The 144,179-nt window shown below is 34.4% G+C and overlaps 7 protein-coding genes and 1 long non-coding RNA gene across 11 annotated transcripts in view; 5 read left to right on the forward strand and 3 right to left on the reverse strand.

Annotated features, from left to right (window-relative positions):
- The first annotated feature begins 2,079 nt into the window (after positions 1-2,079).
- LOC126829514 (UDP-N-acetylglucosamine--peptide N-acetylglucosaminyltransferase 110 kDa subunit) lies at positions 2,080-17,751 on the forward strand. Its single transcript, XM_050559440.2, has 21 exons — positions 2,080-2,367; positions 3,804-3,954; positions 4,231-4,474; positions 4,989-5,057; positions 6,869-6,985; positions 7,699-7,778; positions 8,528-8,617; positions 9,264-9,510; positions 9,915-10,015; positions 10,310-10,463; positions 11,026-11,127; positions 11,236-11,415; positions 11,574-11,726; positions 12,149-12,238; positions 12,583-12,708; positions 13,811-14,086; positions 14,280-14,468; positions 14,657-14,944; positions 15,789-15,906; positions 16,538-16,661; positions 16,866-17,751. The coding sequence occupies exons 1-21, from the start codon at positions 2,298-2,300 to the stop codon at positions 17,056-17,058; spliced, it is 3,162 nt and encodes a 1,053-aa protein (XP_050415397.2). The 5' UTR covers positions 2,080-2,297; the 3' UTR covers positions 17,059-17,751.
- Positions 17,752-18,970: 1,219 nt separating this feature from the next.
- Positions 18,971-38,171, reverse strand: LOC126830387 (heat shock 70 kDa protein 4). Of its 2 annotated transcripts, XM_050560771.2 has the most exons (18): positions 37,633-38,171; positions 36,062-36,266; positions 35,652-35,774; positions 34,505-34,604; positions 34,068-34,201; positions 33,683-33,927; positions 33,001-33,083; positions 32,620-32,771; positions 32,172-32,275; positions 31,853-31,986; positions 31,273-31,505; positions 30,347-30,457; positions 29,547-29,666; positions 27,056-27,181; positions 26,446-26,553; positions 25,648-25,767; positions 21,553-21,714; positions 18,971-20,868 (listed from the first exon to the last, which is right to left on the reverse strand). In XM_050560771.2, the coding sequence occupies exons 1-18, from the start codon at positions 37,737-37,739 to the stop codon at positions 20,680-20,682; spliced, it is 2,556 nt and encodes an 851-aa protein (XP_050416728.2). In that variant the 5' UTR covers positions 37,740-38,171; the 3' UTR covers positions 18,971-20,679. The 2 variants fall into 2 exon arrangements, with proteins under 2 accessions (XP_050416728.2, XP_055958994.1); XM_056103019.1 differs by lacking the exon at positions 30,347-30,457.
- Positions 38,172-40,956: 2,785 nt separating this feature from the next.
- Positions 40,957-54,392, forward strand: LOC126829510 (serine/threonine-protein kinase PLK4). Of its 2 annotated transcripts, none has more exons than XM_050559430.2 (19): positions 40,957-41,107; positions 41,769-41,864; positions 43,011-43,106; positions 43,457-43,571; positions 44,080-44,192; positions 44,876-44,964; positions 45,264-45,496; positions 45,798-45,862; positions 45,981-46,189; positions 48,604-49,267; positions 49,655-49,759; positions 49,900-50,045; positions 50,331-50,446; positions 50,910-51,043; positions 51,201-51,295; positions 51,461-51,578; positions 51,837-52,022; positions 52,600-52,706; positions 53,398-54,392. In XM_050559430.2, exons 1-19 carry the CDS (start codon positions 41,090-41,092, stop codon positions 53,519-53,521), a joined length of 2,829 nt encoding a protein of 942 aa, XP_050415387.1. In that variant the 5' UTR covers positions 40,957-41,089; the 3' UTR covers positions 53,522-54,392. The 2 variants fall into 2 exon arrangements, with proteins under 2 accessions (XP_050415387.1, XP_050415388.1); XM_050559431.2 differs by lacking the exon at positions 40,957-41,107 and adding an exon at positions 41,231-41,624.
- Positions 54,393-56,971: 2,579 nt separating this feature from the next.
- Positions 56,972-63,160, forward strand: LOC126829521 (39S ribosomal protein L17, mitochondrial). The gene is made up of 4 exons (XM_050559449.2): positions 56,972-57,247; positions 59,098-59,169; positions 61,458-61,596; positions 61,844-63,160. The coding sequence occupies exons 1-4, from the start codon at positions 57,059-57,061 to the stop codon at positions 61,999-62,001; spliced, it is 558 nt and encodes a 185-aa protein (XP_050415406.1). The 5' UTR covers positions 56,972-57,058; the 3' UTR covers positions 62,002-63,160.
- A 23,114-nt stretch (positions 63,161-86,274) lies between these two features.
- On the forward strand, positions 86,275-95,708 carry LOC126829520 (membrane-associated progesterone receptor component 1). Its single transcript, XM_050559448.2, has 3 exons — positions 86,275-86,627; positions 91,698-91,853; positions 92,837-95,708. Exons 1-3 carry the CDS (start codon positions 86,306-86,308, stop codon positions 92,950-92,952), a joined length of 594 nt encoding a protein of 197 aa, XP_050415405.1. The 5' UTR covers positions 86,275-86,305; the 3' UTR covers positions 92,953-95,708.
- Positions 95,709-99,391: 3,683 nt separating this feature from the next.
- Positions 99,392-109,497, reverse strand: LOC126829519 (muscle-specific protein 20). Its single transcript, XM_050559447.1, has 7 exons — positions 109,378-109,497; positions 107,713-107,805; positions 107,166-107,225; positions 104,930-105,010; positions 104,181-104,254; positions 103,097-103,304; positions 99,392-102,369 (listed from the first exon to the last, which is right to left on the reverse strand). The coding sequence occupies exons 3-7, from the start codon at positions 107,214-107,216 to the stop codon at positions 102,187-102,189; spliced, it is 597 nt and encodes a 198-aa protein (XP_050415404.1). The 5' UTR covers positions 107,217-107,225; positions 107,713-107,805; positions 109,378-109,497; the 3' UTR covers positions 99,392-102,186.
- Positions 109,498-115,203: 5,706 nt separating this feature from the next.
- LOC126829526 (uncharacterized) lies at positions 115,204-117,298 on the forward strand. 2 transcript variants are annotated; one of them, XR_007683427.2, is made up of 3 exons: positions 115,204-115,334; positions 116,083-116,156; positions 116,392-117,297. It is a non-coding gene; the product is annotated as an uncharacterized LOC126829526 (long non-coding RNA). The 2 variants fall into 2 exon arrangements; XR_007683428.2 differs by lacking the exon at positions 115,204-115,334 and adding an exon at positions 115,774-115,915 and having other exon boundaries at positions 116,392-117,298.
- Positions 117,299-119,975: 2,677 nt separating this feature from the next.
- The window catches only part of LOC126829506 (uncharacterized), a 104,818-nt gene continuing 80,614 nt past the window's right edge, over positions 119,976-144,179 (reverse strand). The window contains exons 7-21 of the mRNA XM_056103089.1: positions 142,977-143,090; positions 141,042-141,149; positions 139,375-139,506; positions 137,992-138,111; positions 137,333-137,469; positions 135,262-135,481; positions 134,245-134,322; positions 133,740-133,844; positions 133,403-133,547; positions 132,857-133,056; positions 131,776-132,298; positions 130,910-131,077; positions 129,980-130,075; positions 128,624-129,846; positions 119,976-123,535 (exon numbers count right to left, since the gene is read on the reverse strand). Coding sequence (XP_055959064.1) covers positions 122,528-123,535; positions 128,624-129,846; positions 129,980-130,075; positions 130,910-131,077; positions 131,776-132,298; positions 132,857-133,056; positions 133,403-133,547; positions 133,740-133,844; positions 134,245-134,322; positions 135,262-135,481; positions 137,333-137,469; positions 137,992-138,111; positions 139,375-139,506; positions 141,042-141,149; positions 142,977-143,090 — 4,377 coding nt within the window. The 3' untranslated portion in view covers positions 119,976-122,527. The remainder of the gene's footprint in view (positions 123,536-128,623; positions 129,847-129,979; positions 130,076-130,909; positions 131,078-131,775; positions 132,299-132,856; positions 133,057-133,402; positions 133,548-133,739; positions 133,845-134,244; positions 134,323-135,261; positions 135,482-137,332; positions 137,470-137,991; positions 138,112-139,374; positions 139,507-141,041; positions 141,150-142,976; positions 143,091-144,179) is intronic.

A 144,179-nucleotide genomic window follows, 5' to 3' on the forward strand; every position in this document is an offset into this window, starting at 1 on the left:
TATATATATAGATATCTCTTCTACCATATAAAGATCAACTCTGCGCGTAGTCCAGTCGTGAATAGATAATATCAGCGATGAAAAATTATTAAATTGATTTAATTCCTATATTAGCGTACCGAGGATAAAGCCAAAATATTTGATTCTGCCTTTCTGGAATGAACCAATCCCCCATGACGACCATGACCCCCAAACTAAACATAGAACAGTCCAAACTATTTTAAATTATAACCTAACTCTGATAATATGGAATTATCTATGTCACTACGCTATAGGCTGACGTCATGAAATAGGCCCATAGTAAGTGTTTGCGTTATCTGAAAATTATTGGTATAAATCATTTCCAATAGAACAATTTAATATACTGGATGGTTATTAAAAAAAATGATAATTGTGACCTTTTAGTGTTAAAATGATTTGGCATGTAAATAATTCTCCTGCCCAGGTGGGACACGACTTCCAGTCGGAAATACCGAGTAAATAAATGTTTCGCTTTAGTTGGTGTAGTAATATCATTGAAGTAAATCTCCCAAAAGTTGCGCTAAAGATCAATATTAAGTAGTTTTGTCCGATATGCCAGCTGTTGTACAACACCTTTTATGAAAAAATTGACTAAATAAATTGAATTATGGGCTTGATTATTACCAGCAATTTGAGTCTATTTTCTATTAAATAAAACCTACCACTATTTAACAAGATGTGGACATCGGCAGGTAGACTAATAGGCGCACAATAAAAAAATAAATAAAAAAATAAAAAAAATAAACAAATAAAAATGTTGAAACGTAAAGATAAGTTAAATCTCTATTCTTTGGAACCGAAAATGGACGAAAATGGCACATAAGTACCTGCAAGTTGTCAAAAATCATAAAAAGAATACCGCAATTTCCCGCCTTAGGCTATGAGCACACATTCCCTTGAAATAGAGAAAGGGCTGTACAAGAATATATCTTACGCACAAGGGAATTATTGAAATAAAATTGAACTATATGTTAGCCCCGAAATGACCTAGTTGTGTTGAGTGGACTTTATCCCCCCCCCTCTCTCTCTCTCTCTCTCTCTCTCTCTCTCTTAATATTCTTTACTTTTTATGTATTTTTCATGCATAATGTATAATTTTCATGCTGTCGGAAAGGGGTGGTTTATGTAATTAATATATATCTTATGCAATATGAGTGAATTACATTCATGTTTTAAAACTTTAATTATAATATCTAATCGGTATTGTTCCTAGAAATACGCGAGCAGTCCAACAAGCACGGATAGATATCATTACGACATTGATAGAAATCTTTTATACATAGAAATGACCATAGATATCATTGACGTCAATACGATATCTATGGAATTGACATTTCACTGACGTTTATAAAGCATTACAAATGGCGTTCGAGAGCACAGAGTATACGCACTAGCGTTTACTGGTTTTAAAATTGTTCACTGTGTCTTAAATGCTTTTCACAAGAAGATAACAATGGCCACTATTGATTGGAATGACCAATAATTCATGTTTGTAATGTCGAAGACTCTAGAAACTAGTTTAAAGGGACAATAACACTCTTGCTGGCTTGAAAGCTCCAGAAAATAAATAATATCTCTATCTATGTACTAGATGTTTAAGTGTCCTACCTGGTGTGTAAATTATCCATTACATCCTATTTTACTTGTCCAGAGGGTTCGAAAATATTTTTAAATCGAAGTTTCATTTGAAAAGGTTTACGTTAGACGTTTCAAACCATTATGTTGAATTTTTCAAAATTTTTAAATAAGGTGTGTTAAGATGAAATTTGTATCATCAATTAATTGAAATATTCTAAAATAGTACAATTTGTTGATCAGAATAAAGATTGGGACATATTATTCAGTTACAACAAGAGTGGTATTGAGCCTTTAAGGTAAGACGATTGTCGGCTATATCACTTAAGTGGAAACGGGCGTTAAATAAAGCTATTTCATATACAGTTAAAACTAAAAGGCGAAATATAATCAGATTGGACAGCAGGGGAGATAATTGGCTTCTTCTTGACTCGTTAAAAAGTAGTGCCGACGAAATGAAAATACCACGTGGGTTGTCCGAATGCAAACTTTGCTCTCAACGAGGACGAAGGCGATGATGTAGAATATTTTGCGTATCGTCGGATTTCGGTTTTAGTTTGCAAGGGATTTGACAATATCGCATTTATAGCTATATGTTGTATTTTTAAAAAGGAATATCCAGAGGAAGTGTTCTACGAAATTTCAATTATATCGATATAAACTATTATTAATTTGCAAGTGGTAGATTTCCGTGTGTGTAGATGAAGGACCCGCCATCTTGGACTTTGTCGACGAACAAAGAAATGCCAATGGCCCACATAGACGTCACGGGTGAGTATCTATAACAGTGCCCCATCTCTATATTAAATAATGTCCGAATCAGCGCTGTGACCCCTGTAGTTAAAAACCTAGACAGATTACTGTAGCAGAAGAGACTAGATAATAATAAACCTATCTAAAAAAAAAGGTCTCCTAAAAATTTGGGTCATTAGGCCTAATATTGGGCCTACCCAAACTGGGACGTTAATACTGCAGTCAATACCATGCATTTTGTCATTGTCCTTAAGTTAATTGTATACTAATATAGACAGTTCATAACATTAACAACTTTGGGGGACCCGCAACTTTAGTGCTCCGTATGAGTATCGTCAGACACGGCAAGACGATTAAATCCCCAATCAATGATTGAATGAATGACAATCACATTCAGTTTCACAATGTCACTCAATACTAACTACGAAATACCACCACATAGAATAGATCTATCATTACTCTAGGCCTACTATAGTACTAGCCTACTTGATATTGATTAAAAATATAAATGATTTCAATATATCAAAGACTTATTTCCCCAAGTACTGTAAACGGGAATGTTGATTATTTATTCATGTAATCCGTCAATTACTGATTTAGAGACGGATTGATATATTTATAAGCTTTATAGCCTAACTATATAATAGTTAGCTTGTTTCCGAATCTATTATTATAATTTATTATGCAGTGTGTGTAATTATGTATTAAATAAATGCTCTTTAACCAATTACAGTATCATCAGATCGAGCATCTGAAACAGTAACAAATACATTCCAATTCCATCCCAATACAACAAAATACTACCTTATTATTATCTCCATATTCCTGAAACAATGGCTGGTCTAATCAAACGAAACACTTTTAATAAATACTTTTTCCGTAAACTAAACTAACTTTTACGATGGGTACTGTACTGCTCTCTGAGTAGTTAGTTTGATTGGATAGTAAATACATGGACTGTAGTCTACAGCAGGTTTCTTCATTTGAAAATGTCCCATTTATAACAGGACTGGACATTTATTATTAGGTTACTTGTACTTTATCTTTAGCCTTCAACCTTGGTCCCTGGGGTCGCGATGCACTTGTCATGGCATAGTGGACTGCTACTCTGAAACTTTTGAAAAATTGCTATTTTGTTCATGAAAAGTATATAAATCTCTGATCTCTACATCCCCTTACCAATACTACCTTGCCAGCCGTTTTTCTTCTCCACGTCCACAATTTGTTTGCTCAGTCTCTCATTACAACATTTTGATCTGGAAAGTGAAATTAGTTTTAGGGGATTCCCACTTTATCTGTATCGAGATGTGGATGATTTACCTGAGTGACTTTGTTCTTAGAGGGGTCAGGATCAGATGCTGGTTTCTGGAATGGGGTCGCAACCAACAAAGGGTTGGGATTGGGAACCACTGGCCTACAGTGTAGTTTATTTGATTTGTTTTTTTTTTTTACAGGACTTGCTGAATTAGCGCACAGAGAATATCAGGCAGGGGATTATGAAAATTCTGAACAGCATTGTATGCAGTTATGGAGACAAGAACCCGAAAATACTGGAGTTTTATTACTTCTCAGTTCTATTCACTTCCAATGTCGACGTTTAGATAGGTTATTACACAATATCTGTTAATTTGATTGAACTTTATTTTATTCCATTTACATCAATATGTTCAATCCTTTTCAAATGAATAAAATATTGTTTGAACTATCATTAGGTTATAAATATTCAGCATTGTTTATTTATATTTATTAATAATATAAACACTACAGGTGCATCAATTTATGTGTAATATGTGCAACCTGATGCAATTACTTTGAACTTTTTGGTCAATGCTAACAGGATATTAAAATATCTAAATGCTATGTTTTTTATTATTTTTTTAGGTCTGCCTATTTCAGTCAATTGGCAATAAAACAGAATCCTATGTTAGCTGAGGCCTATTCTAATTTAGGCAATGTTTATAAAGAAAGAGGTCAACTTCAGGAAGCATTAGATAATTATAGACATGCTGTGCGTTTGAAGCCAGATTTTATAGATGGATACATCAACTTAGCTGCTGCCTTGGTAGCTGCAGGAGATATGGAACATGCCGTCCAAGCTTATGTGACAGCATTGCAGTATAACCCTGTAAGTAAAACAGTTTAAACCATTTTAATGTTAGGGATAAAGTATAGGAAAATTGGGACTCAGATTAAAAGGAAAACAGAAGTGGTTTGAATGTTACAATGAATAAGGGTAAAAATTGCATGAAAAATTTAAAAGTAAATACTATTTTCTAGTCTTTAAATGAATTGTGGACAATTAAATCAAATCATGTTTTGTATAAAAAAAAAACCTTAAAAAGAATCTGGCATATTTTACAGTTGTATACGACTAATGATAAACAAAAAGGCCTAGTACACCAAAATTAATCCTATTGATCATTCCAAGCATGGTAAGTGCAGGACAACCACATCACACAAAACAGAAACCAATAAATTTATGGACATGAAAGTCTGTTGCATCCCCCCTTCCGTCTACACTCTATAAACTACATTTTTACATCTTATCCGACTGTGAATAATTGTAATTTTAACATCTTTCTAAGATTTCTCTCTCTTAATGCTGTATTTACACGTATCTTTTAATGCTGTAATTACAGGATTTGTATTGTGTGCGAAGTGATCTTGGTAATTTATTGAAAGCATTGGGAAGATTGGATGAAGCTAAGGTATTTGGGGTATTACGGTGGAAATTGTTTTATATATAAGCAGCTGCTTTCCCTTATTTTATTTGCACAATTTCTGTTAAAAAAAAAAAAGATCTTAAAATTACTTTAGTTTTTGTTTTGGACCTAATAGAAAGTTTTTTGATAACTTTTATGTCAAAAAATGATTAATGAATATTTTCTTGCCCACAACACCTGAAACATTTCCAGTATTTAAACCTTCCGGGTTTTATAAAAAATATTAAATGTAAGAAAGTTGGCTTGTTAATTGAAATTAAAGAGAAAATTATATTTAAAGATAATAGATTTTACTAAGAAAAAATTGCAAATTTGCTTCTAAAAATTTTTTGTTCTGGCTAAAGGTTTAGTTGGTAATTTAAACTATTGTCAAATTGATAAATATATTTGATAAAATATTTTCTCTTTACTGAGAAATCAAGCCAATTTTTGTACGATTCTTGCATCGACAGAAAGAAGCAATGCAGCTTGTGAGAAGTGGTATGTGATAATCCCATCTTTGTTGTCATATTTGATTTTATAAGATTAAACTTTCTTGACCCATTGATCTTCACATAAATATAAAGTTAATATAAATCAAGTTTTTTGAAAAAATTTAAGTTAACCAACAGGATGGGATTGTAACAATGGCCTAACGAATTCCCCTCTATTTGCAGATTGTGAAACAATTTTTATCTCAACTAAAAGGAATAAATTCAACAAATTTCTTAAAATGAGTGTTTACGTGCAATTCTGATATCATTGTTAAATGAAAATTGAATGATTGATTGATTACACCATAGTGCCTTATGTGAATGTATTGATCCAGGCTATTCTATTTTAGATATCTTGATATGTATCGGTAGTTGTTTTTTTTTTCTAATATAAAGAAGTTTGAAATTTGTTGCCTTTTAGTTGTGAAACCAAGATCGTGTTAAAAGAAACACAAAAAACAATTTAAAATGCAGGAAATGTTTCAGTGAGCAGCAAAAATAAATTTGAAATTGTTATATGTCTTGTTTGTTCTATTTGACTTTTTTTCCAACCATACTAATTGTTTCTTCTTTATGATTTCTGCACTATCTTTAGAGTGGGAGTGTGGTAAAATCCAGGGCTGTTATAAGACTACAAGAGACTTGGCCCGTGTAAAACTTGACGGTATGACCTAGTATTATTATTGCCATATTACATCTGGCAGGTATTGTATGTAAGTCAAACACAAGTAGAATCAATGAAGTAATAATTTTTGGGCAATTGGCCATAAGTGAAAAAAGATTAAATTTAAAAACTTAAAAATAAAGTAGGAATTTTCTTTATAATGGAACACAGCAAATGGTACGCAGCACTGTTCTTTTTTCAACGCTGGCGGTCGCAAGCGGTCGCGCGCTACTGTTCTACTAGTGGGATGAGATTCAAGATAATGAAAATATTAATGTTAAAAATATTTAATGAAGAATAAGAAAAGAAGTAGCGGTATGTGATTGGGTTGTAAATAAGTTTTCTTATATAGAATAATCTAACGCCACTAGTAGAACTAGTAAATACAGATGAGTGGGTTTAAAGTTTATAGATCTTCACATGAAATAAGATGAAAACTTTCAGCCCTCTTTGATATGTCTGTTGCAGGATAGGGCGGACGCTTAGGGCAGCATGGTTTGGAGCAGCGGCGCATAGGGCAAGCGTGCGCATTACAGCAAAGTTAAAGAAGCGCAAGGTAAAGCAGCAGCACAACAGCAGTGAGCGATTTAGATTTATGTTCTAAATTATTAATAATCTTTTTTTTTCTCCCCCTCCCCCTTTTTTGAACCCCATTTCAGGCATGTTATTTAAAGTCAATTGAAACTTGTCCAAACTTTGCTGTGGCATGGAGTAACCTTGGCTGTGTCTTCAATGCACAAGGAGAGATATGGTTGGCAATTCACCACTTTGAAAAGGTTTGTTTTTTCATTTTAACTGTATTAAAATGATCCACAGATTATTTACTGACCATCAGATATTTACCTACTATCAAATATTTACTTTGTATTTACTTACTTTTAAAGATGGGTTCCCGCATACAAACTGGGTGATTTAATGGTATATATGGACTAAAAACATATTTAAACTAATTAATTTGTCATAACTTTGCTTCAAATCCTTCTCAAACATTGTAATTGCGAAGGAATGTTCTGCTATAAAAATTCGATCAAATTAGGTCAGGTTTACGTCACGTGACTCACCTCTCTTGGAAGTCAGAGGAGAATTCATTGCATACATAAGACAATGTTGTCTTTAATCACTTACTATTTATTATCCACTACCCGCGTCTTTTTTATCTCAGAAAGTGTTGTACGTCTAACTCTTCATAAAGTTTATCAACTTGTACATCAAGCGCTTAATGTTCGCGTGTGACCCTTGACATCACACGTTCAGAAATTCCTAATCGTCGGGCTGTTGATTAGGGGACCCCTTACATTTTTGTCCTGTATACGCTCCATGAGTGTTTTTCGGGGAATTCAGTATTTTTCTAGTAAGATTGGATATCTCTACTTTCCATATATACCAAAACTACCATACTTATATTGGAAATAACCACCCGATAAATACTTTTCTAGGAACCCATCTTTAAATATTTACTTAATTTCAAATATTTTTTATATTTTCACAGGCTGTAGCTCTAGATCCTAATTTTCTAGATGCGTATATCAATTTAGGCAATGTACTGAAAGAAGCCAGAATATTTGACAGGTAAGAAAACAATATGGTTTGGACATTCTTTAATACAGGGTTGTTTTGAATTGAGGGGATCATGTGGCTAAGTGGGTAAGACGCTGGCTTGCTAGCCTGGAGGTCGGGTGTTCGATCCCTGCATTGGCCGGGAAAGTTCATCCAGATTTTCCGTCGTGGTTCCCCCTTGTCAGTGATGCAGGTTGGAGGGCCTGACAAGGACAGCTGTCTAGTCCTTCGGATGAGATGAAAACCAGAGGTCCCGTGTATATATTGGAATGCACGTAAAAGATCCCCTGGCAGTTGGAATTCGATATAAGAGTATGCGATGGTGCCGCTGCCCGGGCAAAATTTCCCTCATAACACACTATGGCGTATGCCCGTCTTCATTAGCCCAGTATAGGAGCAGAACAGTAGGATGTTAAACCCCATTTCATTTCATTTGTTTTGAATTGAAATAAAGTATAATAAGGAGACAAGTATGCTATTACTTTCTGGTGTAAATATGATGTCGACACTACTGTCCATAACAAAATGAATCAAGATAATCAATTTGAATGCTTTGATTCTAAGTGAGGGATAACTATGAAAATTGGTGTATTGACAAAGTCAATCATGAGCATTTTCTTTCTAGGCTAAGTATATATAAACTGTGTTATTTATTATTCAATGCTTTATATAAATATACAATGTGTCATCTATTTGTATTGGTTTCGAGGTATCAGTCTCACTAGATTGTATTAATCTGAATATAATAACATTATTTACAGGGCAGTTGCTGCTTACCTTAGAGCATTGAATCTCAGTCCTAATCATGCTGTGGTGCATGGTAATTTAGCATGTGTTTACTATGAACAAGGGTAAGTATGTATTATATATCAAAAGATGATGCTCATTACCACATGGTGTATTAATATTGTACATTTAATACCCATAAAGATTATTTATTAGCCATGTTAGCCATAAAGATTATTAATTTCATTTACAAATTTTGTTGCTAAACCACATTTCTTTCTTTCATTTACAATAATTGGGTTTGTCACTCTGTATGTCAAATAAGCAATTTTTGGGGTCAAGACTTTTGAACACTACAACCATGTTTCTTATTGAGGTAGAATGTTTAAACTTGGTGAATGTGTTTACAGTGTTCAATGATCAGCATTTCTGGCTTAGGTTGGACAGGGAGATGCAATTTGATTTGTTGATGCATTGGAACACAATATGACTAACTCCAATTGAGTGAGAATGATGAAATGGGTTGTATAGCTTCATTACATGTAATACCATGTCTAAGTTCAATGATGAGCATTTTCTGCTGATGTTAAAATCAGATTGGTAAGCAATTTGATTGCTTACAAAAAGACCAATGAGTAAGTAATGAATACCAGCTATTTATTTTAGTATTGAGGCTGGGGACACGAGCTTCGCTACTGGCTTGTTATATTGGCAATTGATTTTTGATTTACATTACTTATAAATTGAAATATTTTCTTAATGTATTTTCAGGTTAATCGATCTTGCTATTGATACATATAAAAGAGCTATAGAATTACAACCAAATTTTCCTGATGCCTATTGTAACCTAGCTAATGCCTTGAAAGAGAAAGGACAGGTGAAAGAAGCTGAAGAGTGCTATAATAAAGCGTTATTATTGAGTCCAACTCATGCTGACTCTCTAAATAACTTGGCCAATATAAAACGAGAACAGGGTCATACAGAATTGGCAGTAGAATTATATTTAAAAGCACTGGAGGTAAGAGAATCACTATATATAGTTGAGTTGGCTAGAGTAGATATTTTTGACAGGACAATTACTAACTTATTTGGAGTCTTGGACTTGTTTTCAAAAAGAGAATAGGTTGTAAGAATACTCTTAGAAATTTCACACAAATAAATTATTAATTGGTTTTACCCAATTAAGTATGTGTTATAGTTTATTACGCTATCACCTTATGGGTTTTCTCCTGGTCCTCCATTATTGAAATAAAATTGAACCATATGTTAGTCCCAAAATGACCTAGTTTGTGTCGAGTGGACGTTAAACCCCATTTCTCTCTCTCTTTTTATTACTCTATCCTGTTACTAAATACATCTAATGACATATGATAAGTTGAACAGTTATCTAATTCCTAATGTATAAATTTGATCTTTTTCCAGGTGTATCCAGAATTTGCTGTCGCCCATTCAAATCTTGCCAGTGTATTACAACAACAGGGAAAGCTTCATGAAGCCTTACGCCATTATAAAGAAGCTATTAGGTAAATAGTATTGACTTAAGGATGCTGAAACATCCTATCAAAACCTTGACTGCTATCAAAACCTTGACTAAGTTAAATTATGAGCATTTTCTAATCAGGCATAGCTAGTTTGCTTGATGATTTACAAAGAGTAAATGTGGAATTAAAATATGTGTGATCTATTTATTTTGGGAATTGAGAGGGGGTTGAGGGACTGTTGTTTGGTAATGATAAATAATCATGTATGTATTATGCTATCTTTTCCTCTAATAAATTACTTCACCAAATGTATAGTACATTAATGGATTGTTTCAGGATATCTCCTACATTTGCTGATGCTTATTCTAATATGGGAAATACTTTGAAAGAGATGCAAGATATAAAAGGAGCATTACAATGTTATACTAGAGCTATAAAGATTAATCCTGCTTTTGCTGATGCCCACAGTAATTTAGCTTCTATACACAAGGTACAGTGTTTATTGTTGATAATCTTATTCTTATTTATGGTATTGGTGATATATATATATATATAGAGTTGAAGTGACATATCATCTATGGCTATTCAGGATCACAGATCGTCACGTTATTTTTTTTTTGCCCAACATGTAATATTTAGTTAAATATCCGTTATTTTACAAGCAATAAACGTAGAGACGTTGGCTCGCTAACTTGGAGGTCCTGTGTTCGATCCCTGCGTTGGATGAGAAAGTTCATCAAGATTTTCCGGCATTGTTCCCCCTTGTCAGTGGTGCAGGACAGAGGGTCTGGAAAAGGACAATGTATGGCCGTTTGCATGGGAAGAAAAAACAATGTTCCATGTACACATTGGTGTGTGCGTAAAAGATCCCTCGGCAGTTGGAATTCGATATAAGTGTAGGCCATAGCGCCGATGTCAGGGTAAAATTTCCCTCATAGCACACTGTATGGCATATGCCTGTCTTCATTAGCCCAGTTAAAGCAAAACAGTAGGATGTTAAACCCCATTTCATTTAATATTTTTGAGCTGTAATTATTATTATTGGATTGTAGGATTCTGGTAATATACCTGAAGCTATTGCATCATACAGAACAGCATTAAAACTGAAACCTGATTTCCCTGATGCATATTGTAATCTAGCCCATTGTTTACAGGTTAGTACTTATATATATACATTTATATTGGAAGAGGTGTAATTAAACAAAAATATTTCTACCATTATTTTTGAGGGGAAATGAATATGTATCGTACTGATATTTTAGATTGTATGTGATTGGAATGATTATAATAAAAGAATGAAGAGATTGGTACAGATTGTACAAGATCAACTAGAGAAAAACCGTCTACCATCAGTACATCCACATCATAGTATGTTATATCCTCTAACACATAGTATGAGAAAAGCAATAGCTGCTAGACATGCTAGTCTCTGTCTCGAAAAGGTTAGTTTTTTGTTCTGTCTTATCTGTTTAAAGTTACTTATATGGAGGAGTGATAATTAACATGAACCTAGATTGATTTGTGATTCTCATCAATAGCCATCAATATAGATTTAAATAACACCTAGACTTGAATTTTTATTTATTCTACTTACCTACAGATTAATGTATTGCACAAACCAACCTATCAGCATCGAAATGTATTAGAGGGTCAAAGATTAAAGATTGGCTATGTGAGTTCGGATTTTGGTAATCATCCCACATCTCACTTGATGCAAAGTATACCTGGTCAACATGATACAGAGAGAGTAGAAGTAAGTTGAAATAAGGCAACACTAAAAAATATATATATTTTCCTGGTAATCAGACAAACCTTCAAGAAAAGGAGGGAGGTTTTTTATTTTGTTAAAAGATCTTTGGGTGGGTGGGGGGGTGTTAAATGACAGATCACAAACATGTGGCCTGACATGTCTGATCGCGATTTAAAGGACTTTTTAATCCCTTGCCATTTATAATATTATGAAACTTGAATTTCTATTAGGATTATTAGTGCAAAAATAGTTCAGTTCCATTTCAAATAATGGCAAATAGAAAAGATGAAAATCTATACGAAATTGTGCCAGACAAAAACTTGAAGTTGGACTGAACACTGTTGGGTTTATTTCTAGAATCACACGTCATAATAGAATTTGATTGACCATGATTATGTTTAAATCATGTATTTATGTTTTTACAGGTATTCTGTTATTCTCTAAGTCCTGATGATGGTACTACATTCAGAGCTAAATTAGCTAGAGAAGTTGAACATTTCATAGATTTATCACAGGTGAGAATATTGACATATTGTTTATATATTTCTACACATCCCACATTATAAACCCATTCCAATGGTTTGTTTATATCATATCTACAGTATAAATTACCTGGAGGTGTTGTCGAATTCCAATTTCCAAGTATTCTTTTACGTGCATGCATAAATGGAGAGACCTCAGGTTATTCGTCTTATCATTTCAACTTTGACATGTGTTATTTCTCAGAAAAATGACTAGAGATAGTCAAAAACTTTTTTCTCGCTAGGCTCATCAATATTTTAGTTTGTAGCATTATGACTTTACTATTGTTAAATATTGAGATGAATTATCTAGCCTATTTGTAATATTTGTTTTTTAGATACCATGTAATGGTAAAGCAGCTGATAAGATATATTCTGATGGTATTGATATACTTATTAACATGAATGGTTATACAAAAGGTGCTAGAAATGAACTGTTTGCACTAAGACCAGCTCCAATTCAGGTATAGTATTTTTCAGAGTATTGATAAGATATTAGAACTAACTGGCGACTTTCTCTTGTTTGTTTACTTCCTGTTTGACATTTTGACAGTTAAAAATGGTACTGTTTCTTCTTGAAAAATAAAATGAGATATGTCTAGGCCTATACAACTGTGTTCTCCTAACAACAGATTACGATCCTTATTGAATGACAGTGATTCAGATTTTATCGGTGGTGTAGAATTTGATAGTTTTGTGTTAGAACATGATAGAAGTAGGCTTACATAATTACTTGCATAATTAAGATTCACAATGAATGATTTTTAGTTCACAACAGTCAAACAAAACAGAAACAACTATAATATACATGAATTTTGCATGAAATATCTAAATTAAGAGTATTTGACATTGTAATTTTTGGTATAAAATTCATATTTATGAAAATGGCATTAGATTTAGATTATTTCATCTATTTACATGAAGGTTCTATCTACAGTTGTTTTTTAATCATATGGCTTTAAAAATGCACATCTATATTTTAACACTATGGACCATTATGATATGGGTTTTTATGAGGTCAATCCACAGGGTCATTTAATAAACTTTAGCAAAAACAACTAGGTTTCATTTCTGATAATTATCAATAATGTTAAAAGTCTGATTGTTATGTGAGGGATGAAATACTCCTTACATCTATTCAGTATTTACTGTCAGTTGAACTGTCAAGAATTAGATATATGATAATTGGCCACATTAACTAGTAAATGTTAGTATTCACCTACCAGTGAGTCTGGACAAGGTATTGTAGGTTTTCTCTCCACCTGTCTGGCATTTTTGTTTTCTCCATTTCTGGAATTTTTTTAAATTAAATTTAATGATCCTGTATTGACTTAAAATCAGTGAAACTTCAGTTTTCCGGAAATAGTTTAAGTTAAACTTTTAGGTATTTGATAGAAATGTTGTACACTGCTTAATAGTGTTGGAGACTAATTCAGTGAAAATACAGTTTTACAGAATTTATTCCATATTTGGATTGTATATCGACAGTATTGGCCTCCTATAGATGGCAATAGATGTAATGAACAATTACACAAATTGAATTTTCTGCTTCTATATATATTTCAGGTAATGTGGTTAGGTTATCCAGGTAGTAGTGGAGCATCTTTCATGGATTATCTTATAACTGACAGAATTACATCACCATTAGCTCTTTGTGACCAGAACTCGGAGAAACAAGCATTTATGAAAGATACTTTCTTTATTGGTGATCATAAAAACATGTTTCCACATATGATAAAGAAACTGATTGTAAAATCTACTGATGGTATTATAAGAGATAATAATATGTTATTAAATGGTGTTGATCTTGAACCTATTAGAAAATTGGCTGTAAATATTGAGGTTAGTTGGAGTAAAAATATTTCATTATTTTAAATTAATATATGCACAATGTTTACATTTTAATAAAATAGTATGATTGCTGAAAAATGAAGTTTTAACTGTAGTATTTGACGAATTATGAAAGAAATTTTATGGTGGAATTTGTATGTTAATTTATAAATTGTGTGTAATGATTATAAAATTTGAATTTTAGACGATAAAAGTAACATGTCTACATGGTAGAACAATTGATGGACCGAATGGTGAACAAGCTGAAGTAACAACAGAAATTGTAGAATTACCACCAGAAGTTCTCCTGGCTTTTGAGAGTTTAGTACAAGAAAATCTAGCTGTTACAACAGTACAAGATGTTACGATACAGAATGGTCTTACTACCAGTAAGGTAAGTTACTTCTCAAAAAATAGTCTTTAGTAAGTAAAAGCTACGTCTATTTTACACAAATTCCAATTATATTTATATTAATTAATAATTTGTAGAGGATTAAATTGTCCTTTGCATGCACGTCACTGAAGATATGAAACATCTGTTGTATGATTGTTAACATTATTATAATTTGTTTTTATTTACAGACTGATAATAAAACAGCTACCGGTGAAGAAGTACCTCAGAATATTATATTATCTTGTAGAAGTCAGTATAAATTACCAGAGAATGCAGTCATCTATTGTAACTTTAATCAATTATATAAAATAGATCCATCTACACTTGAGATGTGGTTGGAAGTTTTAAAACATGTTCCTGACAGTTACCTCTGGCTTCTTCGTTTCCCTGCTGTAGGTGAACCCAATATAATTAGATGGGCTCAAAATCAGGGCATAGCTGCTAACCGTTTTATCTTCTCTAATGTAGCACCTAAAGTAAGTTTTTTTTCTTTAATTTTATATACTTTCAATGTCTGTGTTCATTGATAATTATAGTCAAAATAGGCCAATAAACATAGTTTGGAATATGTTTTCTTCTTAAAGGAGCTAAATCTATAACTCAATATTTTCCATAATATTCAAAATTGAAAACACAAGTTATAATTCAATATATTTGTCAATTTCAATGAATATTGATGTTATCTTGCTGTGAGAATATAGGATTCTAATATCCAATAGTTAAGACACAATTAACATTTTATAATCAGTACACGAATTGTGTATTCTATGGTTTCGGGTGCCATTTTGTAATGACCAAATAAAAACACAGTAAAAAAAAAACCATGTAGAATGGATTAAACAGGCATGTACTGACTGCCATTTAATTTGAACTGTTCATGTATTTCACTAAACATAATTGATAAAATTACAATAATTGAAAAAAAATAGAGCCATACGCCCCTTAAATAATTACGGCCACACAAAAAAGATATTTTGGTTCTCAGACGACCCTTCCCAAAAATTAATGTGGGTTGGTGCCATCATTACAGAATAACAAATTAACAGTGTCAATAGTGTTCCCCATGGTTCAGTTCCTCTTTTCAAGAAACGTATACTAGAGTTTTTTCCCTTGATCGCAGGAAATTATGAATGGGCGTAAAATAGTAACTTTCTGTTTGTTATTATTAAATTTTTTTTTGTTAATAAAAACGGGTGACACGGTTTATATTGAGAACCAGAATATTTGTTTTGTGTGGCATAGTAGATCTGTTTAATACATTGATGGTTTTAATCCAGTGAGATATTTGAGAAGAGAGTAATTATTTTATTATATTATTAGGAGGAACATGTACGACGTGGACAATTAGCTGATATATGTTTAGATACACCTCTATGTAATGGACATACAACGGGTATGGATATATTATGGGCAGGAACACCAATGGTTACACTACCAGGTAATATTTCATTTCCTCACAAATATTTTCAATGTGAAGATTTAAAAGGCTAGTCTGCGTTGATTTACGTGTGGCTCAGTGAGTAAGAAGTCGACTTGCTAACCGTTAGATCCTGTGTTCACTGTACAATCCCTGCATTGGCCGAGAGAGTTCATAGTTTAAGGTCATAATACGAAGAAGCCTATTGATTTTCCAATAATTACTGCCAGAGTTATGGCCTTGATATTAAATGTTTTGTAAGGAAGAACTGAAGCCAAACAAATTCTAATGATTTCTGATAATTTCTTAATGGGTTGTTACTCGTAATCAGATTTTAGTATGTCATAAATGTTTTCATTTCTGACAAAAGAAAGAAATCCGCGACAACCCTTGTTGACTGTCAGGGTATGTTTCATTTCCTGTCTTTAAATTAAATCATTAACTGGCAATCATATTTAAATCTGTTGAAAATCAAAACCATTCCAAGTTCTAGTGAATTTATTATTGGCCTGATATAAATAAATGTCTAATTAATGATTTATATAAAATTCGAGACATAATGAAAGATCCTCATTGGGCAGATTCAACTTTTATCCATTATTTATTAAAGAGAATACATGTATTAGATATAGATATTTTATTTCATTTATAGGAGAAACTTTAGCATCAAGAGTTGCTTCATCGCAGTTATTGGCATTGGGTTGTCCAGAACTAGTAGCCAAATCAAGAGAAGATTATGTTAAAATTGCTGCACATATGGGAAATAACCCAGAATAGTAAGTAATAATATTCTCAATTTTAAATTTTATGTCAGGGATTTTAAAGCTTGTAGAGAACCAACTGTCTATTGAATTCAGTGTTTTAGGAATGTTAGGTGAGATTTAGAGTGAAGATAGAATCAATGAATTTGTTGATTCTATAATCCACATGTTTAGTATTTATAAAATCAATAACAAACATGATTTTCTCTTGTTTTTCAGTTTACAAGCTATGAGAGCTAAAGTCTTTGTTGCTAGAACAATGAGTCCATTGTTTAACACCAAGATATATGCCTCAAATCTCGAGAATTTATTTGATAAAATGTGGACAAGCTTTGAAAAAGGACAATCGCCTGATCATATTGTAGGTGATGATGATAGTTCCTCTGGCAATAATGAAGACTACGATTTGTAATATATTACCCCGATTTGAGCATTTATTACCTAGTTAAATGGATAATTTAACTGACATGTTATAACTATTTTATCACAATATCTATATCAATGGATTTGTTCATTTATATTTGCGGCTTTGCAAACTTTTATGCTTCTATATAATAGAAAGGAAATTATTAATCATGCTTTGTTTGTGATTGGATTAAAAAGATTGGATTTTTTTTTGAGCATTGTAAAAATAAATACACTGCTTTATCACAGTTCATTGTTATTCACCTATTATTTTTTTTGTCATTGCTGCAAGTTTTAGTGGTGGAATTGTTATTTATTCTGTGGAAATACACTTCCTGTTTATTTATTTTTCTTTCAGAATTTTTAGATATGCACATGTACTGTCATTTAATCACATTCTGATGGACAATTTAAAATTTGAAAACCGATTATTTTTTTAGTGTTCATGTACATATTAACTGAAAGATTTGATTTGAATTTGTACATGTATTTGAAAACTTGTAGTACAAATGATTTTATCTGTGTTGAGAAAGTTAGTATATATTGTACATGTTGTTAATTATTATCTTAATGTGGTTATTAATTATAAATATGTTTGAAAGTACATGTGCATAGGGTCAAAATATTTTAATGTTGATCTGACCTTTGTAATCTGATTTCTGGTAGTTAACCTTCAAATAAATTATAATGAATGTTTTAACCCATCAGTTTTATTTTTTTGCTAATTATGTGTCTTAATGACCTGGGCTTACAACACCTGTAAAAACAGTTGCCATGATAAGAGCACATTAGTCTTGTTAACCAGTATGCAGGATTAAATTGACACTTGTACAGTAGTACACAGATCATTACCTACAACCACAAACAACAGAATTGAGGCCTTTTACATAAGTTTGAGAAGCTGAAGCCACTGGCCCGTTCCCAGTGGGCTAAATACTAAGGTGATTTTCCATTGGGTTCCTTTAATATGTTTAGTACCTTGACCGTCTTCTATAACAGTAACATCAATCTTAAAATGTATTATGCACATCCTGAATTCAGTGTTTTTTTAAGACAATATTTAATTTATCAAAAGTTGGCTTTAAATCTCCCCCCCCCCCCCCCCCGAGATCGGAAGCAAACTACCCCAGGCTTAAAATTTATTGTTAGCAGCCTTGGCATGACTTGAGTATGGAAAGGGTCCATTTGTACATGTATATGACCACATTTCCAGAGTTACTTCTAGAGTTATTTTCCTTGCTTCACTTTCTGTTTATAAATTCTAGAGTTGTGGCACTTGTTTGACTTTAATCTCGTAAACCATCTATCAATCAACCTGTATGAAATTTATATGCATAATTCAGGTTTGTAAATTGAAGGAACCTATTGAATGTCGGCAATTTCTGTTGATTACTTCTAGAGTTATGGCTCTAACGACAAAAGTTATCATTCTATGTCTATGAAATTGATATTAGTGTCTTGCAAAACCTCCCATTCCCTAGAAAAGAACATATATGTGACCGCTTGGACGATTTAGCTGCTGTAGGCGTATGCTTCATTGCCTGGCAATTTGTCGTTGGTTGCCGTTCATTTAGCCTACCATAAATATCGAAGCCTTTACTGACCAATTGAGTGTGAGAAGGGGGAAGTAACTTGCATTTTATTGCAACTAAGATTATTGTGGTGAACGTAAACAATGACACTAAGGCTGGTTTGTAGAATCAAGGGCAGATAATTGGAATTCGTAAAAACCATGTGGGTGGACCCAGAAGTTAGTGGAATAGTACGAGAATGAAAAGGGAAAAACAAATGAAATTAGGGTTTGTTGTTCTGCTCTGACTGGGCTAACTGAGACAGGCATACAGTGTGCTATGAGGGAAATTTTGCGGGGCACTACGCAGATACCCAGATGTTGAGTTAACAAATATTACACAATGTAATACAGTAATAATGGTATGTAGTTTATTATGATCAAGAAGAAACTTAACACTATTCAACAAGTAAATATCAACAAAATGGAGGATGAATTCAAAATTTATTGATCTTATTTTTGACTTTATGGTGTGCAGTAGTAATGTGTGCTTACTAATATGTTGTATATTCTGTCTGTATTTATAAATGCAGTACCATAATACAATGCTATACATATATCCACTATACAAATTTCAAAGAAAATTTACAATAAATAGTTCTTGATATATTCTCTGCAAATGATAATACCATGAAATACTGATTTCAATGTTCAAGATATATATCCTTTGAGGATAATTAAATCGTCCTTTGGCTCGCCCCCATCCCCCCCCAAAAAAGTTTTTTCTATGCTTAATTCATGCCACTGATCAACAATTTGAGGGACATGAATCCCTTGCAAACTGCAATATTATCAAAACTCCGTTCAGTATTAACAAAGACATGATGAATTGAAATTTTTGTAACGTTTCATATCCTCTGGTATACCACCATGATGGGTAGAATCTTTTGCTGGAACCCCTTGTTAATTTGACTTATACAAGCTAGGAAATAATCTATGGCTTATATTTTGATTAACCCGTGGTAAATGACAATCAATGTCTGGGAACAGGAAATGTATCGATTGAAATTCCTTCTTAAAAACGTGGCTAGGCATTAAATTGTAATTGATGTGCAGCTGGGTTGTGTTATAGTTATTCACATTCTTATTACAATCGTTGGTTTGTATACAATGGAATAAGTACCTTGGCTGTCATAGGAATACATCTTAAACAACATGTAACCATTATTAAACACAAATTTTATCAAATAAATAGATGAAAAGAATGATTTATATTTATTTATGAAAGAAATGAAATATCATTTGAATAATGACAGTACATTACAAAACTTGGGTATATGCTTCATTATAATTACTTATATATTTAATTCATTACAATTTTTTTTTATAGTATTGTTTGAACAGCATTACATGGACAACATTTAATCTGGTCAGCTGAATATTGTTGTAAATAATATTAACAGGATCTTGTAACCACAACTGACCAATAAACTCTTCTAAATATTTACATACAAGAAAGATTTATATCCTTTCTAGTTTATCAACCAGAGATTTATAGCACTTCTAGTTTCTCAACAGTTTCTACAGTCTTTCTATATAGTACTCAATATGGTGATTAAATTATAACAAGTTGTATGTTTAACTATATCGTAATATATCAGATCTTTACCGTTGTGGTGACCTTTAGTAGCCACTCCCTTAACACTGAGATAAACTAAGGGCGGTACAGAAAAAAAGATGTTGACTAAATTATAACTAATTTAACTGTGACTTCAAATTTTAGATTCTCTTGGTAGTATGAACTTGAGAGCAGAAAAATCATTTTTTTTATTGGTGGTTAGGATACCACCCCCACCCAAAACAAAAAAAAAGCTGTCCGCAAGGAAGGCATCTTTTATTCTGCATTGACCCTAAACACAGATTAATTCAATGTTATGATAACTATACATAAGATAATTATTACAAGAAATAGTGCTAATGGGCTATAAATTTTGTTTTTACTGACTAGCAGAACAAAATAGTGATGCAATTCAGACATAGCAAGGACAAGCTCGAGGAAATTCTTAACCAAATTAAAAACAAATATGATAGTACTAGAATAAAGACAATCATGATATGTTAATCTATATCCATATCTGGTGTGTTATTAGTTTCTGGTTTAACATCTGATGTACCGTCTACAGGAGTCTCTTTAATATCACCACCAGCTTTACCCTCCTCCTTCTTCTCTTCTTTCTTTTCTTCTTTTGGTGGTTCTACTTTCGGTTTAGATTTATTTACAATTGATTTACATACAGCATCAAGTCCCTGTTTATAATAAAAATATTCATAAAAATAATTGTAACCTAAGTCTGTAATCTACAGTGCCCTTATAATTTGTTTGTTTCTGAAATATCATAATTAGATGTTAAGTCATAATTTCAATTTCTGAGTTAAATTGTTTGTTGGGATATTTAATGGTGTGAAAACATTAATACTCGTTTGCTTGGCTTTCTATATAAAACAAAACAATAAATTTTAATTCTTTTACATTGAAATAAAGATCAACGAATGTCATGATGGGACAATCAACAGAATGGCTAATGAAATGAAATGGAATGGGGGTTTAAAATCCTACTCCGACTGGGCTAATGAAGACGGGCATACGCCATACAGTGTGCTGTGAGGGAAATGTTGCCCGGGCAGCGGCACCATGGCCTACTCATATTAAATTCCAACTGCCAAGGGATCTTTTACGTGCACGCCAATGTATACACGGGTCCTCGGTTCATCATCCCATTCGAAGGACTAGACAGCTGTTCTTGTCAGGCCCTCCATCCTGCACCACTAACAAGGGGAAACCACGCCGGACAATCCCAATGAACTTTCTCACGCGACCTCCAGGCTAGCGAGCCAGCATCTTACCCACTTAGCCATCCCACTTAGCGACCGTGGCTCCTGAATGCCTAATAATTCAGTGTTTAAAGTAAGTATATAAAGTAATATACCCACCTTTCTTTGATCATTTATCTCACTAGAAAGTATCGGAGGATCTTCATGTAAAGCTTTTTGATTTTGTAGATTCAAATGTTTTTCATACCACTCCATCTTCTCTTTACAACATTTATCAACTTTATCAGCGTCCACCTTTTCTATATGATTATATTTTTCATCCTGCAAAATCATTTTAAAGAGAGTATAAATGAAAGGGTCAAACTTGAATGACCGTAATAAGCTAATAATAATGTATAACAATACACAGGAGACTGGATTGTTGATTGTTTATAATATATACTATTCAAAAAAAGTAGGGGATATTTGATTTTTGGGGCATAATACTAAAATATGCAAATGACTACGAAAAAAGTCACTATAGAACCTAACAGAAGAAACATTTCCAGTTACATGTGATGCCCAAACGCACCAATAGCTACCGCATGGAATGCAGGTGATGCTTGGGATCATCATGGGGGTCCAACCCAAGATTTGCACGACTCTGACTTTGAATGTTACAGTCATTGTGGCATTGAATTCCAGGGTGGAAACATCAGTTTAATTGTTTTAGTGACCAGAAAACAAATTTTGATATGCATCGGCTTACCCAAAATGAAAGGTTACGTGCCCTTGGCATGCTACAGATCGGCACAACACAGGCGGTTGTGGCGCGGACGATGAATGTTTCTCAGTCTGTCATAAGCAGGCTATGGTCCAGATACCGTGATACACAATCTGTACAGGACAGACCACGCTCAGGTCGACCAAGGGCGACAACTCAAGCCCAGGATCGATTTATCCGTACCTTGGCCTTGAGAAATCGTGTCATCACAGCAAATCAGATCAGCGCTCGTCTTCAGACACTGGTGTGAGAGTGAGTGGCCAGACGATTCGGAATCGACTGCATAGGGGTCACCTTAGCGCCCGACGTCCTCGCGTGATCCCTTGTTTGAGAGATCATCACATTCAGGCAAGACGTCGTTGGTGTAGGGATCGTCAACACTGGGATAATCGACGCTGGAGCAATGTGATGTTTTCAGATGAGTCAAGGTTCACTGTTGATTTTTTTGACAGACGTAGGAGGGTGTGGCGTCGTCGAAACGAGCGTTTCCAAGACGTTAACGTCATCAGACATGATCGATTTGGGGGTGGTTCTGTTATGGTGTGGGGAGGCATCACTGTTGCTGGAAGAACGGCTTTACATGTTGTTGCAGGGCGTGTTACAGGCCAGTACTACCGGGACAACATCTTGGCAGTCCATGTTGTGCCGTTCGCACAACGTCATGGCCACCGTTTCATCTTCCAGGATGACAACGCAAGATGTCACAGGGCCAGGATCGTTACGGGTTACCTCCAACAACAGAACATCACCACATTACCTTGGCCAGCACTGAGTCCCGACCTCTCCCCCATCGAGCATGTCTGGGACATGCTTGGACAGAGGTTACGTCAACGTCAACAATGTCCTGCCAATGTCCAATAACTTGCTGCTGCGTTGCAACAGGAATGGGACCATCTGGACCAAAATGACCTTAGACGTCTCATTAGGAGTATGCCACGTGGGATCAATGCTTGTTTGGCAAACAGAGGAGGATTTACCCGTTACTGACTTGGTTGTGATGCTGTGGTAACTTTGCTGTTTGACCCCGGGTATCATTTTACCCTTATAATGGTCAGTCTGTGCCTTACTTAGTCTAACGATCATTTGGAATAAATCGATGAATGTGAACTTCATTTCATTTTGTCATTTGTTTCTTCGTCAGTTTCATTAGGTGACTTTAATAACACTTAAAAATCAAATATCCCCTACTTTTTTTGAATAGTATATATTCAGTGAACGTCTGGAAGCTATTGATATCTACACTAAGGCCACACAAAATAAATATCTTGGTTCTCACACAATCCTTCCAAAAATAATCATAAGTAGGGGGGAGGGATTTATGTTTTTTGTGTTTTACTTGGTCGTAGGATCACAACTGGGCTAAATAACATTCTAATAAACATTGTTGAATGTAGGATTATCCAGTATAATTTACAATTGTCAATAACATTTACCAGGGTTGCATATACTATTCAAAAAAAGTAGGGGATATTTGATTTTGGGGGCATAATACTAAAATATGCAAATGACTACGAAAAAAGTCACTATAGAACCTAACAGAAGAAACATTTCCAGTTACATGTGACGCCCAAACGCACCAATAGCTACCGCATGGAATGCAGGTGATGCTTGGGATCATCATGGGGGTCCAACCCAAGATTTGCACGACTCTGACTTTGAATGTTACAGTCATTGTGGCATTGAATTCCAGGGTGGAAACATCAGTTTAATTGTTTTAGTGACCAGAAAACAAATTTTGATATGCGTCGGCTTACCCAAAATGAAAGGTTACGTGCCCTTGGCATGCTACAGATCGGCACAACACAGGCGGTTGTGGCGCGGACGATGAATGTTTCTCAGTCTGTCATAAGCAGGCTATGGTCCAGATACCGTGATACACAATCTGTACAGGACAGACCACGCTCAGGTCGACCAAGGGCGACAACTCAAGCCCAGGATCGATTTATCCGTACCTTGGCCTTGAGAAATCGTGTCATCACAGCAAATCAGATCAGCGCTCGTCTTCAAACAGACACTGGTGTGAGAGTGAATGGCCAGACGATTCGGAATCGACTGCATAGGGGTCACCTTCGCGCCCGACGTCCTCGCGTGATCCCTTGTTTGAGAGATCATCACATTCAGGCAAGACGTTGTTGGTGTAGGGATCGTCAACACTGGGATAATCGACGCTGGAGCAATGTGATGTTTTCAGATGAGTCAAGGTTCACTGTTGATTTTTTGGACAGACGTAGGAGGGTGTGGCGACGTCATAACGAGCGCTTCCAAGACGTTAACGTCATCAGACATGATCGATTTGGGGGTGGTTCTGTTATGGTGTGGGGAGGCATCACTGTTGCTGGAAGAACGGCTTTACATGTTGTTGCAGGGCGTGTTACAGGCCAGTACTACCGGGACAACATCTTGGCAGTCCATGTTGTGCCGTTCGCACGACGTCATGGCCGCCGTTTCATCTTCCAGGATGACAACGCAAGAGGTCACAGGGCCAGGTTCGTTACAGGTTACCTCCAACAACAGAACATCACCACATTACCTTGGCCAGCACTGAGTCCCGACCTCTCCCCCATCGAGCATGTCTGGGACATGCTTGGACAGAGGTTACGTCAACGTCAACAACATCCTGCCAATGTCCAAGAACTTGCTGCTGCGTTGCAACAGGAATGGGACAATCTGGACCAAAATGACCTTAGACGTCTCATTAGGAGTATGCCACGTGGGATCAATGCTTGTTTGGCAAACAGAGGAGGATTTACCCGTTACTGACTTGGTTGTGATGCTGTGGTAACTTTGCTGTTTGACCCCGGGTATCATTTTACCCTTATAATGGTCAGTCTGTGCCTTACTTAGTCTAACGATCATTTGGAATAAATCGATGAATGTGAACTTCATTTCATTTTGTCATTTGTTTCTTCGTCAGTTTCATTAGGTGACTTTAATAACACTTAAAAATCAAATATCCCCTACTTTTTTTGAATAGTATATTTGATAACAGCCTATTTCATTCATTCAAATATTTTGAAAAGTTCCTGTAACCCAGGGAAACAATTACATCAGTAATTAATGAGACCCTTTTTATTGTATTGAAATAAAAACAGGCCATGGAGCTCATTTTAGTGACGCAGGAGCGTCTTTAGTTTAACATTAGGAAATCATATTAGGTCTTATTTTTACATCTATAGAAGTGTTTGAACAATCCTCTTCCATAACCCACCCAAAAGATATTACCATTCTGGTTGGGTTTGGTACCGGTAATCATTCAGTTGAAGAGACAATTTGACCATGTTTGTGAACTGTCATCTTAATATATATATAAATATATAGTGTTCAGTACTTATTGTGTTACACTAAAACAGATTTTACTAGCTCTTTAGGAAGGTCATAGATTTTACTAGGTCTTTAGAAAGGTCACAGTGGGTAGTAATATAACTATTGATACAGCTTGTTGATTGAAAGACATATTTTACTACACTCAGATTATAAAATAATTTATTTACCTTGTTAGCCCAAGCATCAAGGAATTTTCTGTAATGAAATATAGTTTTTGCTAGTTCTTCAAATACAGCTGGTCGTACCTGTGCTTCTTGATAACGATGTACAATAGGATCACCAAGATTCTGTAAATATTAATAAACAACTATACTTATTGTATAATAAATCAAATAAAATGGGGTTTAACGTCCTACTTTTCTGCACTGACCGAAATGAAGACAGTCGAATGCCATGCAGTGTTTTTGAAATGAGGGAAATTTTGCTCAGACAGCAGCAATACAACCTTCTCTTATATTGAATTCCAGTCGTCAAGGGTTCTTTTCCGTCCCACCCGACTGACTAGACAACTGTCCTTGTTGGGTCCTCAGTCGTGCACCACTTACAAGACGAATCCTGATGAATTTGCGTGGTAAACACCAGGAGCTAACCTGAGACTAGCATGCTAGCGAGCCAATGTCTTACTCACTGAGCCACCACAGTCCCCTACCCCTTTAATATGTCAACTTTTCTTCCCTATTCCATAACAGTCTAAATGTCTATAAAGGTACAGATAACTGTAATACTAAATCTGGTTTTGAAAGCTGTCAATGAAGGGGAAAAGGGTCATTCTGTCTATTGAACATTATTTGTAAAATGAAGAATACAGGCTATGTTAAATATAGTAGATAATTTCAATTAGCTCTTCAATTAGACTATTTTATCTAATAATTTACAGAAATGAAACAAAGTCAACTACCTATCAATATTTTTTTTTTTTCCAAAAGAAATTTTCAAATTTAAAATACTAAGTTTGTAGTAAATACCTTGATTTCCTTTAATTTATCAATATATACTTGTTTATTGACATCTTCACCATCTTCATATAACCAATTCTCTGTATCTTCTAATCTTAGGGTCAATGCATTACGATCCTGTAACCAACAATACAATAACTTAATCATCAATTTAAAAGGGGAAATCCCACACTTACTTTGGTAGATAAAATTCTGTATGAAAGATTTTTAACAATTTTTTTGTACCACACAACTATGGGATAACTTTTTGAAGAAATGGAGTCAGTTTTATTATTAATTAATCAGGGATATAAGTTCTGTATTTTGTTTTATTAGTCACTCATTATACATCAGACATGGAGGACATAGAACCAATTCTGACAATCAGTTTCAAAATGGCTCAATATTTTCATTCAAATTCCTCAAAGTTTAACCCAATATAATTCAGGAAAACAGAATTTTAACTGATTTTAAGTCAACAAATGACCATATTTAGTTAAATAAATCCAACAAACGAAATTTATCTGTAACTCTGCTATATATCATATTTTAATCAAACATCTCAAAAACAAATTAAAATATTTTCTGGGGACTAATAATCATATATTAGCATAATATTAAAATTTAATAATTTACTTACATCTTCCTTAGCATATTGTTCATATTGTCCACTTATTTTATCTCTCATATCATATACATATTCTTCTACTGCATTTTTCGAATCTAATCTTTCTTTCTCTAATTTATCCTGCATTATCAGCTGATTCTATTATATAATAAAACATACATCAATTATTCAAGTAGTTAGGAATCACTCAATGTCTAGTGAATGGTGATAATTCAGATATCAGATATAATTTTACAAATATTGATACTTGCATTAATATATCAGTAAATTTCCATTCACCATAATGTAAACAGTGTCCAGAAACAACAAAATTCACCGGAAAAATGGAGACAAACAGAAGGTATCAAAATATCTCTAAGGAGGATCCTGAATAAGTTGGCCTAATCACATGTCAAACCAAAAACTAACAAGACAAGCCAACAGTAAGGCTGATGTCCCCCGCCGAAATTGCAAAATAAATAGATGACACATATTAATTAATCGCACATTTATTTTTTTCACTAAGTTTCATCACTCTCTATCAGATAGAATCAAGATTATGTTGTCCCAAACCATCGACAAATGAAATCGATTAGCTCTGCTTAGCTTCAGCTCGAAATGTTAATTATTGAACTCAGTCAAGACATTCACCTAATGAACATCTACATATACATCAAGTTTAAACATTCACCTAATAGACACCTATGCCAAGTTTGAACATTCTACCTCAATTAGAAGGAGAGTTATTGTGTTCCAAAGTTTCTACCAATCAAATTGCTTATCACTCTGCTTACCCTCAGCAAAAAATGTTCATTATCGAACTTAGTTAAGGTATTCATATAATAAATCTATACACCAAGTTTCATCAATCTCACTTAATTAGAACTAAAGTTATCGTGTCCCAAAGCATCAACCAATCAAATTGCTTATCTCTGCTTACCCTAAGCGGAAAATGCTCATCTTCGAACTCCATCAAGGCATTGACCTAATCAACACATACACCAAGTTTGAACATTCTAGCTCAATTAGGAAGAGAGTTATCGTGCCCCAAAGTATCAACCAATCAAATTGCTTATCTCTGCTTACCCTAAGCGGAAAATGCTCATCTTCGAACTCCATCAAGGCATTGACCTAATAAACACATACACCAAGTTTGAACATTCTAGCTCAATTAAAAGTTATCGTGTCCCAAAGCATCAACCAATCAAATTGCTTATCTCTGCTTACCCTAAGCGGAAAATGCTCATCTTCGAACTCCATCAAGGCATTGACCTAATCAACACATACACCAAGTTTGAACATTCTAGCCCAATTAGGAAGAGAGTTATCGTGTCCCAAAGCATCAACCAATCAAATTGCTTATCTCTGCTTACCCTAAGCGGAAAATGCTCATCTTCGAACTCCATCAAGGCATTGACCTAATAAACACATACACCAAGTTTGAACATTCTAGCTCAATTAGGAAGAGAGTTATTGTGTCCCAAAAAGTGTGACGGACAGACAGACGGACGGACAGACGGACGGACGGACGGACGGACGGACGGACGGACGGACGGACGGACGGACGGACGGACGGACAGACAGACAGACAGACAGACAGACAGACAGACAGACAGACAGACAGACAGACAGACAGACAGACAGACAGACAGACAGACAGACAGACAGACAGACAGACAGACGGACGAACCCATTTTAATAGTCCCCTGCTTTCTTCGAAAGGCGGGGGACAAAAATCATGTTAACCCATTGAACAAGTGGCAAAGGATTGGGTATACCTTGTGTCTTGCATTCAAGCTTTCTGAGTCAGCCATTGGAGCAGAACCAAAGAAAAGATGGGTTGCCAGGCAACAAAATATACGCCCACAGCAGCTAAATCGTCATGGCACTCAACAAGAGTTATCACATATTTTTACTTTTGTTGGTAATGAAACATTTATAACACACTAAAATCGAGTAACAATGCATTAAAGATACATTATGGGAAATTAGATAAAGAGCTGGCAGTTTTCACTATAATAGTTAAAAACTAGATAATGTAAAGGTGAATTTGCTGAAAATTTCAGTCAAATTGATCCACCCTGAACCAAGATTTTAGCGAAAGTTTTCGAGGGCCTAACTCTGGCAGTAATTATCAGAAATCATTGAAAATCAGCAGGCTTCTCCATCTAAAGAACTTAAACACCGTGTATAACTTTAAAGTCAATCAGATATTAACTTCAGCCCCTAGAGCGTTCACAACCAATTGTGAATTCCGGATGGGGCGACGACAATATACAACATTTTGATATTGTATTCTATTAATTATTGTATATCATCTGATCTGAATATCAAATGCATCATTCTGACAGTCAAAACTGATCCCATCAAACCTTCTGTAATTGGTTTGTATTACCTGTTTCTATTGATTGGAAGTTTCTCATTTCAATGTGGGCGTATAAAATTACCTCTAATTGGTAGTAAAGATAATTTTTTTCTGGTTATATATTTCTCTTAATGACTTGATCTATCATAGAATACTTACCTCTTTTTCTATAAGATGATTGAGTTGTTGTTTAGGAATTTGGTTAAATCTAGATTCTATAGGTAGATCAATACTTCTCGTTGTCTTTTTAGCTTTCTTATTACTTTTCTTGTCTTCTTCCTATCAATTATATAACAAGGTTATTAAATATAGTATATTTAACTGGGTATAAGTTAATGTAGAGTATAATGTGGAGTTCAAGTCTAATCATCTTATTTTACAATCTTCACCTACAGATCAGTTGAAGTATTGTGTAAGACGAATGATTAACAATCTTGTATCCGGTTTTATTCTAGTCTATTACTGTGCAGATGCAAGTCAACAAAAAAAAAGCCCATAATATAAATTAATGTCAGAGACTAATTTGAATAATCTCCAATTTTTGCTCTTGGTCCATTTGAACCAAATTTTATTTATATATTAGGCCTCAACCACCATTTTTTATTCGTACAGAGCAACAGTTTAAGAGAGAAAACAATTCCTAGATGTCAATTTTTTTTTTTTTTTTTTTTTTTAAAACCTTGATCCATGCACATGTCTTTGTTGAATTTAAGATGACTATCAGACAACAAAACATAGTCAGTCGTCCATGATGTCCAAGCAGCCCTGAAACAATATCTCGTATCTTTTTGTTGATAATTTAGAAGACACTAGAATATGATCTATTACACAGAGAAAAGTTTCAACTTATACCCCAAATAATACGATACTATTGATATATTTTACAAATACAAGTACCATAATCAACTTAAAAAGACATCTGTAAAATATTCATTATCATTATAATATTATATCTGAACCTTTTTCTCTTCATTTCCATTAACTGTATTTGATTCAGTTTCTTTAGTAGTGGCTTCATCTTTAGGTGGCACTTCATTTTCACTTTGACTACTGTCAGTCTGCATGGGTGTCTACAAATAAATAGAATGTCTAACTTTAACATCCTTTCAACTTTATTTATGACACTTTGAGACTAACAAAAAAAACAGAATCAAACAAGCCAACAGTGATGCTGATGTCCTCCGCCAAAAAAAAAAAGTAATTAGATACATTTTTTAATATAGGAAATGCACATTATCAGACTTAGTTATGGTGTTGATGTAATGATACATGCCAAATTTCACCATTATTACTCAATTAGAATCAAAGTTGTCGAGCTCAAAAGAAATGAAAGATGGGCAAACGCCATACAGTGTGCTATGAGGGAAATTATGCCCGGACAGTGGCACTACGGCCTACTCTTATATCGAATTCCAACTGTCAAGGGATCTTTTACGTACATGCCAATGTGTACAAGGGACATTGGTTTTCCATCCCATCCCATCCTAACAACTAGACAGCTGTCCTTGTCAGGCACTCTGTCCTTCATCACCGACAAGGGGGGAACAACGCCGGAAAATCTGGATTAACTGTCTCGGCCAATGCAAGGATCAACACCCAAACTCCCGGCTAGCGAACCAGAAATATAAAGAGTTTTCCTAAGACAATGTTCTATTAGCGGTTGCCATGCAAGGGGCCATAATCCAGGATCTTTGGGAGATCAACCCATATTTCAAATTTCGTCAAAATCAGATATAAATTGTGACCTGTAGAGTGTCCACAAACAAATGTTAACGGATGGACAGACACACGGACAGACAGGGGTGGCGACAATATACATCCACATGAAAATGTGGGTGTATAAAAACTTCCTCTTTTACAGAAGATATATAAACCTAACTCCTACCTCTCCATCAAAAGCAGATTCACTCTTCATAGATTGATCACTATTACTTTCTTCTACTTTCTTATCAACATCAACATCCATAGATTCTTTTGTATCATCTTCACTTTCACATTTTTCATACATACTGGCCGAGGGTATGACAAATGTACCATGGTTGTTAATTCGAACCTTCAACTTAACTTTACAACTGTCACCATTAGCCTGAGGTACAATGTTATTCACTTTGAAAGTACCTGAAATTTAAATAAGAATGTGTAAAAAAAACCCATCTTGCCAAATTCTCCAGTGATTTTTAGGGAATATAACTCTTGTGTACTACTAGTATAAGTAATTTTAGAGGATGGCCAAAGGCTGAAAAGTATTCTTTGTCTATTCCACATATCAGTTGATGTAGAGTATAAGGGCATGCCTAAACTTCCACGGAAAAATGCATCTATTTATACCCAGAAAAATACACTGGTTACTGGTTAGAATTTCCTCACATGCAAATTTACTGACAGCTAGATTTCTCAAAGACTGAACACCAGCCAGACATAGACTAATAAAATGTGGCTGAAAAAAATAGAGCATGGTCTCATACCTATTTCAGGAGAAGGATAAGGTACATCATTGATGTGAGTATATCTGGCCGTTAATTCAAATGGCTCTTTACGATAAAATGTCAACATCTTAGAGAATGGTATGGCGTGGAATCTAGAGAATACTTCTAATGAACTGAAAAGAAAAACCAAAAAAACAATTAGAACATACAACTGACATTGAATGAAACATTTCTTAAGACAAAACAACAACATAGTAAACAAGTTAACAGTGAAGAATGAAGACATTTAATGTGATATTTACTGAAGGGAGATGATTCATCTGATTAAACACAGTGACTAGTTTATATAATTACATACTTCTCGTCTTCTATACATCCAGTATAATGTAGTGTAATTGAGTAGGGCTGACAATCTGTGATACTAAAATCTCGTACACGGAAAGTTGGTGACAATATAGCACACTGAAATGAAGATTATAAAATCATGAATCAGTATTTTAATACATGTACAATTACATAGTATTAATCGTCAACATAATTTATAGTTATGATAACCACGTACGATCTAGACTCAAACTGTGTGACACCCAAGTCAGAAAATCAGTGATGATCTGACACACAAGTCAGAAAACCAGTGATGATCTGACATCAAAGTCAGAAAACCAGTGATGATATGACACCCAAGTCAGAAAACCAGTGATGATCTGACACCCACGTTAGAAAACCATGAGTTAAGGGCATATCTGCAATAGCCTAACTTAGGATAAAAGCATAAGTAAACGTAAGAGAAAGAATTTTAATCCTACCTGTAATGCACATCCTCTAGCAACAGCTTCATCAGCATTTAATGTAGTACTTGCATCCATACCAAATATTTGTGTAACTAAAGCTTTAATACAGGGTAAACGACTAGAACCACCAACTATCTCCACTGAATGTATATCACCTAATTTCACATCTATAAACAAAAATAAAGATATTGTCACACTCACTTAGAAATTATATGCAATTAATGTTATATTCAATATATGCAATTACATCAATGTTAAATAAGGCTAAAACCACTGCAGACAATATAAAGGATATTGTCAACACAACCCAGCGTCACTTATGATATTCACTGAAATCTTTTGATGGGCCTCTTTTAAAATCTGACAGAATCTAAGTCGGTAGATGTTGATACTTACTAGAATAATCTAGAATCGCTCGCATGGTAGTCTCTGCTCTTGTCAACAGACCAGCATTACTAGCCAATTCTTCAAATGTAGCTCTAAAAAAAAAATATACAAGAACATAATTATCAATTGATAATTCATTATATTCAATATGTACTCATTAATTTGAAACCATTTTAGACTTCATTATGGTTAACCAACATTTTAAGACAATGTATGGAGGAAAACTAATTATTTTGTGTGAAATATAACTGATTCTCATCCATACAATATTTGGGTCAATTTGAGACTATATGTGTCAATCTTTATTCTCTATGATGGCAACATCGACAAACATAGTTTTGTGCATACATCAGTGCTTTCACCTATTCTCCTTTAAATTCTAACTTTATAAGATTGTTATCAGTATTAACCGGAACAATCGGGTTACAAGTACCATGTTCTAACTTGTTGACAAGCCCATACACAGCCGATAAACTTTTGCCACTAGAGTGTCCAGAAGTAATTGTAGATGCGAGACAGATGGAATAACCATGGATATCACAACATTTTACGACCACATTTAAATGTTGGAGAATATAAATGAAAAAATGTTTAAAGAGTTGATATTTTGTAGCACATGTCGGTTTAAAATGAACTTCCATAATTCAGTCAAGTGTCAATAATATTTGAATTTTCATTCACAGTTACTCACCTATCCATGCCAGATGAAACATCTTTATCATCCATCAAACATTCTATATTGAGAGGAATTTTCTGTGTATTGGCACTCATTAATTTCTTCAGTTTTTCACATTCTTGTGCAAGTCTTATATAAGCCTTTGGACGCGACATCACATCAATTTTGTACTTAACCTTGAATTCCTCTGCAAACTGTTTAAGTAATAAATGATCAAAGTTCCTGCCACCCAAATCAGGATCATTTGAAGTTGCCAAAACCTGTTAATGCAAATGTAGTCAGTATTAAAAAATTGATTGGATCCCAATAGAAAGGTTAACAATGCAATTTATCAATGATAACCTGTGTATCTTGGGATTCTTACAACACAATATTTTTTTCACTGAATGATCCTTCTTACCTTTAACTTTCCCTTTTGGAATGAACAAATAGAAACTTGCAGTGATGAATATCCCATATCAACTATTACCACATTACGAGCTTTCTCATTTTCTGCTGGCAAGTCTTGTTTATAAATACCATAAGATAGGGCAACTAGAAAAAAAAAAAACAAAAAAAAATAAACGATGATATACAAAACATAACATTTAATTAAAAATGTGATGTTTGAAAATTAAAATTAATTAAAATAGTCAATTTCATTTTATTTTTAAATTGCCCTGATTTTATGAACGGCATAGCAAACATATTTCGGTCACTGTTAGAAGAAAGATGACCATATAGCAGACAATCCAAACCAATTCAGTCATTTTATGAACAATACTATACATGTCACATATACTGAAATTAAATTACAATTTTCAAAGAATCATTTATTTTAAATGTTAGATAACTTACTGGCTGTGGTATCGTTAAACAAACGTAAACAATTTAAACCAGCCATCTGACAAGAATCTAGGAAGGCTCTTCTTTCAACATCAGTACAATATGATGGTACCTTTAAAACAAAAATTTAATATTGATACAAATTGTCAATGACTGTAATCAATATGGCCTTGTTCCTAATAGTAAGTGCAGAGGGACTGCACCACACACAATTACACTAAACAACTATACAAACAAGACACAATACGCGGAAATCACAAACAAACGTACATATCAGATTAAGTGAATGGATCGCAGGCCTAACCGTAAGGCCATGTTAAATTAATTCTGTATTTCGGGTTTTAGGGTCTCCAGAATTCAATGAGGGAGGGAGGTCAACACAACACACCTCCCAATTTTTAACACAACACACATTTTTTCAACACAAAGCCTCTTTAAGATCACTAAGTGTAATCATATGGAGTTTCTACAACGGTCCACTGCAGTGCCTTTATTTTCTCTGGCAGCACCGATATTTGTAGATTTAGGAGGGTGTTTTCACCAGTGTCTACCGCCACCGAATCTGCCATGATGGAAGTTGTAGGCAAGTTGAAATAAGTCGCGCTGTACCGGAAATAATAGTAAATGAAATAAAAATTGTCCAGTCCGTTAAACTGTTATTAGAAGTCGGCGCGTGTCAGGACAAACAAGTCTATGTACACATGTAACCAAGGACAGCGTGGCAGCGAGAGTTCGCGTGCTGACACATGGAGTAATGTAATAACGTTTTAAATTTATGACCGTGATTTGTTTTCAAATCTTTCTGTATACAAATTACGATATTATTTTATTTTTTTAAACCAATATTTATGCGTGTAAATTAAAAATGTGCGTTATGTCGCCTAAAATAGACAGGCGTGTGTTCGATAGTGAAGAATGTTCTGTGTGGATAGGTACGCGCGCAGAGCTGCCGAAATCAAAACACAACACAAAGTACCGCGTAGAAAATCAACACAACCATTTGACGATGTGAGAGCTACGTGCGCGGTTGATCCGAAACGCAGAATTAATTTAACACAGCCTAAGCGTCAACTGTGCGGTAGATTTAGTGTTAAAACACAGCTATTCATATCTAATAAGCTTATATTACAATTATAAACATGAGAACAGATGTACTTACTGATATAACAACATCAACAACTTTGGTTTTTAAAGCAGCTTCAGCAGTTAATTTCAATTTAGTAAACAACATGGTTGTTAATTGTTCTGGACTGAACTTTTGATTTTCACCCAAATAATCCACCTGAAATATTTCAATATTTGGTTAAGATTTATATTGTATCATGGGTACATTTGGTAATTACAAATGGGTCCTACTAGTACAAAATCAAACATAATTTTTATTATATTATGTAGATCAAACCAGGACTGCAAAATCCATTACTGAATGAAATGGAATTTTATTTATGGTAAAACATAAACAGCAAGAATATCTATGTCAATTATAAAATCCGGTGATTGAATGAATTTAATAAATATTACTATTTCTCCATGTATTAATACTAAACTTTGATTTCGGCCATACTGTACCTTAATAAGTATATTTCCATTTGAGTCTTCCACTATTTCATTTTGGGGAAACTGTATCTTTAATTCGGACTGAACAAGTTTGTCAGAAAACTTTCTACCCATTAGACGTTTTATTCCAGATATTGTGTTTTTGAATTTCATCACACTTTGCTGCTTAGCAGCCACACCCATGCATCGACTTTTTTCGTTGAAAGATATGTAAGATCTGAAAACAAAATAAACTTGATCAAACAAAATATACTTATACATGTAAATCCTTATGACCAATACCATGCACAAACATATTATATTATACATTTGTATCTAACTGTAAATGATGTAATTTTCGTCTGTATAACAAACCGGTATGAAAAATTCATTCATATATTATATATTCATTATCATACTACAATTGTAAAACTATATTATAAATTTATATTCTTCAAGTTCAAGATACAAAATAAAGCAGTGCGTACATTTTTCAAAACCTACAGCAGGGAACGCTTTAGCCCAGTCCCCAGTAGCCTATTACAAGAATTACATAGGTTGCCTATTGAGTATTGTAAACAGTTAAAAATATTTTTCATTGTTAAACATTTTGTTTATCAAATTGTGGTATGTTTTAATGTGTGTCTTGGACGCATTCTTCACCCTTCGAACAGATTGCAATCTCCGCTGCCGTGTTGAGTCCACTTCGTCCGCGCAGAAGGTAATCAACTGTGCGATCATACTTTTCTTTCTGTATTGCCTTGCTCGTACTTGTATAAGTAACCTGACGGTGACAAAATTCATTAAAACGATTCCGACAATGGCGACAAATACAGTGATTCATGGTGAATACCGAGTAGGAGTAGGCGGATTATCATCGTGGTAATCCATTATAACTCTGTGCGCGTAGATTAATCAACGGAAATTTGACAAATTCATGCATGCGTAATCTGTCCGCGAGGTGAAATCTGCACTCAACATATGCAAGAAACCAGTTTTAATTCCTGATGAACTGAATGCTGATTTTGTATCAGAGTGATATCTATAAAAATATAATCAAGAAAAGGCAACCAACAATGATTATAATTAATTTTCAGTCTAGAATAGCTGAATTTAAATCTAAAGCTGAGAAATGTATCTGACCTAATTCATTTACTAATTTTACTAATACCAGTACTTCATACAGACACTTTATATTTTCAAATAAATAATGATATTTCTGTGCTATATATCACCTACAAAATACATTGTATGGGTCTTTTAAATCACCTACATGTACATGTATACAGTATATACACACTTGACATGTACGACGTGGTAGATTACCAAACTACAAATCAAGTTCAACAAGTTTCTCTGGTTTTTCAGCAGAAAATATGTGACTCATAGTAAATATTTAAAATAAATCTTGTCTACATATCGTGCCTCTCATTTAAAGAAGTTGTGATTAAGATTTGTTAATTATTTTACATGAAGCAGTTGCTGCTTTTGTTGCTGCTTGCTTGTGAATGCGATACTAAGCACAGTTTTAAAAAGATGTCAGATGTTGTTTACAAAATTAGTTTTTAGACATTGAAAATTATATCCATTACGCAATTACTTACGGGGTGCATCTGTCACTATATTCATTTGCAATCGTTTCTATTCCACCAGCCCGTGCAGCTCCAATATAACAGGAATATGTACCAAAATCTATTCCCACAACTGACATGATGATACTTTTTTAGTAACCACGCCGGCACAAATATTAAATAATAAATCAACAAATTATAATAAATATGTTATGTATAGATCTAATAAATCCCTTTCAGTTTCAAAATATTGAGATTATACTGAATCCTTAATGTCTTTCAAATCTTCTTCCTAAATTAGCTTGGCTTCAGTGAATAGTGACTTGTGTAATTTGATGTTGCCGATAACCGATAAGTGATGAATGATGGCTTCTCAGTCTGAGAATAAAACTAAAATCACAAATCCGGTGCTTCTTTTCAAACTGCGAAATTTATAAAATTGATAGCTTCAAACTTCGGACATGCAAATAAACAGCGCGTGTGTTATTATTTTCTTGTACAAATTAGACGTTACGAGAAATTTCTCGAAACACGTGAATCACACCGCCTCTATTTCCAGTCTTTTACCGTCATAGTCTCGATTATAAGTCTCTATATTCTATGGTCGCATACGTGCACCACTGTGAAGTCGAAATGAGAATACTCGAGTAACTCACTTAACGATACATTCCCGTGTACAAACTGGGTGATTTGATGATATATTTGGCCTAAAAGCATATTCAAACTAATTAATTTATCATAAATTTGCTTCAAATTTTTCTCAAAGCATTGTAATTGTCAAGTAATACTCTCGCTATAAAAAAAATCGATCAAAAGAGGTCATGTTTGTGTCACGTAACTTACGGGTACGAAGTCCGAGGAGAATTCATTGCATACACAAGACGATGTTGTCTTTAATCGCTGACTATTTATTACAAATATCGAATCCTAATTAAATTCTAGGATTATCAACTTCCCGCGTCTTTTTCCATGATTTTTATCTCAGAAAGTGTTGTACGTCTAACTCTTCATAAAGTTTATCAACATGTACATCAATCTCTGCGTGCAACCTTTGACGTCACGCGTGCAGATATTCCTAATCGTCGGGCTTTGGATTTGGGGAACCCTGGCATCTTTGTCCAGTATACGCTCTATGGGTGTTTTTCAGGGAATCCAGTATTTTTCTAGTAAGATTGGATATCTGTACTTTCCATATATACCAAAATTGCCATACTTTTATTGGAAATAACCACCCGATAAATACTTTTCTCGGAACCTATCTTTAAATCAACTTTCTTGGTAGAATGACGTTTCGCAAACTTGGACGCTAATTGGGGCGATTTAATTAGTCTTCGATATTAACTTTTTTTGCCTCCTAATATTTTTATTCTAATCTAAAACAATTTTTTAAATTATTAAGAAAAAGAGTTAAGGTGCTTGAATTATATCTGGATATAAAATGTGTCATATTTGGTGTAAATGGGTACATAAAATAGTACGCGGAGCCGTAAAATGAGTAAAAGGCGCCAGTTTGTATTACTACGTCCACAGGGATCGACGTCATATTTTGGGATTGGATGGCCGAATGGTTAATGCGTGCACGTTGCATCATAAGGCCTGTCATTGAGTCAACTGGTGTGGTTTCAATTCCCCGGCTGTATGTGACAACCTCGTGGGTTTTCTCCAGGTCCTGCGCCCCCTGCCCCCTTCCACTGCTAAAGACCCCTATAATACGCGCAAGCGATTAATTGAAATAAAATTGAACCATATGTTAGTCTTTAAATGACCTAGTTTGTGTCGGGTGGATGTTACCCCCCCCCCCCCCTCTCTATCTCTCTCTCTCTCTCTTGCCATTTATTCAATCCCCTCAACACCTGACCACAATTAAGCATTATCCTACATGTACCTCTCTATTGAAGACAAAATGAAAATGTCAAAATTGGCACACGAATCGCGTGACAGAATGCGTTCAAGTCAGAAGTGCCATTTGTAATGAAACGACTCGATGAACGAGACTAAACATACCCGACGGAGGGAGGACAAGATCTATTTGTTAAGGCCAACTCAGTTTTTATCAAGGTCGCTGAGATGTAAATAAGGTTAGGGCACGTGGTTGTTGGTGAGATTGTAGGTTAGGGTTAGGATAAGCGTTAGGGCTAGGTCCAGTGTCGGGGTTAGGATTGGGATTAACGCTAGCCCTGTTTACATCTCGTGACCTTTGACCAAACTTGGAGTTGACCTTATCAAATAGATCTAACCCCGACAGGAGAATACTACCGCTGAAGACGCCAAAGACTGCCATAGCTGATTAGAAATTACAGTAAAAACAGTAATGATTGAATGAAAATTAGTTAATATACATTCATATTACATTATTATATGCGTTGCCACCCATTTGTGTCCATTTGTAGGTGCCAGTGAATAGCGATTGTGCTCCTAAATTTTAAAGGTTGGTCACCTTGCACAGTGGTAAAATAATGCTTTCGCATTACCGCTATGAGACAGTTTGGCCATATCGATCCCCCTCTCCTCTTCAATTTTTATCCGATTTTGATGAAACTTGAAGTGTATGTTTAGTGAAGGTTGGATTCGAATTTCGGGAAAATCGAAACGAAACTGCCCGACAAAATGGCAGCTCTTTATACGCAAATTGTGTAAAAGTATGTAATACGAAGGTTGTGGACCCTCTAGAGGTCACAATTTTTATCCGATTTTGATGGAACTTAAAATATATCTTTATATCCCAAAGATCTCAGTCCCTTTCAATATTTGCGCATTACAGACCATAACTGCCTGGATTATGGTCCCTCACTGTACGAAAAATCGCTTTTGTTTTTAGCTTGTTCTCTATCCATCTCTTGCAAAATGTTGACGTATCTTGCCTGGCAACCGCTGGTTTTATCTTAGTGTTCCGGTTTACTCCCACAGATAGAGATGCCTACGTGCAAGCAAATTGTTGAAATAGAATTGTAAAATGACCCTGTTATGCGTGAAATTAGTCGGGTGGTTTTGTTTTTACCCCGATATGAGTGATGTTTCTCATGCGAAGAAAAATGAGAGACTGGTACTTAAGGACAATTATTGAAATAGAATTGTAAAATGATCTAGTTTATGCGTGAATTACTCGGGTGGTTTTGTTTTTACTCCAATATGAGCGATGTTTTCTCGTGCAAAGAAAATGAGAGACTGGTATTTGAGGCTACAAGAACCGCAGCAAATATTAAAAATTAATATTAACAAGAATTTATATTTTTATACAAAGCATTATTAATGTGATAATAGGTATTTTTTGTGAACAAAGATATCAATTGATATAATTTACTATTTCGATAACAATCGTATATTTTTTGGTGCGGGATTGCTTCCGTTTGGATTTCGAGGCGCGCTCTATGAACGGTTTTTTCTCAAAAAGAAAACAAATCGATTATAATTTTATAGCTTCATTTGTACCATTATTTATGCAACCATGATAACATAATTGTGTAGAAGACAAAAAGTTCAAAGCATTAACATGGGGGAAGGAATTGAGGTAGCGTATTTTTAAATTACTGCTCAATATTTTGTGTTTTTTTTTCTTCTTTACCGGTGACGTCCAGAAATGGGGCAATCGGCATGCCTGTTCATGTTTGTAAACAAAATGGAGATTCAAGTGCATATCTTGGAAATCTGCTAGTAGCATATTTTCCCAATATTTTATGTGTGCCCATTACAACAGTACTATTGATAGGTCTCTTTTGTGTAGATTGTCATTGAGATTGTCGTTCGGGATTTTACAGAATCGTAAATGTCAGATAATTGTCTGAGATAAGTCGATGGAAAATAGGACTCAATCACGTTAATAATATATTAATTCACCTGCTGCAGTCATGCAAACTATTGAGTTCAGCAAACTGAATGATGGTCCTGTAGACATTGTAGTGTAACATTAATGGAATCAGATCATATTTTATCTGAAAATAGTGTAAAGTAAAACTAGAAAAGTAACACAAGTTTATATGAATTGTACTGTGTAGCCTATCGGTACTATAATTATGTCAAGCCTTGTGGTATGTATTATTTATCTTTACTATATATTATGTAAATCTATGTCTAGATGTAAAGTTGCATTTTGAAAATCAATTAATGTTAAAGAAGATTTAATTGATAATAACTATCAGTAACCTGTATTCAAACTGCTTTTTCTTTTGCAGGATTATCAAGTTTTAAACTTGCTTGGTAAAGGAGCATTTGCTTGTGTGTATAGGGCAAGATCGAACAAAACTGGTGTGGAAGTAGCTATTAAAATGGTAAATTTACAGTGTTTTGTTGCATTGATCAGAACTACATGTATATATATCATAATGGGTGTAAGTCAGTTAAGTCGTCCACATGCAAACTCATCCACAGTTAAGTCGTCCACAATTATTGGTTAAGTTGTGCACAAGGTATTGGTTATGTCATCCACAACTAATAGTTGACTCGTGGTCGTACACATTAATTGTATAAAATGAATAAGTTGTGATAAGATTGGTTTGATGTCTAACATTGTTTATCTTATAATATTTATAAACAGGTATTTTACAATTACATGGACAGATTAATCACTCGGAAAAATGCATCACAGGTTACACATATTATCAACTGTTTTTGTTATTCATTTCCATGAAGCCCATGCAATTTTCGCACCAGAATAAACCTTAGTTACTACGTTCATAGCAATGCCTTAAATGGCATGGAACCGTGTGGTAATAGTATTCACAAACGTTGATGTTTGCCGTGAATTTCAATTGGAGGCCTGACAAAAGTTGTTCTATGTGTATAAATATGGTGATTATTATTAATATATTACTATTTATGAATACATCAACAAGTGAATGGCACCATTCGTATTTCTATGTGGATGACTTAACTAGTGTATTTTGATATTTGTAGACGCTTAACTAGACTTTCCCTGTTGACCAGTTAACTGGCATTAATCATCTGAGTTGTTTCGTGTTGACCAGTTAACTGGCATTAATCATCTAAGTCATTTCTCTATTCTAAAAAAAAAACCCAACCAAAACATTAATCATGTATACATATAGAAATGTGTTGTTTTACTTGTTTTATTCAAAATACGGGTTGTTTTGGGTAATTAAAGTTTGTTTGGGTAAATCTATTTGGACCCTTACAAACTGATTACATGAATGTTCTCAAATTTTCATGTTACATCATAGGAATACTTCCATAATTCTTTCATTATTGTAACTGTAAGTGACAATACTTGTTAGTGATCTCATGTATTATGCTATAGGTGTGCAGATGCTTAAAAGATACACATTAGAATACGATAGTTAAACTTGATTAAAAACGCATGCGATCTTTAAACCTGTTTAACTTTGAATGCAAAGATGGCGTACATCAATTAGTTTACCTAATATGACATGAATGTACATTGTTTACTAAATTTACAGATTGATAAAAAGTTGATGAAAGCAGCTGGTATGGTGACAAGAGTGAAAAAAGAAGTAGAAATTCATTCAAGATTAAAACATCCATCAATACTTGAGGTAATTTATTATTATATGGAAATGATGACATTTATTGATTGAACATATGAAGGGATGTATGAGAAAGGGTTCTTACACGGTAGAAATAGGGTACCAGTAAGTATAGCCCCCATTCCCTTTAATATAACCAGACTTTAAATGTGAAATGTCATATTCTGAATAGGTTAATATAGGATTTAGATTAGCACAAAAAAGCAAATAAAAGACATGTACACTTGCTCGAAATGGTAACCCTCATTGGTAAAATCTAAAGCAAATTATTTTATTATACCAAACATAAATTATTAGACTGAATCTTCACTTTTGTTAAAGTGGGTTTTGATACATAATTAGCTCTTTTATAATTTCAGCTTTACAATTATTTTGAAGACAGTAATTATGTGTACCTCGTAATAGAAATGTGTCATAATGGAGAATTACAGCGATTTCTTAAATCAAACTGTAAAGTTTTAACGGAAGATGAAGGTACTCTATATAACTACATTCATAAGTGTATTCATACATGAACATACTATAATGTTCTTGATGGTAATCAGTCTATTTTTGCATAGAATTGGTGAAAATGATCTAGATACATGTAGATCAGAAGATAAAGCAGCAGAAACTAGATTATGAAGAAGTTCATACTACTCATTTACATCCTAGTGAATATTTATGACAAGCTAAAGCTAAGCCTGATATTCTGTGATTAAAATTTTAATTGTATTTTGTAAGATTTTATATGCTCACCACATTGAAAGACGAAGAAGTCTGTTGAATTTTAAGGAATTCTGATAATTACTAATCAATTTTAAAAATTGTTGGGATGCTCAAATGCTAAAATGTTTATCTTAATGAGACAAAGAAGTCTTTTAACTTTGAACGATTTTCAGAGTTATCGCCATTGATCAATTTAAATCTTCTTGTGGATGCTCTAGAGTCTAATGTTATCATATGTTTTAATATCTGGCAACCTATGTTTTTTTAATTTTAGCACGTCAGTTCATGAAACAGATAGTAGAAGGAATGTTTTATCTTCATTCACATGGTATATTACATCGTGATTTAACACTGTCCAATCTTCTCTTGAGTAAAGACAATAATGTGGTAGGTAGATTGGAAGTCTAGGTTAAAATAAATTAGTATTGGTTTTATCTGATGTTTTACCTTAATTTGTGATGGGACAAGCTCTGTACAATTGACTGTTAAAGGCTCAATACCACTCTTGTTGTAACTGAATAATATGTCCCAATCTTTATTCTGGTCAACAAATTGTACTATTTTACAATATTCCAATTAATTGGTGATATAAATTTCATCTGAATACACACCTAATTTAAAAAATTGGAAAAATTCAACTAAATGATTTGAAAAGCCTGACGTAAAGCTTTTCAAATGTGACTTGGATTTAAAAATATTTTTGAACCCTCTGGACTAGTAAAATATGATTTAATGGATAATTTACAAAACAGGTAAGACACTAACACATCTAGTACTTAGAATAAGGCTATTTTTTTATTTTCTGGAGCTGTCAAGCCAGGCAGAGTGTTATTGTCCCTTTAAGAAAGATAAAGTAGTAGTCGGATTGTTTTACTAATTTAGCTTTTGTTATATTGCTGTAAAAGATTAGAATGCTTAATGACAACTGTAAACTTTGAAGTTTTCATGAACTAGTACAATTACTTCAGTGTTGCTTTGACATTGTTTAACAAGAAATACAAATGAAAATATCCTTACATTCCGAAATATTTATTGGTGATTGTTTTTTTTTTGTTTTTTTTTTTTTTTAGAAAATTGCTGATTTTGGGTTAGCTACTCAACTGACTGTACCAGATGAAAAACATTTTACAATGTGTGGTACACCAAACTATATATCACCGTAAGTTTATATCCATCTGTTCTAGCTCAAATATGTTAATTTTTTCTTATTTTAATTTATAAGGATTGTGAGAATATATGAGCTGGTGTTACAGTTGATATTCATTTTATCAGTGATTTGTGCTGCACAACAATACTGTCAGGAATAAATCTTCACATCATGATTAATTTAATCCAAGGTGTTTACCTGGTCATATAAATATTATATTAGTTAATTATGACAAATTATTAATGATGTGTCATGTCAGTTTCATCAATCAAAGGATGTGACTTTTATTTGTAATGTTTTCGTTTTATTAGTGAAGTGGCTATGAGAAGTGCCCATGGTTTAGAAGCTGATGTTTGGTCGTTAGGGTGTATGCTGTATACATTTTTAGTGGGGAAACCCCCGTTTGATACAGATGCTGTAAAGAGTACTTTAAATCGTGTTATTTTAGCAGACTATGAAATACCAGTTAATCTATCACCAGAAGCTAAGGATCTCATACAATGTTTATTACGTAAAAATCCTAAAGACAGAATATCTTTAAAAGGTAGCTATATATAGTACATGTTCTAGTCTTAATGATGTTAAATATATAAATGAGATAGAAGTTCTTATTGATGTTAAATATATTAATGGATGGGGTTTAGTATCCTACTTTAATGAATAAAAGTGCATGTATGAAGAAAATGACAATCAGTATAGGAGTCACCTATTATGTTAACAAGTCCATCAATCAATGTGTAATTGTCCAAGGCACAAGTATGCCTTCAAAAAACAACAAGATGAGTTCCTGATCCCAAAATCTGGCATTAATCAAGTCCATTATATCAATTTTATTTACATTTTAGATCTGGTGAAACATCCTTTTATGACTAAAGCCAGCATACAAACATCAAGGAAAATTTCAAAAAAGGTTTGTATGTGTATCCAAACAGAATTTAGTCAGTGGCCTTTCCATTCTTCTTGATATTTTAAATGTAATAAAGCTTGATATTGTAAATAAAGATTTAATTTTGAAATGTTTATTTCAGTCAGCTGAGATGTCAATGGATAGTGGACAAGGTACTATGTCATCTCGTACAACATCTAGTAGCAGTAGATCTAAACCATTTCCAGCATTTCCTATCACCGAAATTTCAGAAATAGAAGAAAATTTTCAAAAATTTACACATCAAGTGTCTAAAAACTCTAAAGGTGGTTTTAGACATCCTCCATCCCCTCCAGTAAGATTACGTGACAGGTTAGTTTTCTTTTTGTCTGTCTGTCTGATGCTTTGGGACACAATAACTTTAGTTCTGATTTAACTTGGTGTATAGTTTCGTTATATCAATACCTCATGAGTATTTTTTGCTCAGGGTAAACAGAGCGATAAGTAATTTAATGGGTTGAGACTTCGGAGCTGGATACCTTTGATTCTGATTTAGTGAGAGTGTTGAAATTTGGAACATAACAACTCTGCTTTTAATTGAGGTAGAATGTTTAAACAACTCTGCTTTTAATTGAAGTAGAATGTTTAAACTTGATGTTGATTTTCATTAGGTCAATGTCTTGACCGAGTTCAATGATTAACATTTCCTGCTAAAGCTAAGCAGAGCTAAGCAATGTCATTGGTTGATGTTTTGGGACAAGCAAGATAACTTTGATTCTAACTTACGGAGAGTGATGAAACTTAGTGCATAGTTTCCCTACCAGGTACATCAAAACTTTGATTAAGTTTGATCGTGAACATTTTCTGCTTAGAATAGGTATAGATAATCAGTTTGATTGCTCAATACTTTTGAAAAAGATAAATGTGCAATTGATTAATATGTGCCATCAAATTATTCTGGCTTGTTGCTTTGATTAGATGGTTTAAAGTTTTCACCAATTGACAGACTAGCATAGTACTAGAAAATAAATATAGTACCATTAATCCTACTAGATTATTAGAATGCAACTTTTAAATATACTATTCAAAAAAAGTAGGGGATATTTGATTTTGGGGGCATAATACTAAAATATGCAAATGACTACGAAAAAAGTCACTATAGAACCTAACAGAAGAAACATTTCCAGTTACATGTGATGCCCAAACGCACCAATAGCTACCGCATGGAATGCAGGTGATGCTTGGGATCATCATGGGGGTCCAACCCAAGATTTGCACGACTCTGACTTTGAATGTTACAGTCATTGTGGCATTGAATTCCAGGGTGGAAACATCAGTTTAATTGTTTTAGTGACCAGAAAACAAATTTTGATATGCGTCGGCTTACCCAAAATGAAAGGTTACGTGTCCTTGGCATGCTACAGATCGGCACAACACAGGCGGTTGTGGCGCGGACGATGAATGTTTCTCAGTCTGTCATAAGCAGGCTATGGTCCAGATACCGTGATACACAATCTGTACAGGACAGACCAAGCTCAGGTCGACCAAGGGTGACAACTCAAGCCCAGGATCGATTTATCCGTACCTTGGCCTTGAGAAACCGTGTCATCACAGCAAATCAGATCAGCGCTCGTCTTCAAACAGACACTGGTGTGAGAGTGAGTGGCCATACGATTCGGAATCGACTGCATAGGGGTCACCTTCGCGCCCGACGTCCTCGCGTGATCCCTTGTTTGAGAGATCATCACATTCAGGCAAGACGTCGTTGGTGTAGGGATCGTCAACACTGGGATAATCGACGCTGGAGCAATGTGATGTTTTCAGATGAGTCAAGGTTCACTGTTGATTTTTTGGACTGACGTAGGAGGGTGTGGCGTCGTCGAAACGAGCGCTTCCAAGACGTTAACGTCATCAGACATGATCGATTTGGCGGTGGTTCTGTTATGGTGTGGGGAGGCATCACTGTTGCTGGAAGAACGGCTTTACATGTTGTTGCAGGGCGTGTTACAGGCCAGTACTACCGGGACAACATCTTGGCAGTCCATGTTGTGCCGTTCGCACGACGTCATGGCCGCCGTTTCATCTTCCAGGATGACAACGCAAGATGTCACAGGGCCAGGATCGTTACAGGTTACCTCCAACAACAGAACATCACCACATTACCTTGGCCAGCACTGAGTCCCGACCTCTCCCCCATCGAGCATGTCTGGGACATGCTTGGACAGAGGTTACGTCAACGTCAACAACGTCCTGCCAATGTCCAAGAACTTGCTGCTGCGTTGCAACAGGAATGGGACAATCTGGACCAAAATGACCTTAGACGTCTCATTAGGAGTATGCCACGTCGGATCAATGCTTGTTTGGCAAACAGAGGAGGATTTACCCGTTACTGACTTGGTTGTGATGCTGTGGTAACTTTGCTGTTTGACCCCGGGTATCATTTTACCCTTATAATGGTCAGTCTGTGCCTTACTTAGTCTAACGATCATTTGGAATAAATCGATGAATGTGAACTTCATTTCATTTTGTCATTTGTTTCTTCGTCAGTTTCATTAGGTGACTTTAATAACACTTAAAAATCAAATATCCCCTACTTTTTTTGAATAGTATATCTCATCACAGTTCTTTGGTAGTCAGTATTATTCCCAAAGCTAATTGTATATTTACTATTTCACTATATAATAATTCACATTTGTTTAACTTTTAAAATCCACCATTATCTCAGTCATTTACATGATGGAAATTATGTTACAAGATTTTATTGTTTATTTTATTTTGTTTTTCAGTGACAGGGAATCGGAGATGCTTCGTATGAAAATGAACCATTTTTATGGTCAGGTTATGTCATCAGATTATCATACGTTTGCAGAAAATGGTTCTAAATTCACAAATCATCAGTTTGATCCATCAAGATATACCGAAAATTCACAAGCATCGAGTTCTTCTAGTTGGTCATGTGGTGGTACATCTGTACATAGTAGTGTTAATAATAGTAAAACACAGCCTAGTTTAAACACATTATCAGACACAAATAGTTCTCATGGACAGATAAACCCAACTAAAAACTATCTTAGTCATAGTTCAGATTTATCATCTGAAGGTGATAGTGAATTTAGTCTGCAAAATACTAAACGTGTGCTAAGTTTTAACTCTGACTCAAAACCTAATAGTTTACATGACAAATATAAAACTGATAGTGAGATGTGTCGTACACAGACAATTGAAGAAAAGTTTCCTCATTTAAAAGGTCTTTCAGGATCAATTGAATTTAATTCTACAGCAAAGTCAACGGATAGTAAAAGTGTTACACAAAATATTAAAAGTGCTTGTTGGGATGTGCAAAGTGTATCCGAAAAAACTGTTTCTAAAGGTGGCAGTATTGAAACATTTGTTAATCCTGTCCAAGTGGAAAGACTTAGACCCATACGACAAAAAACAAAGAATGCTGTGGTAAGTTTCATAGTCTCTTAGTTTTATTAAATAGTCCTGACAAATATTTTTGAAGTGCACAAATTTATTAAAAGATAAAAAGTGAGAAGTGGTCTGGTAAGTGATATTGACTGTTTAAAGAATTGACAAGAAATAACGTAAATAGTTTTGATTGTCAAGTACCTTTGCTATGATAATAAACATAGTTTAGATTTTTCATTTAAACGTTTAACAATGATATGGCAAACGTTTTGTAATCAACTGCCATCTGAGGTTCTAGAGAGTTGATTTTTGGTTTGTCATGTAAATAAATGTCTAAATAATGATTTATATTTGAAGCCCAAAAAAGACATGAAATCGACCGATTTAGCTCTTGTATAATGCATCTTTAATAAACTATACTTTCAGGTAAATATATTAGAATCTAATGAAGTTTGTTTAGAATTTTTTAAACTGAAAGGAAAGGAAGAGAGAGTGGTAGAAGTATTTCTTATATCCTCAGATGGACAACAGGTATGGTCATCGCGCTTATTTACCTTGCATTCTATCAAATGATAATTTAATGATTTATAAGAGTAATAAGAGTTTTATGTACTGAAATTTGTTGTTTTTTTGTATTAGATATGATTGTTTATTATTTGTTGTGTTTATAGATATCAATATGGCAGCCATATTCTGGACATAGTATTGATATGTCAAACCAGTTTGATACAGATGTTCTGTTAGATCCACCAGTAAAAACATTCACATATAAATTATTACCTGAAAAATATTGGAAAAAATACCAGTATGCTGCAAGGTATGTTTACAATTTGATAGTTTATTTTATAGTATTGTTTCTTCAATGTAACATATTTGGGAAACAGACCATTATGTGATTTTCTTACATTCCATAAGAGATCATTTCCCTACAAATCCTATTTTCGCTACAAAATTATTATGCTACATGAATTTATTGTAAAATATCAAAAATACAGATGGGAAGGCCGGGATAAAGTGTCTTATTCCAGGTCCATGTGGATTTGACATCTAGCTATAGTGAGAATCATATATGATATAAATTGATTGATTTTTGTATTTACAGATTTGTAGATTTAGTTCGTTCAAAAACACCTAAAGTAACATTATACACTCATCGATCTAAATGTATGTTGATGGAAAATTCTCCTGATCCAGATTTTGAGGCTATATTTTATGATGGTAAGTAAAAGTAGTAAAATCGTCTTGTAGACTGTAAACTGTACTGAAGAAACAAAGCTGTCAACAATAAACTCTGATGGATTCAAACTAAACAAGATCAGGGAGATGTATGGTGTTCGCTTCAGATCACAAGGTCTGTCATTGAGACATGTGGCATGGTTTGGAGTCCCATATTGTACATGGCAAGGGATAGGGTCGCCTGTCCAACCTCATGGTTTTTTTTCTGGGTCCTTCAGCTTCTTTCCACTGATAAAGTATTGAAATAAAATTGAACCATATGTAACCTGAAACAACCTAGTTTATGTTGAGTGAACATTAAATCCCATTTCTCGCCCTCTCTCTCTCTCTCTCTCTCTCTCTCTCTCTCTCTTTTGAACAACAGCAGTTAGTATAGGTCAAATTGTCTAGTGTGTTTGAAGTCCGTATTGTGACGCATGATGATTTGTGTATTTTTTATTTCAAGGAGCAAAATTTACAGCCAATACAAAAGGTATGAAGATTATAGAAACTAATGGTACTAGTTTAAGTTTGGAATCTACAGAAGCTGAATTAAGATTATCTTCTGAAACACAAAGTTGTTTAGAATTTGTTAAACAGGTCAGTAATATTCTAAAATTAGTCAATATTGTGCACAGGTAATCAAAATAATTCAGAAATAAAAGTTCACAAATCTTTCTTATGTAAAAAAAATCCTTGTAATAATAGCTTGATTTGTATCTACACATTTGTTAATTGATTTATTTATAATTACCAGTGTCGTCAGCAGTGTTTAGAGTTAGAATCAGCTATAACAAGTGTACAAAAAACTGGTATATTAAAAGATCAACTCTTCCCTGTTATTGTAGGAAGGTAAGATATTAATCACTGCAGAATTACCATAATTAAAACATCAATAGCAGAATATTAAATTGATAATTTTTGATTGAGATCTGAGACATCATCACTAAATAAAAGGTAATTTGATTTTAAAGTGATATTATTTGTGATGTCTGGATAATATTATTTTGTTTGTAGACGCCCCAATTCATCTGATGGTAGTGAAAGTAGTAGAACACCATCAACACCTAGTGATACTAAAAATACACCTACTCCAAGTGAACCAGATGCTTCTAAATTTAACATTAAATCAATGGTGAGTAATAACTGTACATTATTAAACAGATCTAGTCAAGAGTTTGTAGAAATCAACATATTCAACATTCTTAAACAAGTATTGTGGAAAAGATGTATATCATAACATCTCACAAAATTAAAAGCTGGATATAGATTTGTTGAAAAAAGAAGTTTACTATCTTTGTGACAATTGATCCCCAAATTTTTATGTTAATTTTATTTTCCAAAAATATTTTAAGTGATTATTAATGTTAATTTGATGTGATTATATTTGCAGCCCATGCCATCATTTAATGGAACTGTTATGTCTTCTATGAGTGAAACTAGTAGTATATCACATAATCTACATAATGATACAATATCTACACAAGCTAGTTCACCTGATAGTACTAGTAATAATAATCATATTAAATCACAAGTTATTAGACAGATGTTTGTACCTCATGTTGGTTGGGCAGCTCAGGTATGATTTTATATTGTTTTTATGATGAATGTCCTAGGTCTGTTCATATACATTCAATTACCATGGATCCAGAGCCAGGGACACAATAACTCTCCTTATAATTGAGGTAGAATGTTCAAATGCTGAATGCCTTGATGTAGTTCAAAGATGTATAGTTTCATTACATCAATACCTTAAAATTCGATGCTGAGCAATTTCTGCATAGGCAAAGTAGAGACTTCAATCTGATCGATTGAAACTTTAAATCATAATCACTCTCCTTCTAATTGATGTAGAATGTTTGAAACACAAAAACTATGGTTCTAATTGGGTGGGAGCGATGAAACTGAGTATCAATACCTTGACTAAGTTCAATGATGCAAATTTTCTGCTTAGGCTAAGTAGCGATAAGCAATTTGATTGGCCAAGACTTTGGTGTCTGTGGCATTGTAACTAATATATTAGTCTCTGAATTCCTCAGTAATTGTTCAACCTCTTTCCTTTCCATTCTTGTCTCCATTAAAGAGGTTTTAGATTAAACTATTTTATTTATTAATTCAATGTCAATTAATTTCATAAAGTATGGCTTGTTTTACAGCATGCAAGTGGAGAAATCTGGGTAAAATTTAATGATGGATCCCAACTAAGTGTGAAATCTTCTGCTACTACTGTAACCTATTTTGATATTCATGGAAAACTTTACAAGTAAGTTCAATTTTTATAGGCCACATGGAAATATGGTCCGATGTCATCTCTTCTGTCATCTCTTGACTGACTACATTTAAAATGTATGTTGTTAACAGTAAAACTAAGAAGGCTATTGAATTTGAACAATGTTATTACTTCTAGAGTTATGGGTAGTTATAGTCGATGTTTCATTTTGTAGAATTATGTGAATGCTATGACAACAAAACTTACCTTCTAATCTGTATTAAATATGCATTATTAGAATTAGTGAAAGGAAGAATTTCTGTTAATTTTTTCCGGAGTTAGGACTCTTGTTTTACTTTGTAGAATCTTGTGATTGCTCTAAAAGCCAAAGTTATCATAAAGGCTATTGAATTTCAACCATTTCCATTAATTATTGGAGTTATGGCCCTTGTTCCACTTTGTAGAATTTATTTTGCGAACTCTCTAATTACAAATTTTATCATCTGTTAATTATTTCTGACCTTCGTTTCACTTTGTAAAAACTGGTAAAAACAAAAGTTATAATCTGTTTGCTTCTATTTCTGTTAATAATTACTTCAAGAGTTATGGCTCTTGTTCCACTTTGTAGAATATGAACTCTCTAATGACCAAAGTTATCTGATTAGTTTGAAATTTATAAGCATTATTCAAACTAGCGAAATAATCAATGAAATTATTTAAAGTATTTTGATTTACTTTGTTTTAGATATCAGAAAACAGACCTGCTTCCAGAAACAGTTAAATCCAAACTGGAGAAAGTTCCAATAGTGTTAGAATATCTTCGTACTAAATTTACTCACAATAGTCACAATACTCGCCCATTGAAATAAATGTTGTACATGATGTATCTCTCTCTCTTCATGTAATATACATCCTTCTTGTCTATCAAATACTGCCTTATACCATGTAAATATGGACAACTGTGTGTATGATACAACTGGTTATTTTAGCAATGAGCAATATATTTTCATATAAATATGTGTATGTATTCATTTAATGTTATGCTATTCTGTCAAATGTGTAAATGTGCCTTTTGTGTATGTAGATATGTACTAGATTACATAGAATTATATATATTTTTTTTTGTTTTTATACATTAGTTTTGATTAGTTTGTACATATATATAATTATGTATTTATATAATATTCATCTCATTGTGCTAATATCTTCATTCGTTCATTCATTCATTCTCATGATCTGTTTATATTTTTAAAATAGAAGTACAGTATAGTATTTATGTTTATTATTTATGTTCATTTATGTGTCTATCATTTTTACGTCACTGATATTATATAAGTCTGCACTTCATGAAATAGCGAAAAAATAAAACAAAAAGTTTTTATCCATTTTATTTATGTATTTATAGAAAATTAAATATGCTCAATACCATCCTTACACAACTCATATTAATCATCATTTACCTTGCCAAAATCATTGTTTTAAAAAAATAATAAAACAAACTACATTATGGCACTTTTTTTTACTACAAAATGAAATATTGTGATAAGAAAAATGAAAGAAGAATTCTGATCTTAGTATATTTTTAAAACATTAATCAAATATTTGTAATACTAGCACAGTAGAACATAGTGTAATATAAGCATGTTTAATCAAATATTCTTTAATTGTTAATTATTTTTTATTACGATAAATTGTTGATTTACGTATATATTTTTATTTCATTATTTTAGAAATAAAGTCAATGTTGATGAAAAAAAAGGTTTCTTTTATTATTATTGTGAGACCCTACTCACAGAATGTTAATACATATTTTGTTGGTAGATGGGTTCCCTTCCAGTAATTTTAAATTTATAATTCAAGATTGTTTATCTGTAAATTGACCATTTGTGGTAGCAGTCAGCTGACTTAGACTGTTGCAGATATTTGTTTACTGTGAAGCATAATGGTACACTATATTAAGAAGAGGTTTGTGAAATACATAAAGGTGGGATGGTTTTTGTTGGGGGGGGGGATTTTATTTAAAGATGTATTATGTCCGGAGCTAAATCTGCCTATTGCAGGTCTTTATTATGACTTCAAAAGCTATATAAATTATTATTTAGACATTTATTGACATGACAAGCATATAATCAACTAAGACCAGATTAAAAGATGTTGTCATTAATGATTTAATTTAAAAATGGCGAATCGAGGCCAAGTCTCGAATAAAAAGTAGAGTTATGATAATAACAAGTCTTTTCAAAACCTCAAACAGTGAAACTTTGCTCGGAATAAAGTAATTTGAATGAAATTTTTATACGCCCACATGGAAATGTGAGAAACTTCCAATCAATAGAAACAGGTAACACAAACCAATTATAGACAGTTTAATGGGATCAATTTTGATGAAGTCAAAATGATGCATTTGATATTCAGATAAGTTGATATCAGGGCCCGTGAGAGGGGGAGACAAATGGGACACTTGCCCAGAGCCTAGAGAGGCACAGAGGTATGCCGAGAAATGTTTTGGTAGAAATTTGTTAGTAGAAGAAAACCGGTGACTTTTCTGAATGTGGGTAGGGGAGAGCGGGGATGGTTCGGACACTTTTGTGCTTTTTCACATTATTTTGTGCAACCACTAATGAACTTCTCTGAAATTACGAATGGAAAATAGACTTTACCATATTAGCTATATTCAGTCAGTGATACAGCTGTGTATTTATAAAATTCTTTGTTATGGACCATTTTTTTTTTTTTTTTTTTGTGGGCTGGGGTGGGGGGCGTAGTTTAATGTCCGGATTTAGCCCATTACGAGGGAGACACCTAGCTACAATATTTTGCGCGCTATACTATCATACTGCACGCAGCGACCCATCTACGTCATACTTCCCAGAATGAGGGTTAGGGGGTAGATAGGCAGCCTAAGTTTGGGATGCTATACTATGGAACTATTTCTAGGAGACACCGGGCACTGCTGGGGGATGCTTTGGACAAGTGGAGGAGGAATGGACAAAAGCAAATAGAACAGATTTCTTTCACAGTTAGCTGTATTTATTCAAACAATTCCGTTAACAATAATGTTAACACAGTTGTGATGAATTTAAAGCTGAGTGTCATCTAATAGAGATGATATTTTTAACATAGCTGGATGGAAATAAATGAACGGATTCCAAAATGAATTAACTGATAATTCTAAAGGTTTAAAGCTTCATGCTATTGTCTAGGTATGACATCAAACCATAATTTACATCTAAAATGCTAACGAATGTTTATTCCAGCAAATGACAAATCAAATTTTTATTAAGTATTCATCCCCTTGTTGCTACTGGATAAGGGTTTCGGAAGAATTGACAGAATTTGAAATAAAACAGCACCCGTAATTTCAGTAAGCCTATAAAAGACCCGTAACTGCCAGTCATCATTTTTTTTTTTTTTTTTTTTTTTATCAAAAAATACTTACGGGTTTGATCCGGACGCTTGTGGGTAATTCCGGACACGTGTCTGGATGTACCCCAAACCCATAATTATGATGTAAGACGAAGAATCCTGTTGATTTTCAACGATTTCTGATAATTACTTCCAGAGTTATTGCCCTTAATCACTTTGAAATTTTTTTTGGCCGCTCTAGAGGCCAAAGTTAATGTCCGATTGACTTTAAATTTATAAAGAGTTTTTAAAACCTATTGCTTTTCAACGATTTCCGATAATTACTGCCAAAGTTATGACCCTTGGTCACTGTGAAATCTTTCGGATGCAATAGATTTTATACGGTGTTTAAGGTAATGAGACAAACAATCAAAACAAATTCCAATGATCTATTCAGATTTTAGTGTGTTGTATATGTTTTCATTAATGACAGAAGAAAAAATATGCGACAGCCCTTGTTGACTGCCGGACGACTTGGCATGTTGTGCCTGGCACCCATCTTCTAACTTCAATATCTGCAAACCCTAAAGCTTACCCTAACCCTGATTATTTAACCTTAAATCAAATCATCTGTTCTGGGAATGACATCAAAAAGGATTTCCAAATATTTTAGAGGTTGCTGTTAAATACCTTTTATACCAGACATTTTTTTTTTCAATCGCTAAAATCTAAATGCATTATTCGTCACATCAAAGCAATCAATTACTAGTAGGCCTATACCATTCTGTCAAACATGTAAAACCATTTTGTCTTTAAATTCTTTAATTGGCCATTAAAAAGGAGTTTAAAATAAGTCCCTTTAACGAAAACGCGATAATAGATTCTCCAGTTTTGACTTTTCAATAGTAGTAGCGAAACGTCCTCCCCAGTGTATGCGAAATGTCTCGTTCGTTAAGTTGCAGGATTGTCGCACGAGTCAAAGCAACTACAACCCTAAACGAAGGACAAACTAACACGTTTTTCTTCCAACCAATTATTGACCTTTCTAAATACTATCAAAAATGCTGCGTTTTCCATATCGTGCCCGGCCCCGGAAAATGTCACGACAAAGGCTACCTGAAGAAGGTATTATTGTAGGCCCCGAGGGAAGGTTACAGCGTTTACGTCAACTGGTAACAGGCTTGGTACGGTATGAAAGAATAGAAACTGTTCACCAACATTGTGATGAAACTCGGGGATATGCAGAAAGGGTATGTTTTCTGTGACAAGATGCTCAACAAAGATGGATTTGTCAACCATAAATGTAAATCATTGATTAGGCCCGTAGCTAGCCCAAAAATGATGGGGGTGGGTGCAAGGGTTTCTAGGGCCGCCGATGGGCTTCTGGGGGGCTGATGACAGTGATGTACCTACTGACTTGACAGACCACAGCGAATGGCACTGTGGACGCGCCTCCCTTCAGAGAAGGATCTAGGGTGCTCTCCCCCCAGAATATTTTTGAAAATAGGGTTTTGCACCCCAGGAGGCAGGAGAGGAACTATGAAAATGACGGAAATTTTCAATTTTGAGGCTGAATTTGCGATATTGTCATATTATATTTTGATATCAAATTTGAAGGAAGGAATATGACTTTACGGTACCTATAATAATTTATGAGAAAAACACGTTAGAGTGTGACTTGATTGAATTTTGAAGATTATCATGCCTGGTGCAGGCTTGAATCAATCTAATCCCTATCGTGAATTTGACCTAGAAAATCTCCTAGCTACAATCTCCAGTTAGCTTTCTTATGGTAGATTTCTTCGGGCGTCGGTATCCACCCGTGATCTCGTCGTGGGCGACCCACCAATGCCGTTTTGGGCGCCCCATAGATGAAGTCATTATGGGTGCCCTTCCAAGATAAGACACCGCACAGATCACGCCATTTTGAGCACCCCATCAATCAAGTTGGGGTGTTAATCATATGATTCATTTTGTGGTACCTCATATATAACGACATGATTGGCGAGGCGCCCATAAAACCAAGCGACATTGGTTGGGGACCGGCCAATCTCGTCGTGGGCGCAAAACCAATGTCACTCGGCTTTATTTGGCACCCATACTGATATGAGCACATTGGTCATTGGCTTCCTATTGCGTCCAATGGAAAGGGCTAGCTACTGGCCTATGATTGATCTTGGAGGCAGGGAGTTTTATAAGTAGCCATTATGTTTAAACAAGTTCTAGTTTAGACAAGGTTACTAAAGTAACTAGACAAGCTCATAATGTTGAGTGGTCTTAATTAATAATGGTAGAATTTGTGCATGACTGTAATCACTTTTGATCAAAGTCTTTTGTGGTGAATTTTGCACATGGAACACTAGAAATCTGAATATACAGTGATTGATTATTGCCATTTATTATGAGTGAAGGTTAAACTCTCTCTGTCTTTCTCTCCTTGCCATTTATTCAATCTCAACACCTGACCACAATTAAGCATTATCCTGCCTGACAATGCTGGAAATGACCTAAATTCATTCAAAGCAATTACTAGGCCATACTCCTGGCAGTGTTTGGTTTGATAAGACCCAATCCCTCTTACACTGCTAGACTCACTGCTAATGTCTGTCCCAAATTATGACAGATCAACAACCAATACATTACAGTTACAAATTTTGTTTCAACATACTGGATAGAAATACAACTTCCAACAATGGTACTTGGGTGAGATTTGATTAAATGATAAAAATAGACACACTCCATCAAAAACCCAAGTTTTTGCTCTCAGTAGGCCTACAACAATGGCCATTGCTTCAGGAATATCTTACTAGCCAGACATTTTCATTTCAAGTCTAATAATATACAAAGTAATACATCCCAGACACCTATTTAAGGAATTATCTGGTAATGCTAAAATGGCCGTCCCTCTTTAATTTGGATCACAATAATATTGTTAATCTCACTGGATTTTATATGTTGATTTGCTTTGTAAGATGACAATATCCCTTGTTGTAAAATTGACATAGTTACTATAGATTTAGCTCTTTGACTTTAAAACACAATCAGACTACAATCTAAAAGATTAAGGGAGTCAATATAAAAATAATAATTCCACTTTCAGTTAATTCATACAGCTATAAGATATGGAGATCAGCATCAACACACCATGGAAATGGCAGATTACTGGTTAAATGTAAGATTGACAGATTAAATTTTATTATTTTTTAAAAAAATTGGCTACTATGTAATTTGTCTTTGAAGTTTTAATTTTTATTAATTTTATCAATTGAAGTTTTAGAAATCATTTCTTCAAGTTTGCTTTAAAATTATCACACGCTTGAATGGGCCCTCATTAAAATATGTGCTTGTTAAAAACTATGCTCCTGACAAACAGTTTGCTAAATCAAGATGAATATAGAGTCCATTTTTATACGTCCACATTCATAATGTGAACGTATTATGCCGTCGCCCCTGTCTGTGTGTGTGTGTGTGTGTGTATGTGTGTATGTGTGTGTGTGTGTGTGTGTGTGTGTGTCTGTGGTTCGCCTACAGGGCGCAATTCTTCATGGATTTTCTTCAAACTTGGTATACTTATTCCTTATACCCCAAGGAAGATCCCTATTGTTTTTGGTGCATGCCCGACCCCCCGGGGCAGAGCCACGCCCATTTCTAGTATTTGTTTGTTTGTCGTCTACAGGCCACATTTCTTAACTAATAATCTTGAAACTTTGCATACACATTCTTTGTACCCTAAGGAACATCCCTATCGTTTGGGGTGCATGCCCAACCCCCAGGGGCAGAGCCACGCCCATTTTCTTTTCGTGTGTCTTTGTGTCGCCTACAGGGCGCAATTCTTACTGGATTTTCTTCAAACTTGGTATACTTATTCCTTATACCCCAAGGAAGATCCCTATTGTTTTTGGTGCATGCCCGACCCCCAGGGGCAGAGCCACGCCAATTCCTTATATTTATTTATTTGTTGGTCATCTACAGACCGCATTTCTTAACGTATCATCTTGAAACTATGTATACTTATTCTTTGTACCCCAAGGAACATCCCTATCGTTTGGGGTGCATGCCCGACCCCAGGGGCAGACCCACGTCCATTTTCTTTTCTTTTTATGTCTGTGTGTCGCCTATAGGCCACAATTCTTAATCAATCGTCTTGAAAAATTTTCATATGAATTGCTTATACCCTAAGTATGATCCCTATTGTTTTTGGTGCATGCCCGACCCCCAGAGGCAGAACCACGCCCATTCCTTATATTTATTTATTTGTTTGTCATCTACAGACCGCATTTCTTAACGTATCAACTTTACATACTTATTCCTTATACCCTAAGGATGATCCCTATTGTTTTTGGTGCATGCAAGCCTCCCCGGGGCAGAGCCACGCCCATTTTTTGTATTTGTTTGTTTGTCGTCTACAGGCCACATTTCTTAACGTATCATCTTGAAACTTTGCATACTTATTCTTTGTACCCTAAGGAACATCCCTATCGTTTTGGGTGCATGCCCAACCCCCAGGGGCAAAGCCACGCCCATTTTCTTTTTTATGTCTGTGTGTCGCCTACAGGCCACAATTCTTAATCAATCGTCTTGAAATTTTTTCATATGAATTGCTTATACCCTAACGATCATCCCTATTGTTTTTTTACCCCCAGGGGCAGAGCCACGCCCATTTTCTTTTCTTTTTATGTCTGTGTGTCACCTACAGGCCACAATTCTTAATCAATCGTCTTGAAAAAATTTCATATGAATTGCTTATACCCTAACGATGATCCCTATTGTTTTTGGTGCATGCCCGACCGCCAGGGGCAGAGCCACGCCCATCCCTTATATTTATTTATTTGTTTGTCATCTACAGATCGCATTTCTTATCGTATCACCTTGAAACCTAGCATACATATTCCTTCTATCCTAAGGAACATCCCTATTATTAGTGGTGAATACCCAACACCCAGGGGCAGAGCTACGCCCATTTTCTTTTTTTATGTCTGTGTGTCACTTGCAGACCGCATTTCTTAATCGATCATCTTGAAAACTTTTTTATACTTATTCCTTATAGCCTAAGGCTACTTTTTATACTTATTCCTTAATCCTAAGGCCGACCTCTATTATTATTTTTGGTGCATGCTCGACCCCTTGGGACAGAGCCACGCCTAACGTTTGTGTGTCCTGTGTTTTGCCTACAGACCGCAATTCTTAACAGATCCTTTTGAAACTTTGCATACCTATTCGAAACGTCATGCTTTTAGAATAAAGACATCGATTGTTTTAAAATAAAAATTGTGTTCTGTTAATGTGAACGAAGTGTTAAACTGATAGCAGTCCTACAACCCAGTTTTATTTCACAGACCCTCAATGCAAACTGGACCATATCAAACAAAACAGGAATGTGGACGTATATTGCTGCGTTAGCGATGCTCTTGTAATTTCTGTTGTGCCCTGAAAATGTGAGATTTATTTGTTATATTGTAGGATAAAGATCTTATATACAAATTATTTGATGTACTAGTGCCAAGGTATCAAAATTATTCATCAGCATTCACCAATATTTATAGAACACCAATAGTTTATCCTGGAAGGGGAACAGAAATGGGTATTCTCGAATTAAAAGGTAAATCTTTTGTCAACATAGATATATCTAAGGTAAAAATTCAGTAATTATGACATCCTAATTTGAAAAATATCTTTCGATTGAAATAAAGGGTTAAAATTATATTCTGTCTATAGGTTAACATTTGATTTTTGAGGCTGCCAGAGTTGGTTTATGAAAATTTAAAATGTCAAAGATGTTGAAATTCTATAACTGTAATTTTTAAATGGAATACAAATTAATATTATGTTAACCTTTTTATTTTCAGGAAATCCCTGGCCGGATGTTCTTCCTAAACAACGAGATAATAGATATATCATATCAAATGTATTATTACATGCAGCTAAAAAAGATTATAACATTTCTAAAGAAAGTAAAAAAACTAATAACGAGTGTAATTCTTCTAGTGAAAACAATGAAACATAATTATTTATATGAGTGATAATCAAAGATATGTGTATATATAGATAGACAATACTGAAATGTGGAGTTCTAATAGACTGAATGGCAATATCAGATTTATCAATGCTGCAGTTACATAATCAGGCCTGGAAATAACGGTTTTAGATGTACCTGACAAAATGTCAGGCACTAATGAAATAGTACCTGACATTTTCAACTTAGTGCCGGACATGTACATTATTAATAATTTCAATAAAAAAGACAAATCAGCGCTGGACAAAATTACAGGCACCAGAGGTTTAGTGCCTGACAAAGCCTGAATCTATGCCTGACATTGTGTGTGACAGGTGTCTTATTTTCTGGCTTGTATAAGTTAGTGTTTGTTATAGTAACAATCTATACTTTGTGCCAGACCTTAAGTACAGTTAATTCCTGTGAGCCACAATAGCTCAATATCAATCGGTGCGTGAGGAACTGGCCCACTAACTAGCAGATCCTGGTCTCGGTGTTGATTGAGAAGTTTTTAGTGTGGTATGACCGTGTCACTTGTCAGTGGTGCAGAACAGAGGGCCTGACAAGGAACAGTGTTTATTTGTTTGGATAGGTTGATAAACTGAGGGCTGTTGAACATGTTGGCATGTGCATAAAAAAAAAACCCCACTGACAGTTGGAATTCAATAAGTCAATAGTTGGGAACATTGCTGTCTAGTCAATACTTCCCTCATAGCACACTGCTGTCTAGTCAATACTTCCCTCATAGCACACTGCATGTCAATCTGATTAAAACATGGATTCTATTTCTTTTCCTTTTTTATAGTTCAAAATTTCATTTTACTTGTCTAAACAACACTAGGATCTGTACGAGTTGTTATAATAACACATGTTCTGCTTGATGTGAGGAATTAGCCAATGAAACAGTCTGTTACGGCAAGTTCTTGGAGTGCAATGCACGGAACTGTGGGTAAACTACCAGAAACATCAACGCTGATTGATTAATCAGCACATCATGTAGGTGGCCATCGAAAGTATAAAAAAATGAAACGAAATATAGATCTGTATTTTATTCAGACTGCATGGCATATTCCTATCTTTTTGTTAGTAAAAAATAAATAGTAATATGATTACATAAATATTATTCTCACTGAAAGTAGTGTAATTAAATGTATATCTGATTGAAGTCATACACAGTCATTGTTCTTGAATTATTTATTACAGAGTTATATAAAAGTTTCATATTTCAATGAAGGCATCATTATCCTTCAAATTGGAAAAGATCTGAAAGCAAGGATAGTTGAGTTTGAACATGTTGGCTTTAGGTAAACTATTCTACTGCAAAAGAACACTTTTCAAAATTCGCGGACCTTATGGTATGCCAACACCAGGCTAGAGATGCAGTTCTTAATTTAAGAGCGTGTCCGCGAGAGCACCAATACTCCAATCCTAAATGTAAATACGTCGGCTTAGAAATCATGGAATCAGCTTTATTTTGAAGGTTTTGATGTTTAATGACAAAAAAAACATGTTGACATTTTTTCTGAGTAGGTCGTCATGGTATCGGATTCCATTATCTGAGGGTAGCCATTTTGAATATTCCAACTTTTTTTTTTTTCACCTTATTTATAATGTTATTGACATATCAACTGTGATTTGGCACTGTATTAGTATTGACAGGGGTCATGGCTATATTTCAGATTTTTCCCCATCACTTCATGATGATATTTCCAAGATGGCGGCCATTTTTGGTGGGAAAATGAGAGATGTTAAGATTTTGTTAAAGTAGTAGTGTTTGGTGTCAATATATATGTTTTCGGGGTTGCAGATTCCATTTCTGACATTTACAACGTTGTAAAATGATCACATGTTCACATATTAGAATATTTCCAAGATGGCGGCCATTTTTGGCGGGAAAATGGGACTATGTGAAGATTTTGATTATGTAGTAGTGTTTGGTGTCAATACATGTATATATGTTTTCGGGGTCGTAGATTACATTTCTGACATTTACAATCTTGCAAATTGATCACATGTTCACATACATAGCATATTTCCAAGATGGCAGCCAAGATGGCGGGAAATGGGACACGTGCGGATTTTGATTAAGTAGTAGTGTTTGGTGTCAATATACATGTATATGGTTACGGGGGCGCAGAATTCATTTCTGACATTTACAACTTCGTAAAATGATCATATGTTCACATATTTAGCATATTTACATTATTGCTGCCACTTGTGTCGGAAAAATCGGACGATTTGCTGATTTTGTCTAAGTAGTCGTCTTTGGTGTCAATATATATGTTTTCGGTGGCCCAGATTCGATTTCTGCCATATACAACTGCGTACAAAAGTCATATGTTCACCAATTTAGCATATTTTCAAGACGGCGGAACGTTTTCTAAATGCATTATTATATATTTAATAGTTATTTACAGGATTCTGCGTTCAATTCTGCTACGTAGGCTATTAGCTTGTAGCCCATTCCGGAAAACCGGTACCGTGTCGTACCCATTTGGTATATTATACAACGATGAAAATTACTGATCCGAGATGACCAAAGAAAGAAAGGCTATTCACGTGGTCTCATGGCATGAAGGCAAAGAGAGCGTAATGGCAGTGTGGGGCTTGTGCCACATTGACACGCGCCCATCGTGCTCCTGCCACGACCACACTCAAGATCTTACTACGCTTATGGCCAAGCTCTGGCTACGCGCACCGTGTTCCCGCCATGCTCTCGCGGTTAGCAGTCAGACCGGGATACGTACTCACCACACTCCCGTGACGTGCCTATCAGGTGTAAGCCGCGTCTATAAGGACTGCGCCATGGTTACCCCGTCCTCATTCACTTTCAAAGCAGAGAGCACCCAAATGTTAAGCAATCAAGAACTGATGGACGAGGCTCAGACCCTTCCCTATATATACTCGTCAAAAAAAGCAGGGGATATTGAAATGCAAATACCTATGCAGGATGTGATATGATAATTAGGCATGGACACTGAACATGCTTTGAGAGTATGTTCACAGATGAAGAACTTATCGCCCCAACAGAACCAATGAGCTGCACATGCGACACGCAATAGCGCCATACACGTTGGGTGGGGGGTCGGGTCATTGTCAAATTTGACACTTCAAGGAAGGGTTGATGAAAACTGCCGCCTCCTGGTTTATCTATCTATGTTTGCTTTCCTATCGGTTCTTGCATAAGTTTTACTGTTTAGTGTATCTTTGCTTTAGTGTGTTACGTTTAATTTGATCAGGGGGGTTGGATGGCTGAATGGTTAGCGTGCGCGCGCTGTATCATAAAGTCTGTCATTGAGTCAACTGGCGTGGTTTCGAATCCCCGGTTGTACGTGACAAGGAGTAGGGTCGCCTGTCCAACCTCGTGGGTTTCCTCCGGGTCCTCCGGTTTCCTCCCACAGCTAAAGATCCCTACGCGCAAGCGAATTATGGAAATAAAATTGAACCATACGTTAGTCCCGAAATGACCTAGTTTGTGTCGAGTGGACGTTAAACCCCATTTCTCTCTCTCTCTTAATTTGATCAGGAGACGTATTCGTCAACGTCGACCGACAACATTGCAAGAATTGGCCGTGGCACTGCAAGAGGAGTGGGTTAGATTGATTAGGAGCATGCCACGACGAATTGCTGAATGTCTGAGGATTGGTGGAGCAATTACTCATTATTAAGACAAAAATCAAAAACTTCCATTTTCACTTTTGACGGTGTATTTCTTTGCGAGTGAAATGGGGCCGTCAGATAAGCCGCCCATATGAACTGTTTATGTTCATGTGTAGGCAAATGGCCTGTTATTAACATACACTGGTTACCTCTAATAAAAACAACAGTGTATTTGCGCAGTTTTGTATTGTTTCTGAATATCCCGTACTATTTTTGAAGAGTATATACAATGTATACAAAAAGGTCGTAACAGCATGTGGCTAGGAGCTTCGTTCCTGTCTGGTGCTGGTGGCAGCGTGGCTGTAAATGAAATACTTACTAAGAAGCCCTCGTGACATAGATTATGTTGTCAACTGACTTCCAAGCCGAATGTGGAACGAGCACGTGGAATGCTGTTGCGTTGGAAACATAAAGTATGTCACCACTTACACAATGACGTGCCGCCTACTTATCACTGCCAACAGTTCTTTCAATGGTGATGGCAGTGGTGTCATAGATGACTGGTCACGTCGTCGTTTAAGTGGTGATATAGTTTGTTTTTCCAACGCAACATCATTCCTGTGGACGCCCCCTTCAACACGCAGCTTTGGGTCATAATATTATTATGATCTATGCCACGAAGGTTTTTTTTTATAGCAAGTATTACTATTTCATTTGCAGTCTTTGTTTTTATTTCTTTGTATACCGCTTTATATTTAACATCATAGATTTCTGTTAATTTTTATTCATTTATTACCTTTTCAAAAGTTGTAAGTCTCACATTTTTAACCATCGTTAATTTTGTATCTATAACTGACAGACGACATAAACTGAAAGTCTCGATGGCGCCACCAAGTTTTTAAAAACTCAGACTGATCGACCAAGTAGATATTAGCTCAGTTTTCAACTCAGATGAGGAATTTTCATCGTTGGACAAATGGGTAAGCAATGGCTTGTAGGAAGATGCTACAGGCTTATACATAGCAGAAGCAGATTCACTTCAACCGGACAACCGAACCTCGATAATTTTCGAGTGGTAGAAAACCATATCAGCTAAGTCCGTGATCACAAACGTTTATTCGCCTGTGGCTTGAAGACTTGAAGTGTTTCTGACGCAGGGATTGTAGATGATCCAGTGACATTAAGTCTACTCACACAATCAGCAAGATGACTGAGTATCACCTTTTCTACCAATGTTCCTTGTGCTAAATAGGTTATTGTGGTCAAACATATTTTAGGAATCAGACCAGCCTATTCCCATCTGTATTTAGGAGCCGATCATTGTGTAGAAACATTTGGAAGTTTTCATAGAGAGGCATTGGAAATTGGAAGGCTATGATATTTCCATACTGAAATCCCTGAAGGGGACCGAAAACAGTACTACAAAATAAAACAGTACTCTGGGATCCAAAAACTTGTAGGACGGTCAGTCCAACCTTGTGGGTTTTCTCCGGGTCCCCCCACTGCTAAAGACCCCTACGCACAAGCGAATTATTGAAATAAAATTAAACCATATGTTAGTCCCGAAATGACCTAGTTTGTGTCGAGTGGACGTTAAACCCCATTTCTCTCTCTCTGTAGGACGGTCAGAGAGCATTTACACTCGAACATAGGAATCTAAGTAAGTAAGCATTTCTACTCGAACGTAGGTATATATCGGAGATTGGCACATGCGGTTAACATTATCCTGGAGTGCCATAAATCCTGTTGTGATCTATACCATCTTCGTCTTCAGAGGTTTCAGTACCAGACATTAGATGTTTCTTCTTGTGAGCAGGTGTACAAATTAATAGATATATCAAGTTTATGATAGTCATGTCAGTCAATAAATCTAACCGTGGTCTGATCCCTTCAAAATTATACACGACTTATGACCCTTCCCAATGACTAGCAAGCGAACTAAAAGCCAGATTTTGTCACAAAAATATTATGATTTTATGATTTGACAGAAGGCACGTTCAAATAACCAAATAGTAGAAGTAATGGTTATGATTAGTAGTTATTTGAAGACAATCGTTGGTCATTGCTGAAAAGGCGCTGCTTTGGGTAAATTGTGCTAATATAAAAGCTTACCATGCCAGCCCATAAATTTATGCACATCCGTACAACTAACTACTGTCAGAACTGAATACAGATGAGAACAATCGTTGCCTGATCCTGCAAAATTATACACCAATTACGCCCCAATCCTACGATGAGCGCCAACTTCCGATTTTGTCACAAAAGCTTTTAAAAATTCATGATTTTTAACGAAGATAGCATATTTGGCACAAGGAACGTTCAAGTAACCAAATATTATACTAATGTCGATAATCAACGGTCATTTGAAGATAGTAGTCGGTCATCAGTGAAAAGACGAATTTCGTGGAAAATACCGTTTTTACATATTTTCAGAATATTGCAGCTCCCTAGTGGGTTACGTTCGGTCAGCGTTTTTTATTCTGACATTTACTTTGGGAAATGCCCTTCACAACCACACCAAGCAATTCTATGTCAGACCTGCAATGAAGCAGCTACATACGTTTTAGGATGGCATAGTTTTAAACATATGTAAAATGGCCACTCACAGAAAATTCCACACGATTCATTCATTCCCAAACGACTGCAGGATTTTAAGACGATTACTAGGCCTATCATACCTGACCAATATCAAAAATTTAGAGCCACAACATTTCGGGTAGGAGCGTTTTGAAATTAGGGTAAAAAAATTGGTCGAAATATGTCAATTTTTTCCCGAATACAACAATTTCCAGTTATACCGGAAGTTGTTGTTCAAAATGTTTTCACTTCATCAAGTGACTTCTGTCATTTAGGGGTTCCCATAGACCAAGTATGGTTAAAATTTGCTGACCCTCAGGGTTATCGTTTTTTTCAATTTCTACATTGTTTTTCGTGGACGCGTTCTTAACACTTTTAATAGTATCGTGTTTTGGGTATACAGTATATATCCATGGACTGTGCTGACTATTGGTCCAACTGTGTTATGTCCCATGTCCATTTTTCTGAAAGTCTCACTTTGGATGCACATGAATGGTTCGACGCTAATAGGTCTGACACACAGAAATCCAACGATTTTCCATGTCTGGTAATTTCACATTTAGTAATGGAATTAGTGTCAGCCGAATAGTAAAATTGGTCTGTAGTATTGCACATATCTATAGAATAAAAATATATCAGTTTTAAAAAAAAATCAATCGGGGTCTTCAATGTTAAATCCCATTTCTTGGCAACAAAAACAATGGACATGAGTAACCATAACAAAGTTTTATATATAGATGCTTATTTAACCATGTTGAAATAAAGCTTTAAGTATATTTAAATATAAGATTTATTACAACTGTACCAAATATTACCTTGATCCAAAAAATAAGACTTTATGTCAATATATAAAATATCATCAAAATAGACATTCCTATCAATCTTATAACAAAATCTGCAAACCATATAAACCATATAAACCATATAAACGAAGACAAAGAGAACGTAACCAGGGGAGAACCTTCTTAAAATTTCCAGAAAACCTACAAGCCATGCTCCTAAATAGAAAAGCTTCCCAAATTTAAATTGTATAGATCTTTGTGCATTTATTTTAAAGAGGTTTCGGCACAAGACTTCCAAACAAGCTGGTTATGATTGTGTACCAATCCATAGGCATACGGACAGAACCCGAAATGCCGTAAAAAAATTTCGAATAACAGACAACGGCGCCGGTTCGTCTGCAAACGCGTTTTTCTGCTATTCCAACCCGTGAATCCAGCAACTTCTATTTCTAAGTGGTTCTAATATAGCCTAATTTAGATGGCTGATTCAAATTCTAATCAACCAAGCAATCGTTTTCAGTCCTGAAAGAAAAGTTTTAAAATTTAACAGCTGCAAATGCGTTTTCCTGCTATTCCAGCCCATGAATACAGCAACTTCAATGTGAACCAAAATAGCCTACCTTGGGCTGACCCGAATCCCAAACAACCAATCATTCGTCGAGGGGTATAGGTCCCTCGCCCTCCCGGAGTAAAATTTAACCGCCGCAAATGCGATTTTATGCTATTCTAGCCCATGAGTTAAGCAACTTCAAAGTTGTCCATTTGTTTTGTAACCAAAATCTCACTCTGTGATCTGTGCCGACCTGAATTCCAACCACCCAATCAAACTGTCGCAGGTACATTCACAAATAATAATCGATGCCCGAAATACGCTGCACAAAGCCGAGTTACTCCAGACAAAATGTTTTAATCCATTGGATATATTCCAAAACTAGGTAGATATATGGACGTAAAATTTGCATTTTTGACTGAAATTAAGAGGTCCAGTCATTTTAAATATTTCGAATGTTAATGGTTATTTTTGCTTCATAGAGTATGGGGCTTTATGTAAAGAATGGTAATAACCCGTGACCTATTAATGTTTAATTAAATCATGTTGATAACTCGCAAATAGTATTATTATTTCACTTAAATCCACCAAATATTTTATATAAACATATAATATATCACCATATATATAAACAAATAACACCATGACGACTAATGTAAATATGTAATCTGCTCCGAAAATCATATTTCATTTGAGGAGACCAAGAGCACGGTACTATAATCACATTCTGTATTCAATCCTTACACCAATGTCGTCAGGAGGTAAGGTAGTTTTATAAATGTTGACCCAAAATATCAAAATGAACCAAAATTTGGATTTTTTCATATTTTAAAATAAAAGTGCCTTAAAGTCAAAGCCAAACGTTTACAAAATATTTCCAAAAACTCCCACGGCGTTAAGTCGACAGAATGAGTTCTGAAATTTTTTCTTGAAAGTATTGAAACGTCTTTTTAGTCCGACAATAACAGTTAACATTATTTTTCAAAACAATCTTTTTGACAAAAATCAAGCCTAAATAAGAACATATTTTTAAAAGCAAGTCTTGTATTTCTATGACGGTAGGAACAAGGTTATAATAAACACGGGTGAATTGTTTTCAAAATTTCAACTAAATTTCTTACAATACAATACAAAAGATAAACATAGGATTAATATATTTCCAAGATTTATACTATATTAATTACAATAATTAAATATTTCGTGGAATATGCCAACGAATAATTAAACGTGTAGTCTGCTAATAAAGGCCAAAATATGAAAAATTAAATAAAATACAAAAAATTAAATAAAATATGGATTAAAGAACTACATTTGTATATATTTGTATATTTGTCTGAAGAGCATGTATAGTTCTTTAATCCATATTTTATTTTTTTATTTTTTTGTATATATATATATTTTGGAGTTTTCAAGAATCGCTACGCTTAAAATTGAACAATTTTAAGTTTGCAGACAAAAATTTGAATTTGATTTTTACACAATCTGATTAAAACACAGATTCTATTTCGTTTCGTTTTTCATAGTTCAAAATTTCGTTTTACTTGTCTTTACTACACTAGGATCTGGAAGAGTTGTTATATAACCCGCGTTCTGATTGATGTGAGGGATTAGCCAATAAAACAGTCTGTTATGGGGAGTTCTTGGCGTGCGGTGCACGGAACTGTGGGCATTCAGTATAAACGCTAATTAGTTAATCAAAAGTCTGACGTCATACCGCTCGTATGACACCTGACGCGACCTCCCGCTACAACTGGTCAGATCTTAATATAGTGCGGGCCATCGAAAGTATAACAAACGAAACGAAATATAGATCTGTATTTTAATCAGATTGTTTTTTACACCAAAAGTAAAAGACTTGGGCTCTGTGCATCTTTATAAATGGTGTACTCAATTAAGTTAAACAAGTGGCGTTTTTAACATTTGGAATGTACATCGAAGCCCATTCATAATTACGGTGCATTACTCATGCGCGACCTGTACCGGTTCTTTACATGCGATATTCCTTTTATCTAAGTGGCATTTTGATTGGCTGTTATACACGACATATATTTATCCCCGCCTTCTGTTTAAAATGTATTGCCACCTTTTAACGCTTCGATTTAAAAGAGATAGTTTGTACCCGTGTGAGATATAGAATTATATGCTTAATTGTAGTCGGATGTGGCAGAAATGCAATGAATAACAATGATCAATCCTTGTAATGAAGAAACAATTGACGGACATCATCACGGACACCACGCACCCTAACCCACATTCTTGACAACTTACCTGTCTACAATATTACCGCCGAATATCACAAAATAAAATAATACACTATTGATATTATTAACAATTTCAGATCTTCATACCCCAGGCCCCCTAAATTGAATCTGTGCAGGGGGACGGGTTCCTGACCCCCCCGGAACCCCCCTGGATCTGCGCTTGTATCCGCTTTGTCACCCTGCTACCATGACAATTTTTTTCATTTTGAAGTTTATATTACCGTCAACTATATTTCAGAAGCATTTGTAGAGACTGGTTCTGCCCCAGTAAAAGCATCGTGTTTATCATTTAAACTCAAGTTGTTAATAGGGTTGGCGGTTGGGACAGTTGTAGTTAGTGGTGCAGTAACCGCTGGAGTTTTGCTTTCAAGTACGTATGTATAGAGTTTAACCAATTTGTGCCTGAAACTATTTCTGGCTAAACCATAACTTAAGAAATATGGAAGGGTATCGCTGCCAATATTAAATGCTCTGCTAAAACGTCTTTTCCATTGATTATGTGTAAATTTTGTCCTTACCGGTATTAGGACCTTGTACATTGTACTTTTTACATATAATCAATGAAAAAGACATTTTAGCAGAGCATTTAATTCGAATGCAACGTATGACTTTTATATCTCCTTTGCGTTTGAATGCGATTACTATATTTTGGCGGTGGCACTGACAGCAGCAGTTGCGTGACTTAGAACTTCGCCACATTTTAAAGAGGAGCAGCGGATCTGTTTATTAATATTTTCGTTTCTGATTTTTTGTATTCCAAAATTATAGTCAACCTACCGTCAGGCCCGGAGGAGTGGGGGGGGGCTAATTTGGCCGCAAGTACTCTTTTCTCCAGGTTAGGACCCACGCCTATAAGGACCTAGGATGGAAGCCCCCCCCCCCCCAATCAAGAATTGCTTCCGCCGGCCCTGACCGTTATAGGACGACCAGCATTGAAACAGCGAAAGGGGTGTGAATGGGGAGGTGGCTCCCTATATTCTGTCACCAAGGACGACCATATAGCTAAATTTATTGTAAATAGAGAGAGAGAGAGAAATGGGGTTTAACGTCCACTCGACACAAACCAGGTCATTTCGGGACTAACATATGGTTTAATTTTATTTCAATATTTCGCTTGCGCGTAGGGGTCTTTAGCAGTGGGAGGAAACCGGAGGACCCGGAGAAAACCCACGAGGATGGACAGGCGACCCTGCTCCTTGTCACGTACAACCGGGGAATCGAAACCTTGCCAGACTTTATGATACAGCGAGCACACGCTAACCATTCAGCCATCCAACCCCCTTATTGTAAATAAGAGTATTGGTATGTGATGTCAGCTCTCATCCAAGACGACAGATTTGCAACGTAACCCTTTATTTAGTCCACGCAGTATTTTCAACTAATTATGATTAGTCCAATTCTCACAATATTTTTTTTTTTTAATTTTCTATTTTTGTTGATTCCTTACTAAAATCTAACAAGTTTATCGTAATTGCATTTTCAGATAACACAAATAAATCTGTTGATGCGGTTATGAATTCAACTACAGCGGATTATACGGCCAATGGAACTCAAACATCACTCGTAACAACTGTTGATTCGTTGACCAATGAATATGAAACCACGGAAACACAAACTGCAAATACACCAACCAATAACCAGACTCCTGCTTCCGAAACCAATATAACAACAGTTCGCCAAGATTCTTCTTCCACGGTTACAGCGGATCCACTAAATAATGAAACGTTGTCGCAGATGACAACCAATTCTAACACGTATATAGAAGACACGACAAACAGTAGTTCACTAATGTCTTCATATACTACCGCATCAGTAGGCACCACGATCTCTGTTTTAGGGGGTACACAAAGTACAGCAACAAGGTTTGGTACAGCACCAATCACACCTGCAGGGGCTACACAGACAGTGACAGCTGCAGGAGCTATACAGACAACGACAGCTGCAGGGGCTACACAGACAATGGCAACCATAAACGCCGTGACGTTTTCTACAACAACACCATCAACAACTGCAGCACCAACTACACAACCAACCACAGAACTATGGACACCATCCCCGTGTTCCGCATGTACGTTTACTCAAATCTTTATGTTATTTAGGTATGAATTCAACACAGAGGACCCAGTATTGTTCCAGGTTGTGCGAAAATATTATGTTGATCGTGTGGTCTCTCATGAACTCTTATTCTCATACAACGATGCGCGTCGTTTCGAAAATACCGCCAACCCCAGTGACTTCTCCGGCCTTTGAAATTCATTTAGATATAAACATTGACCGGGGGCTAGCTACACAAAAACAAAACTGAGAAAACTGTCACGGTCACGTGCTTTATCCTTTATCATCAGATCAGGTGAAGTGCGGTCGGCATTTTTGCATCAATGAAAATTGGAATCACAGTGGGATCGTATTAATTCATAGTAAAAACTGACGTCAAATTGGATTCTTCTCCTTAAAAAGTTCAGTGTGTATGTATGCCTACGTAATTTGGAGACGATGATGGCATCATGCATTGTCAACTGTCAAATATCCTTAACAGGAACCTGGCGAACCCCCTCCTGTATCCGCCACTGATTGACGGAGGTGGTATACCAGGCAGAATGTGTTTACTCTTTCTAAACACATTTCTAATTAATCTTTTTTGACTTATTCACTACGTCGCTGTAAATAGAGAACTTTGTTCGTCTTACATTTTCTGAAGCGACGTCTTCCAATTTTTAATCTTTTTTGTACTTGAAAACAGTATCATAGGAAAGGTCGTGAGAATAAAAAAAAAAATATTTGAGTAATGTCGTTATGGGAGAATGAATGTATAAAATAATAGCTGTTTTATTTACAGCAAGAAGTAGAACAGTTATATTTATGTTTTATGATGGCAGTGGAGATGTGTATTTGCGAGGTATTCTTGTAGGTAGGTCAATCAGGCACTTATAATAATAACATCGATAAAACTGCCCAGTACAGCCCCAGTATTGATATTTATTACTTTACCATCGTGTAGCTCTCCTTCAATTTTTCATTGTCTTTTTTTTATATAAACAATATTTATTCAGAAACTGAGGGGATTGGGGAACAGGCCAAGCCTATATAAACCCTGAAGAGCTTAATAAAATAAACGAAAGTGCTAGTAATCAAAAACTTTTATATTTTTGTGTAGAACTGGCGATTTCGGCGTTCATCGTATATTATCTTCACAAAGCGTTTGATATTCTATTTCTTATTTGTTTCAATATTTGTGTTTTCTTTTTTTTTTGCTATGATTATTAGGTATACGTAGGCTACAACTATTAAGTGTTTTGTTTTTGTTGAGGGTGGAGTATACGGCCTATCTATATTTTAAAATAAAATTTTATATTACAGCTATAGACCATCTGTCATTAGGACCAGGATTTAACACATACAATATGGCAGCTGCAAGTAAGCTTGTTTTTTTATCGAGTGTATTGGTCATGGATCGGTGAGCCACGGTTGCTCAGTGAGTAATACACTAGAAAGCTAACCAGAGGTCTCGGGTTCGCTCCTGGTGTTTACCAAGAAAGTTCCTCGGGATTTTCTGACCTGGTTCTACCTTGTCAGTGGTGAAGGACAGAGGGCCTGGGAAGGCACAGTGTCTAATTGTTCGGATGGTCACAAAAACCGAGGCCACTTGTACTCATTGGCGTGCACGTAAAAGAACCCCAACAGTTGGAATTCAAAAAAAGAGTAGGCCGTAGCCCCACTGTCTTCATTAGCCCAGTTGGTGCAGAAAATTCCCATTGAACATGGATGGAAGGTGACCATCTTTACAACTAGTGACACAGTCAAGACCGTATTACTATTAGCCTTTACGGTTTCGATGATGGAGATAACACCAGGAAAAAATATACTTTCAATGTCAATGCTTACAAACATTATCATCTCTCATTAAGTTAACAAGTTGAATGGTCGGTACCATTGGTAGAGAAAGTTTCCCAAAACTTAGAACTACACAACGAATACAAGCAGTGAGAATGGGTGTTAAAAGTTACACAAGGTCACAAACTTTTCCGCTTTGTAAAAACATTTTGAATTTCAACTGATGGGTACCGATTTCTTACCAATATATTATTTATCCTCACACCCATTTACAAACGTATATTCCAGCAAACACACAATTATCGTGGGGTCACAATTCACCAACAGCAAAAACAAGTAATGATGTTTCAAGTTCTATATACTATTCACTAAATACGTAAGTTAATCTAAATTTGCTAGAATACACTTAAAAGTTTATGATTTTCTATGTTAAGACAATGGCCCCCCAAAAATAATATTTAAAGTCATCGTCCAATCTGCATGTAGTATTATACCATGCTGATTTTGAAAACAAATCATGTATGATTTTTCTCTGTTAGGAGCATCACGCTGTGAATAATAACGGACATGCGCGGCTGACATTCAATAGGGTGTACTCTTGCAAACCTTTATCATAGTCCTATACATATATATGAAGTTATATGATACTTTTTCGAAGATTAACCAAAGGCCTCTCTTAAAGATACATTATGGGAGATAAGATAAAGAGATGGCAGTTCTCTCTATAATAGTTAAAAACTAGATGGTGTAAAGGTAATTTGCTGAAAATTTCAGTCAAATTGATCCACTATGAGCCGAGAAAGAAGCGGGTGAAATTTTTGCATAGTCTCGGTCATCATTACTAAAATCATTAATATAAACAGCATAGTCGCGATTATCCACTTTTTTAAATTTAATTATCAATGGCCGTTAGCGGCATATAGTAATCTAATCCAGCCAACATCGAAGGCTAGCCTTGACATCGCGAGTTTATTATGGTCTGGATAAGTTAATTAATGTCTAATTGATAATTTACATAACATTTCAGGCCTAAAGAAAGACTTGTAATAAGCCGATTTTGCTCTTGCATAATGCATGTTTAATCTATAGCTATTTGTATATATTTTTAAAAAAAATATTTATGTTGAAGATATGGAGATAATTATTGGATAATGGATGTTTGTATGGAGTGTCCAGCCAGTGGATGGTTTGAAATCAAGGGTTTTACCAGTGACTGGGAAGGAGACCGCAACCAAGACGGAATCTGTTCTGGATCAGCTGGTGCTAATAAAATAGCAAGTTCTACCAATCATCAAGGAATGTGTGGAAAAATCAATGTCTTTAAGTTAAATCAAAATATGTGTACTATTGACAATTTCTGATGTCGTTAACTTTTCATGTTTATTTGATTCTTGTCATCAGCATCACAAACGTGTAAATACATGTAACATAACACGATCGAAATGTCAGTATAATTATTATTCCTAAGTAGACCCGTTAAATTATTTTTATCATGTCGTCGCCCCTGTCCGTCCGCCCACAATTTGTTTGTGGACACTCTACAGGTCACAATTTTTATCCGATTTTAAAAAAACGTTTAAATGTATCACCGTTGCCCCTTATTGACGGTTGAGTTCGAATTTCGTAAAAACTGTCTGACAAAATAGCCGCTCCTTGTACGCAAATAATGTAAAAGTGTGTATAACCCAGGTTGTGGACCCTCTAGAAATTACAATTTTTATCAGATTTTGATGAAACTTAAAATATATGTTTATGTTCCAAAGATCTCGGGTCTTTTCGCTATTTGCGCATATCAGACTGTAACTTCCTTGATTATGACCCTGATTGTACGAAAAATCGTGTTTTTAGCTTGTGTATCCTCTACAGGTCAGACTTTTTATCCAATTTAAAAAAAAACGTTTGAATATATCTTACCGTTACACCATAATGATGGTTGGGTTTGAATTTCGTAAAAATCGGATCGAAACTGCCCGACAAAAGGGCAGCTCCTTGTATGCAAATAGTGTAAAAGTATGTAATACCAAGGTCACAATTTTTATCTGATTTTGATGAAACTTAAAATATGTTTATATCCCAAAGACCTAGGTTCCTGTAGATATTCACGCATATCGGACCATAACTTCCAGGATTATGACCCCTGATTATACGAAAAATCGCTTATTTCTTGAGCTTGTTCTCTGTCCAACTCTTGCAAAATGTGGGCGTATCTTACATGACAACGGCTTGTTTCGTTGTATTATAGCAAAATAATATTAACAGAATATGGACCTACTGTTTATAATGTAAATAAAAACACCCATTACGCCACGGTATATTGAAACTATTATCTATGATTTTCCCGCCACTTTCCGACTGTGATATTGTGAATTATATATTATGTAAAAATAAGTTGTTTAAGAAAGTTGTTAATCGGATTAGAAGAAAACAGCCACGCGGTGTGCACAACGACCCAAAGAACTGTTCATACTTCTTTCCGTCGGCCAAAAATTGCAATTCGGTAATAACGGTCCTACCTCCTCACTGAAAGGGATGGTCGATGGTTGCCGGTAGGGTAATGATTAGAGAATAAAACCTTTCGACATTCAGTTTTCCGCTATAGCCTCCATTCCCAAGCCTTCTTTGTAAAACACGTATATGCCCGTCTACATTAGCCCAGTCGGAGAAGAACAGATTAACCCCATATTATTTCATTTTCTCATTTGTTTTCGTATCTTTGTTCAGCGCACCTCCTAATTGGGTGAACGTGCAGGGCGCTGTATTCGGCGTGTGGATATTCGTTAGCTGTAATATTTGTAGCCGTGATAATTCTTATTGACGGCTACAACTGATACACTATTCGAGGCTTTGAGCAAGTAAACTTAGGTTCATTTGCAAAATTTTCAACACACATCATCTCAGTCTGCATGGAAATAAGTAATCATGTTACAAATAGAGAAGAGTGGAACACCGCAATCTTAATCTTATCTTACCGAACAGTTTTTCTCTATTTTCGAATGACATGATATCACGTGATTCTTGTTCGGCGGCCATTTTAAACTGAACAGAAATTTCGCATAGCAGTTGGGTTAAATCAAATAATATAATTATACGGTAAGGTTTCACCTTTATTTCAAAATGAATTTGTTTATTATATGCTAAGCGATGTACAATACAGTTTGGGGTCAGTGTAATTGGAAATTAAGGGAGTTATGGGCCAGTAACATTTTTTTAGTGAAATGACTACACAACTTGCTCAAAGGAAGGCCTTAGGGCGGTCCACTACTGTGGCTGGAGCAAGACGGAAGACATCAGTAGTGGAACCATTTCTAGATATTCGTTAGCGTTCCTTATGAGGGGATCCAGTTGCTATCAACATTCCTCCACGTATACTGCGCAATCAGGATTTATCAGATCCCGGGATGAATTTAGTTGATAGTTTATAGGCCTATATACGTTTGTTTTCATGATTTGCAATATCAGTGTCAACGCCGGATTAACCATGGTGGGGGCCCTGGGGCCTGGAACATGTGGGGGCCCCTGATCACCGACCGCCGAGCTGTGGCCGGCGAAACCGGCCACCGCGAGCGCCGAAGACGGGAAGCCCCGCAAGTGGGGTCCGGGGGGGGGGGGTGGGGTTCTCCCCCCTTTGAAATTTTCAGAAATTGGAGGCCGGAAACATGATTTCCTGGCATTTCAGGCACTTGTGTTGGAGACTTTTAGAAGTACCTCCCCCAGAAAAAAATAAAATTCTGCCACAAAATTAGCGCATTCTGGCGTTATTGCAGTGGACCAATCCATGCGAGGGCTATGAAATGATGGCATTTCTAGAGGAGGGGACTGGAGCTCATTGAGCCCGTTAAATCCGCCACTGTAAGTGAGCAAAGCTACATCAAACCTAATTTTGAAGTCGCTCAGTGATAAATAAAGGGGTCACTTGATTCGGAATCGTATTATATCCCCCACGATGATTTGATGAATGGAGGCCGTAACGTTACGACCAAGCCGGACTCGATTTTTGACGAACGTCTAACACTGTAAGTACCAAATGGTAATACGAGATTTAATCAAGAAATCTGAATATTTCGTGTGATCATGATGTGCATCTCATCAAATTCAGCTTATACCCACAACAAATATCAACAACAACAACAACAACAGCTTATATACAATCGTACGTCAATCTGAGGCAAAATTCGGGCTACTCGAAATGATGGGGACGGGTTATTTGTTCGAGTTATACGATAATTCGAGTTAGACGATGTTCGGTCCGATAGAAGATCTCACGACAATAAAAGACCATGTGTTACACCCTTAGATAAAGCCACAAAAATCATTTATTTTTCAAATCTTCAAGTTTCCGCGAAAGTTGCCAAGGCACACTCGCCTGCAAGATCCATTATTTACAGTTCGAGTAAATATAAGACTTCGATAAGGATTGTACCGGAAATTTGGTTCGAGCTATGCGATAATTCGAGTTACAGTTTCCGAGTTATTCGATGTTTTATAAAAGGAAAACGAAAGAAAATATTCGTTCAACGAATTTTGTTCGAGTTAGCGATAATTCGCGTTATACGAGGTCAAGTTACGCGGAGTTAGAGCTGAATGATAATGATCAATGGATGAACACTCTTCTTTTTTTGCCCCTGGCGAATTTTGCAATGGTTTTTTCGGCATTGATGGTGCGCAGGATATCGCTTTCAGAGGCCAGCCGAACCAAATACACTAGCCTATCCTGACCCATCGTAGACCGGAGATAATTTTTTATGAGTTTCAATTTGGAGAAAGATCTCTCCCCAGAACAATTAGATATCATCATACACAGATATATTCTCAATATTGCTTCAACGCTGGGGAATGTGGCCCCAGGGACTTCCTATGAAGGGCCCTCCGAGGATCGGAGGGGCCCCGTCACTAGGTCACCGGCCGTTGGAGTCCTCGGTCCGACCATGCTCAAGGCGCGCAACTGTGATTTTTGTGGGGGGGGGGGGCCTCTAATGTGGGGGCCCCTGGGTCCCATGGTGCCCCGTGGTTAATCCGGCGTTGATCAGTGTATTTATTGCGGGTTTGTCTCAAGGGTGTTTGTTTATGTGTGGTGCCATCGTCGTGCATTCATTATTAGCAAAGAAAGTGACCGTAGCGGAGTGTGTCCCTTTTCCGTTTTTTTATGTGAATCGAGCATCCCCCGTGTCCCACTAAGAGTCCGATTGAGATTATTGTTTCTACCCACCTGGAGTTGAAAATTTTGATAATTGGACCCCAGCAAACGTGTTTTCCTGCTATTCCTATCCATGGGTACAGCAACTACAAAGTAGTTCAGTGTGTTTTATTTGTTTCCTGCTATTCCCGTCCATGAGTACACCAATCTGATTAAAATACAGATCTATTTTTCGGTTTCGTTTTTTTAATACCTTCTAGGGCCTACATCTCATGAAGATCTGACCGGTTGTAGCGATAGGTCGCGTCAGGGGTCATACAAGCGGCTTTTGACCCTATGACGTCAGACATTTGATTAACCAATCAGCATTGATGTTACTAGTGGAATACCCACACTTCCGTGCAAAACACGCTTAAAGCTCGCCGTAACAGACCGTTTCATTGGCTAATCCCTCACACCATTCAGAACACGTCAATGATAACAACTCTTCCAGATCCTAGTGTAGTAAAGACAAGTAAAATGAATTTTTAACCTATAAAAACAAAACGAAATAGGATCTGTTTAATCAGATTGTGAGTACACCAACTAGAAGCGTAGTCCAGTATAGATTTATTTAAGTGGCTTTGTAACTGCCACGTTCGGATGGGACGAAAAACCGAGGTCGCGTGTACAAATTGGCGTGCACCTAAAAGATCCCTGGACAGTTGGAATTCGATATAAGAGTAGGCCATAGTGCCGCTGTCCGGGCAAAATTTCCCGCGTGTCACACTGTATGGCGTAGGCCTATGCCCGTCTTCCTTAGCCCAGTGGAAGCAGAACAGTAGGACGTTAAACCCCATTTCATTTCATTTCTGAATTCCCGATTTTGGAGGAGAGGGGGCAGAAATAAGATGGCTGAAAAAAAAATACCCTTCTTAAAGCGGAAGTTGCGACGATCGCAAACACGTTTTCCTGCTATTCCAACCCATAAATAAGTGATCCAATAGAGCCTTATTTATATGGTTTTGCAACCAAAATCTCACTCATTACCCATCGGAACTTCAATCAATCAATGAGACTGTTGCCTTTACATTCACGGGACATCGCAAATTTCACTTTCCAAAAAACTAATAAAACAAATAAAGATGATGCTCGAAAAGAAAAATCGAACATTAAACAGATAATCGTAGGTGGGGTGGGTGAGTGATAGAATGGTCTTATAACAAGTGCAGGAGGACCGCACTACACGCAAACCAAAATCTACAAGATAAACCTGCGGACAAGACAGAATATAGACATTGCACCAAATAAACAAATATCAAATCAAGTGAATGGATCCGGGGGCCAGCCGTAAGCGTCCACTGCGTTGTACAGCCCCGGCTCTGTAATGAAAAAAAAAAACGATTTACGAAAAAGACGTAACAGAAATAATTCGACCGATCTTGACAGTGGTCGTCTCTTCAAAATACGATAGTCTGTTAGATGACGTTATGAGTTAGAACGTCAAACAATTTTAACAATAAGGGCGCACTCGGCAAACTCAATAAGTGCGATAATCCGGATAGAATCTCTGAAAACGCTAAAATAATAAAGTGTAGTGGGCAAACCGAGGTAAAGCCCAACAACGAAAACATTCTGCAGTAATAAGAGCTAAAATTCTACTCTATCTAATAGCAAGTGCAGGAGGACCGCACTACACGCAAATCAAAATCTACTATTGAGTCGAGTTCCCAGCTTGTACTCTCTCTTTGACTAAATTGTAATTTTGTGGTTCCAAAATTCACAATATTTCAACTCATATAATACTAATGTATCTATAATATTCGGTAACACGATTTACCCAAATCCACCTTAATCTAACCAAAATTCACAATATTTCAACTCACCGGAATTACTAGAGAAGCGGAAACAACTCAGGAGGCTAGAGAGAAAATGGTTAATTTCTGGTCTAGAAATTGACCATCAAATGTTTGTTTCGGCAAAAACTGGGTATCAGAATAATATGGCTTTCACAAAGGAGATGTTTTTTTAGGAATCGTATTCAACACTCTGGTTCTAAACAACTATTTGCTACTATAGATGAAATAGCTGGTTCCAATAGGTCAATTGCAAATGTCCTTCCAGATTTTGAATTGGAATCCCTACCAAATATGTTCATTGAGTTTTTCGGCAGTAAGATCCAAAAAATTCGTGATGAGCTTTGTGGTGATGCTGGGGCAGTGGCATGCTCAGAGCCTCAAACCTGTAATTCTCAGTTACTGAATTTGAAATTGTTGAGTGTTGATGAAGTCAAACGACTGGTGCTGAAGATGAATTCTAAATCATGTTCTCTAGATCCTTTACCCACATCTTTAGTGAAAGAGTGTATTGGCGAATTGGCATCTACTCTTACAAACATAACCACTACTCTTACAAACATAACCAATTCGTCCTTCAATGATGGTATTTCCCCAAGCGCTTGCAAGGCTGCAGTTGTACGCCCATTGTTAAAAAAAACCTTGTCTTGATAGAAATATTATGAAAAATTATAGACCGGTATCAAACTGTTCATTTCTGGATAAGCTTTTAGAAAAAGCAGCTTCAGCACAGTTCAATGACTATCTTTCAGAAAACTGTCTGTTTGGTAAATTTCAGTCTGCGTACAGGCGTGGACATAGTGTTGAAACTGCCCTCTTACGAGTGCAAAACGACGTCACAGAGTAAAAATCACAGAGTATATTTTTACTCTGTGCCGACGTTATGCTAGCGCTCAATAATCAACGTGACGTCATTCTTGTGCTGTTAGATCTGTCAGCGGCGTTCGACACAATTGATATTCTTAGCCAACGTTTGCAAACACGTTTTGGATGTGGGGGAGCTGTTCTGGATTGGATAAACTCGTTCATTCGGGGTCGCACACAGAGTGTTAGTATGAATCTGAATCTATCCGATGAGCCAAGTCTGGACTACGGTGTACCCCAAGGTTCAGTTATCGGGCCTGAGCTGTTCCCATTGTATGTTTCCCCACTCGAGGATATAATTGTCGGGCATGGTCTTCATACCATGATGTTTACCGATGACACCCAATTGTACATCTGCTGTGAAACTAGGATGGATCACACTGTTCAAGCTTCTATTGAGACCTGTGTGGACGAAATTCGGGGTTGGATGCGAGCGAATATGCTAGCATTAAATGATGGGAAGACGGAGGTTGTCTGGTTTTCGTCCCAGTACAAGATTGCGGATACGCGAGTCAGCACTACAGATGTACGGCTACAGAGATCAGCCCCTCAGACTCCATGCATGCGTGACCTAGGAGTGATGTTTGATACAGATAGAATGATGGCATCACAAGTTTCCAGTATGTGCAGTGCTGCCTCGTTTGGCTTATGGCGAATAGGGAGAATTCGAAAACTATTGGATCAGTCTACTGCTGAGAAATTGGTTCATGCTTTCGTGACCTCTAGGTTAGATTTCTGTGAACATATCAACCCCATTCTTCGAGACCTTCATTGGCTTCCCATTGTACAAAGATGTCGCTTTAAAATTGTATGTTTAACCTTTAAATTAATTTTCGATCCTTTTGCACACCTGTGTATTTAAAAGAACTTATCTGCATACAAACACCGAAACGTTTAACAAGATCATCAGAAGCTATCGGACTCAATTTGCCAACATTGAAGTCCAACAAAACATATGGGGATAGAGCATTTATGCAGAGTGCACCAAAGGCTTGGAATAAATTACCTGTTACAGTTAGAAATATTGAAAAATATGACTCCTTTAAATCGTCGTTAAAAACATTCTTGTTTAAAGAATATTACAATCCATTCTAAATGTTTAGTAATGTTGAAATAATTTACTTCAACTTCTACCCACAACATTGTAAAGCGCGTTGAGATATTATTTGTATATTGCAATGCGCTATATAAGAATATATTATTATTATTATTATTAATGTATCTATTATTCGGTTACACGTTTTAGCCAAAACCACGAAATTCCACAATTATTTCAACTCATATGATAATAATTTCTATCTATATTTAATAATACCTTGTTCTTTGTGCCAATTATTATTTTTTATTTAAAATCGTAACGTTTTAGTTTCAAAAATGTCCCTCAAAATGCAATTTCCAAAGAAGAGATTTCGTGCAATACACGAATTATGTCCCTTGGTTACAACTCCAAACTTGCTTGGAAATCCGGTGTCTCTGATTCTTCTAAAACGCCGAATGGCGAACACCGAAAAAATAGCGATAATGATCGGAATTCCCTCATTCCCGGCCAAATCTATTTGTTAAGGCCTGCTCAATTTTTGTCACTGTAGCTGAGATGTAAAAAAGGTTAGGGCACGCATGATTGTTAGCCAGATTGTAAGTTAAGGTTAGGGTAAGCATTGGGGGCTAGGTCTAGGGTTACGCTTAGGGTTAGGACTAGCGCCAGTCCTGTTTACATCGCGTGACCTATCACCTATGACGAAAAATTGAGCTGGCCTTATCATTTAGCACTAACCTTTGTTCCCAGCGTATTTATTTTTATTCTGCTGTAAAAATTGGAACTACCGTAAAATTAACAACGAATCGAAAAAATATCATGTGCTAATAATAAGAGAAGGCGTATATTTTAAATGCCATTCAAAGACATGTCTTCTATTCACTAGATGAAATAATTATTTTAAAGTCGATGATCATCATTGCACATGCAGTTTTCTTTGAACAAATAATCCAAATAAATTTTAAAAATCAATTTGAACGACGGGTGTGCTGATAATTCCTTTGAGGCTGAATTGACTTGCAAATAAGCCGAGGGTCATGTAACAGCTTGTCATATAATAGCAGAGGAATTATAAGGCACAGCATACATTGTGTCGGATGATATTAAAGAGACATTTCGCGAAAAAGGGTTTCCTGTAGGACGAACGGTCCATAAATATGAAATGAGGAAAATTCGTGAAATGTGTGTCATAATCTTTGAGAAATAGAGGTGTATTGAAGGATTTGAACATTTGCATAATATTATAAATAATAATTTCCAGTCCAGATTATTTCAACTCTCCCAATATAAAGCCAATAACTATTTTCCCCGAAGTATGATATAATAAGATAAGATTTTATTGTATCACAACGCCCATTTCAGGTCGTATACAGAATAGATGACATTATAGAACATACAATAAATAGTATATAATATATATATAAGAATTATGTAAGAGGTCGTTAAAAAGACAAAAAAATATACCGTTTGTGTATTTCAAGATGTCACGTAAAAGCAAATCGCATGGATATCGTAATGCGGATTAGAACGGTTTTTGTGCTAACACGCCAAGCCGAGTAAAAGGTATTTTAATATAGCCTACACCCGTATTTGCAAATAACTCCAGGTCGTGCAGGTCCCAGAACTTGCTATCTTTTCTTTAAATTCAAAATCAATTCTCTGTAGATCTACATCAAGGACAGAAATAGTGTCAACGCCATAGAAATATATATACTTTTGTTTAGCGAAACGACCCTTTACTTGATTAGCTAGTGACGTTCACGGTCTAGTCGTCTGCAATTGTTATTATTATTATTGGCGTGCCAGTTTTCACAAATTATCACTGAATCAAGTATACTTTTAGAAAATGGCGGACGAAACACAACAAGACAGTACGAACGAAGCAAACACTGGCTTTTTAATGGGTATTTTCTCAGAATTGTTAGGTAGTCCCTTGAACATTGCTTTATTGGGTGTCTGTGGCTTTTTATTGTATAAGATTATTGCTGGCAGAAGAAATACCGGCACACCTGCACCCAAAGAACCAGAGCTTCCACCTTTGAAAAAACAGGACTTTACTCTTGAACAGCTAAGGGAATACGACGGTAGAAGAAAGGATGGGCGTATTTTAATAGCAGTTAATGGGAAAGTTTTTGATGTAACGAAAGGCAAAAGATTTTACGGTCCAGGTATAATTTTTTTTTTGTTTATAATAATTATTGTAAGCATATTTGTACACCAACATTTATCTAAGCTTCGCAGGTCAGGCTAACCTAGCATTTCCTAGTTCAGCTCTGGTCTGAAGGTAGGTCTCATTACAATTACACTCGCCCTGTACGTTCAGGAACTGTTCTATTGAATCCTTGTTGAAAATCTAATCTCTTCCCAGTCAATTTTACTGGGCAACTTTTTACTGCTAAACGGTCGCGTCTCGCGTGTCAGTTCCTGTGAACGCCTGAACAATATAAATGAACATCTTAGTGAGAAAATAAGACCTTGCTTACCTCGCTAGAACCAGTATGAGAGACACAACACGCTGTTAAAAAATACGTCCCCGTCTTCTAACCGACTTGGCAGACTTCATTGATTTGAAAGGGTAACGCACAAATTTATCCATATAAGATGAAACGAAATTTAGGTAAGCCTGGGAGAAAAAAATTGAAATCTTTGAAAAGTTGAGAATCTTCAGTCATTTATTGCTTTGCCTAGCCAAATTACAATAATTTACAATCAATCATAAATTTTAAACGGATTTCTTCGATTATGAACAAACTACCTTACTTTGGTTATTATAAACTTACCTGTATGTTTGAAATCACCTCCCGTTAAATAAAATCCATTGCACAATTTAATATCCCAAGGAATAAAAAAGTTCTCTCTTAAAAAATTAAATTCCCACAAACTTTTGACAAAATGGAAGCTGATTACGTCACTCTTCGGGAGAGATCATTTCGTATTTAAAGGGGTTACAGCATGCAACAGTTTGCGGTACTTTTAAGACAATTCAATTTCAAGTTTTGTGGAAGAATAAGCTATAAGTCACAGCTCAGTATTAAGTTCTACAGTAAAATTTACTCGCGACTCAAAAATTCTTGACAAGGAATCAATAGGCCTGTTCCTGAATGTACAGAGCGTGTGTAACTAGACTTACGTTCAGAGCTGAACTAAAGCTAACCCAGTGGCAGTAAAAAAAGTGAGTTTAGAGAGGGGGTTATAATATGGGACTCTTAAAAAGGTACATGTACAGGGCTGCCAACAACCAGTATCGCAGCGCAATTTGCGATACATATTTTGTCCGTTGCTAATCAAAAATTAAACTCTAAAGTTTTTGATTCGCAGTAACTGCGAATCATTAATATGCCTGTCATTTTGGATATTGACACAAGGATAATCCGCATTTGAAGACTAGAAGGCTTTTTCAACACTTTCAACGTGTATAAAATGTTGAATAAAATTTTATAAACAAAACTGAATTCTCCGAGTGACATTTTCTACTCGAACTACCCAGACACAATTCATTATACGGTACTATATAATACAGGGACATAACTCTATGAATAAGGACTATTAAACCGGAAATAGGGAATCGGGTAGTACCACTCACGTTGCGAGACATCAAGTAATTATATCATATTCATTTTGAAAGAAATAAATCCAGTGTATCCCCCACGTATTGTAAATAAAATATAAAAAAATAAATATCTGTTAACGTATTGTAAAATGATAAATCAAAGTAAAAATTCCCGTAAAATATCGCGTGTGTCTAGTTAATCGAAGTGCGCCCGATTTAACAAAAGTAGCAATACACGATAAAAAGCAGACGAAATTGTTTTCTAACGAAGATTTCTAACGTAACAAAAAATAACAATTAAAATGATTGGGGCTTCGGAAGTCACTGTTAAGAATTGGCTTTAGACATAAGACCTAACTAAATGTCTACATCACATTCACAAACTGTCACAAGTACTTGTGGCAGTGCTAAAAAAATCTAAGAATAGTAAGAATGGAATCTAATCATATTTGTTATGAACTAAAGTAATATCTTGTTATTTAGGTGTTTTATGTTCAAACTGAAAAACTGCTAATCAACTTTTAAATTTGCTAATCAAATTTGGCAAAATTGGACTTTTTGATTAGCAGTGCTGCTAATCAACTGTGAAAAATTACCGACAGCCCTGTACATGTATTATCACTTTCAACAAAAAGTGTATCAAAATAAGCAAATTCAGCAATCATTTGATTAGCTGTTTGAAAGCAAGTCTATATAAGAGCTTTTACGAGTTTCCCTTTTGATGCCATTTTCGGTCATGCACATTGACTTGCTTTTTATTGCTCACGTCACAGAAACTAATACCCATTATATGTATGTTATTGAGTGAAAATACTCCCGTACCAATTGCTTGTTTAAAATGGAACAGAAAACTATTTCCATAGGTGAAAGGTTTAATACCAATACCTGAAGTTGATATTTATGTGATTATTAATTTGGTTAAAATTCTCCAATATTGTCTTAAATTCCTTCACGGAACAGCATGTGTGCTCTATTATATACTTCATTGCTCTATTTCCTCACATTTTATAACCAAACAGATGTTGTCTATTAATTGTTTACAGGACAATTAACACAAAAGATTTATCCTATTCACATTTAACGGTCGACTGGACCGTATATGCGAAGTTGTTATATCGTCTGCTATAGTGCTGGATGCTACCCTACTTTACACTACATACACTACTACATGTTGGTTGTTGAGGTTGTCGACCTAAAATTATAATTAGTATAAAATTGTGTATTTTTGTCAAAATTCCTCTTCAATATCAGAAACAATAAAACAATAATTGTGTGGGATCGGTGAATAATTTTTAAACCTCAAAGTAAAAAATAACAAAAAAAACTAGAACTGCGTCAGGTCACGTCTTGTTAGGTCAACAATCAAATTACGGTCATGAATTATTAAGTATAATAACATCCAATACCTAGTAAAGTGGAAAAACCTGTCATTTTGAACTCTTAATAAAACCGAAAGTTATATTTCTAGACCAAACTTTTTGATATTAGTCGTTCGTAGACGTCAGAGTCATTATATATGCAAAGGTCAAGGGGTCATTGAACGGCTAGGGCACCAGATAGAAGGTCAAAATTAAAAAAAAAATTCAAAGTGAAACTGAAAGTAAACAAAATCGAAATTCAAAAAACAGCTCCCTAATAATTTTTGCCATTTGAAGTAGGTTCAAAACCAAAAAAAAGTTATTGGAATCGAAATTGCGGCTGAATATTGATTTGAAGGTTCTTTTTAAAATCCAATATGGCAGCCAAACGGTTGAAAATACTAACATCTTGAATGTCAAAAATATGCTGAAGAAAACTTTCGCAAATCTTTGATGTTAAAACTAATTGAGTGAACTTCTGATTAATTTTAAAAAAGCTGTCAGTCAGAGCTCCCATGGGATTTGTCCAAAGAATCCAAAAATGAAAACCCGACGAAGATCTGTTGATAAATAATCAAGATATGGGCAGTCTGAGATTATATTTTGTCCCGTCCGTAAATCACTTCTTATTTGTCAAAAATGACGCAATTTATATTTAATAAATAGTTCCACGGTGGCCAACAATACCTACGTTGGCAGAAGGTTTGCACCATGGACAGTTTTGGCTGAATTAAAAAAATAACTCTAACAAAATAATAATAAAAAAAACCTCTTACAAAAACAATACGTGTTATGTACCATAAAAAAAAGATTAAGTCTAGTCGGAAGAGTTTTCCTAATGTTTGATTGATCGTGTACGCAGATGTATGTGTATATTTTTATGGTTTTCTTTTAAAATATAGAATTTACATAAATAATATGGAGTTTTATCAGGGAAGTAGAAATAGCATTGTAAACTTGTTAATGATAATGATTGTAATTAATTTCCAATTAGAGAAGCAGGTTGTTGAACTATATATACGTATTTATCAGCAATATGCCACGACTAATGAATACAATAACTAATGATACTTACTTAATTAATCTTACTGATTTATTAAACATGTTATACTGTAAACGAAAACATGGTAAAGTCATCTAAGCCTAATATATAATTTTAGAAATGATTTAAAGTCTGTATTACAAACTCTGAAGCAATGGTCCGAGAAATCCCTCTCTGGCCATTGTTGGATTGGCTTCTGATACTTGAACTTTTGAGGGAGTTTGTCTATTCTTCCCATTCAATCAAATCTATCCCAAGAACAGCAACATTGACAGTCCTTCAGTTTAATCTGGGTGTTCCCAAAAACTATGGACAGTGATTTAAGGTATTGAAAATGGTAAAACTATGTTCGTCTCCAAACAACATTGTTTATATTGTTTTCGATTTGATAGCCTTGTTTGTCACGCAATTAGTATTTCTGCAATATTCTGCTATGCACTGGTTAATTTGGCATAATAAAATCGTCAGTCATGATGTAAAGTTATGTAAACATATTTGGAGCTCTGTTTTAAGCGTAATGCTTTTGTAACACAGTTAGCTATTGGTTGTTAATCGGACCATTGATCAGTCATAATTTGGAACAGAAATTTGCTTTCGTTAAAGCAGTGTTTAGTGGGATAAGGTATAATCAAACAAAACACTGCGAGGAGTATGAGATGCGCCTTGCAATAAGAGTGGCATTCAAATATATACCTTATGTGTATTCAGAAAAGCACCTCAAACGTTATTTTCCCTTGTGAAATGAGTGACCTGATGAACGAGGCCGCTTCACAATGTCTGTAGATGCTATATTTTCGCCCACAAAAATAGTGAGAAGATTGCCCCCACGGTTGCTTTACATATTCATGATTACAGATTGATTGACAGCTGCCAGATAGGGTTAGGCCGGTGTAGTATGGTTCTTAATTTCCATGTAACTATTAAACTAATACATTACTGTGGGCAATGATATAGCATCCATCCACTATGTCAAACTTATAGAAAGTTATTGAGGCCTACCTTTACAGCTGTAAACTGAACTGTAAGCTTACATATAATTCTTCATAAAAACATCCTAGAGCTTTAGACAGAAGCATGGTTTGTTAAGCATTTTCCACACAACAAACTAAATAATTGAGGTGGCAGCTTTACAGTTTAAATGTTATTTTTTTTTAACCATAAATAATTTGAGCATGAATATGACTATGAGAATCTTTGTGCTAATTAGATTCTGAGATGTCTACGAATTTCTAGTCCTGTGTCACATAAATTTGTGTTATTGTTTTGATGTTTATATTTTTATATATAGGTGGTCCTTATGGTTTATTTTCTGGTCATGATGCTTCCAGGGCTTTAGCTACTTTTTCATTAGGAGAAGATTCCCTTCGAGATGAATACGATGATCTGAGTGATTTGAATAGTATGCAGATGGATAGTGTACGTGAATGGGAAATGCAGTTCACAGGTAATGTTTATAGTTTATAATCTGTACAACTTTAAACAAAGATTTCAGCCTGATAGAATCATGGACCGTATAGTTATAAGGTCCATGATAGAACCAGTTGAACTTGGCAAATAGAAGTACACATTGTATATAAACTTTTGTTGCTACTCTACAAGTCTAGTCTGTCTTTCAGTGTAGCCACGGTGAATCCAAGAGTATGACACTGGCTCACTGGACCACTGTTATGTATAGTTGCTACTCGTATCTATCTTTCAATGGAGCCATGATAAGTTAATGAGTGGGTTCTCTTACTGTGATGAACAAGAAAGATAATCCTGGTTTCCCCTTGTCAGTGGTGCAGGATGAAGGGCCTTGTCAGTGGTGCAGGATGAAGGGCCTTGTCAGTGGTGCGGCGTGAAGGGCCTGGTCAGTGGTGCGGGGTGAAAGGCCTGCCAAGGAAAAGTGTCTAGTCATTTGTATAGGATGAAAAACTGAAGTCCCATGTAGACGGAAAAATACCCTTGAAAGTTGAAATTAGATGAAGACTAGACAGCTGCCTATCTTCATTAGTTTTGATTGGTGCCGAACCCTATTTCATTTCTGTTTCCCCGTCGGCCCACAAGTTTTGTAAGGTGGAAGAATCCCAATAAGGAACCCTATTCAAATTCAGAGTCACATAAGAAATTTTAACAAAATAAATGCCCCTGTCACTGAAATCTAGTAAACTTTTTTAGATTTATTTTTCAAAACTATTAGAATCGTTAGGACGAACACTTGTTTAATTTCTGATTAATGCTACAAATTATTGATCCCAGCTTGAATTAAATTTGGTGAATATGAAGTTGGGTACAAAGTATTTACTACCTGGACCTGTCATAGGACATCTATCTCACAGCTGAGTCCAGAGACAAGTGGTATCAGATGTTCTGTAGGCATTCCCTGCTTTATGCACAACATAATTAGTTTATTTTAATGCCAACTAATAACAGTAATTTATGTTTTAGAAAAATATGTATATATCGGAAAATTATTACAACCTGGAGAACAAGCAACAGAATATACTGATACAGAAGATGAACAGAGTGAAGAAAAAAAAGATAGCGAAAAGAAATCGAACTGAGTAGTTCCATCCAATATAGCAAACTGTGATTTGCCTAACTGTATCTTTTTATTCCTGTACATTGTAATGCTGTAAATGTATGACAAGAGGAATTATATTTTGTATCGAATCGTTAAATTAACAATTAATTTCTTTGAAGGGTAAAGCAGAGTTCAATCTCTCTTCCTAATGAATTTAAAGTAGATCTAATAATAAAACAAACATGTAAAATGTTGATATAGTTTTTAAATGCTAGATACCTTAGAAGTATGTTTGAATGAGATACACTGTATTATATGTACACTATATACTAGGTATCTCAGTATATATTTATTTTAATGTATAGTAATATCTTTATCTTTATCTAATCTTGACTTTGTGTCTGGGTTCAAAAGTTAACGATTAACTTATGGATGTAGTTCAAGAATTTTTAAGAAATGCTAAGAAAACGGTACGTTTAGATGTTTTTTATTTATAGTACAGTTACTTGTTGGAATTCATATCTAAGAACCAACCTGAAAACTTAAGACCAAAACTAACTTTCTCTCTGTATTTCTCAGACATCATAATATTTGTCAAACCTCTACAGTTACACAAAATATGTTCAAAAACCATAGAAAGCATGATTTGATTTAAATCTTGACTAATTAAATTACTAGAATATTTTAATAGTTTAAATTTAATTGTAATATGAATACATATGAATACTTTGTAATTTGAGTAAAAGTTATTTGATAGGATGTGACATGATTATTTAATTAATAAAGACTTTCTATAATGTATTATTATGAATATTTATGTTTTTATATTAAGTTGTATGACTATTGACGCAATGATGTGGTTAATGATACCAATATTTAATATGGTGTTTATAACAACAATTTAAAAAAATCTTACTTGCAGAATTTTATATTCATCTATTTTATTTTTGCATTAATTTAAAGAGGTATGCTCACTTTTACAAAGGAACTGAAATGTAACAATAAAAGTTAAAAATAACTAAAATATGTGTATCTCGGCAATAATATATTGGCAGATTTATCTTACATTTTACACATAATCTCATTTAATCTTGATCAGCAACATCCTCCAAATCTAATGAAAATTATTTCTTTATTTGATTTCATCTTTACGCTTCTTATTTTATTTTGTACACAACATAAATTTTAGATATGTTCAGGACATATACCACCGACTGTTATGTACAAGACTTCAATAAGTTAAGAAATAGGTCCAAATATGATCACTTGGCATGATTGAAAGAGAGTTGTTTTCATTGACTGTTTTAGACTACACACGTGAAAACATGATACAGGGTTAAACTTGTCAGAAATTCAAATTGAAAAAAACATGTGATTTTAACCATATTATGATAATCATCATAGTCATATTACATGTTTAACATTCACCGTAAAATTATATCTGTAACATGAATACAATGTTATTATAATGTGTGCACCTTTATATTTTGTTTTGCACCTGTAGAATAGTCTGAGAATATGGATATAAATTTATATTGTTATGACCTTATATTGTACATGTGGTTAATATTGTTGAACTATCCACTTAACTGTCTTGTTGGACAAATTATAATTTAAAGAAAATATGGTCAAAATGACACGCCCTCTTTGACCAAATTAAACAAGTGTATCTTCTGTAAGTTTTGTAATACTGTTTTGTTTTATTGACCAATCTTCATAAAAGTGTTTTATGGAAATGTTTAAACCTCAGTGTTTATTCAAGCACACACATGGTCATATGTTATCATCACTATCTTCTGCTTATCTAGCATCCATTCATTATTATGTTGAAAACTTAACTCGATGGTTTTAAACTTTATATTGTTTACAAGGTCATGAGAATGAATGAGCAATTATGTTTCAGCTTTTAAATGTGGTTAAGTTCTAGTTAGAATATGTTTAAAGGAAAACTTCAGACATTGCAGTGTTATTATTTTTTTATTCATAATCTAATATAACAATAGTTTTAAGAATGTACAATTTGATGTAGAAACAGTTTTAATTAACACACTGACCGATGTGATGAATGAAGCAGTCAGTCACTATAAATAACCAAACTGGCTTTAATAGTCTTTCTGTTTGTGTGTTAACCTGTAACCATCTTGTTACAGCGACTGACAGTTCCCCTGGCATGTTAATTTGTTAATGCCAATATGATTGTACTGGATGGTTAAGTGTAGTTGATATCTATATATTACGCAATGTCTTGCACAAGACCATTAAACAGCTTAAAATACAGACACTATCCAGAACATGCATTTCAATGAAATTTGTCACACTTGTCCAATATTTCAACTAGTATAAATAATGTACTCTTGGCACATTGCCCATACCATTATTTGAAATAATGGTACGCCAACATCAAAGGATGAGGTCACATCTGTATTTTAAAACTATTTAAATAGATAATATAAATAATCTGCAACTGTTCCCCTTTAAACCTTCTGATGGGGGATTTATAAACGAGCCTGAATGTGTTCACTATACTTTTAAAAAGGAATCTTCCATATTTTTATAAGTATTACATAGGGATAGTACAAGTTACATTCTTTTCATTAAAATTGTTTTTCGGTATGGATGTAATGTCCCTTTATGGATTATGTTCATTTATGATATGAATAAAGGAGTGTAATGTATATAAAGAAAATCTTAGGGTGGTAATAGTTCATAGATATGTGTATGGATATTTCATACTGTAAGTTGATTAGGTTTACTGTAATTAAATAATTTGTTGAAATAAAAACTATCAAATGTAAACTGGTTATAACTTTATATAAATATCCAGCCTGGTTTTCCCTTGTCAGTGATGCATGAAGGTGGGCCTGACAAGGACAGCTGTCTAGTCATTCGGATGATACAAAAAACTGAGGCCCCATGTACACATTGGCGTGCACGTAAAAGATCCCTTGACAGTTGGAATTCGATATAAGAGTAGGCCGTAGTGCCATTGTCCGGGCAAAATTTCCCTCATAGCACACTGTATGTCGTATACCCAGTTTGGAGCAGAGCACAGTTGGAATTCGATATAAGAGTAGGCCGTAGTGCCACTGTCCGGGCAAAATTTCCCTCATAGCACACTGTATGTCGTATACCCAGTTTGGAGCAGAGCAGTAGGACGTTAAACTCAATTTTATTTCATTTTATATAAATAATACAAGACAAATTGTTATCCCTGTTGATTAATCAAAAGATCAAATATTTCTAACTTTGTATAGACTCACAATGAAATATGGCCGTATACTTACTATTGTCCGAGTGTCCGTCAGTCTGTCCACAAGCACAATTGCTTGTAGTCACTCTAGAGGCTAAAGTAAATATCCTATTATCTATAATATGTAAGGCCAGGAAGACTGATAATTTTCATCAATTTCCAATAATTAATACCAGATTTATAGCCCATGATCTCTTTGAAAAATCTTGTGGATGCTCTTTAGACCGAAGTTATCATCCAATGGAATTCAGATGTTTACACAGTGTTTAAGGCTGTGAAACAGAGAAGCCTTTTAGTTCTAATCAATTTCTGATTACTGCTACCAGAGTTATGACCCTTGATCACTTTGAAAAGTCTTATGGATGATTGACTTTTAAATTGATACACAGACTTAAAAGGAAAGATTCATGTAAATGAGAGAGAGAGAGAAATGGGGTTTAACGTCCACTCGACACAAACCAGGTCATTTCGGGACTAACATGGTTTAATTTTTATTTCAATAATTCGCTTGCGCGTAGGGGTCTTTAGCAGTGGGAGGAAACCGGAGGACCCGGAGAAAACCCACGAGGTTGGACAGGCGATCCTACTCCTTGTCACGTACAACCGGGGATGTAAATGAGACATTCTCCGGAAAATATATTAATGCATATAATTATGACATCTAAAATGTTTTATCCACTGGAAAAACAAAGCTATATCCTCTCAGTCTCATATAAAATCTGTAAAACCTCATCGGTTTCCATTAAAGGGTCACATTGGGAAACTGAATGAATTAAACTATATTCAAGTTCGTTTTTTTTTTTCCTCTCCTATAATTTAGTGCACAATTCACCTACACAGAGGCTAATCTCTTGTATCAAACTGAACGTGGTGAATGTAAGACTAATGGCAATCAATGCAATGTCAATGGCAAAACTTGAAGCAGATATGTGTTAAACTGATAAATGAGACAAACACTATATAACACCACAACACACCAGCCCTTTAAGGTCGGGTACAGCCAAGACACTTGCGTTGTCTACATTAGATGTTATAATACAAACTGGTCCAAGCAGAATTTGTGACTTTTACTCATTTTATGCCTTCCCATACTATATTATGTACCCATTTACACCATTTAAATTTGTTTTAGAATTTAATTTCCAGGAGAAACAAGCAGTTGCCATGCAAGATACGCCCACATTATGCAAGAGATGGACAGAAAACAAGCTAAACAAGCCAACAGTGAGGCTGATGTCCCCCGCTGAAATCCCAAAATAAATAGATGACATATTAATTAATCGCACATTTATTTTTTTCAAAAGTATCGAGCAATCAAACTATACACTAAGTTTCATCATTCTCTATCTGATAGAATCACGATTATGCAGTCATCACTCTCACTTAATTAGAATTAAAGTTATCATGTCCCAAAGCATCAACCAATCAGATTGCTTATCTCTGTTTACCATAAGCAAACAATGTTCATCATCGAACTCTATCAAGGCATTCACCTAATGAACGGCTACACCAAGTTTGAACATTCTACCTCAATTAGAAGGAGAGTTATTGAGTTCCAAAGTCTCGACCAATCAAATTGCGTATCGCTCTGCTTACCCTGAGCAGAAAATGCTCATTATCAAACTTAGTCAAGGTATTACTGTAATGAAACTATACACCAAGTTTCATCAATCTCACTTAATTAGAACTAAAGTTATCGTGTCCCAAAGCATCAACCAATCAAATTGCTTATCTCTGCTTACCCTAAGCGGAAAATGCTCATCTTCGAACTCCATCAAGGCATTGACCTAATCAACACATACACCAAGTTTGAACATTCTAGCTCAATTAGGAAGAGAGTTATCGTGCCCCAAAGTATCAACCAATCAAATTGCTTATCTCTGCTTACCCTAAGCGGAAAATGCTCATCTTCGAACTCCATCAAGGCATTGACCTAATAAACACATACACCAAGTTTGAACATTCTAGCTCAATTAAAAGTTATCGTGTCCCAAAGCATCAACCAATCAAATTGCTTATCTCTGCTTACCCTAAGCGGAAAATGCTCATCTTCGAACTCCATCAAGGCATTGACCTAATCAACACATACACCAAGTTTGAACATTCTAGCCCAATTAGGAAGAGAGTTATCGTGTCCCAAAGCATCAACCAATCAAATTGCTTATCTCTGCTTACCCTAAGCGGAAAATGCTCATCTTCGAACTCCATCAAGGCATTGACCTAATAAACACATACACCAAGTTTGAACATTCTAGCTCAATTAGGAAGAGAGTTATTGTGTCCCAAAAAGTGTGACAGACAGACAGACGGACAGACAGACGGACAGACAGACAGACGGACGAACCCATTTTAATAGTCCCCTGCTTTCTTCGAAAGGCGGGGGACAAAAAAAAAGCGATTTTTCATACAATCAGGGCACATAATCCAGGAAGTTATGTTCCGATATGTGCGAATATTGAAAGGAACCAAGATCTTTGAGATATAAACATATATTTTAAGTTTCTTCAAAATCAGATAAAAATTCTGACCTCTTAGAGGTTCCACAACCTTGATATTACATACTTTTACACCATTTGTGTACAAGGAGTGGCCATTTTGTCAGGCAGTCTCAATCTGATTTTCACGAAATTTGAACTAAATCATCACTATGAAGTAACAGTGATATATTGGAACAATTTTTTAAATCAGATAAAAAATGTGATTTTTTGTACAATCAGAGGTCATAATCCAGGAAGTTGCGGTCTGATATCCGCGAATATCGAAAGGGATCAAGATCTTTGGGTTATAAACCTATATTTTAAGTTTCATATAAATCGGATAAAAATCATGACATCTACAGTATCCACAAACTAAAAACGTGATTTTTTGAACAATCAAGGACCATAATCTATAAAGTTTTGATCTGATACATGTCAATATCAAAAGGAACCGAGATCTTTTGGTGATAAACCTATATTTCAGGTTTTGTTGAAATCGGATAAGAATTGTGACATGTAGTGTGTCCACAAACAGACAGGGGCAACGACAATATACGTCCACATTTTAAAAACAGCTATCTAACTCGACCCGATGTTATCCCTATCAGTGATACTGGTGGCCAAGCGAATATTTACCGCTGATTAGTTTGGAGAACTTACTGTTGATTGATAAATGGTTCACTTCAAAATTTGTATATGGTTTTATTTGGCAGGTTATGGGGAATGTACTCCAGTAAGAAAAAAACAATTACTAAATGGTATGAAATATATTTCTATAAAACATGGTAAATAATGGACATTGCATTAAAACATATTTCTTACAAAATACAAATTATGGCATTACATGCAAGGCTATGTCATTTAAAATATCCAGATATTAAGTTTAGTTCCTTTACGGTTTTTATACAAAATTAAATTTACATGCAAGAAAAAAATCATTTCTAACACATCAATTGCTCAATTGAAAATCTCTACTTTTTAAACATCAAAATTAGTGACAAATTATTTTTTTTTGTTTTTCCTTCAATGTACCTTTCTAAGAAGCAGGACCGGAGGGATATATTTTAATAAGACATAACAAAACAAAATTTTTGATTAAGCAGTTAATACAGTCTCCCTTGTAATCAAATATAATTTAACACGAACACATTGTCTAAGATTATAAAAATCTTATATATATATATATATAACATAATTTTATAAAAAAAAATCTTTTCAATTTAGCAATAAATTTGATCAGATTCAGATTTTGTCTGTACCATCCAGCTTTAATAACAAAAATGAAACAAACTATATTACATGAAAACAAAGATCTCAATAGGATCATATAATAATTGTGTCCCTTCATATTCTTATAATCTACATGGCAAAAAACAAATGTTACAATAATCTTAATTTTCCAGAAAAGAAATACCATTAAAATATGCATGTGTACCTTTTAATATAGTTCTGTGAATAAAAATATTATGACCAGTGGTTCAAAAACATTAACAAATCCGAGACTAACATCTAAAGATAGATTTAAGAGTGATATTAAAGTTTTATAATATAGGTTTGTTACTGGTAGGACAATCTGATCAAAATACAGATCTATATTTATTTTCGTTTTTTTATACTTTCGATGACCTCTACTACATGAAGATCTGACAAGTTGTAGTAGGAGGTCGCGTTCGAAGTTTGATTAACCAATCAAAGTTGATGTTTCTAGTAGGATACCCATAGTTCCAAGCATCACATGCCCGGAACTCACTGCAACAGACTGTTTCAGGGGAATGCGTGTTATATAACAACTCTTCCAGATCCTAGTGTTGTAAAGACAAGTAAAACAAAATTTTGAACTACGAAAAAACAAAACGAAATAGGATCTGTGTTTTAATGAGATTGCTGTTTGGATTAAAATCATAGTTGTAATACAGTTGATATTGTTTATGATTACTTCAAAATGTAAAGCATAACAAATGTCAGTAATATGATTATAAAATATTTAATAAAATCAAAATAATTAAATAATAATTAATGAATGATATAATCATTGTGGAATCATAAAGTAATGGTCTTCTTAATACTTGTCAGTTTCATTTATATTTATTATAACTATGTTTTAACAATTCCTGTATAGCAACTATACAAATATATCAGATGAAACAAAATTGAAATATAACATGATTTACCTGTAAAATAGAACACCTTTTCTTTCTAAATTAATATATATTAATATAGAACAATTAGTCACACTATTCTATGTTACATAATCAGTAAGCAGTGTTTGTTGACAGTTATCATTTACAGCTAATTGTACTATATTTCACCTGTGTAAATAAACATTACTTATATCACCAATACAGCCATACTATTACAAAACAAAACTGGCCCTAAAATAATTGGAATTCAATACCTTGACCAATAAGTATATAATACAGGCAATCAAAACAGAAAGTAAAGAATTTGAATTAGTCATAGGTTGATATCTAAAGTACAACACATCCTTATGACATTGTTGATGTAAAAATGAATTTTACCATAATTTTTTAATTGTTCCATGTCAAGTAAATTGTATAGTTATATGATAATTGAATTCCAGCATCAAATCTGAACAAAATATCATTTCTTAATCTTTCTACAGACAGCACATTAAAAACATCACAAAACAAACAAATATTTAATGACAATGTTTGTTAATATCAGATGAACACAAACAACAATATCAATATAAAAAATATAATTTGTCATTAAGTAAGTCGGCATGCTATAATATGTTGACAAGATGTTGTAAGATATTTATAGTATTTTGTTTACATGTAAATAAAGATCAGACTAGAGATCTAGTTCTCAAACTACCATCTAATCAACAAAGTTCTTAAATAACCATCTAATCAACAAAGTTCTTAAATAACTATCTAATCGACAAAGTTCTCAAACTAAGATTTAATTAACAAAGTTCTCAAACTAATATTTGATCAACAAAGTTCTCCAACTAATATTCTAAGATTTAATCAACAACTAAAATGGATTATAAAGTTAAAACTGGGATCTAATTTACTCTCAATAAACTTTTTACATGAAATTATATAATCAGTTGCACAAGGATAAGAAAATGCTCATTCTTTTCAGTTGGAACCTCTTTGCTATTTATCATTTTTATCCATTTCAAAATTTAATTCTGATTAGACACACACGGTGAACATAATTCAAGTTACAGAAAGATATATCTTAATATAATGCAAGTTGTACTAAAGATAGATTTTAATTCAAGCAAAGAGTGTCAATATTGAAAAAGTTGAAATCCAGATTAAAACTTCCAGTTAGCCATATATTTAGATAATTAACAAGATTTTAAAAGAGTGAGTAATTAAAATAAAGAAGAAATGGAAGTATAATATATCAGATCTACATGGTATAATGTTAAAACTATCTTTGGTTTCTATAGAATTAATGTGAATAATATCTGGTACATCTTTTTATTCTATTCCATACTACAATATAATTTAAAATTTGACATGTTTTTGATTGTTATTAATCTTATATTATGTGTAAAATGAGTTTATTTTTAGTCCACAATTTTCCGTGCCTTTCCAAAATTCATACCCCTCTGTGACGCTCCGGTATTTGTTCCCATTTGAAGACCTATTATAGTATTACCAGCTTTTAACTTTTCATCTGTAAAGTTACGAGGATTAGCAGATGATTCTTTTATTCCTAATGATGGTCCCAAAAAACCGTTCCTCTGTGCCTGTGAAAATACCATACAACTCTTACCATCACAACAGGTTACAAAAGATCAAGTTATAAAATGGTGAATGATGGAAGAAATAGGGTTTAACGTCCAATTGTCCGGCACCGATTGGGCTAATGAAGACGGGAAATTTTGCCTCGACAGTGGCACTATCTAAGATGGCCTCTCTTAAATCAAATTCCAAGAGTCAAAGATTTTTTATATGCATGCTAATGTGACACGGGACCTCTATTTTTTGTCCCATCCAAAAAACTGTTCTTGCCAGGGCCTCTGTCCTTCACCACTGACAATGTGAAATGATAGGGAAAATTCCAAGCAAATTTCTCAACCAACATCTGGATCGAACCCTGAACCTCCTGGTAAGTGAGCCAGCACCTTACTCACTGAGCCACCGTGACTCCAGTAGTCAACAACCTTCAATATTCTACTGATAAATGTACAGGTTGTGACATAGCTGTGTTAGACCAAAGATTGAATCTAATACTAGTTTTCAGCTAGCCTGGATGACATTTAGTAATTACTAATGGGCTAATGAATACAATTATTGTTTATTACTTATCAACCATAGTAGTTTGTTTATACAAGAAGAAAACATTTAATTTTTAACATGTCACAATCAGTAAACATCAACTACAGACTTCAACAAAAAGATCACTTTAATAAACCCATGTTGCAAAAATAATGTAAATTTTTAAAAAAATGGAAATAAATATAATTTACTTACTGCTCTGCCTAAAGCATGCAATGTATTCACTACTTGGGTCATATTCTGATTCTTTTCATACAAATCATTAGTTTGAAAAATATCCAATTTCTTCACTCCATAATCTTCTATAGCTTTCAAAAAATGATTTATATTTTCCATCTGTTTAAATGGCATTGAAGATGTATTAATTTTTCGAATGCTATTTGGTTGAATGGCATTCATTAATCTATGAATAAAATAATACACATATATCGATAATGCTTGATTTTCTTTCCCAGTAAGATTTACATCAGAAGTGGGTTCGACGTATAAAAACATGCTTGTATCACAACAAATCTGATATCAAGCTGGTACTACAAGAACAAATCGGGTGGTTAAATAGGAATAAAAAGTTGACAGACAATTAGCAATAAATGCATTTATTTATACCAAATATAGATCAGTCAAAGTAACAGCAAACACCTCTTCAATATGAAAGCCAGGCATTAAAATTACTTTTTTTCAGAATTGCAGACGAATAGGGTCATATGACATCTAGTCATACTATTCATTCTCTTTTTTTTTATACACCTACATTGAAATGTGGTCATATATATTGTCGTGGACCCCGTCCGGCGTGGATGCTCTAGAGGCTAAAGTGAATATCCGATTGACTTTAAATTTATACACAGTGTTTAAGGTCATGAGACGAAGAAGCGTATTGATTTTCACCGATTTCCAATAATTACTGCCCGAGTTATGGCCCTTGGTCACTTTGAAAATTCTTGTGGACACTCCAGAGGCTAAAACTCCATTTCATTTATTCATTAACTGTTGAGGCTAAAGTTAATATAAATTGTTTAAGGTCAAGAGACAAACAATTGAAACAAATTGTGATGTTTTCTTATAATTACTTAATGGGTTATTACTCATAATCAGATTTTCATGTGTTTTAAATGTTCTCATTCCCGACAAAGAAAAATTATGCAACAACACTTGTTGACTGCCCGGACGACTTAGCTGCTGTGGGCGTATGTTTTGTTGCCTGGCAACCTGTCTTTTACCAGTGGGAATTTTTTTTTTTGCACAATATTTATTTTATCCAGAAATAAAAAGAACTTACTCGCATAATACTACTCCATCTTTTAAAGCTAATCTAAAATTATCCATTCCTAATATTTCTGATTGATCTGCACCCTGTTAAAAAAAAATATTGAGCCTGCTGAACATAAAATTTAAAATTTTTTTTAAAAAAAACAACACAAAGAGCATTGTTATTATAATATTAACAAAAGTATACAATATGGTTTAAGGCAGACACATTGAATTAAAACTTAACAAATGTTGACAGAAAACCATTTTGTAATTATAAAAAGAGATTTTGTATCTATAAAATCCCTTAGATTATGGTCAATAAAAATCAAGTAACTAAATTTGTCTAACAACTGTAACATATTCTTCAATGCAGCAAAGCTCCTTCACTAACCAATATAAAAGGGAGAAAGATAAATGTGGTTTAACGTCCACTCAACACAAACTAGGTCATTTCGGGACCAACATATGGTTCAATTTTATTTCAATAATTTGCTTGTGCGTAGGGGTCTTTAGCAGTGGGAGGAAACCGAAGGACCTGGAGAAAACCCACGAGGTTGGACAGGCGACCCTACTCCTTGTCACGTACAACCAGGGAATCGAAACTATGCCAGTTGACTCAATGACAGATCTAATGATACAGCGCACCCGTGCTAACCATTCGGCCATCCACCCCCCCCCCCACCAATATAAAGGATCACATCAACCGAATTCAATATTTTATTTGAAATCAAATAAAGAGCCCCTGCTATTTTTTAAATCACTTCAAGGTCTACTTACAGCCACTAATGGTCTTTCTAATATTGCTTCTATCCATAATCTAGCATCTTGTTCTAAATCACTATCATATTTATCACGAATCTATAAAATAAAATAATATTTCAGACATGCCACAGATAATAATACTGCATACTTTTATTATTTAAAATTGCTTACTATTAATATTACAATGTCAGAAATTTGTGAGAGGAAATTGAAACAGGAAAGAATTCAATGTGACATCCTAGATTGTAATAGGGTAAAGCTGTTCATTAACTGATAATTTATCATCCTAAGGTCATACAAAAGACACATTCTGATAAATAACTTCTAGTTTCAAGAAGAAATGTTCAGTTTGTAAGAGACAATATGGACAAGCAGTAATCAATAAGGATGAATTTATTTATGAAATAAAACAAATAGGTCATGCAGACCTTTTCCAGTGATGTGTGGTATTAAGAAACCAGATTTTTTATATGTCCTAATATGGTCTCTGTATTCATGCTTTCTATTAATAGTAACAAGTCAAGAGTAAATAAATAGATGACAATTATTCATTACTGGCATATTTCACACTGATCAGTAGTGAATAATCGCTAGTCTGTTACAATCACTGATAGGATTCTAGAACATTTTATTTAAGCATTAGAAAAATTATTAAAGATGTTTCAAGTATATGTAGGTAAAAAATATTTCCTATTTAGTGTAAATGGGTATGTAAAATTACTAAAAGGCAGCATTCTGCCCGGACCAGTAGTGTCTTGTGTAAACAATAAACGTGCCATTAAGCCTGTGATTGACGCTGTGTGATGGGATGTCACATGATATTAGTCTTCGTAATACCTCTGTGAAACAAATTGGGCACATTTATCTGTCTATGAAGTATCTACCAATCAAATTGTTTATCACTCATCTTAACCTAAGTCGAAAAAACTTATTATCAAACTATACTTGTCACAGTATTAATGTAATGAAAATGAAACTGTACAACCATCCCAACTCAATTAGAAACAGAGTTTTGGGGTTCTAAAGTCTTGACCACCTATTAAATTGCTCATTTCTGCTTAATATCAACAGAAAATGATTGTCATCAAACTCAGTCAAGACATTCACATAACGAACATCTACACCAAGTTTGAACATTCTACCTCAATTTGAAGCAGAGTTATTATGCCCCAAAAGTCTCACCCATTGAAATTGCTTATCTCTAAGCATAAAATGTTCATCATGGAACTCAGTGAAGATATTTCACCTAGTGAACATCTACACTTAGTTTGAACATTCTGTACTATCTCTAGTGTTGAAAATCGGATCAAGATTTGTGATCCGAATACTTTTGTTTGCTATCCGAATACTATTCGTCGGATAATTCGGAAACGTAAAATTCTTGAACAAAATCACATCAAAAGTTCATATACTCATAATTTCTTACTTATTTCAATGTTTATGAGTGTCTGTGTATGCCGAGTATGAAATCTTACTTTCGATTTGCAAATTGTTTGAGCCGCGAAGAAAAAAACGTGCCTACCTTTAGCCGCAATTATTAAGACTATTCATGATATCCAAAAAAATCAACGAGGTGAATAAATTTGTGTATAACTACCCCCTGTAATCTGCGGCTGTCCCACTTATCATTTTTGCTCAATCAACACGAATGAAAAAAGTAAAATAAAAACATCTAACATTTATTCCGCCAAGGTCGTTTGCCTCATTCTGATAATCTACTGCTATTGAACCAATCAGTAAGTGAGAATATATACGTGACCTAGGTTGTTATGAATAGTATTAAATTACATTGCGGGAAGTCTAAACACAGTGTTAACTTGTATCCCGTAAACCCAAGAAGTAGCTTCTATCTAGCGTAAACCAGCGCGAGGAATGAATGAATATTTTTTTATTTAGACTACTGTTTTCGTTGCACTGCATTAATATTTTTATTAGTTACTATCGCTAAATAATACGTGTGATATTAACATTTATGCTCAAAGCTGCGTACGTGATCAATAGCATTGAGGAAAATTTCAAAGTAATCAGATGTAAAAAAGGCTAAATATAGAGCATAGGGAATGTCAGAATATTTTGTAAAGAATAGTAAACGGATAGTAAAATGATTCGGATAACCCTTATTTTGTATCTGTTAACGGATATCCGAATAGTAGTTTCAACACTAACTATCTCAATTAAAAGTCGAGTTATTGTGTTCAATCTTAAAAAGAAGGAAACTATAACAATTACAGGGAGACAAAACACATCCTACCTTTCTATTTACTTCCCCTGTTAAACCAAATGCTGTTGGCCTGTAAGCCATATTGTTTCTCTATAAAACAAGTAAAAATTAAAAAAATAATCCTGGTTATTCCTTGTATCTTAATACATGTAATAACATCAATATAACATCCACTCGCCACAAACTAGGCCATTTTGGGACTAACATATGGTTCAATTTTATTTCAATAATTTGCTCGCGCGTAGGGGTTTTAGTAGTGGGAGGAAACTGGAGGTTGGACAGGCGACCCTACTCCTTGCGAGGTACAACCAGGGAATCAAAACCATGCCAGATGACTCAATGACAGACCTTATATATGATACCATTCAGCAATCCAACCCGCCAAATCCGAAAGAAAGGCATCTAGCTTGCTAGGGGCAAACAAAGACAACAAATATTGTTAAAATCAATAAATGATAAACATGATTTGTCAGTCAGCCATTTTGATGAATTATTACCAACATGGAAATCAAGATTTTGCCAAAAGAAAATGCTAGTTTCAGCTGGCCTTAATAACCATCACATGCAATGTACTTACTAACGTTAAAGACAGATATATTCTCTTGTATTAAAAAGCACGTTACTGTTCAGTATTAAACTCTATTTTGATTTATTTACTGTGCAAATACACCTGAAAAATAGAAAAGTAACCAGTTAGTTTTACAAATTATAGAAAAGAGGGTCAAAATATGAATTTGCCAATAGGGCTTTTTCAGCGCCTTTATGAAACTTAAAATAAATGGTTTTAAAATACTGATAATTGAAGCAGGAAAAAAAAAAGACAAATTTTTTGTTATATTCCGTTTATTTAATGTCCTTCACTCGCCAAATCTGAGTAGGCCTACTTTATGCCAAAACTGAGTAGGCCAAATTTAAAAGCTGCTGTAAAACATGTAGAGATAATATAAGATCAATTTTATTGTATAAAATCGTCCAAGGGGAGCAGCATACAATTACACAAATTACATTAATACAGTACAACGAATACTGTATCTACTATTTATAGACAGTCATGACTTGGCAGACTGAAGACTAGGGTCTCAAGATCTAGGGAGCCTCCAGCTTTACACAAGTATGTTCAAAACACACTTTCATTTTGTTCTTGTCGTGAAGGTGGGGGTTTGGGAGGGTGCTTACAGTGTGGAATAGCAAAGGACCTCTCTTAATCTAAATCCGATACTACCCACGGTGGATCACTCAGTACGTAGCTGTGATTTGGAAATTATTATTACCATAATATTAGGCCTACTGCTAGTATAATCATATCATTATTTATTACAAAGGAATTCTTGATTCTTTGTTTCGCATTGCATTTACTTATTATATATTGACTAGTAATAGTAGCATAGAAATGAATTAGAAAACAAGCATAGGCCTACCCATTTGAACGAAACAACTAATAATAGTAATAATCCACTCGATTTTGACTTAAAACAATAGAGTGTACTATGAGGGAAATTTTGCCTGTGCAGCGGGACTATGGCCTACTCTTATATCGAATTCCAACTGTGTACATGGGACCTTGGTTTTTTGTCCCATCCAAATGACTAGACAGCTGTCTTTGTCAGGCCCTCGATCCAGCACCACTGGCACTGACATGAGGAAACCACGTCAGAAAATCCTGATGAACTTTCTAGGCCAATGCAATAATATGTATAGTGTCAGTGATTTGGTAACTTCCCGGAAGTTGATAATACCAAGATATCTTTGACAAATTTCTCCCAAACTTGACCGTATTGGTGAGTTGCATGAACTCAAGTACATTTATGGCTCCCCCAAATTCATGCATATTCTTGGAGTGCAGGTGCTGTACGTTGGCCTATAGTTGAATTGCGGAAGTGAGGGCAGAGATTCGCTTAATTAGTAGAACAGTTGATTAATATTAATTAATGTATGTTCCTTCCTTCATTTGGCCGATCATAAGGCGTGAATCATTTACTAAACATGTTCCTCAATATATGCTTGAAATGGTCTGCAACAACGACAACACAAAGCATGGAACATAACAATCAATGCATGAATCATAATTTCAATTTCTACACTCCCAATTCAATAACATTTTTCAGCAGACCGCAAAAACTTTCCGTAGAAAAGTAGGTCTATTGTTTCGTCGCCTGACATTATTACAACACCAAATTTAACTTTCTTTTTTATTTTGACCACTGTAAAATAGTTTGTATTGTACATATAAATATAAACTAACCTGATATGGTATTAATATAAACCGCACTCGGCAGATAATATGAACCAAGTTTTTAAACGTCCTTATCAGCCACTAGACTATAGCAGGATGTCACCTCTGGAATGTAACACGGTCATGGTGTCACAGGAAAGACCGTCCAGGAGATATTTCGTACCAATTACTCAATTGTCTGAGATAGTTCGTACCCATGCAAAATGTTCGGCCACCAACATGTTACGAAGATACTGTTGAAATGAAATCGGGTTTAGGGTCCTACACTGTACCGACTGAGATAAAAGACAGGTATAGATAGATGTATATAAATATATAAGATATTTATTACATAAAACACATAAAATAAAATTATTGGTTATTTTTGGCTTTATATGGGTAGCACGATTTACCCAAATTCACCCAAACCACCATTATTTCAACTTGCCCCTCAAAATGCGAGTTCCAGACAAGTTTGGAAGTTGTAACCAAATCCCACCATTATTTTAATTCGTATCACAATTTATATCGATGGTTAAATACCTCTCTTTATGCTAAATGGTCATTTTGAAAATAAAATCGTAACTTTTTTGTGTCATAATTCCCCCTGAAAATGCGATTTACAAGTTCTAACCAAAGAACATAACTTGTGTATTACACGAAATCGCTTGCTGGGAAATTGAATTTTGAGGGACATTTTAAAACAAAAACGTTGCGATTTTGAAGTAGCCAAGTCTCTAACTGAATATCATCCAAAGTCTTCGACATTGAAAACACGAATTATTTGTCAATTTAAATCAACATTGGTGTTATCGTATCGTGAAAAGATGAGCTTCTGATATCCAATATTTAAGACAAAATAAACATTTTCCAATTGGTGCACGAATCGTGTACCATAATGCGTTTCAGCGCTATTTGTAATAAAGGACTCGAAGAACGAGGCTAGACATTCCACAAGTCATGTCAAACGATGAGGCCATATTCTTATCTGGGAGCATGCGCAATAAATACTATCGGTGTAGATTGGAATAACCAGACTCTAGAGATTGCCATTCGATTGACACTTCTGGCGTATTTCGCCGAACATAACTGATTTGAAATTAGAGTAAAAACGGAAACGATTAAATGTAAATCAGTTGATATACATTCATATTACATTATTATATGCGTTGCGACCCATTTGTGTCAATTTCTTTAAATTAAAAATGACAATTTGGAACAAATAACAGTACATTATCAAATATACATGTATAGATATAAATGAATATTATTAGAATTATTTGAACTTGTTCAGTTATATTAGGGATAACCATAAAACAGAGAGCGGCTGGTTGAAATATAATCGACTATGATGCACCCGTTGTAATTAATATAAGTATGGGCGCCCAAGAGATCGCCAATACATCAGCCATATTTTAGGATACAGACACTTGTAAATTAATTCATTATGACTAATTCTAGACTTACAGATATTAGTATTTATGGTATTGACAGGCAGTTCGGCTATTAGATATGGATAAGGGGGTCACGGTGGCTAAGTGGGTAAGACGCTGGCTCGCTAGCCTTGATTGGCCGAGAAAGTTCATCCAGATTTTCCGGCATGGCCCCCCCTTGTTAGTGATGCAAGACGGAGGGCCTGACAAGGACAGCTGTCTAGTCGTTCGGATAGGACGAAAAACCGAGGTCCCGTGTACACATTGGCGTGCACGTAAAAGATCCCTTGACAGTTGGAATTCGATATAAGAGTAGGCCCTCATAGCACACTGTATGGCGTTAGCCCGTCTTCATTAGCCCAGTTCGGAGCAGAACAGTAGGTTAAGGTTTATTTTGGAAGCGTGAGCAGGTCTCTACATCGTCAGAGATGAGCACATCCTTAAAATATTTTATTATATCATTTTCAATAATATCAAACAGGTTGATGTGTTTTGTTAGATTGCCAAATAGATGAATTTTGTGATGGGATATATATATATTGAGGCAAGAAAAATATATTTTATAAATTTTAAGCCAGATTATTTCCCCATCCTTTGAGTCTACCACTGTAATCCCTGACGACAACTTGCCCCCCCCCCCCCATTCTCGTTTGGGATGTGGCAACCAGATCTTTGACCTGTCCTACTGAACGTAAATCCAGGAAATCCGTGAAAATGTCATTAAAGGAACTAATTACGACGTTTCGTAACACACGCCGGTAACGTATTCAAATTCATGACAAATATACATCTGCATGTGTTACGAAACGTTTTTATATACTCTTCAGTAGGGGATATTCAGAAACAATACAAAACTGCGGAAATACACTGCTGTTTTTATTAGAGGTAACAAATAACAGGCCAATTGCCTACACATGAACATAAACAGTTCATATGGGCGGCTTATCTAACGGCCCCATTTCACTCGCAAAGAGATACACCGTCAAAAGTGAAAATGGACGTTTTATGATTTTTGTCTTAATAATGAGTAATTGCTCCACCAATCCTCAGACATTCAGCAATTCGTCGTGGCATGCTCCTAATCAACCGTCCAATCACGATTTGGGACAATCTGACCCACTACTCTTGCAGTGCCACGGCCAATTTTTGCAGTGTTGTCGGTTGACGTCGACGAACACGTCTCCCGATCAAACACACTAAAGCAAAGATACGCTAAACAGTAAATCGTATGCAAGAACCGATAGGAAAACAAACATAAATAGATAAACCAGCACGCGGCAGTTTTCATCAACCCTTCCTTGAAGTGTCAAATTTGACAATGAACCCCTCCCACGTGTATGGCGCTATTGCGTGTCGCGTGTTCAGCTCAGTGGTTCTGTTGGCGATAAGTTCTTCATCTGTGAACATACTCTCAAAGCATGCTAAGTGTCCACATGCCAATTTATCATATCACAACCTGCATAGATATTTGCATTTCAATATCCCCTACTTTTTTAAGAGTATATAACAGAGAAGTAGTTATATCCATACATATGTTGTGCTTTGTTATGGATAGATTAGAACGGTTCGGCCATAATGAATGGATAGTCCAGACTTTGTTTATTTGTTTATTATGTTAACAACGATAGCAATGGCAACCAAGGCTACACCAGTGAAGTAATTTGACTGAAATATTCATCATATTCCCGTTTCATTATCTATTTTTTTAACTATTATAGCGAGAACTGTCAGCTTTTTATTTAATCTTACATAATGCCCAGAGTCGTAGATATCGATTTTGCAGAATTCTGATGATCAGAAAAGACTTATACGCATGGGATTTCATGTTATTTATTAATAATTTTGCAAGAACGTACAAACTGTGAATATGTGACAACACAAAATTTACATGGACCTATCTTCTATATACTGTTGTGGTGAATAAATAAATTAGCAAAGATATGTACTCATATTTTCATGAAGCGTCCGCACTTGGTCAAGTTTGACCACCGATCGGCATTTTGTCAAGATCGACCGTTCTATGAATCATTCTGGGCCGGTTTTTGGCATATTTTGACCAATTAACCAAATTGGGCCTCGCACTAGAAAGGGGCACCGCAGCTCACCAACTTAAAAATTGTCCAGGCAATCTGGCAATCTGGCAACAGGGCTGCCAGGTGTGGCTATTTCAGGTATTAATCATAATCAATTACATACTAATTGTGAAGTAAAGCATATTTGGCCTTAAATATGAATGAATATAGGCATATAGTTAAAGTTATTCATATCTTGCAATGTATTCATATCCTGTAACTTCGGGACTCCCACATTGGGCTCCGCATTGTCTGCAACCGGCCCTGGAATCATTCCGAAAATTATGCTGTTCGCGAGGTTTATGCTGAATATTTCTGGCAATGTGATTGAAAGTGGGCATAACGTGAACATACTCGGCTCAAATTTAAATAATAAAATTCGCAGTATTTTAGTTTCGTTTGGTTTTGAGCCTAAGGAATATAAAAACTATAGTATAGGAAACTTCAAAAGGTATTTTAATTGAGATTTATCACATTGTGGAGACCGGAGTTCGACGTCTGGGGTTCATAAGTTCATCATATCATCCGCAAATGAACTAGCCTAATTGACCTTATAATATGGCCCAATTTAATCGTAATGTCTTAAAACCTAATAGAAACTACGTGAACCTTTGACGCGTATTCTGATATCCAATCAAAGCAATCATTACGTATACAGATTAAAATAGCTAATATAAGTCTTTAACTCAATATCATTCACAGTCTTCGAGAGCCATTGTTAATAACGCGACTCGATGAACGAGGCTAAATGTATCCCAGGGGAGAGAATACCAATGACGTCTATAATAATAAATTATAGACGTCATTGGAAAATACTAACGAACACAACTGATCAGAAATTACAGTAAAAACAGAAACGATTGATTGTAAATCAATTTATATACATTCATATTAGATTTTTATATGCGTTGCGACCCATTTGTGTCCATTTCTAGATGCCAACTATTAAATAATTAGTTCCTTTAAGTATTTGGGATTTTTCCCTTCCATTTTGTCATTGTTAGTTTACCTCATTAATTCATTTAGTCGCAGATGCATTTTGAGACCTACTGCAGTGACTGCATTTATTTTGAGACAGACTATTTTTTACCACATTTACGTGTCTCATAATGCCCCTGTAAAGTTATTCTTTCTTATTTTGGCATTTTATGTTTTATACTTTATGTCAGTCACAAACTATATGTGCTATTTAATAAATACAAAGTTAGGGCACAAGTCCTAATTGTTTCTACAAAACAGAACAAGCGGTTGTTATACACGATACTCCCTAGCTACGAGAACGTAGCTAAAAACGTTGAGTAAAGCTCGGTTCATACTACATCCGTATCCATAAACGCATCCGTATCCGCGTTTTGCCGCTCAAATAGAAAACGCGAAAACGTCCGGCTTTCAAGGCTGAATTGTCTGTCAAAGAATTATTTTCTATTTGGGGAGATGATGTAATAAGGGGAAAGTACTCGCTGATTGGCTAAAGCTCGGCTCACTAGCCGAAATGCCGGACACACTTTACAAAAAAACGCTCTGGGAGCAATCAATCCGGCTTAACGGACGCAGTTGTTTTTGTGCGCAATACGTGTCGGATTCTATTTCAACCCTTTCTCTAAAAATGACTAAAGTATACCAGTACGTATTCACGCACGTATTTACAGATACGGATGTGGTATGAACGGACCTTTATACTGACATGAGGTTTGTTATCAAAAGAGATGGGCAGAGATTCACAAGCTAAAAAAAAAAAGAGAAAAAGAAGAAGCGATTTTTCGTACCATCAGGGGTCATAATAGTATAATACAAGTATAACTCAAAAATAATACCTTGTAAATCCAAAATGCTGAATTTGGTAACATAAAATAACAATTTAGTTGAAGACCCTTCTGTTAGCTATTTTGTGCCAAAATCAGGTTTCACGCTCACTCGCGTGAAGGGAGATAACTCGTGTATGAAATGGACTAAGACTAGTAATTATTTCCCCTTATTTCATGAATGTAGTGCGAGTTATAAATAGACAATTTTTCCCTTAATTTTTTTCTCCCCTCTTCCTGCATTTTTGGGTTGACTTTTTGGTCTAGAATTGGAGAAAAGGGATCAAATTTGCAATTTCATAGCAGTTTTGGGTAATACTGATGATATTACAGCGGAGGGATAGGGGGTGTAAAGTGTCTTTCTGCAGAGCAATCATTGTGTCGGAAGTGTGATTTTCACCCCTGTCAACTTCAAATCCGTGTAGCAAAAAATCTAAACGGTCAACCCGCTACAAAATTATGATGAGGAGATTGCCAAATGTTGTCCCCATTGTGCCTATAAAGATTGGAACCAACGGAATGTTGAGCAAAAAGCTACAGCCTGTGATGTTACAGTCATTTAACATTGAAGTCAATGCCAATGGGCAAATAATGATATAAAGAAGCATGGCCGACTCGGGATGTTCATATTTTTTCAACGGCTTATTTCCTGAAGTTTTGAATGGAAAGTGTCAGAAATGGTAAGAATACTGCTTTTTTATTGCCCAGCAGTAAGTTTTTTGACTATTTGGTATCAAAATAGCCATGATAGGGGGTATCCGTTGGTTGAGTGTGAATTTTGGGTTGTAAATGTGTAACATTTTGTTCACAATGATATCAAAACATGGTTAGGTCTAAATATTAAGGCCAATTCAACTCCAGATTTGGTCTAAAGTCACGAGATGTAAACAAGACTGACCCTAACCCTAACCCAAGACCCAGTCCTTACCCTAACCCTAACCCACAATCTTGTCAAAAAGCATGTAGCCTAGGCCTAAGCCAAGACCTAGTTCTGACCCTAGCCCAAACCCACAATTGTGTCAAAAAATCATGTGCCCTAACCCTATTTACATGTTGTAACCTTGAACCAAGTCTGCAGTTGGCCTTAACATTTAGACCTAACATGTTTTTGACATCATACAATGAAATGTTAACATGTACACTCCAAAATTCACACCTGTGTGACTTTTGACCAAACATGCAGTTGGCCTTAATATTTAGACCGAACCTCAAAACATGGCATCTACCTTTGAGATTGGCTTAGACTTATGTGACACTCAAGGTTTACTTTTTTACTGATTGTTAACTTGTTTCTTTTTGGAGGGCCAGTGACGGGCTGTTCGCGAGAAATAAAGAGGTTTATTTCTATTTCCAATTGAAACCATATTTTGTTCTTATTTTCTCACTGTTTTTTATTGCATATTTATCCCCAGCCTCCTATCATTTCAGGTGCCAGGGCAATGTTTCATAGAGTGGAATGATTGACCTCAACACAAGTATTAAAAAAAAAAGAAGCAAAACAGGTGAGATAAATGTGCATTTCATACACTTTAAGAAGTACATCCAACCTCATCCCCACTTCTGCTCACTAATAGTAATGGGCTGGAAATTTGGTACTGCACAGGCCTGTCTTCTCCCCTTGACATTTAACTGAATGACAGAATTCCACATTTTGACCATTTTCTGGATGTCAATGACCATTTCCCTGGATAGTATTCGCCCCAGAATTCTCATTCTCATCCAAATTTAACATTTCAGGTCTACATCTCAAAACCTGATCTCTTCCTGGACTGGCTTTAGGAGAACGATGATGCATATCAATTTCATCCCTGATCTCTATGACACCTGTGGTGGAAGTGGAGGGCAAATCGTAATCAGTTTGGGTTCCAGCCCCGAGGACCTCTGTAAACTTTGCTTTTTGGTGATGACTTAATTTCCGAGCTTGAAAAGGAAGCTTGTGTGTTTATCATGGCCTCTCATATTGGAAGATAACATTAATGGTTTGTGTGTTGATCGACGGTTGTGCATATCTCTTGGTCAGGAAAGTTGTAGGCACCATCGCCATTGTAAATCATTTGACAGGCCCGAGTGAACGGGGCGACCTATGATTGGTCAGCAATGTATCAGATTCCATACCGGGGGGTGGGGATGAAAAAACTGTTGTAGTGTTACATAATCAGATTATTTCAACTTACTTATCCTGTGGAAATACAGCTATATAGGAGATATTTTGAAATTCATAGGCACTGCATGTTTCAACATTTTAGATTTGACCACAATTTGGCACTTGAAACTATGTTAACAGAGAAAAACTGTGTGGTTTTCGATGAAAGTGTTAAAAGTCTAATATTGCATCATGATTACTGTTTTAAAGTATTTTCGTGTTTGATTTATATTGAATTCATCTCATCTTTTTGAAGAATGCATTTATGTTCAAAAATAAAAATGTTCTGTGGAATTCAAAATTCATGTGCTTTTAAATTATCAGATTCCAAACTGGGGGGTAGGGATGAAAAAGCTGTTGTAGTGTTACATAATCAGATTATTTCAACTTACTTATCCTATGGAAATACAGCTATATAGGAAATATTTTAAAATTGATAGGCACTGCATGTTTCAACATTTTAGATTTGACCACAATTTGGCACTTGAAACTACGTTAACAGAGAAAAACTGTGTGGTTTTCGATGAAAGTGTTAAAAAGTATAATATTGCATCATGATTACTGTTTTATAAAGTATTTTCGTGTTTGATTTATATTGAATTTATCTCATCTTTTTACAGAATGCATTTATGTTCAAAAATAAAAATGTTCTGTTTAATTCAAAATTCATGTGCTTTTAAATTTCTGTCTGAAATTCCGCAGTTTTCTGATGTATTATAGTGTTTGCAGAATGCCGCACAGCTCATCTGAAAATGCATAGATTTTCATATTCTTTGGCCAGGGAATTGCATATATGTTTGTTTATTAGATAACAACAGATTTGTTTAAACTGCAGAAACATGTGAGGTATATAGGACTAAGACTAGTAATTATTTCCCCTTATTTCATGATGGACGAATGTAGTGCGAGTTATAAATAGACAATTTTTCCCTTAATTTTTTTCTCCCCTCTTCCTGCATTTTTGGGTTGACTTTTTGGTCTAGAATTGGAGAAAAGGGATCAAATTTGCAATTTCATAGCAGTTTTGGGTAATACTGATGATATTACAGCGGAGGGATAGGGGGTGTAAAGTGTCTTTCTGCAGAGCAATCATTGTGTCGGAAGTGAGATTTTCACCCCTGTCAACTTCAAATCCGTGTAGCAAAAAATCTAAACGGTCAACCCCCTACAAAATTATGATGAGGAGATTGCCAAATGTTGTCCCCATTGTGCCTATAAAGATTGGAACCAACGGAATGTTGAGCAAAAAGCTACAGCCTGTGATGTTACAGTCATTTAACATTGAAGTCAATGGGCAAATAATTGCTAGTCTGAGTCCAAATGATCGAATGGGTTTAACGCCCTGTACTGCTCCTATATATAATGAAGTCGGGCATACGCCATGCAGTGTGCTATGAGTGAAATTTTGCCTGGGCCTACTTTCATATCGAATTCCAACTACCAAGGGATCTTTCACGTACACGTCAATGTATACACGGGACCTCATTTATTCGTCACATCTGAACGACTAGTCAGCTGTCCTTGGCAGACCTTCCGCCCTGCACCACTGACGACGGGAAACCATGTCGGAAAATCCCGATGAACTTTCTTGGCCAATGCATGGATCCAACACACGACCTCCACCGTGGCTCCCTCGTGTATGTGATTTGTGTTGATAGGAACATAATGTATATGCCTGCGTTGTAGTTTTGGAGCAGATATCGCATAAACATGTCGATCGATCGGCATGTGGGTTTTTCATATTACCCTGATCGGTGCAGTTTCATCAAGGCAATCCGAGAAATTAGGCCTATAACCTCCCCCACCCACCTGGTATTTCCATTTTATATCGTTAGTCCCGAAATGACCTAGTTTGTGTCGTCGACTGGACGTTAACATCCCCCCCCCCCCTCTCTCTCTCACAAACTATATTTCTGCGATATATCCTCACCCGTACGGTTATTTTATACGAGAGAATTTGTTCAGTTGTGATAACAACTACCAATGGTGTAGCGGTGATATTATTTGAACGTTTTTTGTTGGTTTTTTTTTTTTAAATCAGATATAAATTTTGACCGAGATGCGCGAATATTGAAAGGAACCGAGATCTTTGAGTTGAAATACATGCTTATATCGGATTGTCACTTCCTGAATTATGGCCCCTGACTGTACGAAAAATCTAGATCACTGCAATTATTATCCAATTTAAAAAAAAAACAAAAAAAACACGTTCGAATATATCACCGTTACACCATAGTGACCACGGTTGAGTTCGAATCAGGGGCGGATCCAGAGGGGGGGTTTGGGGGGTCGAAACCCCCCCTGCTCGGCTACATAAATTTTTTTGTAAATCAACACTTTTTATGAGAAAGGTTTCTCGGCCGTGTGCTTTATCCTTTATCGTCAGATTTGGGACAGGATGGGCACTCAAAGCACGAGATAATGATATAGACATTATGTGATATCACAATTAATGCTTTGCATCCATGAAATTGAATCACACAGTCATTGTATATTAATTCATAATAAAAATTGACGTCAAACGAGGTGTTGAATTTCTCTGTTTAAAAAGCTCAATGTGTATGTATATACGCCAAAATGACGATAGAGACCAAGCGGGAGGGGGGGGGAGATACATTGTCTCAGGAACATGACCCCCCCCCCCCCTGCAAAAATTCCTGGATCCGCCCCTGCGAATTTCGAGAAAATCGGACCAAGAGTGCCGGATAAAATGGCCACCCCTCGTACGCAAAAAGTGTAAAAATATGGTATATCAAGGGTTTGAGCCCGCTTGAGGTCACAATTTTCACCCGATTTTGATGAAACTTGCAATACATGTTTATAACCCAAAGATCCCAGTTCCTTTCGATATTCACGCGTATCGGATCATAACTTCGAATTAAAGCTCTTGATTGTACGAAAAATCGCGATTTTAGCTTGTGGTTCCTCTAGAGGTAACAATTTTTATACAATTTAAAAAAAAGTTCAAATATATCACCGTTACACCTTAATGATGGTCGAGTTTAAATTTTGTGAAAATCGGACAAAACTGCCGGACAAAATGGCCGTCCCTCGTATGCAAATGTGTAAATATATGGTATATCAAGGTCGTGGACCGTCTAGAGGCCACAAACACAATCTCCCTTTGTTTCTATGAACATATTCAGAAAGTTTTACAAAATTTTCACCATTTGCATTTTATTTGATGAACGTTGTTAGCAGAAACAACGCAGAATACATATAGATAAATATATTTATATAGATTTGATAGATCATATTTAATAATTATGATGATTCATTTCAACATAATACATAACTAATCAATTAATAATAATATACATTTTAATTATTTGGGCAAACTGGAAAGAACTACATTGTGTATCTTATGACTAAATAAACTTTAAGTGGCATTTAGTTAACTGAACAGAGTAATAATATCAGTCTATTGGGTCAATTGAGACAAATGAATTAGATAATATATAAAATATTATTAAACCAGTGTTGTAATCAGTTTTTGTCGGCATACCTTTTATCTTTTTATAGTTTATCATGAAACAAAGTAGTGCAACTTTACAGTTGTGCTAATATATTTTGGATACATATATATATATATATTTATTTATTACATAGATTGAAGATTTGTAAGATAAATATATATGATATTTTATCTTGTTAACAGTACATGCAGATAAATCCAAAATTGTATACCATGTAAATTATAATTTGCAAATTTATATTGTATAATAACAATATTAAGACTACTGACAATAATAGGGTCTGTGCAAGCTACGTGTAGGAATGACTTCTTCAATAATATCAACAACTTTCGACATAGACAACTATCCATTTCGACTCCTGCAGACCTCATTTTGAAATTGTCTATGGGCCTGCTGTGAACAGTGAAATCATTTTACTCTTAAAAAACAGTAAACATCAGGCCCAGCGGAGTGGGGGGGATAGGGGAGGCTTTAGCCCCCCCAATAATTTGGCCGCAAGTACTCTTTTCTCCAGGTTATTGCGGCCCCTGGACCCTTGCCTATAAGGACCTAGGTTGGAAGCCCCCCCAATCAAGAATTGCTTCCGCCGGCCCTGAACATGTGTATCATCAGGAGTTATATTTCATAAACATAATTATAACAGATTTAGTCCGAGATGTAAAAGGAAATCAAGACTGATTATAATTTAAATGTTTCATTCTCGTTACACTGCTCTTTCTTCCCTCTTTCTGTCTTCAATAGTAAATGTTTAACCAACTGTAGAAAAAGATTTCATCATAAAATGACATTGACATTGTTCAGATATTTGAACTATGTATAACATAATACCCATATTTATCACATATCCACATTAGTTTAAAGATGCCTTACTAAGAATATCATCCATAACTGTGATATTTTCTAAAATGTCTTAAAATCAATTTACTTTTAATCATAGGGATTGTTTCATTTTAATTGCCAAAAATTGTCAAAGAAAAAGAAGCCACTATACTTCAATGAACCTATTGATCTGCATTGATATTGGTTGTGTAATGTATTAAATCCTGATGCTTTCTTTATTTACATTCTATATATCTATCTATACATTATATAATAATATGTCCTATTTACAGAAATAAAACTTATTGATAATATTTAAAATATTTTATAATATGCTGATTTTTAAATATATACCAGTTACATATATTAAATCTTTCAATAATCGTAATCATACATTAAATATTGTTTTCAGATAATATTTAGCATCCAATATCTTTAAAGTCCTTTAGCATACCCGGTAATAATATTGAATTAAATGTGATGAATATACATTATATTTTAATAGTTTTTATATATAAATATCTATTATATCACAGATGCACACATTATTATGCAAATATTTCACCTATACTTTATACAATAATAACATACATATCATTTTTGATTAAATGCTGATTTTGAATATTGACTCGCATCTTTATTTCATTAATAAAATCTTTAAGTAATTCTATATTTTTCCACATCTACATAAACATACTTAATAATATCACAAATGTCAATAACATAGAGATATCCATATCATTCAAAAGTTAAAATGAATAGTTAACAGAAAATCCTGACCTTAAAATTTATTGTACTTACTTCTTTTTTAAAATTTATAACATTCATCACACCTGTATTATAACAGTAATGATGGAAGAATGTAGTGTATATTATCTACCTATCATCAACAGTTTTTGTTATATAGTAGAAAGCACATTATGCAACAGATAAACCTGAGCTTAAAGTAATAGACATTAAAGATAGCAAGTTAAATGATTATGACTTATTTATCACCTTTTAGTACAATCCATCAACATACACAGAGTAACAATTTTAATGTCTAGAACAGAACAACGTGTTTCAGGTGGGGTGGGGGTATAAATCACAAATATTACATATACCATAATGAAACATCCATAACAATCAATGGCTCCATTTGAAAATATATAAATAGCTAAGTAGAATAGTCTGTGTTTAGTTAAAATGGATAACTGAAACTTAAAATGGTGGGTCACTTTAACCCAATTTTAGAACAAAATGTCATATCGTGTAAATATAGACCAATAATTAAAATGTAAAATATATAAAATACGATAATTTGAGATAATCTGTTGAGAATGTAATTGGATATTAATTTTGATAATTGAACACATCAGAATAAAGATGATTACAAGTAATATCACATTAATACATTGTTGTGTACAGTACTACAAGAAAAAAACAACTCTTTACATTAAACACCACTACTTTTTAATGACCTTAACCCTTTTAATAAAACACTCATAAGACTAGCCAGATTAGCTGCTTGCCGCATTAAATATTTCATATGTGGATCACCTAGAGGTTTTCCTACAGCAGCGCTTGCTGCACTAATAGTGCTCTTAAAAGCATGCGAGACTTTAATAAATTCCAAACCTAAATGTTGAGCACTATGAACCGATTCCATCATTAGCATGACTGACTGACTATGTAGAAATACTTTAGCGAGTGTATGCATGGCTTCGTTTAAATAATGCGCTAATTTTTCGGGTGAATTATTTGCACTGCTTACAAAGAATTTGGCATCATTAACAAATTGTTTCATTTGAGTAAGAAGTTCCTCTTTACAGAATTCAAACTGTGTATAGTGTTTGTCAATTCGTGAATTTTGTAAAGATTCGAGAGTGTGTTTTATCTCCATCAAAAAACGGTCAATGTCATTATTTGCACTGTTAAAATCTTGTGTAGTATAAACTTTAGCTAGAACATCTTTCACCGTATCTGTAGCGGTATCGCTAATGACATCATAACTATTCTCCGATACAGATCGATTACGGCTAAGTATGATAGCACTGTCCGGTATATCTATAGTTAAGGGTTCCGATGGGGTTTTACTTTTAACAGCCTTATCAATAATTTTACCTGTATTAAGCATTACTGATTCAGGTTTTTCTAGACTTGCTGCCACTTCACGCAAGTTTTCAAAATTGGTGAAATTTTGGTAGACGTCATCTTGGGACGTAATACTGGTCGTCATGGTGATAGGCCTCCACATTTTGATAGTTGCATACGGATTGGCCTTCCATTTTATTTTACCAGCTGATTGTAACATAAGAGAATCATCTTTACTACCGGTCTTCTTAGATTTCTTAGAATGCTCCTCTTTTTTGGGGGGTGGGAAAACTTTACCATCAGATTTCTTTTCTTTAGTAGCATACACGGATGTCATAGCTTTCACAGGACCATTTCCTTTTGATTTATTCTGAAAATAAACAGACAAATATTAATAACATGATTATACCTGACAACATTAAACCAACTAGTCAAATATTGTATGACATTGTATCTTCATGAAATGATAAATGTACACAAATGATATGATTGAAATGATTTAAAACTAATTAATGAAAATATTTGCACTTCTGCTTCTAAAGTAGAAATGAATGAAAATTTAACAACTAAAAATCTATTCATTCAATATATTCTGTCTCTTTATATTAAATAATTTGGAAACTTTGTTTAAAACTATAATATTAGCCGTCACCCTAGCACTGTTAATATGTTGAAATTAGTAAAAACAATATTGTTTATTATAAAAAAGATTTGAAAGCTGTGCTGAGTAACTTACATCTTCACACTATATAAGTGGAGCAAGTACTAAAACTTTGGAACCATTGACTACACAGCTATATTTTTGGCAATACTTTTCATGCTTGTCAATATTGTGAAAATGGGTGACTTACAACCAGGGCCATTCATTTAAAAGAACACCAATGAAAAATAACACAATTAAGACATGCATCAGTTAAAAGCTGCCATTTTAATTGAATCTAAAATTACTAGATTTAAAGAGTGCATGGCTCTATTCTTCAGTACCTTTAATCACATATTAATGTAATATAAATATATATAAAGTGATTTATATTCAATTTTTAAAATATATATTGTAATTTCTAATCAATTACATATGTAAACAATCCAATTTGAACAAAAGTCGTTTATGTCTGCTTAGTCTATTCTACATGTTTTTTAGTTATTTGTTGTTTGTGAATCAGCCATTAATAATTACTTCCACACTGTCTGATAGGATATGTTTTTCTTTGTTGATTACAAATGCCACCCGAAACCACGATCGTGTACTGAATTTAATATGTTTATTGGGTCTTAAATATTGGATTTTAGGATCCCACATTTTCACGGCAAGATAACATCAGTATTGATTGAATATTGAATTCTAATTCGTATTTTTGATTTCTAATATGGAAAATATTGAGTTTGAGTTTTTGCTCCTTTAATTGAACAAAGTGAATGATTTGTGTAACTATAAGCCTAACACATGATCATACAGTTCAATTATGCATACTATACATTACAAGTATTTTAGTTACTTCTGCTTGAAATACTGCAAACAATAAATTTTTCTTTAAAACTGACAACAATTTTAAAAGCTATGTCCTCATCATTTCATAGAAATCAGAGCATAACGAATGTTCTATTTAAAAATAAAAAGATAAATAAAAATATGTAAATCAGAGATCATCTCTCCTTCAACCAAACTGAAAATATTTACCCAGAATTATAGGGGTACTTGAATAACATGAGGTTTAATTAATTGTTGGTTTTTAAGATGATTTTTAAATAGTGTACCGGTACGGTTTAACACCAGTACTACAAAATTCCTCAAATATAATATTCTATCAATCTAAAGTAGATTCCTCAATTATAACATTCTATCATTCTAAAGTTGATAGGGGATTATTATCAATAAACTAAAACTCATAGGGGATTACTATCACATGAATTATATATTCTGTGTAGAAGTTGACTTGGTATCAAACACAATATCATGGAAGGATTAAACCGTAAATTTACCCAGTAGACAATTACAAGAAAAGTATGACAGTTGTATACCTTATCTTAAGATAGGAGTATTTACAATATCTAGTGAAGAGGTAAATAAGATGGTAATATAGGTCAAACATATACAATATAAACCTATATAATAAATACACTGTAAGCCTAGGTCAAGCAGGGATAAAATAGAACGTTTTTACACCATATGATAAAATATTCATATAGAAAACTTTCATCAAATGAAACTGTCAACCAAAAACATAAAATAATACACAGATGTACATATGATAAATAATACACAGATGTACATATGATAAATAATCCTATTAGCATATAAAAACTTCTTGACCAAATAGATATGCACATTTATACTGTTTTTACAGGGACTCTATTTTACAATTGATATCTTTTAGGGTAGAATCACCTGATGACAGAAATATTAGAACTCACCTTTGAACGAAACATAATGCTTGTTTGACCACAATATAAGAAATATATGTTGTATGTACAAAACTTCCTTTAAGCATATAAAACACTATCCTATATCTATATCATATTGTTCAAATCAAGGGCTTTCAAATCAACCCTCCTTCTAAACCTGACCAAATACAATAATCTTTGAAGTAGTTTATAAGAAATCTGTAGACTGCTTGGTGAAGTAAGATTGTGACACATGTAAATCAGGTGTGATTTATCTTCTGTTGATTACATCATATAACAATAGCTAGAACTTGTCAATTACATATAAACACTAGAAAACGAACTATTAAAATACTGCATATCTGTCACATCATTTATATCCTATATATCACTTTAACACAATGCTTCAAACAGTACTCTAACAACACTGTTTTTACCATTTGAAAGATTTATGTCAAAATCTAACTTTAATTTTTAATTTCTGATATCCTCTTCTCATACAATTGAATACATAAAATTGTTTTGTTTTTATAGTTTTCATTTAAATCTGATTTTGAGCAAATCAGTACAAAGCACATATATTTCTTTTTGTATCAAAGATGTCAATCATAAAATAATAAACACTCCTTATCCTGTTTTAGGTTCACTGAGTTTTGACAAAGTCATGTAAATTTTTGAACTTAAAATAACTTTTCAAATTCTACCTCTGAGTACACAACCTTAACAGATAGTAATAGTTTAACAAAAGGCACACCTGGAGGGTATTATCTTTAAACTCCCATTTGATACAGTTCACTGACAACACCACAAATTCACTTCATAAAAATAACAAACTGATATAAAATAACCATTTCATCTATTTAAAACTAATACATGTAATTCTATATATTTTGTAGGGCATAAACTAATGTTAAAATGTTGTAATCTTTAAGGCTCATAAGACATATGATGTTCCAGCTGAGCTCTTTATGTTGACATAATTACAATTTAACAGTATCATTTGATTTATTACTTGAAAATAGAAGTCATTCACTCAGTTGGTGCATTGTAAAATGGACAATTTCTTTCAAAAATACCATCAAGTGGGGGCTATTTGTTAGAAACTGCTTGTCAATCAGTCAATAAACACCAATGGTGAGAAACAAGTGTTTTATACCATGTCTGTTTATCTTTAATTTTCTCCAATATCAACTCCATTGTATCAATAAATTTTTCTTGTTCGTTCTCTAGGATAAGTTTACTTTCTTATTATAGGACCATTTCCACGACAAAAATAGGACGTAATGATGAAATAATTCCATCGCTTTGGTGGAAAGACATTTTTTAACTTTTTACAGAGAAAGGTGGGAACAAAGTTTGCTACCTCGACACAGACCCTCCTTCTTTGGTTGAAAGTGTTTTACCAGTTGTTATAGTATATATTTGTTAAAATAAACAATCAGTATCATGAATTAGTAAGCATTGTAAATGGTTGAGAGAATGTAGGCTAGATGTCTAGGCCCCTCCCCCCATCCAACGTCTCTATAACTGAATATTGTTAAGGATAGTATTTTGGTTACAAAAGTTTGTTAGAAGTGCGTCTGATTAAAAAGATGTGAATAACTTTTGTTATAAATATGGTTAAAAGATTAATGAGTTTAGAAATGTATGAAACATGGGGTTATGAATAAAGCATTTCTATCAATAATAATTGTCATTTCTCATCTGTTTACCGTAGAATGCTGATTAATAAAAAGAAAGAAAATAAACTTTAAAATAAAATAGCAAAATAACCCACGATCCTGGTGAAGCCAATACAGCAACCAAGCACACATAACACAGCTCATCAAAAGAGTTCCTGACAATAAATACCATTCATTTATAGCAAATATTACCCTTCATATACAATTTAAAGATAATTTTTGGTGGGTAATTTTTTTTTTTAGGGTAGATGAAGGAATCAATGACATTTTGAATTTTCCAGTTATTTTTCCTCCCAAGGTCCTGTTTCACAAAATACATGTTAGATTTCACAACTCTATTGAACTTACTATTAACTTTATAATATGTTTTGTGAATCAGGGTCCTAGATGATATTATTTAATACATATATCCCAATTAATTCTGTAAGTAGTCATCGTTGGAATATAAAGAACTTTACTGGTAATTAAATTCTTCACACACTAACGGTAATTATTCTTATTTATAGTTAGAATAAAGAGAAGAGGAATCTGACTCCCCCTCTAAATCTGTCTCATAAAATAATATACTGGTACTAAAAATTTTGAATAATTTTAAATTTTTCAAGTGACTGGCAGAAACTCTAATGTTCATGCTACAACTATATAACATTTATTACAAGTTAAAATAAACATGCAGGTTGCCGACTATTGTAGCAGGAAGTCAGTACTAATTACCTGGCAACCTACATTTAACAGTCCGATATTTCACTTGTTGGCTGCCACAGAAAAAAAATATACATTGTGTAGTTAATATTATTATGAATAATGATACAGAATTCAAATAGACAGTTTTTATAGTGAATGAAAAGTGAACAGATGTAAACATGGTTATCTTCCCTTTAATTTCCACAACAAACAATCAATTATGTTATCATACTGGGACAGTATAAATATATAATATAAAGAAATCACTTATAATATTAATATCACTATCAATTTGTTATTATGTATACTTGTATTTCTATTTCCTTTAAAGATCTGAGTAGATGATTTTAAGATACAAATTTATGAATTAAAATATTATTCCATCCCTTAAGTAGAAAATTATATCTATATTTACTGAATTGACTAGTCTAAAACCATACACAATAATTATTGTTAAATAGTTCATAAATCTGTGCTTTATGTGAACACATGTTAAATAAATAATTACAAATAACCAATTATATAATATGTTCAGAAATTTTGTTATTTTTGGATACCTCATGAGCAGAAATCAAAAGAGAAACAGAAGAATAGGTATTTCCATTCTGTAAGAAAAATATTGACTATATTATTTCTAATGTTATAAATAGAATAGATGCAAACAACAGTTGGATTGTAAATAATTTATAATAATAATAATAAATACTAACCTCGGTACTAGAAGGATTGGCTACAAGACGTAACGTTTTGGGTAAAGCTAATGTTCCCAATACTGATGGTTGTTTCTTGTCTGTGTCTGCTATAGCTGTACCACCATCTTGTTCAAGGGGTAGAGATGTATGAGATAGTAAAACTGGACTCGATGATGAATTACTTGATTTACTGTTCTTACGTTTACTCAACTGATCTATTAACTGAGTAAAAGAATTGGATCTTCGTAATGAACTTTTCCTAGAAACACTTTCACTGGTACCGCTATCATCACTTTGTGTCGAGTCAACATTACTACTACTGTCATCACTATTTTTAGCGGAGGTGACAGATTTGGGTGATTTTTTTGATCGGCTTAATAACATGTCTCTGCATGATTGTAACTGTGCTTTTATAGAAGCTATAGTTGATGATGAATCGTTTGATTGGCTTTTAACACTGTCAAATGAATGAGCTTTAGGTATAAGTCGTAGATGATCATGTTTCGGTGTTTTAGGTTTTATATCTAAACTGTTACTCCTCTGTTGCATTCCTTGTAATATATTAACAGATCGTAGAGAAGTGGTGCGAATAAACGGAGGTGGCGGTGTTCCACTCTTTGCCACAGTGTCCAATGATGAACTACGACTTAGTTTAAGTGAACCGGTTCGGACAAATGTATCATGGAAGGACCCAACACGCGGAAGAGAATGTAAAAGTTTGTTTAATTTATCGGAAACTGTAGCTGGGGATTCTGCTACACTTCCAGTCACAGGATAAAATTCACCACCAAAATTTACGGGTGGATCAGTCGATCGTTGAACTTCGTCTGTTGATTGTTTAGAATCTAAAGAGTGAGTTTTGGCATATAGAATTTCCTTAGCTTTCTGTAAGGAACCAATGTCTATTGACGAAGAACGTTTATGTCGAAACATTTTGCGTTTCTGTTTAGCCTCATCAACAGGAGGCACAATAGGAATGTTTTCTTCTGATAGAGTGTTGACACTAGGAGGTGGGGGAATGATTAATTTTGTAAAATCACAAAAATGTGAAGAAGTATCTGTCCATTGATGACTTGTAGTATTTGAAGATGTTGTATTATCTGTATCAGATTCAGATGGTGGGGGCGGTACAGTAAATCGTGCTATAAGTTCATCAATATCATTGTCTAAAAAGTCTGGACAATTGCCAACACTGGCCGATTTTGCTAATTTCTTTGGCAGAGATAAACTACTTGCTGTACCTGAAACATGAATCAACAAACAAGAGTCAGCAATCAAAGCAACTCAAATGAGGATGAAATAATTTCATTATAAATTTATATCAACATCAATATACACATTGACTTGTATTAATAAATCTTATATTAAACCTACCCATCAATTTACTAGTAGATGATGTTGATGATAACATAGTAAAGTCTATCATACTTTCATCATCAGATGACAATGGTGGAGGGATTAATGTTAGATCTGAAAGAAAACCATATCAACTTACCAATCAACATATATTTTAATTATAGTATAATTAACAAAGAGACATAATAACTAAACTCAATTATATTTGTTTTTTTTCCTTTTAAAGATAAATCAATACTGTTAACATTAAAGAGCTTCAATGATCAGGAGATTTATAAAAGGGGATATCTAAAAAGTATATTGCCATTACATACAGTGTATATGAGGAAGAACAGTTAGACTATTATGTTGTAATATTCTAAACCTACACAACGGAAATCTCTTACAGGGAATAAAGATCTTTATAAATATAGCATTCACCTCCTTTTAATCCCTGTAAGAGATTTCCGTTGTGTAAGTTTAGTTCCAAATGGCCCCTAATCAAAGGTGTTAAGCTTTAATTGTATTTGATTGTTATTTTTGTTGCATATTCTGTATATATATTTGCCCACAATTCACACATTTGTATAATTTTCTTGATAAAGACGAGAGTATCCTCGTCGAAACGTCGCTTAGTATTAAACTCAGTAATTGGGTATCCATAAAATTGTACCTTGTGTTAATATGTTCAATTACTAAACGCCAATCAAAGAAGATTCTTGTAGTTATTGTCACAACAAGTGAGCTCAAAGGTGTTGTTGAACTTACTAATAATCTGTCAGAATAGTGAGGTAAAACTCAACCTATTTAGTCTGTGTAAATTATATTGCTGGTACATTAACCAGGTATATTATTATGTCCCTTTAACTTAAACATCTCTAAAGTAATCATAAACTCTTATTTATATTTATAACAGAGATATACCACACAAAGTAATAAGAGTCAGATTAATATCAGTCATCATATTACCTATTATATCTGGATCTAAATAAACACCCTGTGGTTCATAAATATTATTGACATCTGGAGTGATCGTGTCCAATACTGGAAGTCCCATGGATGCAGCAAAATCTTCAACATTAATATCTGTACCTAGGGGTACATCAGGACTATGGAGACCAAAACTATGATAATCATCTGTAAATTATACAAACAACATATCTTTAAAATATCAAATTGTAAACAATAATCTAAATTTAACATATTTTGTCTGGACCCCAAGAGTAATAAATGAATTTGGGACACAGGGTTTGCTGAAATGTTCTGATCTCCTATATTTGAGCTGCAGAATTTACATGCTCCATCAATTACACCTTGCAGTATCCTACAGTATCCTACAGTAGCTAGAGAAGACAGCTTAATAAAAGATCTAATCTAATGCATATCTTTTAAACCAAATTCAGTTGGGTAGATAGCTAGGCCTATACAGTAATAAACTGTTTTATTGATGAGCATATTTTCATGTAGTGCAATGATTAGTTGGCTGAAGATGACATTATAAAGAAATCTGCTATGCTCAGCTTATCATTAAAATTATTTAAAATACAGATGTGACGTCATCCTTTGATGTTGGCGTATCATTATTTCAAATAATGGTACGGGCAATGTGCCAACTGTACGTTATTTATACTAGTTAAAATATTGAACCCACTTGATGTATTTCATTGAAATGCACGTGCTGGATAGTGTTTGTATTTTAAGTTTTTTAATGGTCCCGTACAAGAAATTGCGTAATATATAGAAATAGCCCTCATGCTAAACGCACTCACGTAATATCAATATATTACTTAATGTCTGGCACTCAACCATTAAACTACACTGAGAAAGAAATCTACCTATTGGTAAAGTATTTGGTATTTGTCCATATTTTGGTTTAGCTGGACTATCTTGTGGTGTACCCCAACTATCTGTATCATCACTCTCAACATCAATACCATTGCGTAGATCACCATTAGAAAGAATATGACCAGAATTAGGTAGAAGAGGTTTACGTTCTATATCTATACCAGAACCACTGTCTGTATCTGAAGGTGCTTCATCACAACGTAAAGCTAAGCTTGTATTTTCTATACATGTAGCATCATTTGTAAATGACAAATTGCTTTTATTATTATTTGATATGGAGCCATTTATTAATGGTTGACTAGAGTTACTTGCAATAGTCCTGAATGAGGGACTATTGTGTGAAACAAGGGAGGTATTTAGACTACTATTATCAGAACTATCATCATGACTTGTATTGGCACTAAATGATGTAACACTTTCTTCATAAAGACTGCCATTAAGTTTAGAGGAAGATACCGATGATACTTCTGCTTGATCAGAATTTGTGATAAGTGGCTCCGTTTCCTCTGATTTCTGAAATAAAGTAAGAAATAATTAAATATTAATCATTATAAAATCATATCAAAGAGAAGAAAGGAAGTGGTGTTTATCTACAAAACTAGGTTATTTTGGGACTAAATGATTTCAAATATTCAATTCAATAATTCACTAACATACAAGGTTCAAGAGAGAGAGAGAGAGAGAGAAATGGGGTTTAACGTCCACTTGACACAAACTAGGTCATTTCATGACTAACATATGGTTCAATTTTATTTCAATAATTTGCTTTAGCAGTGGGAGGAAACCAGAGGACATGGAGAAAACCCACCAGGTTGGACAGGCGAACCTACTCCTTGTAAAATACAACCGGGGAATCGAAACCAAGCCAGTTGACTAAATGAAAGACCTTATGATACAGCGTGCCCGGGCTAACCATTCAGCCATCCACCCCCCCTCAGTGATAGAATAAGATCTGCAGCACCTGGCCTATCCTGCTATAAACCATGGCAATAAATACATTAATCCTGCTTAAAATGACAATGATGGATAGTAAGACAAATTTATTTATATCAATAAGTTAGCTAACTATACCTTAAAACTAAGTCTTATTTTGGTTACAAATTCTTGATTTTCAACATATTCTGGTAAAGGTTTTGACAAATCAACTAATCGTTCATTATCTAGCTTTTCTCCCCTTTCTTTATCATCTGGTAGAATAACTTCTGATACTAAATCTTCTGGATATGACCATGGTGCTGGTATAACCCGATGTAAACTACTATATGCTAAAACTGCAAATAAAACATTGATCATTGTATTTCACATGTCTACAAGTTGTTATAACTATTTAAATTTATACATTTTCCTTATCTCTTTTATTTTTGATTATTAGTTAATTTAACTGAATTCAATATTAAATATTTCCTACAAGATATCAAATTTCATTAGTTTCTACAGCAATTACCAAAAATTTAGTTTCACATGTAGCCTTAAACAATATATATTTGAACATTTGTGTGAGCAGTACCTATAGTAATTGCTCTTAACACAATTTTACAAGTAGAGGATGGAATGGTGACTCACAATAGATTACTCATTCAACAAGAACTTAATGATTTTCTACAACAATAGACCTACCATCAGGATCAGAAGTATTTTTACCAAGAGTTCGTTCAACAATAGTTGTATCATTTTTAACGAATATACTATAATAACCAGCTACCATACATACAAAATTCTGGGCATCTTCTGTTAAAAGTCCTAAACTTATACATTGTTCTCCCTTAAATAAAAAAACCAAACAACATCAGTAACACGAAGAAATATTGTTCAATTTAATAACTTCAGATCTATCTTATGGATAAAAATCATGGATAAGCTTAGAAGTTCTAACTATCTTGGATAAATATAGTTTTACAAAAGAAAAATACTCTGTTAAAATACTGTTGACTAATAAGATATTTCTTCAACTTACAAATATTTTATCTGGTTTAGCAATGATGTCTACTCTCTGCATATTTTCTCCTTCTTTAGTGACTTTAATAGATTGTATTTGATCAAATTCAGCTAATAAACCCATCTACAATAAATTACAATAATATATTAAACTTAATAAAGGGAGATAATTTAGTCTTCAGCACATCACTTTACCTGTGGTTACAGAATATACAGGCGTATGTCAATAAATCGCTTTGCTGAGATAATCTCCTATGTTATCCAAACCCATTTTTTAGGTAAGTATTTTAGCATAAAATGAAATGAAATGTGGATTAACATCCTACCGTTCGCCATACAGTGTGCTATGAGGGAAATTTTACCCGGGCAGCGGCGCTACGGCCTACTCTTATATCGAATTCTAACTGCCAAGGATTGGTTACGTGTTTGCCAATGTACACACTGGACCTCGGTTTTTCGTCCCATATTTCAGCGTAACATGGCAACATGATGGTATGTACTTTATGATGTGATATACAATTTACCTGGTAAGTTTTAATATTGGTGACTACACTAACACCAGATTTAGGGCCAACTAACACCATAGCTTCAGTTTTCTTGTCCTACAATTAATCCAATCATATTTTATACTACAGATATACACAAGACAGAAGTATTGATGCCCTTTAAAAAAAAACATCAATTACATCATGTTTTTGTTTTATAAATCTAATTCACAAGAGTGTCGTGAAGTGAAGAAGGTTTCAAATAGACATTGATTAACAGAATAAAACAGACAACATGCCAGAAAACAAATAAAACAATTCATTATTGAAAGTTTCAATTAAGAAATCTATGAGCCTGTATAATCTCTTGATATGTTGATATAAATCGAAGATACTTTCAAACACTGGATGACAGTGATCAAATCTAATATAAACTTAAAAGGCCAATAACTTATGTAAGAATTCTTGGACCAATGTTTATTTGGTTATATAGTTTTAAACATTTATTCTGGTTCCTAGTTCCTTTAATTCCTTATATTCACACCATACATATTAAAAATATCTTTTCAGATATTATTACCAGTATATAATCATCGATTTGAGAGAATATCCAAGGGCAACAATAAAATTTACAAGTGTTTTGTTGGGATATCCTATCTATTGCTAATACATGTATGTCATATATACAATTATGAATGGGTTTAGTGACACTTTTTCATGTGCAATCAAGAGTCCAGCTATTGCACAAATAGTACTATATGTGACCCGCTCCCACAAAACCAGGCTTTTGGTCATTTTTATAAAAATAGAGCTGGCAGCATATTTAAATAGTTCACAGCCTAAGCTTTCCAAAAATGCAATTCTTTTCAAATTTGTCGTATCATCTGGAGTTGAGTTCGGCTCATTCACAGCAACAAGAAGGCATAAAGTTTATGCTTTTGTGCCCGTAGTACAAAATGAAGTTGTGCAACAAAAAAAAAGCGACTGGTTTTGTGGGTGTGGGTCACATATTTTTAAAACAGTTATTAATAATTTGGAATTGTTGATGTAACTTACTAATAATGTGACCATAAACACTCTACTACCAAATGTTTTAAGTTCACTGACTATTTTCATATAATGTAGTTTAGCCTGTAATGCTGTTAACTGTTTTTGACCAGGAGCAGTTAAACTTTGATTCTGTTTCAAATACTGATTCAACATTTTACGCAAATCTTTGCCTTTCATATGATCGACTAAACTACGAGGCACAAATTTATCTAAACCACATTCTTTTCTGGAAATAAAAATAGCATGTATTGATTATAAATATTTATCAATAAAATATATATAACACACAATTTGCTGAATTTCAGATTTCACATAATCTGGTAGTATAAAGGAAGAGAAAGAAGTTCCGAGTTCCATTTCAATGTTTGGTTATTGTTAGAAAGCATTTTAATTTTTATTTCAATTTTCAGGTTTTTAAATGAAAACGTTTATCATCATAACATGACATAGCTAAAATGATATCCGAACATTAAGTTATTGGATAGAGGAAAATTATAGATTTTTTTACCATAAATACAAGATTTGGAACACTATGTCATTAAAGTAAAAATGCTACATCAAAGAATTGTGGAAGTTAATTTATATCATGTTAATATATATTTTATTAATTTTGTAGTTTTGTCAAGACCGACCTTTTCTTTAAGTGGTTTTAAAATACGCCATTTAAAACCCCCAAAGGGAAGTAGATACAACCTTCATAGTAAAACTTGATAATTAAAGGCATTGAACTGAATTCCGTATCAATTTCAAAATTATGTTATTCGTTTTTAAAATTTTAAGTGGTCATGCTCCGCATTATCTCAGTTCACTGATTGAGCGCTATGTTCCAAGAAATCGCAGTTTGCGATCTGGTGACTCGAACAATGTAACACTTGTTAGAACGGATAAACACAAGAAGACGAAGGAAAATCCACGAACTACCATCAAGAGATACGGCTGGAGGGCTTTCTCTGTGGTTGCCCCGTTCTTGTGGAACGAGCTTCCACGCAGTGTGCGCCAATCACCAAATCTATTGACTTTTAAATCCGGACTAAAAACATTTTATTTTAAAAAACAATTCAATTTATAGCCTATTCAGTCGTTTGTTTTAATTTGGTTTTAAATGTGTAAACTATCTTATTTATAATCTTTAAGTGGCATTTAGCGATTGGAAAACACATTAATAGAACACAATTTTTATGGGAAACAATCACTGGTTTATTCTAAAAGCACGACGTTTCGACAAGTATCCTCTTATCGTTATCAAGCACAATGACATTTCTTGTGCTTGATAACGATAAGAGGATACTTGTCGAAACGTCATGCTTTTAGAATAAACCAGTGATTGTTTCCCATAAAAATTGTGTTCTATTAATGTGTTTTCCAATCGCTAAATGCCACTTAAAGATTATGTACAACGTCAATATGGGGATGTGGCAGTTAAGTGTGTTCGTCAGATCAGTAAACTTGAAGATAAATATATAAGAGTGAGTATTCACCATGTCCACTCTTATATATTCATCTGAAGTTTATGAAATGTCATTGTGCTTGATAACGATAAGAGGATACTTGTCGAAACGTCGTGCTTTTAGAATAAACCAGTGATTGTTTCCCATAAAAATTGTGTTCTATTAATATCTTATTTATATTTGTACAGCACTCTGAAACGAAGTGTAGATCGCTTTAATCAATAAATATTATTATTATATTTATCAAGGGTATTCATCATTATACCTCAATTTGTATCATTAAAAGAAATTAAAGATGCATTATGTAAGATTTAGGTAAAGAGCTGGCAATTCTCGCTACAATAATTTTAAAAATAGATAATGAAAAAGGAATGGCAATGGTGCTTCAATGTGTTCAAAATCACAACCAACTGATGATCTAGAAAGTTGAATGTGGGCTTGTCATATCAATAAATTTCTAATTAATAATTTATTGAACATTTGAGGCCAAAAGAAAGATTTGCAATAGGCAGATTTATCTCTTATATGATTTATCTTTAATGATGGGTTGCAATTCTGAATTAATATTTTATAGATAGACTTTCACTTGGGAACTGATCCCACTATTTAATCCATATTAAAATACGTACTCAATGGCTTTGATAGAGATTTTACCAGTCATGTTGTTACTCATAGCATGTTGTTGTATCTGTAAGGCAGCTAGACGTAAAGCTGTATCATACTTTAACTCTGAAGCAAATCTTTCATTGGTAATATCATTACAGCACTGCAAGCAGAAAATAAATTACATTATGTTTTTATAGATTTATTTTGTTACAAGTCATGGAAATAATCTTATCTTTTATAATCCATCTTAGAGAAAATCATTGATTATATGGACATAGATGCAGTGAATGAGAAAATATATCTGTCTAAATCCATCTATCATTCCTTACACAGAGAGAGAGAAAATAAATGAAATGAAATGGGCTTTAGCGTCCTACTGTGCTGCTCCGAACTGCACTAATGAAGACGGGCATATGCCATACAGTGTGCTATGAGGGAAATTGTGTCTGGACAGTAGCACTATGGCCTACTCTTATATCGAATTCCAACTGTTAAGGGATCTTTTACGTGCATGCCAATGTATACACGGGACCACAATTAAATACCATATTTACAATTATTTGCCACTGTATAATTCCCATCCAGAGATTCATAGTTTAGATGTTATATATAATTTGCATTATAAGATAATTCTTGCCATTAGTATTCCCCCCCCCCCCCATATTAAATCATTTATATATACCTGTAGATAAAAATATTCAAATGCTATAGCATCTTCTTTCAACAAATCATAGGCATCTCTTGGTACAAAAGTAACGCGATATAGGCAACGAAAATGACGAGCTCCGGGTCTTGCTGCAATCTGAAATACATTTCTCATAAATAATTTTATCTTACAATAATGTAGGCAGAGACATATTGGCAACGCAATATTCCATACCTTTGATAGCCGATGTGACTGTAATATCTCAATCTTAAATTTCAACCCAGGAGCAAAATATTATAGAAGATAAAAGTCACACATCTGTAGCTGGGAATAATTAACATGAACTACTAGTATTAACATCAAGCTCCCAGACTAAAGGCTAATCTTCTCTCAAGGAAGTCTACGTTTTATATTTCAAGTGGAATGAAACCAACATCATTATAGAATAAACATAACCAATCTACTGATAATTGCACCTAATTTTTCAAAAATGTATTTTATATTTCTGCTACAATAAAGTCTAGCAACAGCGTTTTTCTTTTGTTTGTTTGATTAATTAAAGATACAACATGTAAGAACTAAATCTGCCTCTTGCAGGTTTTTATTTTGGCTTCAAATGTTATATAAAATTATAATCAACTCTCTAGATCATCAGATGGCGGAGATTTAAACGAATTGAAATATAATCGCCATTCAATGATTTAATTAAAAATGGAGAAGCAAGGCTGAGTCTCGATTAACAAGGACCATTGCTGTAATAATAAACAATCAATACCACATCTTGTCAAAACTTCAAACATTGATAATTTGCTCAGAAAGAGAGAGAAATGGGGTTTAACGTCCACTCGACACAAACTAGGTCATTTTGGGACGAACATATGGTTTTTTTTTTTGTTTAATTTTATTTACATACTTCGCTTGCGCGTAGAGGTCTTTAGCAGTGGGAGGAAACCGGAGGACCCGTAGAAAACCCACGAGGTTGGACAGGCGACCCTACTCCTTGCCACGTACAACCGGGGATTCGAAACCACGCCAGTCAACTCAATGACAGACTTTATGATACAGCGGGCGCACGCTAACCATTCAGTCATCCAACCCCCCTAATTTGCTCAGAATAAAGTAATTTCAATGGAATTTTCAATATATTCATTTTGAACTATCTATTGTTGAACTATTATAGCAAGAATGGTCAACTCTTTATCTAACTCTTACATAATGTATCTTTATTCAACACACACTTTGACTTAGAAAAAAAAAGATTTAAACAATCACAATTTTGCATGTTATCTTATTTGAACAGACAAATAATGTTAGATCGAAAACCCCTTCTTTACCACAAAAGAATGATCACCAACCCGTCTTGAAAAATGAAATGTGATAAAGATGAGATCTGAATGAGAGTCTAGTTATAATACTTACATCTATAAGTGTTTCATCTTCTTGTAAAAGAGTCATTTTACCAGCTGTATTGTTCTTCATATTTTGTAAAACCAAACTAAAGTGCTGTGTACATGATATATTTAACTTTTCATGTAGTGATATAACAACATCCTACAAAACATACATTATCATATACCACTAATACTAATCAGGATAGAGTTCACAACATTAAATAAAGTCCATCTGACTGCCAAATGTTCAAAATAAATTCACAGCTACTTTATCTGAAAATCTATATTTTCCTGTTATTTGGGAAAAGTAGGGTTTTAATAAATCAAAGTAAAACAGATTTATCATATTATTTAAATTACTAATATGGTAAAGAGGCAAATGGGGTTTAACATCCACTCGGGACTAACATATTTCGGGACTAACATATAGTTCAAGAGACCCAGAGAAAACCCAAGAGGTTGGACAGGTGCCCCTACTCCTTGTCACATGCAACCAGGGAATCGAAATCACGCCAGTTGGCTCAACGACAGACCTTATGATACAACGTGCACGCGCTAACCATTCGGACATCGAACCGTCAATATGGTAGAGAGTTTTATTTATTCATAAACCGTAAACTGAGAATGCCATTTTTTTTTTATTTTGAATTAGTTGTATGAATATATCCACAAATAAAGATATATAACCACATAACAATAATAAGTTATGAGCGGGTAATCAATCCACAAAAAGCTTAAGAACAGTACAGAAACTGAATTGGTAATATTCTGTGGTAATTGTACCTAAAAGATGGTGACTTGTTGATAAATAATAGTAGATATTGTAATTGTGACTTCAATCAGAATTTAGTACTCTACTGGTATTAGATATCTGTTTCTGATCAAATACCACCATTAACACCAATTGACTATAAATCACACAAATAGCCTAACAAATTGACTGTTGACAAATGATTTGATGAGACTATCCAATTTATTGTTGTTTGATGGTCTACAGAAGAGTGATACTTCAATTAACTATGTAACACATTCCTTATAACATCACTTTTTTTTTTTTATCTCCTTTTCTTAAAGAAACTTACTTTCCTTCATTTCTTTAGAGGAAAAAAAGTTGTTGTTCTTATATCAGTTCAATTATACATACTGAAAGGCTACTCTTTTCAAATTTTACTTCGAAAGGCAGAGTAAAATAAGTTACTATCCACAATCGTTCAATTTCTATATTTAATAACACATGTATGTAAAATAAGAATCTATGGGTACGTACATAAATCCTTCCTATAAGCCAAAAAATTGTGAAAATGATTTTTAATTATGTGAGAATATTTAAATATTTTATACTAGAATGATAGACCATCAGATATTAATATTGTTCGTAATCACTGATACATAATTTCATTCAATTTACAACTGCCTAGTTTTACCTAAAAAGTTGGCATAGGATAAGCTGTGTTTTGAAAAAAGAGGTCTTCATCTTTTCATATGTTATATGTAATTATAGTAGCACTAAGCAGGAAATTTTAAGAAATCCATATTTAAATCCATTTTCGTCTTAAATACATTGATCTATTTCACCAATAATTCATGACTTGTACTCATTAATATTATTCATAGACCAATCAAATTGTATTCTATTACAAGAGAGGAACAAGCTATGAAAGGTCTCTGGATATTTGACTATATGGCTATACTTACTTTAACTGTTGTTTTGTTATCATATTTGAAAGACTTGGTTTGCCCATTCTCTAGGAAAACTTTTAAAACATTAGGCATGAAAGGCACATAACTCTCTTGTATGGACGGCTACAAAAAGAAAGTATATATATATATGAACAAAGAATTTCAAAATCACTACTTTGCTTTATGGTTAGAAGGCCAATGCAACATTGAAGATAGCTCAGAGAGTATGGTTTCCTTTAAAGAGGACAGACAAATAGCAATACAGATTCACTGGAAGACATGTTGAAAGCCAGAATTTCCATTAATTCAGATATAGTAGACAAGCCTGTTGGATTATTTAGTAGATACTGTGTACCATTAAGAGCATATCTTCATCCAAATCTATTAAAATTAAAATGTCTGATGAGTCTGTAATTAATGCGCTGAAGGAGATTTAATTTTAGTGGTAATTATTATGTAATTATGTAATATATATATATATATATATATATATATATACTGCATAATGCCTGCTAAAATTAAATCTATATATATAAAATTAAATATATATATATATATATACTGAAATCATTAATCTGTCTAGGAGAAATTAGATCAAAGTATACGATGTTGGTAGAAAACTATGGCCATGTATCAAAGACTTCTACATATTCATTATCATTTAATGAAAACTAAGCCTGTCCATGTAAAATAAGAGAGAGAGAGAGAGAGAGAGAGAGAGAGAGATGGTAATAAATAAGTTATCTATTATTATTCTACATATAAATATGGTGTAAACAATAACTTTCTTCAGGCCTAGAAGCAATCGTTGTTGTTAGATCTGACAAAATATGACAAGCACTAATAAACTAATACTACAGTACCAATAAAAACATGGTAAACCGGACAGTTGTAAGAGGTTCTACCTCAAAACAACTGAATTTCTGCAGGAAAATGTCTATACCTCAAGAAATCACAATCAGAATGAGATTACTCCCTTGTTACATTTAACAAAAAATGATTCTTTGGTTTCATTTGAAAATCAGTGGGAATAATAAAATATTTACAAAAGTCTATCATATTCTTTGTTATACAGGTCCATGGATATACTAAATCAAATTTAATAACTTCATTCAAAGACATTAATAATATTATAGTATACACTCATAGTAAAATAAAGAATATATCTTCTCAATGGTTTGAATTAGATATTATGTCAGAGATGTGCGTCAAGACAGATTAACTTTTTGTATCTCTGGTTAAAATATAAACACATGATAAGAGAGTCGTGTCAGCATGAAGGATTTACTTGTCACAGATAAAGGATTAGTTTACACACTATAACAAAACTTTTCAACAAATCACTAGACAAATGTTGTACTCACAAAATATTCTATTTACTCATATTCATCTTTATTTTCATATTTATGGAATTTATCATTGACACAATACATAGTCTTTTTTTCTCATCTCAGCTTTGGATTTCAGAATTATTTTGTATAAAAATATTTAGTTTTATTTTACAATTCCCAAATGGATCGCAAACACATTTTCAGTGTAGATGTTTCGTTTGCCAGTAAAAGTTCAATCTTTTATGGCACGTTAGTAACACACTAATGAATGTATTTCTTTGCTGAGCTTGGGAAAATTGATCTCTCCCCGTTACAAGATATTCACAAACCAAAAAAAAAAGAATTGATTTCTCAATAGTCAGTTGAACTTTCCGAAATGATTGTTATTCTCCAAAGGGAATTTCTAAAACGAAACTAATTCCAAAAGAAGTTCTTTAAAAAGACTTGAATTCTCAAGAGTCGCGTTGAACATTTGTATGTATTAGTTTAGAATGATCAATACATTCTTGTTGATGACACGGTGAAAATATTAACGGTACCTATCATTGGTGAATGAAATTGGCTTCTCCCAAATGACTGGTATAACAGATTAATTTACCAGAAGAATGAAGAAACTTACAGTTAAAACATGGGCACCATTTACCATGACTGATTCGGCAAAACGAACCCGTGAAGGATTGCTTTTTAATTTTGCTTTCTTGGCAGCCGTAAGTAGTGCTGACTTTCTTGAGGACTGTAAAATAGAAAAAAAAAAAATATAGGATAATGAAAAAATGTCAGAATCGATGTCAATAGACAAACGCCGAAAATCAATAAGCACTTAATGTCTTCCAAAATTTGTGGATTGGCTAAATTTTCTTGTTGTTCGCTTGAATGCCGACAAAACTAAAAACCTGACAGACATGACAGATTTTGTATACATGTATATAACATCGGAAAGATTCTGGTGTGTACAGAGCTATTTTCATGTTGTTAATCGCCAAACGCAGCAAAAATTTCCAATATCCATTAACCTATTACAAGTCAAAATCAGTTAGAAATAAAAGAGAATATTTGAGCTGCTAAAATCTCTTCAAATCATTCAGTTAAGCAGAAACACGATGTAGACGGACATAGAAAAACTTGATTCTGATTGCTTTTTTCTATACAGCAATTATACTGTTAATAACAATATTTCACATTACTTCAAAAATCAATATTATAATCAGTGTCCATTCAGTTTATTTTCAAATACATGAAAAGCATCAGATGTATAGGTCAAAGTCTGAAAATAGTGGAAATTAAAGTTATTGATGGATTTGGGAAGTGGCAGAGATCACGAACCAATTTCCTTATAAGATGGTATCTTATGCACATTAATTTAATCAAATTTGATTTACTAGATTTTTCATTGACTAACAAAATTGCTTTAAAAATGCAATGGCTAATACATTCATCAACTTCATAAAATCAGATTTTCAATAAGAATTTGTACAAAAATATTGGAATAAACAATTTTAAAATAATTTAAGAGCCATATAATCTTGAATAATTGGTTGGAATAAGCCTAAACTGTGTTATTTTTTTTAATACTCAAAAATTAACATTTAACAACTTTAAAATATTCTCATAACATTTGTATAATATTTACTTCTTGAATCTTATACATTTCTCTTAATCCAATTTATTTCTATGGTGACTGGACGTGGAATGAAGAGTGTAAACAGCTCCTTCATAATCCCTCAAATTATCTTACAACCTCTTTCAAGATAAAAAAACTTCAATGGCATTTAGTAATTATGTCCCGTGTTTTGAAAACATTGTTCATCCCCTTTTTGGGGTT

This window comes from Patella vulgata, chromosome 8, assembly GCF_932274485.2.
Source record: "Patella vulgata chromosome 8, xgPatVulg1.2, whole genome shotgun sequence".
Lineage (NCBI taxonomy): Eukaryota > Metazoa > Mollusca > Gastropoda > Patellidae > Patella > Patella vulgata.

What these genes read in the sequence shown, in the direction of transcription:
- LOC126829520 (XM_050559448.2), top strand. Translation starts at nt 86,306, where the DNA reads ATGGCGGACGAAACACAACAAGACAGTACGAACGAAGCAAACACTGGC. An exon ending in CAAAAGATTTTACGGTCCAG is followed by an intron (nt 86,628 to 91,697) that starts GTATAATTTTTT and finishes TTTTATATATAG; the next exon opens with GTGGTCCTTATGGTTTATTT. An exon ending in ATGGGAAATGCAGTTCACAG is followed by an intron (nt 91,854 to 92,836) that starts GTAATGTTTATA and finishes TTTATGTTTTAG; the next exon opens with AAAAATATGTATATATCGGA.
- LOC126829510 (XM_050559430.2), top strand. An exon ending in AGTTTTAACGGAAGATGAAG is followed by an intron (nt 43,572 to 44,079) that starts GTACTCTATATA and finishes TTTTAATTTTAG; the next exon opens with CACGTCAGTTCATGAAACAG. An exon ending in ATTCATGGAAAACTTTACAA is followed by an intron (nt 52,707 to 53,397) that starts GTAAGTTCAATT and finishes ACTTTGTTTTAG; the next exon opens with ATATCAGAAAACAGACCTGC.
- LOC126830387 (XM_050560771.2), bottom strand. Translation starts at nt 37,739, where the DNA reads ATGTCAGTTGTGGGAATAGATTTTGGTACATATTCCTGTTATATTGGA. An exon ending in GGATGTATAGAAGACGAGAA is followed by an intron (nt 31,987 to 32,171) that starts GTATGTAATTAT and finishes TTTTCTTTTCAG; the next exon opens with TTCATTAGAAGTATTCTCTA. An exon ending in TTGATGCTTGGGCTAACAAG is followed by an intron (nt 21,715 to 25,647) that starts GTAAATAAATTA and finishes ATGATTTTGCAG; the next exon opens with GATGAAAAATATAATCATAT.
- LOC126829514 (XM_050559440.2), top strand. Translation starts at nt 2,298, where the DNA reads ATGAAGGACCCGCCATCTTGGACTTTGTCGACGAACAAAGAAATGCCA. An exon ending in CAGCATTGCAGTATAACCCT is followed by an intron (nt 4,475 to 4,988) that starts GTAAGTAAAACA and finishes CTGTAATTACAG; the next exon opens with GATTTGTATTGTGTGCGAAG. An exon ending in TATATTTAAAAGCACTGGAG is followed by an intron (nt 9,511 to 9,914) that starts GTAAGAGAATCA and finishes ATCTTTTTCCAG; the next exon opens with GTGTATCCAGAATTTGCTGT.
- LOC126829519 (XM_050559447.1), bottom strand. Translation starts at nt 107,216, where the DNA reads ATGGCTTACAGGCCAACAGCATTTGGTTTAACAGGGGAAGTAAATAGA. An exon ending in CAGGGGAAGTAAATAGAAAG is followed by an intron (nt 105,011 to 107,165) that starts GTAGGATGTGTT and finishes TTTATTTTATAG; the next exon opens with ATTCGTGATAAATATGATAG. An exon ending in TGCATGCTTTAGGCAGAGCA is followed by an intron (nt 102,370 to 103,096) that starts GTAAGTAAATTA and finishes GTATTTTCACAG; the next exon opens with GCACAGAGGAACGGTTTTTT.
- LOC126829521 (XM_050559449.2), top strand. Translation starts at nt 57,059, where the DNA reads ATGCTGCGTTTTCCATATCGTGCCCGGCCCCGGAAAATGTCACGACAA. An exon ending in CTCGGGGATATGCAGAAAGG is followed by an intron (nt 57,248 to 59,097) that starts GTATGTTTTCTG and finishes TTCCACTTTCAG; the next exon opens with TTAATTCATACAGCTATAAG. An exon ending in TGGCAGATTACTGGTTAAAT is followed by an intron (nt 59,170 to 61,457) that starts GTAAGATTGACA and finishes GTTATATTGTAG; the next exon opens with GATAAAGATCTTATATACAA.